Source organism: Lipophrys pholis (assembly GCF_963383615.2).
Source record: "Lipophrys pholis genome assembly, chromosome: 3".
NCBI lineage: Eukaryota > Metazoa > Chordata > Actinopteri > Blenniiformes > Blenniidae > Lipophrys > Lipophrys pholis.
This window is the reverse complement of record NC_137627.1, coordinates 36,247,779-36,379,031: the sequence shown is the minus strand read 5'-3', so window position 1 is coordinate 36,379,031 and position 131,253 is coordinate 36,247,779. Positions and strand designations below refer to the sequence as shown.

General features: G+C 48.2%; 6 protein-coding genes across 14 annotated transcripts in view; 4 read left to right on the top strand and 2 right to left on the bottom strand.

Moving 5' to 3' along the window:
* The first annotated feature begins 9,778 nt into the window (after positions 1-9,778).
* ltbp4 (latent transforming growth factor beta binding protein 4) lies at positions 9,779-48,275 on the top strand. Of its 5 annotated transcripts, none has more exons than XM_080460587.1 (32): positions 9,793-10,208; positions 13,894-14,109; positions 15,616-15,692; positions 15,784-15,966; positions 16,219-16,321; positions 18,813-18,872; positions 19,107-19,229; positions 19,327-19,503; positions 19,586-19,723; positions 20,649-21,284; positions 21,889-22,020; positions 22,099-22,212; positions 22,293-22,412; positions 24,299-24,412; positions 35,522-35,641; positions 35,919-36,038; positions 36,151-36,270; positions 36,702-36,824; positions 36,902-37,027; positions 37,152-37,274; positions 37,472-37,603; positions 37,853-37,993; positions 38,291-38,545; positions 38,717-38,788; positions 38,877-39,005; positions 39,090-39,230; positions 43,128-43,280; positions 45,218-45,328; positions 45,831-46,008; positions 46,178-46,482; positions 47,038-47,187; positions 47,376-48,275. In XM_080460587.1, exons 1-32 carry the CDS (start codon positions 9,854-9,856, stop codon positions 47,516-47,518), a joined length of 5,190 nt encoding a protein of 1,729 aa, XP_080316713.1. In that variant the 5' UTR covers positions 9,793-9,853; the 3' UTR covers positions 47,519-48,275. The 5 variants fall into 5 exon arrangements, with proteins under 5 accessions (XP_080316716.1, XP_080316713.1, XP_080316712.1 ...); XM_080460586.1 differs by having other exon boundaries at positions 38,288-38,545; XM_080460590.1 differs by lacking the exon at positions 13,894-14,109 and having other exon boundaries at positions 9,779-10,208; positions 38,288-38,545.
* Positions 48,276-63,400: 15,125 nt separating this feature from the next.
* Positions 63,401-70,482, bottom strand: LOC308107699 (P2Y purinoceptor 14). Of its 2 annotated transcripts, XM_080460180.1 has the most exons (3): positions 70,451-70,482; positions 69,010-69,088; positions 63,776-65,673 (listed from the first exon to the last, which is right to left on the bottom strand). In XM_080460180.1, exon 3 carries the CDS (start codon positions 65,669-65,671, stop codon positions 64,658-64,660), a length of 1,014 nt encoding a protein of 337 aa, XP_080316306.1. In that variant the 5' UTR covers positions 65,672-65,673; positions 69,010-69,088; positions 70,451-70,482; the 3' UTR covers positions 63,776-64,657. The 2 variants fall into 2 exon arrangements, with proteins under 2 accessions (XP_080316305.1, XP_080316306.1); XM_080460179.1 differs by lacking the exon at positions 69,010-69,088 and having other exon boundaries at positions 63,401-65,673.
* Positions 70,483-85,471: 14,989 nt separating this feature from the next.
* shkbp1 (SH3KBP1 binding protein 1) lies at positions 85,472-98,841 on the top strand. 2 transcript variants are annotated; one of them, XM_080460203.1, is made up of 17 exons: positions 85,472-85,636; positions 86,435-86,488; positions 86,791-86,836; positions 87,033-87,165; positions 89,600-89,680; positions 89,848-89,997; positions 90,222-90,318; positions 92,208-92,398; positions 92,853-92,968; positions 94,647-94,734; positions 94,808-94,924; positions 95,005-95,175; positions 96,159-96,314; positions 96,385-96,481; positions 96,817-97,001; positions 97,109-97,211; positions 97,356-98,841. In XM_080460203.1, exons 1-17 carry the CDS (start codon positions 85,590-85,592, stop codon positions 98,101-98,103), a joined length of 2,580 nt encoding a protein of 859 aa, XP_080316329.1. In that variant the 5' UTR covers positions 85,472-85,589; the 3' UTR covers positions 98,104-98,841. The 2 variants fall into 2 exon arrangements, with proteins under 2 accessions (XP_080316329.1, XP_080316328.1); XM_080460202.1 differs by having other exon boundaries at positions 89,848-90,021.
* Positions 98,842-99,108: 267 nt separating this feature from the next.
* On the bottom strand, positions 99,109-107,954 carry LOC308107859 (estrogen-related receptor gamma-like). The gene is made up of 9 exons (XM_080460429.1): positions 107,594-107,954; positions 107,409-107,522; positions 106,470-106,737; positions 105,786-105,939; positions 104,866-104,982; positions 104,403-104,507; positions 103,818-103,979; positions 101,340-101,612; positions 99,109-101,192 (listed from the first exon to the last, which is right to left on the bottom strand). The coding sequence occupies exons 2-9, from the start codon at positions 107,465-107,467 to the stop codon at positions 100,927-100,929; spliced, it is 1,404 nt and encodes a 467-aa protein (XP_080316555.1). The 5' UTR covers positions 107,468-107,522; positions 107,594-107,954; the 3' UTR covers positions 99,109-100,926.
* An 11,499-nt stretch (positions 107,955-119,453) lies between these two features.
* Positions 119,454-129,735, top strand: gpr171 (G protein-coupled receptor 171; the record flags this gene model as incomplete). Its single annotated transcript, XM_080460247.1, has 6 exons — positions 119,454-119,483; positions 120,187-120,396; positions 120,776-120,904; positions 126,363-126,798; positions 128,656-128,786; positions 129,658-129,735. The coding sequence occupies 6 exons, from the start codon at positions 119,454-119,456 to the stop codon at positions 129,733-129,735; spliced, it is 1,014 nt and encodes a 337-aa protein (XP_080316373.1).
* Positions 129,736-130,311: 576 nt separating this feature from the next.
* The window catches only part of timm50 (translocase of inner mitochondrial membrane 50 homolog), a 20,466-nt gene continuing 19,524 nt past the window's right edge, over positions 130,312-131,253 (top strand). Inside the window, exon 1 of one of the 3 annotated variants that reach the window (XM_080460148.1) lies at positions 130,312-130,524. In XM_080460148.1, the coding sequence (XP_080316274.1) occupies positions 130,339-130,524 (186 nt within the window). In that variant the 5' untranslated portion in view covers positions 130,312-130,338. The remainder of the gene's footprint in view (positions 130,525-131,253) is intronic. The other 2 variants (XM_080460147.1, XR_013935227.1) reach the window with 2 other exon arrangements.

The following is a 131,253-nucleotide window of genomic DNA, read 5'->3' as shown; positions in this document are numbered from 1 at the left end:
TTATTGGGGACCATGTGGACTCAAATTCTGTCAAATGATTTTTCCTACAAGCAGACATTCTCTCCAATGTGATGTGGTCTAGAAGTAAGTTTTTAAATAACTTTATATTCAAATTACTTTTGGATTTCCAGTTCATGAGGATCGCCTTTTTTGCGACGCTTAGGGAAACCAGGAGCATGCAGGACTCATTTTTTTCTCTTTTAATTTCTGTGAGATCTCCTAACAAGCAAAGTGAAGGTGAGACTGGAATAGGGTGGCCCAGGCATAACGATAAATCTTCACAAATCTTTTGCCAGAAGGTTTGGACTGGCGTACACAGCCAAAGTGCGTGTAGATAAGTATCTGGGAGATCACCTGTGCAGTTTGAACATATGTTAGTGGGAGTGAGCCCCATCTTGAACATCCTTTGTCCCGTGTAATGAACTCTGTGAAGGATCTTGTATTGTATGAGCTGTATATTGGGGTTTTTGCTCATTTTGAATGTATTTGTACAGATTTCTGACCAAAACGTTGGGTCTCTGTTGATGTTGAGATCTTCTTCCCATTTGAACGTGGGAAGGGATATTGAGATATTTGAACCTGACAGGATTGAGATAATTTTAGAAAGAGGTTTAGGTGCTGAGATCTTCAGGAGGTTTGTCACTGTCTGAGGTAAGTTCAAGTTAATCTGTTCTAGTTTGAACTTAGTTTGTATTATTGACTTAAGCTGAAGATATTCCAGATAGTTGTTTTGACTGATACCATATGTTTCTATTAGTTCATTAAATGGAATAAAAGAGTTATTGGAGATAAGTTGTTCTAAGTGTCTTATTCCTTTATTTTGCCATCTTGGGAAGTTTATTGGTTTTTTTCTTTGCAGGATGTCGGGATTGTTCCAGATGGGTGTGAGTTTGCAGGGAATGAGTGTAGATCCATTTATTTTAAGAAATTCCCACCAAGCTGTCAGCGACGTGTTTATATTGATGCTTTTGAAGCAGCTGTGCTTTTTGATGTCAGGACTGAAGAAGGGAAGATCTCTGACTTGGAGATCTTCACAGAATGTTTTTTCAACGTCTAGCCAGCCTTCATCTAGGGGTTTCTGATTGATCCATTTTACAACATAAAGTAGTTTATTGGCCAGATAATAATTATAAAAATTTGGGAGTTCTAAACCACCTTGGTCCTTGGTGTTCTGGAGTGTTTTTAAACTTATACGTGATGGTTTATTTTTCCATAAGAATTTTGAGACATGAGAATCAAGAGTGTTAAACCAGGTTTTTGGTGGTTTTGCTGGGATCATTGAGAAGATGTAGTTAATTTTGGGCAAGATCATCATTTTGATTGTTGCTACTCTCCCCATAAGTGAAATTGGGAGTGTCCTCCATCGAGTGAGGTCCTCCTCTATTGCTTTAATAAGGGGGGTGTAGTTTAAGTGTACCAAGTCTGAGAGTTTGGCTGAGACGTTAATGCCGAGATATTTGATGTTCCCTGGTTTTAGTGGGGTGTTAGGTGTCTGCTGAAATGTAGAGTTGATAGGCAAGACTACTGATTTGTTCCAATTTATAGAATATTCTGAGATTGAGGAGAATCTGTCTATCAACCCTATTGTTTCTGGAAGAGAGGTCTGTGCGTTTTGCAGGAAAATTAGCACATCATCCGCATAGAGACATATTTTATGTGTTTTATTTGCTGTTCGTATTCCTTTTATGTTATTATTCTGTCTGATGGCTGCTGCTAGTGGTTCGATGAAAATTGCAAAGAGAGATGGTGAGAGTGGACACCCCTGTCGGGTGCCTCTCTCAAGATTGAACCTTGAGGACATTTGGTCATTGGTTTTAACACAGGCACTGGGTGAGGTATACAGTATTTTTATCCAGGAAAGGTAATATTCTCTAAATCCAAATTTCCGTAGTGTAGCAAGTAGAAATTTCCAATTTACCCTATCAAAGGCTTTTTCTGCATCTAAGGAGGTGATAATGGCTTTTTGTTTATTGTGGTGGCAGTGGTCTATAAGATTAATTAATCTACGTGTATTATTAGTGGAGTGTCGTCCTTTAATGAACCCAGTTTGATCTGGGTGTATGATGTGGGGTGTGATTTTTTCCAGTCTGCTTGCTAATGTTTTACTAATTATTTTAAGATCTACATTGATTAGTGATATCGGCCTATAGCTAGATGGTAGTGTGGGATCTTTATCCGGTTTTAGAAGAAGACTGATATTTGCACAATTCATATGTTGGGGGAGAGTTGAAGATTCTTTAATTTCCTCAATTATTCTGAAAAAAATAGGTGAGAGTAAAGACCATAATTCTTTGTAAAATTCAGTGGGGTATCCATCAGGTCCTGGAGCTTTACCATCAGGCATGTGCTGGAGAGCTTCCTGCAGTTCTTCTACTGAGATGGAAGCTTCTAGACCTTGGATCTGTTCTTCTTTTAATTTTGGGAGGTTGACTGTGCTCAGAAAGCTCTCTATTTCAGATTGTGAAGGATCAATTTGTGAAGAGTAAAGTTTTTTGTAGAATTCTCTGAAAGTATTGTTTATTTCTTGTGGGTTAAAAGTGATTTTACCATTTTGAGTTTGGACTGAGGGGATTGTACATTTTTCTTTATTTCGTTTTAACTGATTGGCTAAAAGTTTGCTGGATTTATTACCATGTTCAAAGTTCTCCCAGCGTAGTCTCTGCAGTTGAAATTGTGTTTTATGTTCAATTATTTTGTTCAACTCTATTTTAAATTTTCTTAGTTCCATTAATAGGCTGTCGTCTTTGCAGGCAGCATGAGCTGTTTCCATGGTTTTGATTTTATCTTCCAGTTCTTTCTCCTTTTTTTTTTCTCTTTTGGTCTTGTATGAGGAGTAAGAAATGATTTTACCTCTCATGACAACTTTAGCCGTCTCCCAGAGGACGCAGGGAGAGACACCAGGCAGGTCATTTGTTTCTAAAAAGATTGTCCATTGTTTTTTAAAGAATGTGAGGAAATCTGGATCCTTAAGCAGTGACGTGTTAAATCTCCACTGTCTAATAGGAGGGGTGATTGTTCTATTAGTAACTGTCATAGTGACAGGTGCATGGTCACTGATAGTAATGGGGTGAATCTGTGTGTCCAAGATGTCTTTAATCACTGATTTACTCACCAGAAAGTAATCTAAGCGTGAATATGATTGGTGCACTGCTGAGTAGAAGGTGTACTCTTTAAGAGTGGGATGAGAGGTGCGCCAGGCGTCGCAAAGACCATAGTCACTCATGTACTGCTGGACTATGTCTGTAGATTCCCAGTGTCGGGTGTTTGCTGCTTTACTAGCTCTGTCTACTTGTTGATTGAAGGCAATGTTGAGGTCTCCTCCCACTATCAGTGTTTTATCAGAGTGTGTTGAGAGGGTGGTGAAGAAATTATGATAGAAGGAGGGGTCATCAACATTTGGGCCGTAGATGTTTGCGATACCCATCTCTATGTTCTGAAGAGAGATGTGAATAATTATAAATCTTCCCTCTGGATCTGTGATTGTGTCTTTACACGAGAATTGTATTTTATTGTTGATTAATATAGCTACGCCTCTCTGTTTGGAGTTAAAACAAGCTGAGTATGTGTGAGGGAATTGTGGTGATATCAATTTGTGATGTCCTGTTGTAGGTGTGTGTGTCTCTTGTAACAAGACAATGTCTGCCTGTAGTTTGTTTAAGTGTTCAAAAACTTTTTGTCTTTTTATTTGCGTGCCCATTCCTCGTACATTCCAGGTGACAAACCTGAGCGTGTTTCTAGCTACACTCATCTTCTAGGTGGGTTCTCTAATGCTGTATGTGTGGGTGTGTGTGTGTATGTGTGTCCGCGTGCGTGTATGGGTGTGTTTGTGTGTGTGTGTGTGCATGCGTGAGTGTGTGCGTGTATATGTGTCCGCATGTGTGTTTGACTAGGTGCATGCGTTTGTGTGCGTGTGTGCATGCGTGCCTCTTTGTATGTGTCTGTCTGCATGTGTGTGTGTGTGTGTGTGAGTGTGTGTGGATGCATATATCTGTGCGTGTGTACTTAGGATCCCTAAGTCTGACTGGCTATTCAAACGTAGTAGTGTGTGTCTGTCAGTATATGAGTGTGTGATATGGTGACAGTTGAATTGTGATGTTGAGGTTTTAATGTGGTGAAAACAGTGGAAGTGTATTGTTATCAAAACAAGGGAGGGGGGGTGGAAATAGAAAAGAAAAGTGAGAAACCAAAAACAGAAAAAGAACCAATTCAAACCCATAGGTGACATTTAGCGGTGACGTAACGAGTGCTTTTTTTTCTTTTTTTTTTTTTTTTTTTTTTAAATTATATCCCAGTGCTTTTTTTTTTTTTTTTTTTTTTTTTTTTTAATATCCCAGTGCTGACAGTGCAAGTCCATAATAATTATTACTACCGCAATATAGCAAACATCGTGTACATTAATGATGTAATACTAATTAGCTTCGCTTTAATATACGTTGTTCATGATGTTTACTGATGTTACAGTTAAACTCTTACCTGGACCTGAGTAAACCTGTGATGTGTGTGTGTCAGCTTGTGAGGACCATCAGTAGAGCCAGGGAGTGACCTCTGAACCACTCTGACGGGTGGCCACGCCCCTCTGAACCACTCTGAAGGGTGGCCACGCCCCTCTGAACCACTCAGAAGGATGGCCACGCCCCTTGAACCACTCAAAGGGGGTGGCCACGCCCCTCTGAACCACTCAAAGAGGTGGCCACGCCCCTCTGAACCACTCTGAAGGATGGCCACGCCCCCCCGAACCACTCAACGGGGTGGCCACGCCCCTCTGAACCACTCAAAGGGGTGGCCACGCCCCTCTGAACCACTCAATGTGGTGGCCACGCCCCTCTGAACCACTCTGGAGGATGGCCACGCCCGTCTGAACCACTCAAGGGGGTGGCCACGCCCCTCTGGACCACTCAATGTGGTGGCCACGCCCCTCTGGACCACTCAAGGGGGTGGCCACGCCCCTCTGGACCACTCAATGTGGTGGCCACGCCCCTCTGAACCACTCAAGGTGGTGGCCACGCCCCTCTGGACCACTCTGGAGGATGGCCACGCCCCTCTGAACCACTCTGCCCCCTGGTGTTCTCGTCCTTCCTCCTTAGGAACGGTGCATTGGTGGATTCATCCAATCAGGTCGTCGGGACAACACGGCCCGATTGACATAGTTCATTAGCAGAGTTCTCTCTGAACACAGAACACAGAACGCAGAACGCACACACACAAATACCACCGCAGTCGTAACATGATACTTTCAGAACTTTACTGTCCTTCTCCTCCTCCTCTTCCTCTCCCCCTCCACCTCCTCCTCTCCTCCTCCTCCTCCTCTTCCTCTCCCCCTCCTCCTCTGCCTCTCCTCCTCCTCTTCCTCTCCCCCTCCTCCTCCGCCTCTCCCCTTCCTCCTCTCCTCCTGCTTCTTTCGTCTTCCTCCTCTCCTCTTCCTCTTCCTCTTCCTCTTCCTCTTCCTCTTCCTCTTCCTCTTCCTCCTCCTCCTCCTCCTCCCTGAGGAGGTGCAGCAGAAGCGTTCACTCCTCCTGCTGGTCCTGGTTAGCAGATGTTTTAAACTGTTTAAACGGCCATTAAAAAAACATCTGTAACCTTTTGAATGAAAAAAAAGAAAAGTCGTCCCTGAGGGTCAGACCTCCGTCAACATGACCCAGAGCGGTCAGAGGTCAGAGGTCAGAGGTCAGAGCGGGCTGTGGGAAGACAGGAATCAAACTGCTTGAGTCCAACAGTTGATTCCAGGGACTTAGACACATAAATAATAATCCTAAATATATTGTTTATGTAATTGGATGTTCTGTTTTTTCAAAATAAAAAACTTCACATCAATTCAAAATAAGGCAATCAGACATTTCCTTTTTTAAAATCTACAATGAAACAACCAGCAAAGCTGCTCTTTTCAAAATAAAATAACAAGCAGCTTCCAGGGTGTCTGTAGTGGAGGAACAACAGGAATCTGACTGTTAACGGGCCGGGAGGATGAAGGGATGAAGGATGAAGGATGAAGGATGAAGGATGAGGGATGAAGGATAAAGGATAAAGGATAAAGGATGAAGGATGAAGGATGAGGGATGAAGGATGAAGGATGAAGGATAAAGGATAAAGGATAAAGGATAAAGGATAAAGGATAAAGGATAAAGGATAAAGGATGAAGGATGAAGGATGAAGGATGAAGGATGAAGGATGAAGGATGAAGGATGAAGGATGAAGGATGAAGGGATGAGGGATGAAGGATGAGGGATGAGGGATGAGGGATGAAGGATAAAGGGATAAAGGAATGAAGGGATGAAGGATGAAGGGATGACTTCCTGTTTGTTGTGACAGTTTGAAGGAGGCCCGAGCACTGCTACTGACGAAGACTCTGTCACCAGGACGAAGAGCAAACAAGATGGCCGCCCTGCTGATGAAGCACATCGCGAAGGAGAAGAAGAAACTTGGTAATGCTATGACCTCTTCCTCCTCCTCCTCTTCCTCCTCTTTCTACCCCTCCTCTTCCTCCCCCTCCTCCATCGTAATGTCTTTATGTGCCGTTGCCATGGCAGCACAGCAGGCCAGGAGTTGTTCAGTCTTCAATCATGGCTGCAGACAGAGTCGAAGGGCACCGAGAACGGTGGGGGAGGTGAGGGAGGTGGTGGGGGGGGGGGGGCGCCGGATAGAGTCTCCCTGGAGTTTCGATAGTTACTGTGGAGTTACCATAGTTACCACAGCGCTTCCACAGAGTTACTGCAGAGTTTTCATCGTTACTATTTAATTTCTATCAAGTGACTGTGGAGTTACAGCAGAGAGAACATGGTTGCCGTGGAGTTCCTATGGACAATCTATAGAGCAACTATGGAGTCAGTAGAGTTACCATGGAGATTTTATAGAGTTACTGTAGAGTTACCATGGAGATTATGTGGAGTTACTGTAGAGTTATTAGAGGTGTAAATCACCAGCTTCATCACGATGTGGATATGTTTGGACGACGATACGATGTTTGCTGATGTCAGCGTCTGTCCCGATACGATTTGGATTCAATTCGATTCACAAGCCTGCGATGGATACGACGTGATGTCATCAGCCCGTCTCACACAATCATTTACAATCATATCACCTCACGAAAAACTACTGAAATAGGATTTGACTATTTGATTTCGGGGTGTAACAATGAAACACTGCCAGCTCTCACGGTTCCTGTGATCCTCGTCGCTCTTTTCCAGTCGCTGCTCAGCGTTTTAGTAAAGAACCTGCTCCAAGCTCGCGTGACATCAGACACGGTTCCGGCGGAGCTAGCATGCGGGTGGAGCCCGTGCTTCTTCTTCAGGTGTCCGGCCGGGTTGGTTGTGTTTCCCCAGTATTTGAACTCACGGACAGTTTGGACTGAGTTCTGTCTGTTGAGCCGTCTTCCCGTCGGAATCCAAAATTCTTCCATCCGGCCGATTTATTTCCAAGAGGCGAGCGTACGCAGCCATGACGCCGCCGTGCACGTTGTATGCAGGCAGCAAGGGTGCGCAGGAAATGGTGACATCGATGTACAGACGCGCTACGTGAATTTCAAAATAACGGCATATCTTAAAGATGACGATGGGAATCGATGTCATTGTGCATCGATTTAATTGTATCATTAATAAATGAATCGATGTTGTTACACTCCTAAGGGTTACCATGGAGATTCATTAGAGTTACTGTAGCGTTACCATGGAGATTCAGGAGGGTTACTGTAGCGTTACCATGGAGATTCATTAGAGTTACTGTAGCGTTACCATGGAGATTCATTAGAGTTACTGTAGCGTTACCATGGAGATTCAGGAGGGTTACTGTAGCGTTACCATGGAGATTCAGGAGGGTTCCTCAGTTGTTTCCTCAGTTGTTTCATTTTGTTCCTCAGTTGGTTCTCCTCAGTAGGTTCTCTTCAGTAGGTTCCTCTGTAGGTTCCTCAGTTGGTTCTCCTCAGTTGGTTCTCTTCAGTAGGTTCCTAAGTTGTTTCCTCAGTAGGTTCCTTAGTAGGCTCCTCAGTTTGTTCTCCTCAGTTGGTTCTCTTCAGTAGGTTCCTCTGTAGGTTCCTCAGTAGGTTCCTCTGTAGGCTTCTCAGTTGGTTCTCCTCAGTTGGTTCTCTTCAGTAGGTTCCTCTGTAGGTTCCTCAGTAGGTTCCTCTGTAGGCTTCTCAGTTGGTTCTCCTCAGTTGGTTCTCTTCAGTAGGTTCCTAAGTTGTTTCCTCAGTAGATTCCTTAGTAGGCTCCTCAGTTTGTTCTCCTCAGTTGGTTATCTTCAGTAGGTTCCTCAGTAGGTTCCTCAGTAGGCTCCTCAGTTGGTTCTCCTCAGTTGGTTCTCTTAAGTACGTTCCTAAGTTGTTTCCTCAGTAGGTTCCTCAGTAGGCTCCTCAGTTTGTTCTCCTCAGTTTGTTCTCCTCAGTTGGTTCTCTTCAGTAGGTTCCTAAGTTGTTTCCTCAGTAGGTTCCTTAGTAGGCTCCTCAGTTTGTTCTCCTCAGTTGGTTCTCTTCAGTAGGTTCCTCAATAGGTTCCTCAGTAGGTTCCTCAGTAGGCTTCTCAGTTGGTTCTCCTCAGTTGGTTCTCTTCAGTAGGTTCCTAAGTTGTTTCCTCAGTAGGCTCCTTAGTAGGCTCCTCAGTTTGTTCTCCTCAGTTTGTTCTCTTCAGTTGGTTCTCTTCAGTGGTTCTTTTCAGTAGGTTCCTCAGTTGTTTCCTCAGTTGCTTCCTCTGTTGGTTCCTCAGTAGGTTCTCCTCAGTTGCTTCCTCTGTTGGTTCCTCAGTAGGTTCTCCTCAGTTGTTTCCTCTGTTGGTTGCTCGGTGGGTTCCTCAGTTGGTTCCTGGGTTCCTTGCAGCCTGTCAGAGGCCTCCTGATGGACTGGAGCTGCTCCTGCGGCGTATCCAGCAGGACAAAGACAGGAAGTGGTCTGGAAACACATTCCAGCTGCTGATAGAGCGCCGACACAACCCAGGACCCGCCGGCGTGGTATGTTCCACACGCCAACATCACCCAACATGATCGTAATGTGTCCTCTGGGAGGCTAACACAACACACACACACACACACACACACACACACACACACACACACACACACACACACACACACACACACACACACACACACACACACACACACACACACACACACACACACACACACACACACACACACACACAGGGTGCTTCTGTCTGGTTACACTAACATCCTGAGACAATGAAAAGTGATCCGACGGTTTCCGAACAACTACCCCAGATTATATTTCACTTCTAAAGTAACTCACTACTTTTTAGAAAAGTAACTAGTAACTGTAATCGAGGACTGATGTACAGGAAAACCTCTGAGGTTGAGTCGTCACCGCTTCTGGTGGCGACGTTTCAGCTGGAGAGCAGGTGGAGACCAAAAGCAGAGCGAAAACACACACACACACACACACACACACACACACACACACACACACACACACACACACACACACACACACACACACACACACACACACACACACACACATGTTTTCCAGCGACTCTGCAGCGACTCTGTGAAACCTAAAACCCGGGCGGGTTGCATCACCATGTTCTGCTCGGCATTACGAAATGCCGCGGCGGAGTGAGGAGAGCGAGGCTGCTGGAGTCATGCTCGCTCGCCCGCTCGCCGCCAACCCGTGGACCAGATCCCTGCTAAACATTTAGCTTGGAGCCGGGCCCAGTCCTGCACACTGCTTCCAATTATTTGAGGAGGGGGAGGAGGAGGAGGAGGAGGAGGAGGAGGAGGAGGAGGTGTTCTTCCTCCTCTTTCCTTCCCTCTCTTTTCCTCCTTCGTTTTCACTCCACAGAGGCAGACTGAGGTAAAGACTAAAGTTTCCGGCGATGCAGCGCACAACCAACTTCTGACCGCACCGCTCGACATGCTGCAGCCACCCCGCGGCTGTTTGTCCCTCCTCATCCTCCTCTTCCTCCTCTCCTCCGCCCTGTCAGCTGACAGACAGACAGCAGCAGGAGGAGCAGGAGGAGCAGCAGGAGGAGCAGCAGGAGGAGCAGGAGGAGCAGCAGGAGGAGCAGCAGACACCATCCAGATTGTGTTCACTCCCACTGTCTGCAAGGTGCTCTGCAGTCAGAACCGATGTGTCAACTCCTGCCAGAAAGGCAACGTGACCACGCTGACCAGCGGCGAGGTGACCCGGAGGGACCGCCCCCACGGACCAGGCCCCCACAGACCGGGCCCCCACAGACCGGGCCCCCACGGACCGGGCTTCAGAGTGTGTGAGTCCACTCCTCCACTGTTTTCATGTTGAGGGAAAACAGGAAGTGGTTCTGCTGCAGAACATGGTCAGAATGTGAGAAATTAATCAAATTGATGGCGGGTGTAACATGTGACAGACAGCGAGGTCAAAGGTCAGCCGGTCAGTGAGGGTGTGGGGTGACACAGAGAGGCTGTGAAGAGAACAGGGCTGGAGACCCACAGGAACCACCGCATGTTCTCCAGGGCACTGCTGGAAACCGTCCACGGTAAAATAACATTTGGGGTTTTTTGTGTTCTCCTTATGAGAACAATTCCGACGGTCCCTGAAGGCATCACATACTGAAATAAACTGTCACACGTTAGCCACCGGTGTATCGTCACCATGGAAACGACTGTTTGTTTTCAGTGTAAACACGAAGCAATAAGCTGTAAGTCTAAAAAGATTTAAAGAATGACCCTAACCCTAACCCTAACCCTAACCCTTCGGTCCAACACGTCTTGCTTTCATTCCGCCTCTGGTTTCACCGCTAACGATCTCAAAACGACTCAAAAACAACGGCAGGAAACAACGCGGCTGCACGGAGACGCTGAATGACACAAAAGTGCAGAAATATCAATGAAGCTCACTGAAAAACCATCAAACAGAACCTGAAAGACACAAAACACTCAAACAACAAAACCACACAAGGGCACAGACAGGAAGTCTGTTCTGAAGTGGGCGTGTCCTGTGATTAAGTGGGCGGGGTCAACACAACTTATCCTCCAGTGAAAGTTGGCCGTGTCTTAAGGTTGTTCTCACTCTGAAGCTGATATACTGCCCCCGGTGGCAGGTTTTTGTTCCTCTTGTAAGCTCCGCCTCCTGCGTGATGCTTGACCTGCTCAGTTAGTCCTCGATTAGTTCGCTCTCGAATTAGTTATAGAAAAGTAATCAGTTAGTTGTAGTGCCACCTTGTCCGATGCTAACTCCAACGCTAACGATTGTGCCAACTACGACGCTAAAGATAATTCTAACCCTGAAGCTAACGTTAATGCCATCTCCGATGCTAACGATAATGCCAATGCCGACGCTAACATTAATGCTAACCCCAAAGCTAAAGATAATGCCAACTACGATGCTAACATTAATGCTAACCCCAACACTAAAGATAATGCTAACCCTGAAGCTAACGATAATGCCAACCCCAACACTACCATTAATGCTAACCCCAATGCTAACGATAATTCCAACCCCAACACTAACATTAATGCTAACCCAACACTAAAGATAATGCTAACCCTGAAGCTAACGATAATGCCAACCCCAACAATAACATTAATGCTAACCCCAACACTAAAGATAATGCTAACCCTGAAGCTAACGATAATGCCAACACTAACATTAATGCTAACCCCAACACTAAAGATAATGCTAACCCTGAAGCTAACGATAATGCCAACCCCGACGCTAACATTACTGCTAACCCCAAAGCTAACGATAATGCCAACTCCAACGTCAAGTCCCACTCCAGCGCTAACGTCAGTGCTAGCGCGCTCACGGTACTGGCAGAGTTCAGCTCCGCTTCCTTCCTCTGGTCGACTCCCCGAAGCTCTCGGCTCACCAGCTGGACTCTGGGTAACAAAGACAGGAAACAGGAAGTGAGGGTCGGCTCGGCTGGCGCATGCTCGCTCCGCTCCCTCCTCCAACTTCAGAGCAGCAGCAACACTTCCCACAATGCTTTGCTGCTTACCCTGAGATCCAACCACTCCGAAGCGAGAAATACCTCCAGTAACACGTCTTCCTTCCTTCCTTCCTGCTGATGGAAACAGGCTCTTCAATCAGCCAATCAGCTGCTGGAATTCTTCTTCTCTGAGGGGAGGAGTCACTGTGTGGCCGTGGAGGGAAAACGGTTTCCTTGGAAACCGGTTGACAGAGTCTCTCTTGTAATATTTAGTGGAGTCTTAAGAAGGAGTGTGTGACTTCCGTCCACGTTCCAAACAACACACTCCTTCTGAAGAGGGAACATTCCTCCACTTCTACTGGGAGTACTGGGAGTACTGGGAGTACTGGGGACAGTGGGAAAACTGGGAATACGAGAGACAGAGAATGGGAATACGAGAGACAGAGAATGGGAATACTTTGGACAGTGGAGAACACTGGAAATACTGGAGACACTGGGGAATATTGGAAAACACAGGGAGAACCGGTGAGAGTGGGAATACTGGGGACGCTTGGAATACTGGGGACATTACGAATACAGGTTTACGTTGGTAATATGAGGAATACTCGGGAATATTGGTAATTTTGTGAACTCAAAATACTGGAGAATATTGGAGAACTCTGGAAACACTGGGAATACTGGGGATGCTGAGGATACGGGGAATACTGGGGGAACACTAGAGGCCACTGGGAAAGATCCTGCAGCTGCAGAACCACAAACACTCTGAGCTGGTTTCCATCGTTTCTTCTGCTTCAGTTGGTTTCAGTTCTTTGTGCGAACCGACGGTGGAGATCCACCATCTGAGAGGAGGTCGTGATCCACCGCTAGAACACTGACGGGGCGTTTCCACCAAAAGAACCAGGTTCTAGTTCAGTTCTTAATGAGCAGCTCCAAAGAACAGGTTCTTTTTCCAGCGTTAACGGCGCCAGTAGAACCACCTCATCACGTCACTGGTTCCACCAACGTAGCGCCGGCAGGATCCAGGAACCAGGAGACGGACTGTCCCAGTGGTTTGGTCCGGGTCGCTCCATCTAGTCTGACCTGAACCTCAGGAAGACATTGAGTCTCCTCGTCGCTCTATTGATGGTTCTTGGACGTTCCATAGTGACTTTCTGCTCCTTTCACTTTATTTCTGGACGTGTCGGAATCAAAAGCTTCAACATGGAGGAATGGAGGTGTAGAATGATAGAACGCTGCTCTACAGCCGTTTCCATGGTAACCTAGGTAACCACTCTGATTAAAGTTCTCTTTCACATGAAGCCATTAAAAGGCTCATTTTAGCTCTAAAAACTCCAAGTTTTCATTTCCAGTAGTTTGTAGTTTGTTTAGTAGTTCCTGAGGAACCAGAAGTCTGGCTTCATTAGAAAGAAGTTCTGTGGAGCGTCTCATAGCGGAGCGCCCCCTGCTGCCTCATGCAGACCTCAGCCTGCGGTCAGAACGCCAAACAAGACCTGGAGGTGAACTTAGTCACAATGATGTCACCATGAAAAGCCTGAAAAGAACTGGTTCTAGGTTCTAGATCCACCAGCTGACTGACAGGAGGAGCTCTGCAGCTCTAGAACCACGGCTCCACCATTGCAGATTAAATGATCTCCTTCCCTCGTGTTATTAACTTCAGGGAACCACTTATTAGATCGTTCCCTCATGTTATTATTTTCTCTAGAACCACTCCGGGGCTCCGTGCTCCTATAGAGTTCAGAAAGCCGTTCAACCTCTCTTCCTCCTCGTAGGTAGAGATAACTCCGCCCCCAGCTGATGACGTGTCAGATCCCGCTCTGGCCCCGCTCTGGCCCCGCTCTGGCCCAGCAACAAAGTGGGGCCAGTGTAGCACCAGTTTAGCCCCTGATAGGCCGGGACTTTGGTGGTGGAAAGACAAAGAACTGGTGCTAAATCTGGCCCTGGACCAGAACTAGAACCTGGTTCTTTCTGGTGGAAAAGCCCCGACTGAGACTTCCAGTCCAGAGTCTCTGCTGCTCAGGAATCGTTTCATCTGGTCTGTCCTCCTCAGTCGTCTGCCCGCTGATCTGCCACAATGGAGGACTGTGTCTCCAGAAGGACCGCTGCCTGTGTCCTCCCAGCTTCACCGGGAGGTTCTGCCAGATCCCGTCCTCCTCCTCCTCCTCCTCCTCCTCCTCCTCCTCCTCCTCCTCCCCCCATCAGCAGCTGAGGCGCTCGGAGTTCCTGATGCCACTCGCTCACAGCCAGGATGTGGATGCAGCCGGAGGTCAGTCCGACCTTTGACCCCAGACTCCATTTTGAAACATATCAGTGACTCTTCATCACATGATTTTGGGCAGCTTCACGATTTCGGCTTCTTTTTCAAATAAGCAGCAGTTTTTGGTGGATTATTATCAAATTCAGTGCAAATCAAACTAATCTCAGAGAGTTGTTTTTCCACGTCATATTCAGTGTGAAAAAAGACGTAGCTTGTGATAAATTGAGATTATCTCCGGCCTCTTCGCTCTTCGCTGGGTGAAGTGAAGAGAAGTGTGATTCAGATGGAGGACTGTTGTCACGGTAACGATTTCAAGTGCCAACACAAAGCTTCCGTAGCGTTTTGGTGTTTGAGATGACAACGCTGCTCACAGCCACTGACAACACAACTTTTTGAAAATGGCTCCTAATGTGGAACTTTTCAAAAGTGTTTGGGCTCTGTCTCCGTGTCGAAGATGGAAATGCTGGTCCTGGTCCTGGTCCTGGTTCTAGTTCTGGTCCTTTATTGTCAAGCATTTGCTTCACTGTCCGGTGTTTCGGTTTCACTGGTGCCCCTGTTAACTGGTGCCTTCTTCCAGCAGCTGTCAGCAGCAGCTGATGTTTAGATAAGACAAAGAAACGCTACGATACTTTAAACTTTAACAGAAATGTGGTTAAACGACGTTCTCCAGGACAGCTACGGGTTCTGGTTGGGTTCTTAACATCTGCTGTGAAAGAAGACGCTGGAGGAAGAAGGTCACCAGTTAGCAGGGGAACCAGCTAATCCATAACACCGTGGCTGGGAGACCTCCTGGTCCTGGATCCTCCGGTCGTCTGCAGCTCCTCGCTGCTCCACTGGTTGAGTTCTGAGCGTCTCTCTCTGGTTCTGATCGGTTTTAAAAATGGCGGTTAACTCATGAGCGAGCCGCTCTCCGTATTCATCTAGTCAGTCAGATGCCTGCCATCTGCTCATGTCACACTTCCGCTTCGACTCAGCTCACATGGAACCTGAAAAGTAGCAGGTATTAGGAAACAACACGCGAAGGAAAAGCCTAAAAACCGAGTGGAGTGGAAGATGATTCGCGGTGTCATGACTCCCAGTTCATGTTCTCCTGGACTTGGTACTTTTATTTTGACAGTGACTGTAATAACAATCAACTTGGTGGTCTGTCCTCTAGAATGTCCATGTTCTCCCATTGCGTGTGTGTGTGTGTGTGTGTGTGTGTGTGTGTGTGTGTGTGTGTGTGTGTGTGTGTGTGTGTGTGTGTGTGTGTGTGTGTGTGTGTGTGTGTGTGTGTGTGTGTGTGTGTGTGTGTGTGTGTGTGTGCTTTCAATATTAAAACTAACAACAGCACCAACTAGTGGACCATCATGAAAACTACATTGTTGTCAGTGTTTCTGCCGTTCCCGTTGATAAAGTGAAACTGGTGACAGTGTGTGTTTCCTCCTGAATGGTTGTGTAAACAGTCCCTGAAGCCTCACGGTGTGTTTGGTGAATGTGTTGAACTGTTGGACTGACATGAAGAAGTGTCTGCAGCTCCCAGCCGGTCCATGGTGACGGTCCGAGTGCAGCACCCCCCGGAGGCCGCCGTCAACATCCACAGGGTCATCAAGGTGTGAACGGCCGCTTCTGATTGGACGATCCCGCTGCCCGTCGTCATGTGACCAGCTGTCAGTAAAACCTCACCTGTGTTTGTTTCCTCAGTTGTCTGGATTCAGCCCCACCCTGCGGACGCTTCCTCCCTCCTCCTCTTCCTCCTCCTCGGGCTCGGCGGGTGCCCCGGCCCCTGAAGGAGCTCGGGTCCAGGCCCAGACGGTGAGGGGGGGCGGGACCTACACCCAGCAGTCCGGCTTCAAGTACTGTTTCAGAGAGGTGAAGGAGGGACAGGTGAGATTACCTGAAGACCATCAGTGTGGGAGGAGAGACCTCCTTCTTCTTCCTCCTCCTCTTCCTCCCCCTCCCCCTCCTCCTCTCCCTCATAAATTTGTGACGACGACTCACTGACTGGACTGTTTACTGTACGTTAAAACCGTGTGTGTGTGTGTGTGTGTGTGCGTGTGTGCGTGTGTGTGTGTGTGTGTGTGTGTGTGTGTGTGTGTGTGTGTGTGTGTGTGTGTGTGTGTGTGTGTGTGTGTGTAGTGCAGCTCTCCTCTTCCCGGCCTAAGAAGTCGTGAAATGTGCTGTAAAGGAATCGGGAAAGCCTGGGGCATCACCGACTGTGTTCTCTGTCCTGATAACAGAGGTACACACACACACACACACACACACACACACACACACACACACACACACACACACACACACAAGCACGCACGCGCGGTTTCTTTCTATAAACGCCCAACGTTTCCATGGAAACAATCATCGTTTTCAGAAAACGTTCCCGTCTAAGCGTGAAACGTTTCTGATATGAAAACGCTAAAACATGTTTTCACATGTAAACGGAGCCTAAATGTACCATGAAAGCAAACAACAACATACTAACGGGTATGAAGGTAGATTCATCTAAGCTTTGTGGCGTTGGCGTTCCTCAGGGCTCATATCTGGATCCTCTGCTGTTCACACATCAAGCCTGTGAAACTTCAGAACCTGAAGTATTCAAATCACCTATATCACTGCTCATGTATATGATTTTAAGTCGATGTAAAAAGTAAAACATTTTTAAATCTGGAGTGTCAGAAGTGTTGGGTGTCGTTTAACTCAAGAGTCTCAACTGCTCTAGAAAATGAGAAAAAACCAAGAGTGTGAATGAAAGGATGTTAGGTGTTCCTCGATTCTGGGCTCTCTCTCACACACACACACACACACACACACACACACACACACACACACACACACACACACACACACACACACACACACACACACACACACACACACACACACACGCAGTATATAGATACATTGTTCTACATGCATATTGGTATTGAAATTTTTTGTGGATCTCGCTCTCTCTCTCTCTCTCTCTCGTATCCGTTGCTATGGTAACCAGTCAGTAAATTAACTATGACCTAACTTATATCTTTAAACCAATCGAGTTACTTTACATCTCGTGTGTGTGTGTGTGTGTGTGTGTGTGTGTGTGTGTGTGTGTGTGTGTGTGTGTGTGTGTGTGTGTGTGTGTGTGTGTGTGTGTGTGTGTGTGTGTGTGTGTGTGTGTGTGTGTGTGTGTGTGTGTGATGATGAACAGATGAAGACATAATAATTCATCGCTCAGCGGCTCAAACCAAACAAATGAATCCACGGTGGGAGGATTTGTCTCGTAGCTCCGGGTTATTCTGCTGAATCTCACAAAAATCCAGCTTGTTTACATTTGTAGGTTTTATAAATGTGACAAATCAGCGATGCACAGCGCAGTAACCCTCCACCCCCACCCCCCATGACCCCCCCTCCCACAATACCCCCTAACAGGATGACCTCCTTGGTGCGCATTAAGACCCCTCGGTTTGTCTCCTGAAGAGTCACATTAGTCACTGTGTGTGTGTGTGTGTGTGTGTGTGTGTGTGTGTGTGTGTGTGTGTGTGTGTGTGTGTGTGTGTGTGTGTGTGTGTGTGTGTGTGTGTGTGTGTGTGTGTGTGTGTGTGTGTGTGTGTGTGTGTGTGAGAGAGAGACAACCTCAGTCTTTTAGATGTATTTCACAAGGATCTGCTTGTATAATCAACCTTATCAAACACAGTGTTTCTATCATAGTGAGGACACTCAGTACCTGGACGTGTCCTCACACACACACACACACACACACACACACACACACACACACACACACACACACACACACACACACACACTGATGGAGTGGAGCTGACTAACAGCGAAGGAATGCAGCTCTGTGGGACTGTAGGCCTTTAGCACACTGGACATCTGCATATGTGTACACACACACACACACACACACACACACACACACACACACACACACACACACACACACACACACACACACGCGCGCCGTGCTGGCTGCAGTCACATCAGTGTGTAGAGTGACATAACACACCTTCTAAAGCAGTGCAGTGACGCACTCTACCAGCTGGACGATGTGAAAATGTTTTAATAAACATTTTATCTGATGAGAAAAAAGTAAACAAAAAAGTAAACGTGTTGGTAAAGTAAAGTAGAGGCGCCTTCTAGTGTTGCTCCGACTCTACAACGGTTTATCTAGTATTGTATATTTATGTTATGTATACTCCAGCTGTCAATCACACATAGACACGCCCACACAGCTGTCAATCACAGATAGACACACCCCACCCAGCTGTCAATCAAACATAGACACACCCCTCCAGCTATCAATCAAACTTAAACACGCCCCCCATAGCTGTCGCTCAAACAGACACGCCCCCTCCAGCTGTCAATCAAACTTAGATACGCCCCCTCCAACTTGTCGACCAGACACGCCCCCTCCAGCTGTAAATCAAACATAGACACGCCCCCTTCCAGCTGTCAATCAAACATAGACACGCCCCCTCTAGCTGTCAATCAAACATAGACACGCTCCCTCTAGCTGTCAAACATAAACATGCCCCCTCCAGCTGTCAATCAAACAGACACGCCCCCTATAACTGTCAATCAAACAGAGACACGCCCCTTCAGTGTTTTAGGGCAATAAAATGTATTTTTATTAGTTTTTATTTGTTTGAAGCCCTGGTGTGTTTTTAATATCACTTTACATCTAATTGCTTTGATCTTTGATCTTTGATCTGGTATTTTCCTGCTGATCAATCTTTTTGTTTGTCCAGTTAAGAATAACGACAGCTGTCCAGTTGGGTTTGAACGAAGCAACGGGACCGAGTGTGTTGGTGAGTTTTAACTACTTTAACTACACGACGTGTCGATTTGATGAAAATGTGGAAACACAACATGTTTTCATGTGGGAAGTTGTGTGTTTTTGACGGATGTGAACGTGTGTGTGTGTGTGTGTGTGTGTGTGTGTGTGTGTGTGTGTGTGTGTGTGTGTGTGTGTGTGTGTGTGTGTGTGTGTGTGTGTGTGTGTGTGTGTGTGTGTGTGTGTGTGTGTGTGTGTGTGTGTGTAGATGTGAATGAGTGCCTTCAGCTGGGGCGTTGTGAGAACGGCCTCTGTGTGAACACCAGGGGGAGCTATAGCTGTGTGTGCCAGGCAGGGTTCATCCTCGACGCCACACATGGAATCTGCATCTGTAAGTAACACAAGCACACACACTGAAGTTCTTTTTAACCAAAATTCACCATGAAACTTCACAAGCTTTCACTGATATTGGTTTAACCCCCCCCCAGCTCAGAGTGTGATCTCAGAGGAGCGGGGTCAGTGTCACCGAGTCCTGGGTCCTGGTCGGGGTCTGTCCTCCTGTTCTCTCCCGATCCTGAAGATGATCACCAAGCAGATCTGCTGCTGCAGCCGGGTCGGTAAAGCCTGGGGTCCGAGCTGCGAGCGCTGTCCTTACTTCGGCTCAGGTGCGTTGAAACGCGGCACTGCGGTGCACCCCCTACGGGGGGCGCCGGTGTCTCTCATAACCCCGTCTTTCTGCTCCTACAGCGGCCTTCAAGGAGATCTGTCCTGCCGGTCCCGGCTACCACTACTCTGCTTCGGCTCTTCAGTTCAACCAGAGAGTCAACGAGCAGCTGGGCGGCCGAGGAGCTCAGCTGGTAACCCACGGCAACCAGGGTCCCCACGGTAACACCCCTCGGTCAACTCACGTCTCCAACCTTCACTGCGACACAGATTGGGACATTTTCAGGACGGACGTCTGATCTGAGAAATGATTGGGATTTAAAAACCATTCACTGATAAAAGAGCTGCAGAGTCCAGTTACTATTGTGATTCCAGAGAGGACGAGGAGGGACAGCACAGTGAGACAGATGAGACAAGACGGCCGGAAAACAAGCACAGAGAAGACTCAGACTTCTGCTAAAGTCCCGAAGTGATTTCATGTGTCCACCTGTCTCTCCGGTTACAGACTTCATGTATAAGGGACACTCAGCTGTCTCTCGAGTCTCATTGATACTTTGAGTTCTGGGAATAACTCTGGTTGCCATGGTGACGGCAATTAGGACACAGCCAAGGACCAGAAGCTGGACACCACAAGTTCTGCTCAAGGGTTCCTCTGACAGATCAGACACCTTGTTGTCCAGGGGTTAGGGCTCCAGGGTCTAGGGTCTAGGATCCGGGGTCTAGGTCTCCAGGGTCCGGGGTTCTAGGGGTTTAGGGTCTAGGGTCCGGGGGTCTAGGGTCCAGGGGTCTAGGGGTCTGATGTCTGGAGGTCTAGAGCTCCAGGGTCTAGGGTCTAGGGTCTATGGTCCAGAGTCTAGGGGTCTAGGGGTCCAGGGTCTGATATGTTGGTGGATGAGCCACCAGAGTTGTAACAGAGCGTCCTTACAGGACCCTCGAGATCAGAGCGTCGGGAGCGTTGTTACAGGGGTCTGGAGATCAGAGCATCCAGAGCTTCCAGAGGTGATGGTGATAGTGGTGGACCAGAGCTTTGATGAGCAATGTGTCCTCCTCTCAGGTTCATGTGTTCATCAGGACTCGAAGTGTTTTCAGTGAACGTGTGACTTCAGGTGACAGAAGAAGTTCATTTGTGTGGTTCTCTGGTTCTCAGGATCTGAATCTGGGTCCAGCAGCAGCGGAGCTTCAACTTCGCAGCAGGAACAAGCTTCATCTGGAGGGAGCAGCTCCACAGCGCCATCGGCTGGTGCCAGAGTCAGTCAGCCACAGGCTCCACCGCAGCCTCCACCACAACCACAAGCTCCACCACGGGTTCAACCACAAGCTCCACCACAGCCTCCACCACAACCACAAGCTCCACCGCAGCCTCCACCACAACCACAAGCTCCACCGCAGCCTCCACCAAAACCACAAGCTCCACCACAACCACAAGCTCCACCACAGCCTCCACCACAACCACAAGCTCCACCACAGCCTCCACCAAAACCACAAGCTCCACCACAACCACAAGCTCCACCACAGCCTCCACCACAGCCTCCACCACAACCACAAGCTCCACCACAGCCTCCACCACAACCACAAGCTCCGCCATGGGTTCAACCACAAGCTCCACCTCAGCTCCGCCCTCAGCCTCCTCTGGACCCTGGGTCCTCCTCTTCCCGGTCCGTGCAGCCCGGTAGCACTGGGACCACGGCCTCCCGGGGCGGACTGGTGGACCAGCAGAGCCGGCCCGACTCTGATCCGTCCAGGATTCACCGGAGACCTCAGCCTGCGTCCGGCGGAGGTCAAGGTAAGGCTCTCCTCCGGCGTGGAGACAGAAATGTCCCTGTGAAGAAGAAGATAAAGATCAGAGTGAGAAAGAAGCTCTGAAGTGTTTCTTAAGCTGACCGTCGCAGACTGGAGGAAAAGAAGATCGATGCATGAGAACTAAAATTCCCAAAATAATCACCTTCACCGTATAAAACTTAATGTTCTGTTGAAAATACCGACGTGACGTCATGTTAATACGACGAGAAGAATCTGACTGCTGGAGTCAGTCGGCTGAGATCTGATTAACATCGTCTGTACTCGGACAACATTGAGCACGCTGCAACTACTGGGGACATTGTGGATTCTGGGGACATTGTGGATTCTGGGGATATTAGGAATGCTGGAGACCCTGGGGATATTGGGAATACTTGGGAAATTGGGAATAGTGGGGACACTGGTAATACTGGGAGTTTATTTACACTGTCAAAGACATTCTGACCGTTATCCCAACACAGATTGAAGGACATTTTCCACTGGGAATACTGGGAATACTGGGGACCATAAGAATTCCCTTCCGATGCTTTAAAGTGATGCACAGGTTCTGGACCTTTGAAATATTTTCCATCTGTGGTGTGTGTCTACAGAAGTACGAGGTGTGTGTGAGAGCAGACCAGGTGTGTGTGTGCGTGGCCTCTGTGTGGATCAGCCCGGTGGGACACACACGTGTGTGTGTGACAAAGGATTCCAGCTCAGCTCTCAGCGAACACACTGCCAAGGTGAGACACATTTCAGGTGGAAACACTCGGGTGAAAACAGGTGGTCAGGTGTCAACGTGTCTGCTGGCGAATCCTCAGATGTCGACGAGTGTGTGCAAAGTCCCTGCAGCAACGGCCGCTGCGACAACACGCCGGGCAGCTACAGGTGTGTGTGTCACCTTGGTTACAAGCTCAGCGGAAACACCTGCACAGGTAAACACGGTTGTGGAGTCCACTACACGCTGATCACACGTTGCTGGACGCGAGTCTGACTGAAGTCTGCCTTGTTTCAGACGTAGACGAATGTTCGGACCCTCTGCAGTGTCCCGGTCAGGAGTGTGTCAACGCTCAGGGCTCGTACCGCTGCGTCTCCTGCAGGCCGGGCTACGGACTGCTCAACAGGCTCTGCACAGGTAACACACCTGCACAGGTAACAAAATGCACCTGCACAGATAACTAACACACCTGAACAGGTAATAAACACACCCGTACAGGTAACAAACACACCCGAACAGGTAACAAACACACCCGAACAGGTAACAAACACACCCGAACAGGTAACAAACACACCCGAACAGGTAACAAACACACCTGAACAGGTAATAAACCCACCTGAACAGGTAACAAACACACCTGCACAGGTAACACACACCTGAACAGGTAACTAATACACCTGAACAGGTAACACACACCTGAACAGGTAACTAATACACCCGAACAGGTAACACACAACTGAACAGATAAAAAACACACCAGCACAGGAAACACACACCTGAGCAGGTAACAAACACACCTGCACAGGTAACAAACACCTGAACAGGTAACAAACACACCTGAATAGGTAACAAACACCTGAACAGGTAACAAACACACCTGCACCGGTAACTAACACACCAGCACAGGTAACAAACACCTGAACAGGTAACAAACACACCTGCTCAGGTAACAAACACCTGAACAGGTAACAAACACACCTGAATAGGTAACAAACACCTGCATAGGTAACAAACACACCTGCACCGGTAACTAACACACCTGAACAGGTAACAAACACACCAGCACAGGTAACAAATACACCTGAACAGATAACTAACACACCTGAACAGGTAACAAACACACCAGCACAGGTAACTATAGCCTCGTTTCCACAGTGCCCCTTGGTGCCGGTGCCGGTCGGGTGGGGTCGGCTATCCGTAACCAGACCCATATCAGTGCCGCGTTTCCATTACACGGGGTTCGGTTTGAAATGTAGGCGGGGTTATGAACGGTTGTGTAACCATGCAGGATGTGACGCCATAACGGGAGGACATTTTCAAAAAAGTTTCCTGATTGCTGCAGAAGAACTGATTGGCTGCTTGCTGGGAGAACAGGTCGTCACGGACCAATGAGCAGACGGCAGTGTTGAAGCTCCTCCCCCTCATATCCGGCACATTGTGCCTGGTACCCCAAGTGGAGGGGTAGTGAGAAATGATTACCAATGGTACCGGTTGGTAACGGTTCTGAGTCAGTGGAAATGCACAACAACCGGTTCCAACCTGACCCGTACCGACACCAAGGGGCACTGTGGAAACGAGGCTTAACACACCTGAACATGTAACAAACACACCTGCACGGGTAACACAAACACCAGAACAGGTAACTAACACACCAGAACAGGTAACTAACACACCTGAACATGTAACAAACACACCTGCACATGTGACAGACACCTGCACGGGTAACACAAACACCAGAACAGGTAACTAACACACCAGAACAGGTATCACACACCTCTAACAGGTAACAAACACACTTGCACAGGTAACACACACCTGGACAGGTAAGAAAGAAATTAGAATCTTTACTGTCATTGTAACACAGGTACAACAGAATAATTTTTGGCAGATTGTACGAAGAGCGCACCAACTCACCTAGGCAGCAAGCGACGCAGCGCCCCTCGCGAAGATGAAAAATGTAAAACAGGAAGTAAGGAGAGGGAAAAAAAGCAGGTCCCAAACATTCCTCCTTAAGAGGGAGCACAGTGGGAGATCAGGACAAAGACTCCTCAGCACATAGAAGCATGATGACAACAACACAATTGCCAACAGGAACATAGCACATGAGGACATAGCACATATGAGCAGGGGAGGCCTGCACAGGAAACACACACACCTGTATAGGTAACACACACACCTGTACAGGTAACACACACACCTGTACAAGTAACACACACACCTGTACAGGAAACACACACACCTGTACAGGTAACACACACACTCTTGGTGAAGGAGATGAAGTGTGTTGTTGTGATTGTGTTCAGACATCGACGAGTGTCGTCAGGCACCGTGCTCCAATGGTCGCTGTGAGAACACACCTGGAAGCTACCGCTGTATCTGTCGCCATGGTTACAAGCTGAAGAACAACAGCTGCACAGGTATGTCAGCCAGCCAGCCAGCCAGCCAGCCAGCCGTAATTAATATAAAGTGTGTGTGTGTTGTAGCGTCACCAGGGGACGTCTCTAGCTGCAGATGACAGGGACGTGAGACCAACGACACCGAGACAGTTCTGGTTTTCAAACAAAAATTTGGGCTTTATTTCTTCCCGTACCGGCCAGTTAATCCAAAAGAAAAACAGAAAGGTCTTAACTCAAATCCAGGCTTTCAAACTCCAGCGTCCTTTCTTTGCCTCCAACATAAATAGTCCTTTCCAAAACGTCTTCCTTGGTTGTCCAGAGATCTTGCTTCTCTCAGCTCCAGCCCAGCTCTCCCTCTTCTTCCTTCCCACACTCCCTCTTCACTCAACCCCAATCATGGGCACCTGACAGCCTCCAGTGTGGCTGCAATGCCTTCTGGGTGCTGTAGTCCCCTTTAGCTGCCATTTTGCCCTTTACTGGTTCTCTGTGGAAGGGAATGTACCTCCCTTCCACCACACAGCCTCTGGTGACGCCACACATCCCCCCTCTCGGCCCTGACGCCCTCGGCAGGGGGCCCCATGAGCAGAAGGCATCTCGTCGAGATAAGGCGTCTGCATTCCCATGGCTTCGTCCAGGCCTATGGAGAAGAGAAAACTGATAAGGTTGGAGAGTCAAGAACCATCTAGCAACCCGGCTATTTGTTTCCTTATTTTTAGCCATCCATTGCAGGGGCGAGTGGTCCGTCACAAGGGTGAACTTTCGTCCCAACAGATAGTATTTTAGTGTGTCCAATGCCCACTTTATCGCCAAATCTTCCTTCTCCACTGTTGAGTAGTTCTTCTCTCTGGGCAACAACTTCCTACTCAAGTACATGACTGGATGTTCCTCACCTGTATGGACTTGGGACAACACGGCTCCGAGACCCACCTCAGAGGCATCTGCCTGGACCACAAAGTCTCTGTTAAAGTTCGGGGCAGTTAGGACTGGATGGGAACAGAGTGCCTGCTTTAACTTCCCAAATGCTTCGTTGGCAGCTGGGTTCCACCGCACCATTGTGGATTGTTTCTTGGAAGTCAGGTCAGTGAGGGGAGAGGCTATGGCCGAAAAGTGTGGAATAAATCTTCGGTAGTAGTTGGCAAGGCCAAGGAAGGATCTCACCTGTTTCTTCGTAACCGGTTGTGGCCACTCCTGGATGGCCTTGAGATTGGCATCCTGTGGTTTGACCAGACCTCTTCCAATGGTGTATCCCAAATAGTTGGTTTCATTGAAGGCTAATTTGCATTTTTTTGGGTTAGCGGTCAGTCCAGCTTGCCTTAATGCATCAAGTACCATTTGTACCCTCGGTAGGTGATCTTCCCACGTCTCACTTTGGATGACCACATCGTCTAAATAGGCTGCAGCATATTGTCTATGTCTCAGAACCAGGTCCATTAAGCGTTGGAATGTGGCCGGGGCTCCACAGAGTCCAAAGGGGAGTTTTTTGTACTGCCATAACCGTCCACAGGCTGCAAATGCCGTTTTTTCCTTCGCTTTTCTGGACATTGGTACCTGCCAGTAGCCCTTGGTGAGGTCTAAGGTAGTTATAAAACGAGGCCTTCAATGAGTTCGTCTACTCTGGGCATGGGGTAAGCATCAAACTCAGACACCTCATTGAGTTTTCTGAAATCATTGCAAAACCGGACGGACCCATCCGGCTTGCTGACTAAAACAATAGGACTGGACCAGGCACTTTTTGATTCTTCAATGATGTCCAGTTTCAGCATTTTCTCGACCTCCTCATCTATTATCTTTCTGTGGGCCTCTGGCACTCTGTAGGGTCTTTGGTGTATCACCTTTCTAGGTAAGGTTCGGATGTCATGTTCCACCAGGTGGGTTTCACCGGGCAGGGACGAGAAGACATCTTGGTTCCTGTCTACCAACTCCCTGACTTGCTGAAGCTGGTGGGGTGACAGGTCAGGGCCCAATGGAACTTCCTCCTGGACCCCCTCTGCTAGTTCGGTTCTGGTTTGCGACGCGAACATTGCTTCTCGGTCATGCCATTTTTTTAACAGGTTCACATGGTATATTTGCTCCCCCTTGCGCTTCCCTGGCTGGCGGACTTTGTAATTCGCCTCCCCCACCTTGTCGATGATCTCAAATGGCCCTTGCCATGTCGCGAGGAATTTGCATTCCACCGTTGGTATCAACACCAACACTCTATCCCCTGGTTTGAACTGCCTCGGGTGCGCATGGCGATTATATACCGCACTCTGTTCTTTTTTTTTTGAACAATGTCTTTTTATTTTCAAATACAACCAATAAACAATATAATCACAGAACTTTTACATCAATTTCTCAATAACCCCACCCCACCCCACCCACCCACAGTTACTGGACCATCTGCAAGCTTACTAAGCACATTTGTAAACATATTGACAACAAAAAGGAAAATTAAAAATAACAGGTACATAGTCACTTGGGTTATGTTTCAATATTGGCAGCTGCCATGTTTTCCACAAAAGAGATAAATGGCTGCCAGGTAATATAGAATTTTCTGGTGGACCCCCTAATGGTATATCTAATTTTTTCTAAATGAATATGGCGCATGACTTCCCTTATCCATTGGCCATATGTAGGAGGCCGGGCATCCTTCCATTTAAATAGAATAAGTCTCCTGGCGAGCAGGGTGCAAAAGGCCATCATATTTCTGAAGTGCCCAGGGAGAGGAGTGGCCCCCGGGGCCACACCAAACAGTGAGATCATTGGAGAGGGATCTACTGTTGTTCCACATATTATAGAGAGTGTCTCAAAAATAGACCGCCAAAAACTGTACATCTTTGGGCATAGCCAGAACATGTGTAGTAATGTGGCTGAAGCTTGTTTGCAACGGTCACATGTAGGATCAATATCTTTATTAAACCTAGTTAGTCTTTCTTTGGTCCAGTGAAGACGGTGGACTATTTTAAATTGAACCACAGCATGTCTAAGGCATATTGAGGAGGAGTAAATTCTTTGTATTATTTGTTGCCACTTTGCTTCTGGAATTTTTTCATTTAAATCTTTTTCCCATCTGTGTTGGAGAGAGTCCAGATTATCCACATTAGATGTATTTAGTAATATGTACATTCTACTTATTATTTGTTTTGTGTTGACTTTACATTTGAGAATTGCTTCCAGTAGGGTTTCAGGTGGACGTAATGGAAATTGAGCAAAGTTAGAGGCCAGAAAATCTCTGGTTTGTAGGTACCTGAAGAAATGGGACTTGGGGAGATTAAATTTCTGTGATAGTTGTTCAAATGAAGCAAACCTGTTCTCAACGTAGAGGTTAGATAATGCTCTTATTCCTCTTCTTGACCAAATATCAAATGCCTCATCCATCATTGATGGGGCAAACAAATGGTTTCTTAATATTGGTGCTGAACATGAAAGGTCGATAAGGTCAAAAGACCGCCGAAACTGATACCAGATTTTGAGTGAATGAATGACAACTGGATTTGAGGTAAAGGATGAGATAGGCTGATTTAGTGGTAACTTGGAACATAATAAAGCTACTGATGAAGTAGAACCAATGGAAGTTTTCTCTAGCACCGCCCATTCAGGGTCATTGACATCAATGCCATCATTCTTCACCCAATATAACAATGCTCTTATATTGGCAGCCCAGTAGTAGTACATAAAATTTGGAAGTGCCATACCTCCAGTTGAGCGGGGCCTCTGTAATATATTCATGTTGATTCTTGGTGGTTTTTTATGCCATATGAAGGATGATATCTGGCTGTTTAGGTTGTGGAAGAAAGACTTTGTCAGGAAGATGGGGAGACACTGAAATAAATAAAGAAACTTAGGGAGTACATTCATCTTAATTGTGTTGATCCTGCCCCCGAGGGAGAGAGGTAGATGGTCCCACCGTTCGAGGTCTTGCTTCACCTTTAATAGCAGAGTTTGGTAATTGGCCTTAAAGAGATCTTTGTAGTCTGAAGTAACCCATATGCCTAAATATCTGAACTTTTGGGGGCTTATTTTAAAGGGGACTGACACAAAATGCTGTTCTTCCACTTTAGTAATGGGCATAAGTTCACTTTTATGGAGGTTTATTTTGTAGCCCGATATTTTTCCAAATTTTGAGAGTAAAGCTAATAGTTTAGGAAAACTTGATATAGGGTTCGTGATAAACAATAACATGTCATCTGCATAAAGTGAGACTTTATGCTCTGAACCTGCCCGATGTATACCCTTGATAGCAGTGTTCTGTCTCAGGGCTAATGCAAGCGGCTCAAGTGCAATAATGAATAAGAGTGGTGACAGAGGGCATCCCTGCCTTGTGCCTCGTTTGAGCTCAAAGTAGGTGGACAGATTGTTATTCGTGCGCACGGCTGCCATTGGTAGAGTATATAGAATTTTAACCCAGGATACGAATTTAGGGCCCAAATTTAAAATTTCTAAAGTCTTGAAAAGGTAGTCCCACTCCACCCGGTCGAACGCCTTTTCAGCGTCAAGTGAGAGAATTACCTCAATATCATCGGGTTCGCGCAGGGTGGGACCATAGAGAATGTTAAATAATCTCCTAATGTTGTAAAAAGGAAATCGGTTTTTTGTGAACCCCGTTTGATCGGGTGCAATAATAGAGGGAATAATCATTTCAAGGCGACATGCCAGAATTTTGGCAAAGATTTTTGTGTCAGTGTTCAACAACGAAATAGGCCGATATGAACTGCACTCAAGAAGATTTTTTCCTGTTTTAGGTAGCAAAGAAATAACTGCTTGTCGCATGGTTGGTGGTAGGGACTTGTTAACAAAACATTCTTCAAATACCAATAGCAGTAACGGAGAGATCTGATTTGAGAATTGCTTATAAAACTCATTTGGGAAGCCATCTGGCCCTGGGGCTTTACTACTTTGCATAGCACTAATTGCTGAGGCTATCTCCGTGGCTGAAAAATCTTTTTCTAATTCAGTAGACAGCACTGGGTCTACACGGGGTATATTCAGGGTTGTAAAGAAGTCATTTAAAGCAGAGGGGCTGGCAGACGGATCTGGAGTATATAATGATTGATAAAAACTTTTAAAACATGAATTAATTGTTTCATTGTCGGTATGTTTTAGACCATTTTCATCATTAATTGCAGGGATGGTTTGGTTAGCAGTTCTTTGGCGTAGCTGATGTGCAAGCGATCTCCCAGCCTTTTCCCCATGTTCGTAGTGTGTATGTTTGGTTTTGGAAAGAAGATATTCAGCCTGTCGCGTAGATAAGATATTAAACTCCGTTTGAAGTGACAGACGTTTTTTGATAGTGTCTGCCGTGGGGGAGTGACTGTGCAGCGTGTCCAATTCCAATATTTCATCTGTTAATTTTTTAAGACTTTCAGTGTTTACTCTTTTTTTATTTGCGCAGTATGAGATTATTTGGCCCCTTAGATATGCCTTTAGTGATTCCCATACAATAGAGGGTGACATTCCTGGTGTTTGATTAATGTCGAGAAACATTTTAATTTCAGCTGATATAAAAGTGGTAAACTCTTGGTCTGAAAGAAGTAAAGGGTTAAGTCGCCACAGACGACATGTGATTTGTGTATTCGGAATCTGCATTTTCATAATGACTGGGCCGTGATCAGAGATGACTATGGCTCCATATTGGCAGTTTTTTATAGTATGAAGGATCCTTTTGTCTACAAAGAAGTAGTCGATACGTGAATATGTCCTATGGACAGAGGAAAAAAAGGAATATGCTCTGGTAGTGGGGTTGCGAAATCGCCAGACATCTGCCACGCCATAGTTTTTTAGGAAGTGCTGAATAGAGTGAGCCGATTTTGACAGGGATGCCCTCCTAGAAACACTCCGATCCATATTGGAAGAAAGTGTACAGTTGGTGTCACCACCAAGTATGAGGTAGTGTGTTGTCATATCTGGTAAGCGAGAGAAAAGGTTTGTAAAGAATTTGGGATCATCCCAGTTTGGGGCATAGATGCATACTAAAATAACTGGAAGTGTGTATAGTTTTCCCACAACAATGATGTATCGCCCAGAGCTATCTTTCTGTACATCTGATACTGTGAGTTGAGTAGTTTTATTAATCAGAATAGCAACACCTCGAGTCTTTGAGTGGAAATTGGATTGGTACACCTGACCAGCCCATCCTCTAAGAAGCCGAGTACTGTCCCCTGCGCTTATATGCGTCTCCTGCAAAAAGGCTATGTCTGTATCCAGCTGTTTTAGGTGCGAAAGGACTTTTTTCCTCTTTACTGGATGATTCATGGATTTAACGTTCCAACTTATAAAGTTAACAGGGCGGCTGTATCCTCTTAAGTTACTCATGTTGGCCATAGTGTGTATGCAAGGAAATATGCATCACACATGAAACCCAAGGACTGTAAAGTACAGTTACAAATATATTTAAAGAAAGAGGTGCAATGGTATAATTTCGGTTTGTAAAATGGTCCAGTTAACTCCCACCCCCCCTCACCTACACGGACAAGGTGATTACAACATCCCTTGAACAAAAATCCACACATATTGTGCTTGTCTTGGGGAACTAGAAAGCTCAATGCTTCACCCGCCAAGCCTTCCAAGTAGGATTTGAACAGCAAGATTCAACATGACAAAGTCTGTAGTACTATATTGTACAGTGTATCACAGTTATAATTATGAAAGAGAATACTGAGCAACTAAACAAACATAGTTGTTACAACCCATAATAAACATGAAATAAACTAGAGATATATATGGACGTGCTAATCAGGATGTTCTCTAGCTTGTAATTACATAGAAACATTAGTATACCAATGTAAATATGAACTTAAGTTTTTTTTTTTTTGTTGGAGAAAAATAAAAAAAATGAGAAGTTATGCATGCGTGAAATAACGTTTCAGGATTTGAGATTCACTCGGCATCACAGAACAAGCAAGTCAGAACAGGCATTCAAACATTTTCAATCTCAGAGGCACTGCCCAGCCTCCATACCTGGAATTATGCTCGCCTTCACATACATCATAGCCTTGCTCGGATCCGTAAACTCCACGGCTTCTCCTTTGTAAGTGATTTTGAGGCGGGCTGGAAACATTATTCCGTAACGGACTCCCTGTCGGTCGCGGAGGAGCTTTCTCACCTCCGTGAACCCGGCCCGAGCCTTGGCCACCCCCGGAGTGTAGTCAGGGAAGATGGTGAGCAGTTCTCCTTTAAAACGCAATGGCCCGCGCGTGCGAGCGCGACGCAGGACCTCGGCGCAGTCTTGGTAGTAGTGGAGTTTCGCAACGATGGCGCGCGGTTTTCCATCCGACCTCCGCGGGCCCGGGGTCCGGTGTGAGCGGTCGACGAGCGGCTCTTTGTCCAGCTGCAGCACCTCCGTTAGCATCTTCGACACTGTCGCTGTGGCGCAGGAGTCAGGTGTTTCCGGGATGCCGATGATTCGTATATTGCACCTCCTCATTCTCCCTTCCATATCCTCACACTTATCTTGAAGTTTTGCCATCTCTATCTTCATATCACTTACTGTATTCTGGAGAGTGGCTACTTCGTCCGACCATGTTGAAAGTCCCCCCTCAACCTCTCTGATGTTTGCCGTCATTTGGTCGATATCGGATTTCAGCGCAGCGGTGTTGTTGATTATCTCCGTTTTCACTGCTTTCAGCTCGCTCTTAAGAAAATCAAAATCTTCAGCGAGGGCATTTTTCAGTTCGGACTTTATCACCGCTGAAATATCCGCTTTAAGTGAAAGAAGGATTTCCGACTTTAAGCGCGCTATTTCCATCTCTCCGGTATCCGCTGGGGGTGGGGTCTTCTCACCTGGACTCTTGGAAACACTCTGGTCCGAGGAGTTGCTTGGCCTCGTGCTGGCTGGGCCAGAATACTTGTATTTCCGCAAATTAGTCGCCATTTGTCCGTCCTCAGTGAAGAAGCCTTCTTTGGAGTTATATCAATAAAGTTGTAGTTGCTGTATACATAAAAATACTCATTAAATATTGCTTTTAGTAGAGGCTCGACGGGAGCTCAAGCTAAACACGGCTTACTCCATCGCGGTCAAGCCACGCCCCCCACTCTGTTCTTTTTGAGCCTTCTCCATAAACTCCCTCACCACGGGCATCACTGCTCTCATCCGTTCCTGCATTTCTCCCACGTGCTCGATCACTGTCCTATAAGGGCAGGGCTGTTGTTCCCAGACCTCTTTTGCAATGTCTAGTAGCCCCCTGGGTTTGTGTGAGTACAAGAGCTCAAAAGGTGAAAACCCTGTGGATGCTTGGGGTACTTCCCTCACGGCGAACATCAAGTATGGTAGCATCTGATCCCAGTGTCTTCCATCTTGGCCAATCGCCTTTTTGAGTAGCGAGTTGAGAGTTTTGTTGAACCTCTCTACCAGGCCATCTGTTTGTGGATGTTAAACAGAGGTCCTTATTTGTTTGACCTTTAGGAGGGTACACAGGTCTTTCATCACTCTTGACATAAAGGGGCTTCCTTGATCCGTCAGAATTTCCTTGGCTAGACCCACCCGAGTAAACACAAGGAACAGCTCCTTGGCTATGGCTTTAGCGGTGGCTCGCCTTAAAGGAATAGCCTCCGGGTAGCGGGTAGCATAATCCACTATAACCAGAATGTATTGGTAGCCCTTCGAACTTCTTGGGAGGGGCCCCACAATATCCATTCCAACTCTTTCAAATGGGGTTTCAATGATTGGAAGAGGAATTAAGGGGTTTTTGTAGTGCGGCCTTGGAGCCGTCATTTGGCAGTCAGGGCAGCTGCGGCAGTAATTTTCTATTTCTTTGTGTACCCCGGGCCAAAAGAATCGCTGTAGCACCCTCTCCTTAGTTTTAGCGACCCCCAGATGGGCTCCCAGCACATGGGCATGGGCCAACTGTAGGACTGTTGCACGATAAGGTCGGGGCACTAACAACTGCTCCACGTCATCCCCATTCTGCTGTTGCACTTGATATAACAGGCCGTTTTTTATGGCAAAATGGGGGTAGGAGGGCCTCGGTCTGGATCCCTCTAGTCTTCCCTCAATTACTTGGACACTTCTTAAGGCATTGGCTAATACTGGGTCCTGCAACTGTGCCGCCCCAAACTGACCTTCAAGGGGAGGGCGGTCCACTCCTTCTGCTCCATCAGAGTCCTCAAAGGGGTTAAGGGGCAGCCCAGCATCCTCTGGCGCAGAGGCTTCATCACTTGCGTCGTCTACCCCGGCAACAGCTACAAAAGGGGGTGGTGACAACCGTTCAGAACCCTGAGCTGTTGGGGGCGGCGGCTTGCCGAGCTTCCACTTACTTTTCTTGGATTCTCGCAGTGGCCGTCCGTGGCTCTCCTTCCACAGCAAAGAAAAAACTGGGCAGTCTCGGCCTATCAGCACCAGTACAGGCAGAGCTTTCACCACTCCTACTTTGGCCCGAAACACCCCCTTGGTTGTCTTCAGGGTGACCACCGTGGAGGGATATTGGCGAGTTTCTCCATGCACACATATCACTGGTATCATTTCCTCCTGGCCTTGGAAGTGGGCCCCTAGAATAGCCTCATGTACCAAGGTTCTCGCACTACCGGAATCAAGCAAGGCCTCTGTGTCGACCTGGTTGACCGAGATGGGACAGGTTGGCCTTCGATCAGGATTCTCCCCAAACAGGGCAGCGAAATGAGACATATGGCTCCCGGTTGATTCAGCGGTGGGCATTGGCTGATCACTGTTCCTACAGTTCCAGGATATATGGCCCACCTCCCCGCAACGATAGCATGTACGGGGTTCCACATTCTGTGGTTGACTGAATGCTGGCCTCTCTGTCCGCTTTGGTTGAGCCTGAGAGAGATTACCTACCACCCTGGGTTCTAGCGGCTTTGTGGGGCCGGCCCGGGGATAGCTGGGACCTGGGACTGCCCTCCGGGAGGAGCTTAGCATTTCGGCGGCGGCTTGGTACTGTTCGACAGCTTCCACCAATTCGGCAGCTGATTTCAATTTTTGGAGGCTGATGACCTTTTTCATTTCATAGGGGAGGGATCGTAAGTATTTATCCACCATCACTTTTTCCACGATGGCTGCAGCAGTGCTCTTGTCTGGCTCTAACCATCTTCTTGCCACTCGTGCCAACTCATGTATCTGAACACGTGGGGACACCTCTTTCAAAAACTTCCAACTGTGATAACGTTGTGCATGACCCGCTGTGGTAAGGCCATAGTGGCTTAAAACTTCTGCTTTCAGCTTGTCGTAGTCACTGTTTATACTGTCTCCAACATCCTTGAATGCTTGCAAAGCCTCACCAGACAGAAAGGGAGCCAGGAGTCCAACCCACTTGTTTTTGAGCCACCCCTCCCTTGTAGCTGTACTTTCAAAAGCATGCAGATAGGCTTCTATGTCATCCCCGGGCCCCAACTTAGAAAGGTAATCCCCCACCGGTGGGTTGGCCTCGGCTGAGTGTTTCATCTCTTCCTCCTTCAGCTGGTTGGCCCTGATTTGCTGCTGTAGCAGGGCGCGGTTGCTTTCAGTTTGGGCTTGCTGAGCATTTACCAATACCCTCAGGAGGTCCTCCATGATGCTGTTGTGGGTTTGTAGTCCGGCAAACCGTCGAGTCAATTCTTCCAGCACGTCTCCCTTACTCATCTGCAAATGCCCGCATCCTCCACCATATGTAGCGTCACCAGGGGACGTCTCTAGCTGCAGATGACAGGGACGTGAGACCAACGACACCGAGACAGTTCTGGTTTTCAAACAAACAATTCGGGCTTTATTTCTTCCCGTACCGGCCAGTTAATCCAAAAGAAAAACAGAAAGGTCTTAACTCAAATCCAGGCTTTCAAACTCCAGCGTCCTTTCTTTGCCTCCAACATAAATAGTCCTTTCCAAAACGTCTTCCTTGGTTGTCCAGAGATCTTGCTTCTCTCAGCTCCAGCCCAGCTCTCCCTCTTCTTCCTTCCCACACTCCCTCTTCACTCAACCCCAATCATGGGCACCTGACAGCCTCCAGTGTGGCTGCAATGCCTTCTGGGTGCTGTAGTCCCCTTTAGCTGCCATTTTGCCCTTTACTGGTTCTCTGTGGAAGGGAATGTACCTCCCTTCCACCACACAGCCTCTGGTGACGCCACAGTGTGTGTGTGTGTGTGTGTGTGTGTGTGTGTGTGTGTGTGTGTGTGTGTGTGTGTGTGTGTGTGTGTGTGTGTGTGTGTGTGTGTGTGTGTGTGCAGATATCGATGAGTGTGCAGAACTGTCTCAGTGTCCTGGCCAGATGTGTGTGAACTCTGTGGGATCATACAGGTGTGTGTCCTGTCGTCCTGGATACACACTGACCAACAGACTGTGTACAGGTACACACACACACACACACACACACACACACACACACACACACACACACACAGTGACTATAAAGTGATACAACGCTGCCTACAGATCAAAATGGAGATTACAACAATCCCAGATCTGTTGTAAAGTGTGTGTGTGTGTGTGTGTGTGTGTGTGTGTGTGTGTGTGTGTGTGTGTGTGTGTGTGTGTGTGTGTGTGTGTGTGTGTGTGTGTGTGTGTGTGTGTGTGTGTGTGTGTGTGTGTGTGTGTGTGTGTGTGTGTGTGTGTGTGTGTGTGCAGACATAAACGAGTGTAAGGACTCCGAGTTGTGTCCTGGTCAGCAGTGTGTGAACACTGACGGATCCTACAGCTGTGTGGCCTGTGCATCTGGATACCAGAGTGTTAACAGAGAGTGCACAGGTACGCACACACACACACACACACACACACACACACACACACACACACACACACACACACACACACACACTTTGTCTTTGTGTTACGTGTTGCTGAGTTGTGTGTGTCTCAGACGTGGACGAGTGTGAGCAGGCCTCCCAGTGTCCGGGGCAGCAGTGTGTGAACACTGTGGGTTCGTACCGCTGCGTCTCCTGTCCACCGGGGTTCAGCAGCCGGGACGGATCCTGTCAAGGTAACGAACGCCACCGGCCGCAGGGCCACTGGGCCGCAGGGCCACTGGGCCGCAGGGCCGCAGGGCCACCGGGCCACTGGGCCGCAGGGCCACCGGCCGCAGGGCCACTGGGCCGCAGGGCCACCGGCCGCAGGGCCACTGGGCCGCAGGGCCACCGGGCCTCAGGGCCACTGGCCCACCGGCTGAACCCTCCAGAATGTCACCACATGGGTAGAGCCCAAAGCAAAGGACAATCAGAGACCAGAGCTGCTGTATCAATGAGCAGGAGAGCAGGGGAAAGACTAAATGTCTCAGGTTAGTCTTTGGAAAGTGTTGGTGAATCAAAGAACCAACAAGGTCAAGATAAATTCCTATATTTTCAAGGAGAAGCAGGTTCCGGGTGCATTCCGGTTCCGGTTCCAGATGTTCTCACTGTGCGCTGTTTCGTGCAGATGTGGACGAGTGTGCGCGTGTTGGGGCGTGCGAGGCGGAGCAGCTGTGCGTGAACACGCCAGGCTCATTCAGGTGCGACTGTGCGCCCGGGTATCGAACCGTGGGCCTGGGGAGGTGTAGAGGTGAGAGGAGGAGCGCTCGACGTCGCCCGCCTCGCCCTCCACTTCACTGACCAGCAGCGCTCCGCCTGTTTCCACAGACGTTAACGAGTGTCTGGAGGGAAACTTCTGCTTCTCCCGAGGAGAGTGTGTGAACTCGCCCGGCTCCTACGTGTGTGTGTGTTCACGCGGATTCACGCTCAGCGACAACAGGACGGCGTGTCTGGGTGAGCCGTCGCCGCCGCCGGGTCTACTGCAGTAAATAGAGGAAGTTCAAACCTGTGTGTGTGTGTGTGTGTGTGTGTGTGTGTGTGTGTGTGTGTGTGTGTGTGTGTGTGTGTGTGTGTGTAGATGTGGATGAGTGTGTGAGACCTGGTGTTTGTTCAGATGGAAGCTGTGTGAACACTGATGGCTCCTTCAGGTGTGTGTGTCAAACTGGCTTCACCACCAACCCAGAGAAGACCGCCTGCCTCGGTACACACACACACACACACACACACACACACACACACACACACACACACACACACACACACACACACACACACACACACACACACACACAGAGTATATAGATACATTGTTCTACATGCATATTGGTATTGTAATTTTTTGTGAATCTCTCTCTCTCTCTCTCTCTCTCTCTCTCTCTCTCTCTTCCTCTAACTCAGATGTAGACGAGTGTGTGTCCTCTGGTGGTTCAGTGTGTGTGTCTCAGCGTTGTGAGAACACCATCGGTTCGTTCCGCTGTCTCACTTCCTGTGAGCCGGGTTATCAGGTGACGGATGGCGGCAGGTGTGCAGGTGAGCCTGAGGACACACACACACACACACACACACACATACACACACACACACACACACACACACACACACACACACACACACACACACACACACACTCTCTCGTACGTGTGTGAGCTCACACCGTTGGTGAATATGCTTTGTGTGTGTGTGTGTGTGTGTGTGTGTGTGTGTGTGTGTGTGTGTGTGTGTGTGTGTGTGTGTGTGTGTGTGTGTGTGTGTGTGTGTGTGTGTGTGTGTGTGTGTTAGATGTGGACGAGTGTGTGTCTCAGCCAGGTGTGTGCGGTTCGGCTCGTTGTGTCAACAAACCGGGATCCTTCTTGTGTGTGTGTGACCGAGCGGGACACGAGTTCGACGCCCCGAGCAGAGAGTGTGTGAGATCAGCACCAGGTATTGATCACAAGGAAGATGTTTACGGTACGGTACCATATGGTACGGTACAGTATGGTACGGTACAGTATGGTACGGTACAGTATGGTACGGTAGCATACAGTACAGAATGGTAGGGTATGGTACTATACCATATGGTACGATACCTTATGGTACGGTACAGTATTGTACGGTACCATATGCTACAGTACGGTACGGTATGATACAGTACAATACTGTACTGTACCATACCGTACCGTACTGGCGCATACTGCGCAGTGGAAGCGAGGCTATGGTGTCATTTTCTTCTTGAAGCAGAGCGACTCCCGGACTCCTCCTCCTCCTCCTCCTCCTCCTCCTCCTCCTCCTCCTCCTCCCCCCCACATGCAGTGGAGCTGTCTCCCCTCCCCCCCCCGCGGCCCGGGGAGCTGAGAGAGTGTTACTACCACCTGGCTGACCGGGGGACCTGCAGCCTGCTGGCCACCAACACCAGCCAGCAGGAGTGCTGCTGCACAGTGGGGGAGGGGTGGGGGCTGGGCTGCCAGTACCACACCTGTCCCCCCCCACACTCAGGTGAGACGCTCGCAGGACAGCATCAGGTCAGAGGTCAGCTGCAAAGCTCTGACACCGCATCTGTGTGTGTGTGTGTGTGTGTGTGTGTGTGTGTGTGTGTGTGTGTGTGTGTGTGTGTGTGTGTGTGTGTGTGTGTGTGTGTGTGTGTGTGTGTGTGTGTGTGTATTTCAGCCCCGTTTCTGTCTCTGTGTCCCAGCGGGAGAGGATACATCACAGCTGAAGCTGGAGCCTTCAGCTACAGAGGTACACACACACACACACACACACACACACACACACACACACACACACACACACACACACACACACTGACTGCTCTGTGTCCTTCCAGACGTGGACGAGTGTAAGCGTTTCCAGCCGGAGGTGTGTAAGAACGGAGTGTGTGTGAACAACATCCCAGGATACAGCTGCTACTGTTCCAGTGGTTACGTTTACAACAGTACGCTGCTGGAGTGTGTCGGTACGAATCCCCCCCGGTCCTCCTGATACCCCCCACCCCACCCCACCCCCTGTTCCACTGTAATCAAAGTCTGTGTGTGTCCAGACCACGACGAGTGTGAAGAGGAGAGCTGTGTGGGCGGAGTCTGTGTCAACACGGTGGGATCGTATTACTGCAGCTGTCCGGCGCCGCTCGTCCTGGACGACACCCAGAGGAACTGCGTTAACTCCTCCCACCTCACCGTGGGTAAGGTGTGTGTGTGTGTGTGTGTGTGTGTGTGTGTGTGTGTGTGTGTGTGTGTGTGTGTGTGTGTGTGTGTGTGTGTGTGTGTGTGTGTGTGTGTGTGTGTGTGTGTGTGTGTGTGTGTGTGTGTGTGTGTGTGTGTGTGTGTGTGTGTGTGTGTGTGTGTGTGTGTGTGTGTGTGTGTGTTACAGTCTGCATAGAGACAGGTATTTCAGATGTTAAAGTTTGCGGAGAACTTTTAACGTGGACAAAGTAAATCCTGGTTTGGTTTGAGGACGCGTGGCGCTGTTTGGAGGGAGGACTTCCTGTCGTCTGTCCCAAAGGGATTTTCCTCCTGACGCCTTTCTTTCCTCTGAAGGACTGTTTCAGTCCAGAGGAGCCGGGCAGTGTCGTGTCATGAAGTACTGATTTATACACTGAACCAAAATATAAACTCAACACTGGTTTTTGGTCCCAGCTGAACTGAAAGATGTGAAACGTTTCCTATAAACACTAAAGACCTATTTGTCTCTATATTGTTGACAGATCTGTCTAAATGTGTGTTAGTGAGCACGTCTCCTTTGCTGAGACGACCCCTCCCACCTCACAGGTGTGGCAGGTCAAGGTGCTGATGAGACAGTAGGAATATTACACAGGTGTGTCTTGGGGTTACCACAATAAAAGTCCCTCTGAAATGCAGTTTGATGTCACAGCTACTGCCGATGATGTCACAGGTTTTGAGGAGCGTCCAGTTGACATGCTGACTGCAGGAATGTCCACCAGACCTGATGCCCGTCAATGGAAGGTTCATTTCTCCACCATGAGCGTCTCCAAAGACGTTTCAGAGAATTTGGCAGTACATCCAACCGTCCTCACCACCGCAGACCAGGTGTGACCACACCAGCCCAGGACCTCCACCTCCAGCATGTCCACCTCCATGATGGTCTGAGACCGGCCACCTGGACAGCTGCTGCAACCATCGCTTTGCAGAACCAAAGACATTCTGCACAAACTGTCTCCACCTGACTGCAGTTCGTCTTCATCGGGGTCTCCACCTGACTGCAGCTCCTCGTCTTCATCGGGGTCTCCACCTGACTGCAGCTCCCCGTCCTCATCGGGGTCTCCACCTGACTGCAGCTCCCCGTCCTCATCGGGGTCTCCACCTGACTGCAGCTCCTCGTCCTCATCGGGGTCTCCACCTGACTGCAGCTCCTCGTCCTAACAGACTTGAGTGGACAGATGCTCACATTGGTGTCCAGCACGTTGGACAGGTGTTCTCTTCACGGATGAATCCTGGTTTTCACTGTTCAGGTCAGATGGCAGACGGTGTGTGGCGTCGTGTGGGTGAGCAGTTTGCTGATGTCAGCGTTGTGGATGGAGCGGCCCATGGTGGAGGTGGGGTTATGGTGTGGACAGGCGTATTATTGACGGCATTATGAATGCAGAGATACGATGAGGAGGTCCTGAGGCCCATTGTTGTGCCGTTCATCCAGAACCATCAGCTCCTGTAGCAGCGTGATGAAGCACCGCCTCATGTTGATCTGGACACAATTCCTGGAAGCTGAAACATCCAGTTCTCTCATGACCAGCATCCTCACTGGACATGTCCCCCACTGAGCATGTTTGGACGCTCTGAATCGGCGTAGACGACAGCGTGTTCCACCTCCTGCCAATATCCAGCAACTTGGAACCCCCCCCACCCCCCCGGACCCCTCTGCACATTTCAGAGGGACTTTTATTGTGGTAACCCCAAGACACACCTGTGTAATATTCCTACTGTCTCATCAGCACCTTGACCTGCCACACCTGTGAGGTGGGAGGGGTCGTCTCAGCAAAGGAGACGTGCTCACTAACACACATTTAGGTACGTCCGAATTGTCCCTCCTGTCTCCTTCTCTGTCCTCGTCTCCTTCACCCCGGAAGTGTTTAGTGTGGCGGCCATGATGAGGACCGTCTGAATTCTCAATAATCAAAGGAAAGGAGGCTCGTTGCTTCCTTTAGAACCTCCTTTAGCCTAGTAACCACTGATGCTTCCTTTAGAACCTCCTTTAGCCTAGGAACCATTGATGCTTCCTTTAGAACCTCCTTTAGCCTAAGAAACACTGATGCTTCCTTTAGAACCTCCTTTAGCCTAGGAACCACTGATGCTTCCTTTAGAACCTCCTTTAGCCTAGGAACCACTGATGCTTCCTTTAGAACCTCCTTTAGCCTAAGAAACACTGATGCTTCCTTTAGAACCTCCTTTAGCCTAGGAACCATTGATGCTTCCTTTAGAACCTCCTTTAGCCTAAGAAACACTGATGCTTCCTTTAGAACCTCCTTTAGCCTAGGAACCACTGATGCTTCCTTTAGAACCTCCTTTAGCCTAGGAACCACTGATGCTTCCTTTAGAACCTCCTTTAGCCTAGGAACCACTGATGCATCCGTTAGAACCTATTTTAGCTTCGGAACCACTGATGCTTCCTTTAGAACCTCCTTCAGCCTAGGAACCACTGATGCTTCCATTAGAACCTCCTGTAGCATAGGAACCACTGATGCTTCCTTTAGAACCTCCTTTAGCCTAGGAACCACTGATGCTTCCATTAGAACTTCCTTTAGCCTAGGAACCACTGATGGTTCCTTTACCAAAGGAGACCAGCTCATGTTCCCCCACAATTCCTTGCGGCGACAACATTTAAAGGAACCCGCTCATCGGAGCGTTCAGGGAAACTCAGGATGACTGAAAAAGGAGCAGATCATGTAAATTACCAAAGGAATAATCTGCCTAGAACAACTTGAAATCATCTAGAACCCAGATGAACTTTTTGTAGTTCATTTTCAGAAACTTGTAGTTCTTTCCCCACCATGGCAGACGTCACTAACTAGAGCCGCCGTCGCTTTATTATGACGTCACTCAGTGAAAGTCTGACTGCCTCACCACCGTGATCTCCTTTACTAACTCCTTTAGGAAACCTCCTAACACCTTTCCTAACTCCTTTAGGAAGCCTCCTAACACCTTTCACTAACTCCTTTAGGAAGCCTCCTAACACCTTTATTAACTCCTTTAGGAAGCCTCCTAACACCTTTCCTTAACTCCTTTAGGAAGCCTCCTAACACCTTTCCTTAACTCCTTTAGTAAGCCTCCTAACACCTTTCCTTAACCCTGTAATGTCGTCCAGGGTTTAAGGTAAAGTCCATAGATAAGGAGGTAGGAGGGACCATTCGGACGTCCCCTCAGACAGATTTGTCAATGATATTTGAGAGAAATAGGTCTTTTGTGTTTATGGAAAATGTTTTACATCTTTGAGTTCAGCCCATGAAAACTGGGAGCAAAAACAAAAGTGTTGTTTAGTGTATGTTGCTGGTAACTTAAGAAGTATAATGTAATTTAGGAAGTATAATCTGGTGCTGCTCCTTGAATTAAATTTGAGAAGCAAAAGCAGCAGCTGGTTGAAAATCACCAGGAAGGTTTTCAGTCTCAACTCTTTTGAAATACAACAGTCATCATTTCCTGTCCTTCCTGTCTCTCCTGTCCATCTTGTCCTTCCTGTCCATCTTGTTCTTCCTGTCTCTCCTATCCATCTTGTTCTTCCTGTGGTCTCCTGTCCATCTTGTCCTTCCTGTCTCTCCTGTCCATCTTGTTCTTCCTGTCTCTCCTATCTATCTTGTTCTTCCTGTGGTCTCCTGTCCATCTTGTCCTTCCTGTCTCTCCTATCCATCTTGTTCTTCCTGTCCATCTTGTCCTTCTTGTCGCTCCTTTCCTTCTTGTCTTTCCTGTCCTTCCTGTCAATCTTATCCTTCCCGTCTCTCCTGTCCATCTTGTCCTTCCTGTCTCTCCTGTACATCCTGTCAACCTTATCCTTCCCGTCTCTCCTGTCCATCTTGTTCTTCCTGTCTCTCCTGTCCTTCCTGTCTCTCCTGTACATCCTGTCCTTCTTCCAGATGAGAACCTGTCAGTCTGCTGGCAGCACGTCTCTGCAGACCTGTTGTGTCAGAGTCCTCTGCTGGGAGCTCAGGTCACCTTCACCGACTGTTGCTGCCTGTACGGGGAGGGCTGGGGGATGGGCTGTGCCCTCTGCCCCCCAACTGACTCTGGTAAACAACAACCACTAACCACCAGTCTGACACACCATCAACCACCAGTTTGACACACCAACCACACCAAACAACAGTCCGAAACACCAACCACCAGTCTGACACACCAACAACACCAACCACCAGTCTGACACACCAACAACCACCAGTTTGACACACCAACAAACACCAACCAACAGTCCGACACACCAACAACCAACAGTCCGACACACCAACAACCACCAGTCTGACACACCAACAACCACCAGTTTGACACACCAACAAACACCAACCAACAGTCCGACACACCAACAACCAACAGTCCGACACACCAACAACCACCAGTTTGACACACCAACAACCACCAGTTTGACACACCAACAAACACCAACCACCAGTCTGACACACCAACAACCACCAGTTTGACACACCAACAAACACCAACCAACAGTCCGACACACCAACAAACACCAACCAACAGTCCGACACACCAACAACCACCAGTCTGACACACCAACAAACACCAACCACCAGTCCGACACACCAACAACCACCAGTTTGACACACCAACAAACACCAACCACCAGTCTGACACACCATCAACCAACAGTCCGACACACCAACAACCACCAGTTTGACACACCAACAACCACCAGTTTGACACACCAACAAACACCAACCACCAGTCTGACACACCATCAACCAACAGTCCGACACACCAACAAACACCAACCACCAGTCTGACACACCATCAACCACCAACCACCACCAACCACCAGTTTGACACACCAACAAACACCAACCACCAGTCCGACATTCATAAACACCAAACAGTCTAAAACACCAACAACACCAACAGTCTGAAACACCAACCAACAGTACGACACACCAACCAACAGTCCGACACACCAACAACCACCAGTTTGACACACCAACAAACACCAACCACCAGTCTGACACACCAACAACCAATAGTCCGACACACCAACCACCACCAACCACCAGTTTGACACACCAACAACCAACAACCACCAGTCCGACATTCATAAACGCCAAACAACAGTCTAAAACACCAACAACACCAACAAACAGTTTGACACACCAACAGTCTGAAACACCAACCAACAGTACGACACACCAACCAACAGTCCGACACACCAACAACCACCAGTCTGACACACCATCAACCAACAGTCCGACACACCAACAACCACCAACCACCACCAACCACCAGTTTGACACACCAACAACCAACAACCACCAGTCCGACATTCATAAACGCCAAACAACAGTCTAAAACACCAACAACACCAACAAACAGTTTGACACACCAACAGTCTGAAACACCAACCAACAGTACGACACACCAACCAACAGTACGACACACCAACACCAAACAACAGTCTGACATTCAACAAGACCAACCACCAGTACGACATTCAGCAACACCAACCAACAGTCTGAAACACCAACCAACAGTCTAAAACACCAACCAACAGTACGACACACCAACCAACAGTCTAAAACACCAACCAACAGTACGACACACCAACCAACAGTACGACACACCAACCAACAGTACGACACACCAACACCAAACAACAGTCTGACATTCAACAAGACCAACCACCAGTACGACATTCAGCAACACCAACCAACAGTCTGAAACACCAACCAACAGTCTAAAACACCAACCAACAGTACGACACACCAACCAACAGTACGACACACCAACCAACAGTACGACACACCAACACCAAACAACAGTCTGACATTCAACAAGACCAACCACCAGTACGACATTCAGCAACACCAACCAACAGTCTGAAACACCAACCAACAGTCTAAAACACCAACCAACAGTCTAAAACACCAACCAACAGTCTAAAACACAAACCAACAGTCTGACACATCAACAGTTTGGTTTAGAGAACTTTTCTGAGTCTCTCTCTCTGCAGACGACTACGCCAGCCTGTGCAGCTCGTTTCCTCCTCTTCCTCTGTTCCCGGACCGTTATCCAGACTCCACTGGGTCTGAAGCAGGAGTGAGAGGCGGAGGTGCAGGAGGAGGTATGGAAAACATGAGCATTGTTTCATTTGTGTTGCTTATATCTAATGTTGCCTGAAGACCAGTTGAGATGTCAGATGTTCTCCAGGTGTGAAGAGGAGAACAGATGAGATCTCAGATGTTCTCCAGGTGTGAGGAGGAGAGGAGTTGTCAGATGTTCTGGACTTTACTTATGGACTACACTTATCGCTGAGAGCAGCCCCAAAGCGCTTACACGATTAATCACATTCACCCAGTCACACATCATTGGCACTGTCACTCCAATGGGAGCAGTTTGGGGTTTAGTGTCTTGCCCAATGACACTTCGGCATGTAGGCAGGCATAGATGGCAGAGATGGGAATCAAACCTGCAACCTTCCGATTGGGAGACAACCACTCTACCAACCGAGCTATGCCGCCCTATACCAGGTAGCAGGAGGAGAACAGAGGAGTTGTCAGATGTTCTCCAGGCAGCAGGAGAAGAACTGTATGTGTTTGATGAACAATCCGTCTCCTGGTCTTCAGGACTCTTGCCTCCATACGGTCTGGACTTCTTCGTTCCTCCCGCGGTTCCCGGCAGAGACTTTGGGCGTCCCGACTATGAGGACTACTCTCCAGCAGGGGGCAGCAGGTCGGGCTTCAGGGGGAGGGGAGGCGCCTCCTTCGGCCTGCCGGACGACCCGTACCGTCGACCCGAGTTCAGGTGAGGAGTTCTGGTGACGTGGGTGGTTCTCCTGTCAGAGACGGAGAGCGGAGTGTCATCCTCGTAGAGGGGTGATCTCTGCTCCCGTTGATTCACCTCCTTCTCTCTGCTCCCGTTGATTCACCTCCTTCTCTCTGCTCCCGTTGATTCACCTCCTTTCCTCCCGCAGCACCGGTTACTTCTCTGAAGGAGACCTGGCCCCGCCCCCGCCCCCTGACGGATCTCCGCCCCACCCCCCCACCTTCCGCCTTCCCCCGGACCCCCGGGCGGAGCTGGGGTTTGGGGCTCCACCCCCTCCCCTGTCCCGGCCGGATGGCCCCGCCCTGAGCCTGGCCCCGCTGCCCGGCGCTCGTTACGAGGAGGTGGGGGAGGGCGAGGAGGAGGAGAGGAGGTGGAGGCCCGGCCCGCCGTTCCCCCCATACAGCGACAGGAGCAGAGGAGGAGCAGGAGGAGCACCGAGGAGGGTGTACGAGAGTGAGTCCACTACGTTCTTCGCTGGTCTCCATGGAAACGGAATGTTTGAGTCCGACTGAACCCGACGATCAACATGTGAAATCTGGTCCTTCTCTTCTTCCTCCTCCTCCTCCTCCTCCTCTTATTCGTTCTCTTCTTCCTCTTCCTCTTCCTCCTCCTCCACCTCCTCATCCTTTTCCTCCTCCTCCTTCTTCTTCCTCCTCCACCTCCTCATCCTCTTCCTCCTCCTCCTTCTTCCTCCTCCACCTCCTCGTCCTCTTCCTCCTCCTCTTATTTCTCCTATTTGTCCTCCCTCTCTTCCTCCTCCTCCTCCTCCTGCCTCTATTCTTCCTCCTCCTCTTTTCTTCCTCTTCCTCTTATTCCTCCTCCTCTTCCTCCGTCTCTTCCTAATCCTCTTCCTCCTGCTCTTCTTCTTCTTCCTCCTCCATTTCCTCCTCCTCTTCTTCCTCTTCTTCCTTCACTTGTTCCTCCTTCTTCCTCCTCTTATTCTTCCTCCCTCGATTCCTCCTCCAATTCCTCCTCCTGCTTCCTCATCCTCCTCCTCTTCCTCACCAGGGCGTTACGAGTCATATGGCCTGAGTACCTCCGAGGATTGTGGGATATTGCATGGCTGTGAGAACGGCCGGTGTATCCGCGTTGCCGAGGGTTACACCTGCGACTGTTACTCTGGATACGAGCTGGACATGACCTCCATGACCTGCATAGGTACTGTGACTAGTACTCCATTACCAAGTTACAGAGTAACTATTTATAAGATGCTCTTTTTCTGTTTGTTAAATAGTGTGTGTGTGTGTGTGTGTGTGTGTGTGTGTGTGTGTGTGTGTGTGTGTGTGTGTGTGTGTGTGTGTGTGTGTGTGTGTGTGTGTGTGTGTGTGTGTGTGTGTGTGTTGCAGATGTTAACGAGTGTGAGGACAGCGTTGGCGTGGAGTTCCCGTGTGTAAACGCTCGCTGTGTGAACACCGACGGCTCGTTTCGCTGCGTCTGCAGGAGAGGATACGTCATGTCGCGCAGAACCAACCACTGCGTGGCTGCTTAGACCGGGTCCGGCTCACACCGGGTCCGGGTGAGACCGGGTGGGACCAGGTCAGACCGGGTCCAGGTCAGACCAACCTCCTGGACTGGTCTCTGTTGCACTAAAGCAGCTCAGTTTATCTTCAACACGTCTTTATTTAGGGTTTTTTTCACGTTTTATTCGATGTTATTTTTCAACACACCTATTTAAAGTTTTTTAACTCACCTGGTTGATCCTCCGCAGCTCTTTTGTTTCTTTGTATCAAACCTCATTATTTCTTATTTATTTTCAACACGCCTGTTTTTCACTTTCACCTCCAGATGTCTGGATTGTTTCTGTACTCAGAAGTTTCTTATTATCACAAATGTTTTACTTTAACTTGAGGAATAAGATGTTCAAGTCGCACCTGAGCAGGCGAGGCTGGTCCTGATTGGACGGTTTCGGCGAGGCTGGTCCTGATTGGACGGTTTCGGCGAGGCTGGTCCTGATTGGACGGTTTCGGTGAGGCTGGTCCTGATTGGACGGTTTCGGCGAGGCTTTTTCTCCATGTCTGTTGAAGCTTTTTGAGCCCGATTGCTGCAACTAAGAGACCACGACAACGTCTCCAGTGGAAATGCACCGCTTCAGAAAAATTCACGTTTCCACGACAACGTTCTGAAAACAATGTAGTTTCCATATTGGTCCACTAGTTGGTGCTGTTGTTAGTTTTAGTACTGAAAGCACACACACACACACACACACACACACACACACACACACACACACACACACACACACACACACACACACACACACACACACACACACACACACACACACACACACACACAGCAGAGAACAATGAGCTCTAAACATGAACAACAGGAGAACATTCTAGTGGACAGACCACCAAGTTGGATTGTTATTACGGTGACTGTCAAAATAAAACCACAAAGTTGGATTGTTATTAAGGTGACTGTCAAAATAAAACCACAAAGTTGGAGTTGGATTGTTATTAAGGTGACTGTCAAAATAAAACCACAAAGTTGGATTGTTATTAAGGTGACTGTCAAAATAAAACCACAAAGTTGGATTGTTATTACGGTGACTGTCAAAATAAAACCACAAAGTTGGATTGTTATTATGGTGACTGTCAAAATAAAACCACAAAGTTGGAGTTGGATTGTTATTATGGTGACTGTCAAAATAAAACCACAAAGTTGGAGTTGGATTGTTATTATGGTGACACCACAGAGGAAACTTAGTTCTGATTGGCTCTACTGAGCATGTGCAAACCACTAGTTACTACTGACCTGGTGTTTTTAAAAAGTTCCACTTTTGGAGCCGTTTTCAAGCAGTTGTGTTTTCAGTGACTCTGAGCACCGTTGTCGTGGAAACACCCAAAATGCTACAAAATGTTTGCGTTTTCGCATGTGATGGTATCGTGAATGGGCCTTCAGGCTCCGCCCACTCTTCTGTCTGTGTATCTGAAGAAATGACAAAACGACTCGATAGAATTCAGGTTTCATCCGATTATCAAGCTGCTCAAACACTAAAAACTGAAGTTCAAATCTCCAGATTCTTCAAATTCCAGCGGTGCTCTACTAGCGTGCTGCTAGCTGTCAGCTACACCACGTTAGTGATGATCCGCTAACGTGCTGCTAGCGATTAGCTGCTAGCTGTTAGCTACACCACGTTAGTGATGATCCGCTAACGTGCTGCTAGCGATTAGCTGCTAGCTGTTAGCTACACCACGTTAGTGATGATCCGCTAACGTGTTGCTAGCGATTAGCTGCTAGCTGTTAGCTACACCACGTTAGTGGTGATTCGCTAACATGCCGCTAGCCATTTGGTGCTAGCTGTTAACACCACGTTAGTGATGATCCGCTAATGTGCTGCTAACTGTTAGCTACACCGCTAATTTACTGTGAAGCTACTCAAAAATAATGTGTTCATTCGTTTCTCCCGAGTTGTGAAAGTTTAATAATTAGATTATATAGATTACAGCGATGATTAGCCAACGTGCTGCTAGCTGCTTGCCTGAGAGCTCGGAGTCGAGCCGTCGTTTTCTAAATGTTCAAGTCCAAACTCACCCGTCGCCTCCTCGTCTGTCTTTATATAATGTGAAGAAATGAATAAAGGTCAAAGTTCACACTGCTGCTTTACGTCTGTATTCATGTTTAAAATTCAACTTTTCTTCTTCAGCTTCAAAACTTTAGTCTGAAACTTTGGTTTTGATCTTTAATGAAGATTTCAGTGAAATATATGGACACACACACTCAGATAGACACCAATGATGATGATGATGATGATGATTCACCTTCACTTCCTTTCAAAGACCCTGATTGTCTTTGAGTTTTTATTTCTGAGGACCAGAAATATATATTATATATTATAATATATTATTATAATATATAATATATGACTGTCTATTGCAGTCTTTCCTCAACGCAGAACCAGAACAGAACCAGCCCAGATGTTCTCCTGGTGGAGTGTCATGTTTTGATGAAATGTGGTTTTCGGTTCTGTGGCGCTTCATGATGCTCCCTGGTTCTGTACTGGTCTGGTTCACATTCTGTTTTGGTTCTGGCTGTGGTTCTGGGTCCATTTATGGCTCTACTTCTGGTTCTGACTCTAGCGCATGATTCAATTCAATTCAACTTTATTTGTAGAGCACCAAATACAAAAAGATAATTCAAGGCACTTTGACAGAGATCTGGTCCTGGTCCTGGTCCTGGTGGAGGTTCTAGTCCTGGTCTTGGTTGTGGTCCTGGTTGTGGTTCTAGTCATGGTTGCGGTTGTGGTTCTAATTGTGGTCCTGATCCTGATCTTGATCCTTTTCTTGGTTTTGGTCCTGGTTGTGGTTCCGGGTCTCCAGCAGGTCGAGGTTCCTGGAGGTTTCCAGCGCCGCTCTGAAGTCGCTGCTCTTGCGTCCTGTGGGGGCTTCCAAGGTGTTGGCCTGCGTGGAGCTGAGCTCCACCTGTAGCGCCCCCCTGGTGCCCGGCCCGGCTCACCCCAGCCCTCCGCCCCGCCCGCCCAGCTTTGTACTGAAGGCCTTGCAGAAGAGGAAGTCGATGAGCGGGTCCAGGCAGACGTTGAGCACCGACAACATGGTGGCCAGCTCCTTCAGGTAGAAGACCTGGCACGCCGGGCGGGTCCGCCCCCACCAGAAGGCGTAGGGCAGGCAGACCAGGTGGTACGGCACGAAGCACACGCAGAACACGCCCACCAGGATCTGCATGTTCCTACGGCCGCCGGCCAGCCTGCCGGAGCGCATGGGCAACGCGGTAGAACGTCTTCAGAGCAAGGCGGCTTCCCACGCCGCCGCGTCCTGCTGTGTGAGCAGTGAAAGCACCACGTAGGCGGTCGTCACAGCGAGCAGGAAAGCCCAGGTTACCATGGAGACCAGCCGAGCGGCTCGCACCGTCTGAAGGACGCCAGTCCCCAGTGGATGGACGATTTTCAGATACCTGCAGGGACAGACGCCTTTGTCATTTCCCTTCTTTCACATCCTCCAACTGGACCAACTGAGACCCGTTTCCATGGCAACGTGTCAAGCGAAAACATCGTTTTGGTATTCTTGTTTGAAAAACGTTTCATGTTTACACGGCAATGTTCTGAAAACAATGTCCGTTTCCATGGAAACACTGCAATCGTTGTTTTCATATTGCACCACCTGCTGGTTCTGAAAGGTATGAAAAGACTGTGGTTAGCTTGGTTAGCTTGGTTAGCTGGTTAGCTTTGTTAGCTGTTAACTTGGTTATTAGGTGGATTTGTCGCCACCTCATGGTGGTTGGCGGTTGGCGGCCGGCATTCGCTGGTCAGTCGGTCCTACCTGTTTCCTGCCACGTAGCCCATGAACAGGATGCTGGCGTACATATTGAGGTAGAAGAAGGCGGCGCCGAAGTGGCAGTAGCCGCGCTGGACGAGCGGCGACCTGCTGGCAAAGTGTGCGACTCTCAGCGGGAGGCAGAGGCAGAGCAGGAAGTCCGCCACCGCCGCCGCCGCCGCCGCCGCCAGGTTCGGCAGGTAGATGTTGAGGCTGCTGGTCCTCGCTGGTCCGCACACGTAAACCTTCAGCGTGAAGCCATTCAGGAGCAACCCGGCCTGCAGAGAACCAGAACCAGAGTCAGTCCAGAACCAGGAACTAGTCCAGAACCAGAAACCAGTCCATAACCAGGCCACAACCTCATTAACCAGTCCAGAACCATGTTAACCAGCAACCAGTCCCTAACCTCCTCCACTAGTCCAGAACCACTCAAACCTCCTCAACTAGTCCAGAACCAGCAACCAGTCCTCAGCCTCCTCCACCAGACCAGAACCAGCAACCAGTCCAGAACCAGACCACAACCTCATTAACCAGTCCAGAACCATGTTAACCAGCAACCAGTCCCTAACCTCCTCCACTAGTCCAGAACCACTAAAACCTCCTCAACTTGTCCAGAACCAGCAACCAGTCCTCAACCTCCTCCACCAGACCAGAACCAGCAACCAGTCCAGAACCAGACCACAACCTCATTAACCAGTCCAGAACCACGTTAACCAGCAACCAGTCCCTAACCTCCTCCACTAGTCCAGAACCACTCAAACCTCCTCAACTAGTCCAGAACCAGCAACCACTCCTCAACCGCCTCCACCAGTCCAGAACCAGCAACCAGTCCAGAACCAGACCACAACCTCATTAATCAGTCCAGAACCACGTTAACCAGCAACCAGTCCTTAACCTCCTCCACTAGTCCAGAACCACTCAAACCTCCTCAACTAGTCCAGAACCAGTCAAACCTCCTCCACTTGTCCAATCTCCTCAACTAGACCAGAATCAGTCAAACCTCCTCCACTAGTCCAGAACCAGAAACTAGTCCAACCTCCTCAACTAGTCCAGAACCAGCAACCAGTCCACAACCTCCTCAACTAGTCCAGAACCAGCAACTAGTCTAACACTCATTCTGAAAAGCAGTTTTCTACCTGAAGAAAACTAAACCATCTCTAAACCACTTCAAAACCAGTATCGTAACCAGGTGTGAAACCAGTTTATAAACCAGCCTAAAAAATCTCTTTCACCTGGTAAATCACAACCTGGAGCAAACTGGTCCATCAGAGAAACCCAGAAGATGATGTGCTCTCGGGACACATATGACACAACCAGTGAGAGAACCAGTGTGGGAGCCAGCAAGGGAACCAGCAAGGGAACCAGTGAAGGAACCAGTGAGAGAATCAGTGAGAAAACAGCACAGGAATCAGTGAGGGAATCAATGAGAGAACCAGTGAAAGAACCAGCGAGAGAACCAGTGAAAGAACCAGCGAGAGAACCAATGAGGGAACCAGTGAAAGAACCAGCGAGAGAACAGTGAGGGAACCAATGAGAGAACCAGTGAAAGAACCAGCGAGAGAACAGTGAGGGAACCAATGAGAGAACCAGTGAAAGAACCAGCGAGAGAACAGTGAGGGAACCAATGAGAGAACTAGGGAGAGAACCAATGAGGGAACTAGCGAGAGAACCAACAACAGAACCAGTGAGAAAACAGTGAGGGAACCAATGAGAGAACCAGTGAAAGAACCAGCGAGAGAACAGTGAGGGAACCAATGAGAGAACCAGTGAAAGAACCAGCGAGAGAACAGTGAGGGAACCAATGAGAGAACTAGGGAGAGAACCAATGAGGGAACTAGCGAGAGAACCAACAACAGAACCAGTGAGAAAACAGTGAGGGAACCAATGAGGGAACTAGTGGGAGAACCAGCGAGAGAACCAGTGAGTTAACCAAAGAGAGAACCAGTAGTTTAGTTTCCTTCCTTGCGGCTGTGAGGTTTAAAAGACTCCCCACGAACACCACACTGTAAAAAGCGGTGAAGACGTGGTTGACCGACGTGTTGAGGTCACAGGAAGTGGAGTTCATGTCACAGGAAGTGGAGTTCATGTCACAGGAAGTGGAGTTAGTGACGGCGGCGGTCCGATTGAAGAACTCAGTGTTCTCCGGTCCAAGGAGGGTCATGGTTCTGAGAGCAAATAGAGGAACATCAGTCAGTTTAAAATACACGTCACTTACCTGGTAACTAAGACTAATAGTTACCTGGTCCAGATGTAACTAAGGGTAGTAGCTATATGGTCCAGATGTAAGTAAGAGTCGTAGTTACTGGGTCCAGATGTAACTAAGAGCAGCAGTTACCTGGTAGAGATGTAACTAAGAGCAGCAGTTACCTGGTAGAGATGTAACTAAGAGTAGCAGTTACTTAGTTACCTGGTGGAGATGTAACTAAGAGTAGCAGTGTTGATAAATGCTAACATCGCTGTATCATTATAGTGTTAGCATTAGCTGAGCTGTTAGCTCTGTGTGGTTCTAACGGCTACTTCACTCCGTTAGAGGGAGCATGGTGGAGGCAGCATCATGGTGGAGGCAGAGTCATGGTGGAGGCAGAGTCATGGTGGAGGCAGCGTCATGGTGGAGGCAGCGTCATGGTGGAGGCAGAGTCATGGTGGAGGCAGCATCATGGTGGAGGCAGCGTCATGGTGGAGGCAGAGTCATGGTGGAGGCAGAGTCATGGTGGAGGCAGCGTCATGGTGGAGGCAGAGTCATGGTGGAGGCAGAGTCATGGTGGAGGCAGAGTCATGGTGGAGGCAGAGTCATGGTGGAGGCAGCGTCATGGTGGAGGCAGAGTCATGGTGGAGGCAGCGTCATGGTGGAGGCAGAGTCATGGTGGAGGCAGAGTCATGGTGGAGGCAGCGTCATGGTGGAGGCAGAGTCATGGTGGAGGCAGCATCATGGTGGAGGCAGAGTCATGGTGGAGGCAGCGTCATGGTGGAGGCAGCGTCATGGTGGAGGCAGCGTCATGGTGGAGGCAGCATCATGGTGGAGGCAGCGTCATGGTGGAGGCAGCATCATGGTGGAGGCAGCGTCATGGTGGAGGCAGCATCATGGTGGAGGCAGCGTCATGGTGGAGGCAGCATCATGGTGGAGGCAGAGTCATGCCTACAGTGAAAAACACTGAAACAACAAAACGTTAAAGAAGAGAAGCTGTGAATACGTTCTAGATCCTCTGTAACTGTAACTGTAACTGTAACTGTAACTGTAACAGAGAGCAGCTCTGCAGATTTCACTCAATCAACAGGCTCGCTGAGACTCACATGGATTTAAGTTACAGTCGTCCTTAAATGTAATCGGATTACAGTGGGGCTGAATGTGAAGAGGTTAAACTCAGACGTGAGAACGATACAGCTGTGTTGGAATGTAATCTGATTACAGGCGGTGGCTGTGTTGCAGTCTGCTGATCATGTGGAAGTAAAAGTTTCTTCTTCGACTGAACCTGCCGGCCGTCGTCCTGACCAACGTCCAAAACTCACCACTGCTGCACAACATGTGGCCCGCGACCCGGTCCGGGTCGGCCCAGGTCTGTCCGGGTCTGTCTGGGTCGAGCCGGGGCGGTACGGGTCGGTCCGGGTCGGTCCGGGTCATTCTGGGTCTGTCCGGGTTGGTCTGGGTCTGTCAGGGTCAGTCCGGGTCGGTCCGGGTCATTCTGGGTCATTCTGGGTCTGTCCGGGTTGGTCTGGGTCTGTCAGGGTCAGTCCGGGTCGGTCCGGGTCGTTCCGGGTCGGTATGGGTCCTTCTGGGTCTGTCCGGGTCGGTCCGTGTCTGTCTAAGTCTGTCCGGGTCAGTCCGGGTCGGTCCGGGTCATTCTGGGTCTGTCTGGGTCGGTCCGGGTCATTCTGGGTCATTCTGGGTCGGTCCGGGTCAGTCCAGGTTGGTCCGGGTCCATCCGGGTCATTAAATAAAGTTTTGTTGAATAAAGTATCCAAACTAAGGAAGATGTATCGTGGAGCAACAGGAACCTTCAGGTCAGGGGACAGAGTTCTGTACAGGGCTGCTCCAGCTGACCTGAAGAAAGGAATCAAAACAGCTAAAGCGGACCACAGGATGAGAATAGAGTCCCACCTGTCCAGCAACAACCCAGGAGAGGTGTAGCAGGGCCTCCATCACCTCACCAACTTCAGAGGCTGTGATGTAACAACAGCAGACCCGAGTGCGCTGCTAGCAGAAGAGCTTAATAGATTCTTTGCTCGCCTCGAGACACCACAGCAGCACTCATCTGTTCCAGCCCTGCCTCCACCCCTGCCTCCAGCCCTGCCTCCAGCCCTGCCTCCACCCCCACCAGGCTCCCCCACCCCTCCACTGACTGTACAGGAGCACGAGGTCAGGCGGGTGCTCCTGACAGTGAACCCCAGGAAAGCTGCGGGCCCAGACGGAGTTCCTGACAAGGTGCTCAGAGCATGCGCCAACCAGCTCACCACCACCTTCACCAGGATCTTCAACCTCTCCCTGGCCCAGGCAGTCATCCCGTCCTGCCTCAAATCAGCCACAAGAATCCCGGTGCCGAAGAAGTCTCCCGGCACCACCCTGAATGACTACCGTCCGGTGGCCCCCACCCCGGGAATCATGAAGTGCTTCCAGAGGCTAGTTCTACAGCACATTAAGGACCATCTCCCCAAAGATCTCGACCCCTACCAGTTGGCATACCGGGCGAACAGATCCACTGAAGATGCCATCGCTGCAGCTCTCCACCATGCTCTGCACCACCTGGAGCAACAGCAGAGCTACGTCAGGATGCTCTTTGTGGACTACAGTTCTGCCTTTAATACAATAATACCGGACATCCTCATCACAAAACTAGACACTCTTGCCCCCCCCCTCACTTGTGCTTGGATTAAGGACTTTCTCTCCAACCGGACCCAGACAGTGAGACTCGGCCCCCACCTCTCCTCCACCCGCACGCTGAGTACCGGCTCCCCACAAGGCTGTGTGCTGAGCCCTCTCCTGTACTGCCTCTACACCTACGACTGCAGTCCGACCCACAACAACAACCTCATAGTGAAGAAGACGACACTACGGTGGTCGGACTCATCTGGAGGGGGGACGAGACAGCCTACAGAGAGGAGGTCCTGGCAGGCTGGACTCATCTGGAGGGGGGGCGAGGCAGCCCACAGGGAGGAGGTCCTGGCAGGCTGGACTCATCTGGAGGGGGGGCGAGGCAGCCCACAGGGAGGAGGTCCTGGCAGGCTGGACTCATCTGGAGGGGGGACGAGACAGCCTACAGAGAGGAGGTCCTGGCAGGCTGGACTCATCTGGAGGGGGGGCGAGGCAGCCTACAGGGAGGAGGTCCTGGCAGGTCGGACTCATCTGGAGGGGGGACGAGGCAGCCTACAGAGAGGAGGTCCTGGCAGGTCGGACTCATCTGGAGGGGGGACGAGGCAGCCTACAGAGAGGAGGTCCTGGCAGGTCGGACTCATCTGGAGGGGGGACGAGGCAGCCTACAGAGAGGAGGTCCTGGCAGGTCGGACTCATCTGGAGGGGGGACGAGGCAGCCTACAGAGAGGAGGTCCAGAAGCTGGTGCTCAGAGAACCACCTCGCTCTGAACACCAAGAAAACTAAAGAGATCATCGTCGACTTCAGGAAACACAGCACCGACCCAGCCCCCCTCTACATCAACGGCGAGTGTGTGGAGAGGGTCCACTCCTTCCGGTTCCTTGGCGTCCTCATCTCCAACAACATCTCCTGGACAGAGAACATCACTGCAATCACCTAGAAGGCTCAGCAGCGGCTGTACTTCCTGAGAGTTCTCCAGAAGTCCAACCTGGACTCCAACCTGCTGCTGACCCTCTAGCGCTCCTCTATGGAGAGCCTGCTGCCTTACTGTAGTACAGTATGGTACGGCAGCGGCAGCGCTGCAGACAGGGAGAGGCTCCAGAGGGGTAAAGGCAGCACAGAGGATCATCGGCTGCTCTCTCCCCTCCCTGATGGACATCTACACCTCCCGCTGCCTCAGCAGAGCTACGACTATTATCAAGGACAGCCTCCACCCTGGCTCGGACCTGTTTGACCTGCTGCCCTCAGGAAGGCGCTACAGGGTCATGAGATCTAGAACAAACAGATTCAAAAACAGTTTTTTCCCCAGAGCCAGAACCGCTGGGAACTCTTGTATGCACTGACTTCACTTTACTTACAGACTACCTCATAATGTGCAATCTAATTTTTATAGTTCTTATTATCCTGTAAATACACTCTGTACTCCTGTAAATACACTCTGTACTCCTGTAAATACCCTCTGTACCGTTCACAGGACTGGACCGTGCACCTTACCCCCTACACCCCCTACACCCCCCACCCTCCTTCCTGCACTATATTCTGCCCTTTTTAACTGCTGCACTGTCACTGGAGTTGTTTTTAATCTCACTGTACCTGTACAAGGGACAATAACAGGCATTCTATTCTATTCTATTCTATTCTATTCTATTCTATTCTATTCTGTTCTATTCTATTCTGTTCTATTCTATTCTATTCTATTCTGTTCTGTTCTATTCTATTCTGTTCTATTCTATTCTATTCTATTCTATTCTATTCTGTTCTATTCTATTCTATTCTATTCTATTCTATGTTCACTGTGTGTTGCTACAGGAAGTGCCGGGGGCTCCTGTCCTGCAGGTTCTAGTTCCTCCCTGCTTCAGCGCACCTGAATCTAACGATGATGTCATCACCAAGGTGGTGAAAAGGCCCAATAACGAGCCCCTCATTGCGATCAGGTGTGCTGCACTGGGAGGAGCTGAACCTGCAGGACGGGGGCGCTGGAGGACCGAGGTTGGACCCCTCTGTAGTTAGTGTGTGACCCCTGGGATCCCGACCACGCTGAACGGAACCTCGCCTGCACAAGTTCAGGAATGAAAGTTCTTCACCTGCCGGGTGGAAACAAGGCGAGTCTGGAGTTTCACTGAGTCAGGAGCAGACTTGAACCTCTAGCGCCACCCAGTGGATCAGAATATGTTCACTCGCTCTGCAGCAATCCTTCACCTGAGATCCATCTGTTCTGACTGGATGTGCAGGGAACCAATCAGGAGTAAGGCTCCGCCCACTGACTGGTGGCTGAGTTTGACAGAATAAATTCATGAAGCAACATGAATTAATGAATTAATTAAATAGTGAAATAATTCATGTTTCTTACATAAAATTTGTGATATTTTAATGAATTAATGACACATTTCTATATTTTATTCCAGTTTTAATAAATGGATGTCACATATTAATTACCTGATGGTGTATTTCTTTATTAAATTGGGGCATATTTAGTCCTCCATAGCTCACAGAGGTTCTACGTAAAGCATCAGGTTCTCTTCATCAGAGCAGATTTTAAAAAGCTGCTCTGATGTTTGATCATTATATTTTTATATGACCTGAGGAAGTACGGTGGTTACTCCGTTTAAAGAATTTATAACCCTGTCCAGGATGTGAAGGCAGTGGTTAGCATGCTGGTGTTAGCATCGCACTCAGTAGGTCCGTCCAATTGTCCCTCCTGTCTCCTTCTCTGTCCTCGTCTCCTTCACCCCGGAAGGGTTTAGTGTGGCGGCCATGATGAGGACGGTCTGAATTCACAATGAGCAAAGGAAAGGAGGCTCGTTGCTTCCTTTAGAACGTCCTTTAGCCTAGGAACCACTGATGCTTCCTTTAGAACCTCCTTCAGCCTAGGAACCACTGATGCTTCCTTTAGAACTTCCTTTAGCCTAGGAACCACTGATGCTTCCTTTAGAACCCTCTTTAGCCTAGGAACCACTGATGCTTCCTTTAGAACCTCCTTTAGCCTAGGAACCACTGATGCTTCCTTTAGAACCCCCTTTAGCCTAGGAACCACTGATGCTTCCTTTAGAACTTCCTTTAGCCTAGGAACCACTGATGCTTCCATTAGAACCCCCTTTAGCCTAGGAACCACTGATGCTTCCATTAGAACCTCCTTTAGCCTAGGAACCACTGATGGTTCCTTTACCAAAGGAGACCAGCTCATGTTCCCCCACAATTCCTTGCGGCGACAACATTTAAAGGAACCCGCTCATCGGAGCGTTCAGGGAAACTCAGGATGACTGAAAAAGGAGCAGATCATGTAAGTTACCAAAGCAATAATCTGCCTAGAACCACTTGAATTCATCTAGAACCCAGATGAAATTTCTGTAGTTCATTTTTGTAGTTCTTTCCCCACCATGGCAGACGTCACTAACTAGAGCCGCCGTCGCTTTATTATGACGTCACTAAGTGAAAGTCTGGCTGCCTCACCACCGTGATCTCCTTTACTAACTCCTTTAGGAAGCCTCCTAACACCTTTACTAACTCCTTTAGGAAGCCTCCTAACACCTTTCCTTAACTCCTTTAGGAAGCCTCCTAACTCCTTTCACTAACTCCTTTAGGAAGCCTCCTAACACCTTTCCTAACTCCTTTAGGAAGCCTCCTAACACCTTTCCCTAACTCCTTTAGGAAGCCTCCCAACACCTTTCCTAACTCCTTTAGGAAGCCTCCTAACACCTTTCCTAACTCCTTTAGGAAGCCTCCCAACACCTTTCCTAAATCCTTTAGGAAGCCTCCTAACTCCTTTCACTAACTCCTTTCACTAACTCCTTTAGGAAGCCTCCTAACACCTTTCACTAACTCCTTTCACTAACTCCTTTCACTAACTCCTTTAGGAAGCCTCCTAACACATTTACTAACTCCTTTAGGAAGCCTCCTAACTCCTTTCCCTAACTCTTTTAGGAAACCTCCTAACTCCTTTCCTAACTCCTTTAGGAAGCCTCCTAACACCTTTCACTAACTCTTTTAGGAAACCTCCTAACTCCTTTCCTAACTCCTTTAGGAAGCCTCCTAACACCTTTCTTAACTCCTTTAGGAAGCCTCCTAACATCTTTCCTTAACTCCTTTCGGAAGCCTCCTAACACCTTTACTAACTCCTTTAGGAAGCCTCCTAACTCCTTTCCCTAACTCTTTTAGGAAACCTCCTAACTCCTTTCCTAACTCCTTTAGGAAGCCTCCTAACACCTTTCTTAACTCCTTTAGGAAGCCTCCTAACACCTTTCAATAACTCCTTTAGGAAGCGTCCTAACACCTTTAACTAACTCCTTTCACTAACTCCTTTAGGAAGCCTCCTAACTCCTTTCCCTAACTCTTTTAGGAAACCTCCTAACTCCTTTCCTAACTCCTTTAGGAAGCCTCCTAACACCTTTCCTAACTCCTTTAGGAAGCCTCCTAACACCTTTCCCTAACTCCTTTAGGAAGCCTCCTAACACCTTTCCTAACTCCTTTAGGAAGCTTCCCAACACCTTTCCTAAATCCTTTAGGAAGCCTCCTAACACCTTTCACTAACTCCTTTCACTAACTCCTTTAGGAAGCCTCCTAACACCTTTCACTAACTCCTTTCACTAACTCCTTTAGGAAGCCTCCTAACACATTTACTAACTCCTTTAGGAAGCCTCCTAACACCTTTCCTTAACTCCTTTAGGAAGCCTCCTAACACCTTTCACTAACTCTTTTAGGAAGCCTCCTAACTCCTTTACTAACTCCTTTAGGAAGCCTCCTGACACCTTTCACTAAGTCCTTTTGGAAGCCTCCTAACTACTTTCACTAACTCCTTTAGGAAACTTCCCAACACCTTTCCTAACTCCTTTAGGAAGCCTCCTAACACCTTTCACTAACTCCTTTCACTAACTCCTTTAGGAAGCCTCCTAACACCTTTCACTAACTCCTTTCACTAACTCCTTTCACTAACTCCTTTAGGAAGCCTCCTAACACATTTACTAACTCCTTTAGGAAGCCTCCTAACTCCTTTCCCTAACTCTTTTAGGAAGCCTCCTAACACCTTTCACTAACTCCTTTCACTAACTCCTTTAGGAAGCCTCCTAACACCTTTCACTAACTCCTTTCACTAACTCCTTTCACTAACTCCTTTAGGAAGCCTCCTAACACATTTACTAACTCCTTTAGGAAGTCTCCTAACTCCTTTCCTAACTCCTTTAGGAAGCCGCCTAACACCTTTCACTAACTCTTTTAGGAAACCTCCTAACTCCTTTCCTAACTCCTTTAGGAAGCCTCCTAACACCTTTCTTAACTCCTTTAGGAAGCCTCCTAACACCTTTCCTTAACTCCTTTCGGAAGCCTCCTAACACCTTTCAATAACTCCTTTAGGAAGCGTCCTAACACCTTTAACTAACTCCTTTCACTAACTCCTTTAGGAAGCCTCCTAACTCCTTTCCCTAACTCTTTTAGGAAACCTCCTAACTCCTTTCCTAACTCCGTTAGGAAGCCTCCTAACACCTTTCCTAACTCCTTTAGGAAGCCTCCTAACACCTTTCCCTAACTCCTTTAGGAAGCCTCCTAACACCTTTCCTAACTCCTTTAGGAAGCTTCCCAACACCTTTCCTAAATCCTTTAGGAAGCCTCCTAACACCTTTCACTAACTCCTTTCACTAACTCCTTTAGGAAGCCTCCTAACACCTTTCACTAACTCCTTTAGGAAGCCTCCTAACACATTTACTAACTCCTTTAGGAAGCCTCCTAACACCTTTCACTAACTCCTTTAGGAAGCCTCCTAACTCCTTTCCCTAACTCTTTTAGGAAACCTCCTAACTCCTTTCCTAACTCCTTTAGTAAGCCTCCTAACACCTTTCCTTAACTCCTTTAGGAAGCCTCCTAACACCTTTCACTAACTCTTTTAGGAAGCCTCCTAACTCCTTTACTAACTCCTTTAGGAAGCCTCCTGACACCTTTCACTAAGTCCTTTTGGAAGCCTCCTAACTACTTTCACTAACTCCTTTAGGAAACTTCCCAACACCTTTCCTAACTCCTTTAGGAAGCCTCCTAACACCTTTCACTAACTCCTTTCACTAACTCCTTTAGGAAGCCTCCTAACTCCTTTAGTAAGCCTCCTAATACTTTTCCTAACTCCTTTAGGAAGCCTCCTAACACCTTTCCTAACTCCTTTAGTAAGCCTCCTAATACTTTTCCTAACTCCTTTAGGAAGCCTCCTAACACCTTTCCTAACTCCTTTAGTAAGCCTCCTAATACTTTTCCTAACTCCTTTAGGAAGCCTCCTAACACCTTTCCTAACTCCTTTAGGAAGTCTCCTAACACCTTTCACTAACCTGGTGACGTTCAGGGAGTTAAGGTAAAGGCGATAGTTAAGGAGTTAGGAGGGACAATTCGGACATGGTTAGCGTGCTAGTGTTAGCATCGCACTCAGTGTGAATGCTCTGGTTAGCATGCTAGTGTTAGCATGCTAGTGTTAGCATGTGACAAACCTTCCAAAGACAAAACTTGGTTGAGAATAAAACTATATAATTTATTAAGATTGATAGATTAACAAAATTACTTTATCTTTTGCAAATGCACAATTTTATTGAATTAAAAAATGTATTAGAATTACACAATTTATAATAACTAGAGAATTTATTTTCAAAAAATATACAATTCATGAAAACTATCAAATTTATAAAATAAATAAAATTGTATACTTTTACATTTTCTTTGAACGAAACTTATAGATATATATATATATATATATATATAGATATATATAGATATATATATCTATATATAATTTTACCAATATATAAAATCCTACAAATTTCATTCATCCTTTTATGTATATATATATATATATATATATATATATATATATATATATATATATAAAAAAGGATGAATGAAATTTGTAGGATTTTATATATTGGTAAAATTCCACAAATTAAAATGTTGTTGAAAAAAACATGAAAAAATATTTTATGAAATTACAGACTTTAATAAAATTGTTGAATTGTATTTGTTTTATTTTAACTTAAAATTATCAAATTCATTCAAAGAATAAAAAAAAAGTAATAGAATCATTGAACATTTTAAAATGTTGGAATGAATCTAGTTGAATTTCCTCAAATTGTTATTTTTGTAAAACGTAATTCATTAAAAATCTTAGATTTTAGTCAAATTCCATGATTCTAAAGTCTGTTTAAAAAACTATAAAAATCTTGAATAAAACTAAATGATTTGATGAAATTATAGAATTTCATATTTTACATCCATGAAATTCAGATTAATTTAATATTTCAGGATTTTATCATTTTGTAATTTTTCTTTATTCTATCGTTGTTTAGTTTTTGTGTAAAATGACTGAATTCCTTCAAACTAAAGCATTTTGGTTCTTGGTTGAGTCTGAAAGGAAAATGAGAGTTTTTGGATCCAGCTGGACTCTCCAGGTCTCCAGGTCCATCCAAGTCCCTCCAGATTCCCTCTAGGTCCCTCCAGATTTCTCCAGGACGTTCCAGGTCCCTCCAGATCCCTCCAGATCCCTCCAGGATGCTCCAGGTCCCTCCAGGTCCCTGTAGATTTCTCCAGGTTCCTCCAGGTCCGTCCACACTCCCACTTCCTGTTTCCGGCGTCCCGCCTGGTTCTGTCTGCGGTCCGCTCTCACTTCCTCATTTCTCTTTCATCATCCAGACTGAGAGTCTTGGAAAGTTTAGAATCTTTATTTACAGATAAAATCACATCATGAATTCAGTTGATTTTCTACTTCGTTCAGCTTCACCACCAAACACTCCAGACTCAACATCTGGTTTCCAAGGCAACAAATGTCACAACAGCTGATGGAGAACAACTCAACATGTTTCTTCAGTCTCTTCTTGAGAGGATGGCCTGTTCCTCTCCTCGTCTCCTAATGTCCTCTTCTCCTTGTCTCTCAATGTCCTCATTGCCTTATCTACTAATGTCCTCATCTCCTAATCTCTCCATCCCATTGTCTCCTATTGTCCTCGTCTCCTAATGTCCTTGTCTCTTAATGTCCTCGTCTCATTGTCTTCTAATGTATTCACCTTCTTGTCCCCTTGTTTCCTATTCCCCTCATCTCCTAATGTCTTCGTCTAATTTTCTCCAAATAGCCTCATCTCCTTGTCCCCTTGTCTCTTAATGTTCTCGTCCCATTGTCTCCTAATGTCTTAGTCTCCTAATGTCTTTGTCCCCTTATCTCCTAATGTCCTATTCTCCTAATATCATATTCTCCTAATGTCCTCATCTCTCCTTGTCTCCTCATCTCCTATTGTCCTCTTCTCCTTGTCTTCCAATGTCGTCCTCTCTTAGTCTCCCAATGTCATTGTCTCCTAGTCTCACAATGTCCTCATCTCCTAGTGTCCTAATGTCCTCATCTCCTAGTGTCCTAGTCTCCTAATGTTTTCATCTCCTCGTCTCTTCATGTCCCCATCTTCCAGTCTCCTAATGCCCTCGTCTCCTTGCCTCCTTGCCTCCTTGCCTCTTAGATGTTACTGAGGCTCTGGGCCGTGGTCAGCGACCTCCTCCTCTCTCTCCTTGCCTCCTTGCCTCCTTGCCTCCTTGCCTCCTTGCCTCCTAGATGTTGCTGAGGCTCTGGGCCGTGGTCAGCGACCTCCTCGTCTCTCGCCCCGACAGTTTGCGGAGCAGCGACTCTCGGAAGGTGCGGCACATGAGGAAGTAGATGACGGGGTCGAGGCAGACGTTGAGCGCCGACAGGAAGAGCGTTCCCTCCTTGGCCTGGAAGAGCAGGAAGCGGGCGTGGCGGCCGAAGCCCGACGCCGGCATCTGGCTGAGCGTGTAGGGCACGCGGCAGACGTGGTACGGCACGAAGCAGACGAAGAAGACGGCCAGGATGCTGAAGATGCTGCGGTTGGACTTGCGGCAGACGCGGGTGCTGTCGCGGCGGACGCGGCGGTGCGTCTGGTAGACGCGGTGGGCGATGGAGGCGTAGCAGAAGAGGAGCACCAGCAGCGTGGCCCAGAACAGCGACACGCTGAAGAGAGTGGAGGCGCGGTGCCACTGCACGCCCAGCGCCGTCTTCAGCTGCATGCACTGCCGCGCGTTGCGCTCGTCGGCCGGCCGGCTCGTGAGCACGGCGTTGGGCAACACGCCGAGGAGGAGGAGCCCCCAGGTGAGGAGCGCCAGCGCCCGGGCGAAGCCGGTGCTCTGCAGGAGGTGCAGCGAGAAGGAGGAGGAGACAGAGGAGGAGGTGTGATGGACGATCTTGACGTAGCGCTCCAGGCTGATGAAGCCCATGAAGAGGATTCCCACGTACATGGAGGAGTAGAAGAGCACCGCCACGTAGCGGCAGAGCGCCACCTGCAGCCGCCAGCCGCCCAGCTCCAGCTGCACCGCCACCCGGAACGGGAACGTGGCCAGCATTAGCAGGTCGGCCACCACCATGTTCTTCAGGTACACCACCAGCCCCGAGTCCGCCGCCACGCGGAAGAAGATGCACGCCGCCACGCCGTTCAGGGCCACGCCCACCAGGAAGATCAGGAAGTAGAGCGGCGGCAGCACCTGCTGGGTGAACACGCTGCTGAAGTCTGATTGGTTGCTGGGCAGGTGGGTGGAGTTAAGGTGAGCCATCCCTGAAAACACAACACACACACACACACACACACACACACACACACACACAGAGTTTAGTTGTGTTTTGTGTTGATAACTGGAACCCGTCCGCTCATCTGATGTTTCTCTTCCTGTCTGAAGACCTGCAGCTCTGTTTACTTTCCACACACACACACACACACACACACACACACACACACACACACACACACACACACACACACACACACACACACACACACACACACTCCTGTACAAACAGTGGAGCGTCTCCTCTTCCTGGTTCTGTTATCATTTTATTTTTTTCAGATCTTCAAACAGGCTTGAACCCACAAACCGTCCGGTTACAAACTGGGAACTCGGGAAGTTTCCTGTTGGGAACTTCCCACTTCAAACAATGAAATGATCCCGTAAACAAAAAGACGTCCGTTGAAAAGTGATTTATTCAAAGACTGAATTTCTCCATGTGGACGTTTGGCTTGTTCGTGTTTGTTTTATAGCTAACTAGGCTAAGCTAGGCTAAGCTAAGCTAATGAAGAGCAATTCTTTTCAAACGCTCAGGGTCTTTTCTCCTCCAGAAACAAAAACATCCAGAGATGGAAACATTTTACTTTTTCACTCAAGTGAATGTCACCAGATTACAAGTGAAAAGTACTGCTGAAAAACTTCTCAAGCCACAAAGTTACTCATAAAGTACATCTGATTTCTTTTTTAATCTGATTGATGTCAAACCAAGGCTAAAATGTTCTGTTTTTAATTCCATATCCTCTGACATGTCACATGATGTAGTGATGTCATCATCCTGGTTAGGAGATAACCTTGTAATCTACTGGTTTCCATGGTGACAAATGTGGCATTGGCGAAATGATGCGCTCTCTCGAGTGTAGCTCTCGTTCGTTCTGCTTTTCGTTTCTTTCCTCCCTTGGTTCTGAGGTCACTGTTTATTTTAGGCGCCCGTTTCTTCATGACTGTGAAATTACCAATAAAAACACGGAGGAGAAAAAATAAAACTCAACAAGGGTTTGTAAAAGACAAAAAGTTTAGAAATGGAGGAAAACACACAAAACTGCTTAAACTAGAGCTACACTCGGTAGAGCACAGAGTTTCACCAACGCCACTTTTGTTAGCTGAATCAAGTTAGCATTGCTAGTATGATAGCAGTTAGCTCATATCTATGCTAACTAGCCTGTCAGGTAGCTACATCACTGAGTGAAACACTGAGCAGGGAGCGTCTCCATGGCAACAGACGTTGATCTCCTTTGATCTCCTCCACGAGGTGCCTCTCTCGTCCACTTTGTGTGGGACATGTTTTTCACAGTTTCTTGGGAATTATTCAGAAACGTTTAGTCGTTAACGTCCCAAAATCTAACGGATTGAACCTTAATGATGACAAATCATCCCTGAAGATTTCATGTGATTTGGGTCGTAGTTTTTTATGAAAAGTTGTTAAAATACATACATACAAATCTATAAATGACACTAAATATTAGGGACGTCCCGATCACACTTTTTTACCCCCGATACCGATCTGATTTTTCAGAATTGAGTATCGGCCGATACCGATACTTTCCCGATCCGATACTCACATTGCTATTGCACAGATACTCAATAGTGTATTTTTGGAGTAACTAAGATGTCTGAAGCTAAAAGTACTACTGGCAGAAGCTTTGTTTACCTAGAAATTATTGTAAAACTCACTTATTGAATCAGAATTCTTCTCAGAACGACTTCAGAACTTATTTAAACTTTATTCAGTCAGAACAACCAAACAGTTCCACTCTGCAGTCTTGTTTCTCTTATTTATCTTAACTTAAACTACTTCACCTGCATTTTGTGGCAAATAAAAAGAATTAAAAATGAAACCCAGAGAATCAGTTTGACTAACATATAAAGTATAAAAAACTACAACATAAACAGTATTCAGTAAAACCAATCAGAAGAACCCAGTTCTACTTCAAAGTGTCTTTGACTGGTTGGGTTGAAAATAAGTCCTAAAAAAGTGCAAATACAATAATAAAAATAAATAAATAAATAAATGTTAAACATAAATACTCTGAGGCTCCAATGTAACTTCTTTGTGTATTAAATTCCAGTTTACCTTAAAGCAGTATGAGAGGTTTGACCTGAATGTCACTAAACATTTACATTTCAATGTGAATTATAAACATTTAATTCCACTTCAAAGTGGTAAAACCTGTTTGACTAAAGTACTCTGAACATAGTACTCTCAAGAACTTATTCAGAATACGATGTTTGTCCTCCCTGGCCTTCTCCCTAAGAACCTCCGTCACACCTCACTATGAACACGGCTCAACACGAGGCTTCAGGGCATGTAGTACACATGCCAGGCCTGTAGGGGCGCTGTGACTCACCAAACAACGAAAACACAGGAGAAGACAAACCACGAAGCAAATAGTCCAACTGGCCGCTGGACTAGTTTGGTTATCCACCTTAAACTCCCTCCAGACTGCTGGTTGATCCTCTCAGTGGCTTCAGGCTGCTCACCTCGCTTTACGGCAGGTCGCTAACAGGCTCGCTTTACGGCAGGTCGCTAACAGGGCTTGCTTTACGGCAGGTCGCTAACAGGCTCGCTTTACGGCAGGTCGCTAACGGGGCTCGCTTTACGGCAGGTCGCTAACGGGGCTCGCTTTACGGCAGGTCGCTAACGGGGCTCGCTTTACGGCAGGTCGCTAACGGGGCTCGCTTTACGGCAGGTCGCTAACAGGCTCGCTTTACGGCAGGTCGCTAACGGGGCTCGCTTTACGGCAGGTCGCTAACGGGGCTCGCTTTACGGCAGGTCGCTAACGGGGCTCGCTTTACGGCAGGTCGCTAACGGGGCTCGCTTTACGGCAGGTCGCTAACAGGCTCGCTTTACGGCAGGTCGCTAACGGGGCTCGCTTTACGGCAGGTCGCTAACTGGGCTCGCTTTACGGCAGGTCGCTAACAGGCTCGCTTTACGGCAGGTCGCTAACGGGGCTCGCTTTACGGCAGGTCGCTAACGGGGCTCGTTTTACGGCAGGTCGCTAACGGGGCTCGCTTTACGGCAGCTGACAGGAAAAAGTTTTTTTTTTTTTACCTCGGCGGGGTGATCGGCTGGATTTACTGATTCCTGATCAGTCACAAATCACTAATATCGGCCCGATCTGATATCTACCGATCTGATATCTACCGATCTGATATCTACCGATCTGATATCTACCGATCTGATATCTACCGATCTGATCAGGACGTCTCTACTAAATAAACAAACACAGAGGAAATAGGAACATGACTTTCATTGGCGACGGTAAAAAAAGCCAAGAAGGTTCTGAAAGATTCTGAAAAAGAAGTTGAAACATTAAAATGAGGTAGAAAACCTGGTGAGCAGCAGCAGAACCATAGGAACCTTCAGGGCTGCGTTTCCTGCTGAATCCTGTTTTGTGGCTCCGGCTGATTCTGATTTGGTGAAAAGTGACAGAAGTGTCTGTTTCAGTCTGAAAGTTTTGTCGACTCCGGCGAGTCACATGACAGCGGGCGTCTGTCCGGCGGCCGCCGGGCTCAGTGGCGCTGCGGCAGCAGCAGGTTGAAGGTTTGAGCCTCGTCAGGACGGTTCCTCGCTCTCTGCCACCGGCTGACTCACTCACCCCGTCACACTTCTGCTTTCGGTGGTCACCGAGCAACACAGGAAGTGGAGCGTTCAGAGGAACCAACGCAGCAGGGATTACTAGATTATTGCTTTCCACGAGTATCAATCAGTAGTTTGATTACTTTATAAATAGAGTATCACTTTGCATTCCTATTCCTATGAAGATTAATTATCTCCTGCAGGCAGAACCTGGAACTGCTCTATGCTGATGACACTCCGCTGTATGTGACTGCAGAGATCCAGATGATTTAATCTGCAATAATCTGGAAGTTGGGAGGAAGAAACTCTATAATCTGGATGTTAGAGGGGAAGATGTTCTATAATCTAGATGTTAGAGGAGGAAGGTGCTCTATAATCTGATGTTAGTGGTGGACGATGCTCTATAATCTGATGTTAGAGGCATGAGATGCTCTATAATCTGATGTTAGAGGAGGAAGACGCTCTATAATCTGGATGTTAGAGGAGGGAGATGCTCTATAATCTGGATGTTAGAGGAGGAAGATGCTCTATAATCCGAATGTGAGAGGAGGAAGATGCTCTATAATCTGGATGTTCGAGGAGGAAGATGCTCTATAATCTGGATGTTAGAGGAAGAAGATGCACTATAATCTGGATGTTAGAGGAGGAAGACACTCTATAATCTGGATGTTAGAGTGGGGAGACGCTCTATAATCTGGATGTTAGAGGAGGACGATGCTCTATAATCTGGATGTTAGAGGAGGAAGATGCACTATAATCTGGATGTTAGAGGAGGAAGATGCTCTATAATCTGGATGTTAGAGGAGGAAGATGCTCTATAATCTGGATGTTAGAGGGGGAAGACGCACTATAATCTGATGTTAGAGGAGGAATATGCTCTATAATTTAGAAGAAGCAGATGGTTCATCTTCCTGTTCGTCTTCTGACTGAAAAGATTTTCTTCTTCAACAAGGAAAGGGTTTGATGTCACAGGAAGACGGTTCATTGATCAGAGGTTAAGATTAAGTTCAAGCAATATTCAAATGTTTCTGTTCTGTTTATCTTCATAATGCCTCATTCAGATCTTCTTCCTCCTCCTCCTCGTCCTCCTCCTCCTCGTCCTCCTCCTCCTCCTCCTCCTCCTCCTCGTCCTCCTCCTCCTCCTCCTCCTCCTCCTCCTCCTCTCTGTGTTCAGTAGATTAAGTCCGACTCACCGTTCAGTCAGATGTTTCCTCCAGCTGTGGTTGAAGGAGGAGCTCTGAGGTCAGCTCTTATAGCCTGAGCTGCACCTCCTCTTCCTGTCCAGGGCCGCGCCTCCTCCACTCTTCCAATCTTCCACTCTTCAACCCCTCCACTTCTCCACTCCTGAACTCCTCCACTCCTCAACCCCTCCACTCCTCCACTCCACTCCTGCACTCCTCCACGCCTCCAACCCTCCACCCCTCCACCCTACCTCTCCTCCACTCCTCCACTCCTTCACTCCTCCACCCCTCCACTCCTCCACCCCTCCACTCTTCCACTCTTCAACCCCTCCACTCCACTCCTGCACTCCTCCACGCCTCCAACCCTCCACCCCTCCACCCTACCTCTCCTTCACTCCTCCACTCCTCCACTCCTCCACTCCTCCACTCCTCCACCCCTCCACTCCTCCACCTCTCCACTCCTTCACTCCTCCACCCCTCCAACCCTCCACCCCTCCTGCCCTCCATTCCTCCACCCCTCCATTCCTCCACCCCTCCACTCCTCCACCCTCCACTCCTCCACCCCACTTCTCCTTCACTCCTCCACTCCTCCACTCCTCCACTCTTCAACCCCTCCACCCCTCCACTCCTCCACTCCTCCAACCCTCCACCCCTCCACCCTACTCTGCTTCACTCCTAATCCACTCCATTCCTCCACCCCTCCACTCCTCCATCCCTCCTCTCCTTCACTCCTCCACCCCTCCATTCCTCCACCTCTCCACTCCTCCACCCCTCCACTCCTCCTCTCCTCCACTCCTCCACTCCTCCACCCCTCCACTTTTCCACTCTTCCACTCTTCAACCCCTCCACTCCTCCACTCCTTCACTCCTCCTCCCCTCCATTCCTCCACCCCTCCACTCCTCCACTCCGCCTCCCCTCCATTCCTCCACCCCTCCACTCCTCCACTCTTCCACTCGTCAACCCCTCCACCCTCCACTCCTCCACTCTTCCACTCTTCAACCCCCTCCACCCCTCCACTTCTCCACTCCTCCACTCCTCCACTCCTTCACTCCTCCTCCCCTCCATTCCTCCACCCCTCCAGTCCTCCACTCCGCCTCCCCTCCATTCCTCCACCCCTCCACTCCTCCACTCTTCCACTCTTCAACCCCTCCACCCCTCCACTTCTCCACTCCTCCACTCCTCCACTCCTGCACTCCTCCACTCTTCCACTCTTCAACCCCTCCACTCCTCCACTCCTTCACTCCTCCTCCCCTCCATTCCTCCACTCCTCCACTCCTCCACTCCTCCACCCCTCCACTCCTCCACTCCTCCCTGTGGCTTCACGCTGCCTCCATGGCTCAATATTGACGTCGTGGTCACTGAGACATTCAGGTTCGGCGTCAACGTGGTCCAAAGGTCAAAGGTCAGGACAGAACTACAGTTACAACGGAACAAGTTTCTGAGAGTTTATGGCTTGTTGATCAGACGATACAGGACGATACAGGACGATACAGGATGATACAGGACGATACAAGATGATACAGGATGATACAGGACAATACAGGATGATACAGGGCATTACAAGACGATACAGGATGATACAGGACAATACAAGATGATACAGGACGATACAGGACGATACAGGATGATACAGGACAATACAGGATGATACAGGATGATACAGGACGATACAGGACAATACAGGACGATACAAGATGATACAGGACGATACAGGACAATACAGGATGATACAGGGCATTACAAGACGATACAGGATGATACAGGACAATACAAGATGATACAGGACGATACAGGACGATACAGGATGATACAGGACAATACAGGATGATACAGGATGATACAGGACGATACAGGACAATACAGGACGATACAAGATGATACAGGACGATACAGGACAATACAGGATGATACAGGGCATTACAAGATGATACAGGACGATACAGGATGATACAGGACAATACAGGACATTACATGACGATACAGGATGATACAGGACAATACAGGATGATACAGGATGATACAGGACAATACAAGATGATACAGGACGATACAGGACGATACAGGATGATACAGGACAATACAGGATGATACAGGATGATACAGGACGATACAGGACAATACAGGACGATACAGGATGATACAGGACGGTACAGGGCGATACAGGACGATACAGGCCAGTACAAGATGGTACAGGATGATACAGGACGGTACAGGGCGATACAGGACGATACAGGGCAGTACAAGATGGTACAGGATGATACAGGACAATACAAGATGATACAGGACGGTACAGGACAATACAGGACGATACAGGACGGTACAGGACGATACAGGGCAACAGCTCAGATGAACCCTGGTCGCAGTCAGAAAGTCCTGGAGCTGCAGGTTTGACAGGAACAGATACAGCAGGAAAGACTTGGCGGGGCGAGAAGCTAAAAGTGGAACCATGAGGAGAGAGCATCAGTCTGAATTACATCCTGTTGTCTTTTACACATGGAGGGAGGGAGGGAGATGGAGGGAGGGAGGGAGGGAGGAGGGATGGAGGGAGGGAGGGAGGGAGGAGGGATGGATGGAGGGAGGGAGGGAGGGAGGAGGGATGGAGGGATGGATGGAGGGATGGATGGAGGGAGGGAGGGAGGGAGGAGGGATGGATGGAGGGAGGGAGGGAGGAGGGATGGATGGAGGGAGGGAGGAGGGATGGAGGGAGGGAGGGAGGGAGGAGGGATGGATGGAGGGAGGGAGGAGGGATGGATGGAGGGAGGGAGGGAGGGAGGGAGGGAGGAGGGATGGAGGGAGGGATGGAGGAGGGATGGATGGAGGGAGGGAGGGAGGGAGGAGGGATGGAGGGAGGGAGGGAGGGAGGGAGGGAGGAGGGATGGAGGGAGGGAGGAGGGATGGATGGAGGGAGGGAGGGAGGAGGGATGGATGGAGGGAGGGAGGGAGGGAGGGAGGGATGGAGGGAGGTGGGATGGATGGAGGGAGGGAGGGAGGGAGGAGGGATGGATGGAGGAGGGAGGGATGGAGGGGGGGAGGGAGGGAGGGATGGATGGAGGGAGGAGGGATGGATGGAGGAGGGATGGATGGAGGGAGGGAGGGAGGGAGGATGGATGGATGGACGATTCAAGTGAAGACACAACGGTTTTGGGTTTTCATCGTAGTTTCACAACCACACGGCAACATTTTGAAAACGTCTGTTTCCACGGAAACGGCAGAAACAGTGAAACCAATGTAGTTTTCATGTTGAGCCACAAGTTGGTGCTGTTGTTGGTTTTTGTGATGAAACCATGAAACATGAACTCGTACTGCGACTGCGGTGCTCATGAGCAGCAGCAGCGTTTCTGCCGTCGTTTTCAAAAAGTTCACTTTCAGTGCCGAGCTTCATTGTCATGGAAACGGAAGTTTAACATTTTCACTAAAATCGTTGCTCTAAGATCCCGAGTGAAAATTCATTCATTCATTCAGACACAATTACATTAAAATCAACCTCATTAAAATGTTGAGCCACAAATTAATCTTGAACTGCCCAAGGACCTGAGGACATTAGAACACAAGGACCTGAGGACATTAGAACACAAGGACATGAGGACATTAGAACACAAGGACCTGAGGACATTAGAACACAAGGACATGAGGACATTAGAACACAAGGACATTAGGACACAAGGCCATTAGCACACAAGGACATGGGGGCATTAGGACACAAGGACCTGAGGACATTAGAACACAAGGACACAAGGCCATTAGCACACAAGGACATGGGGGCATTAGGACACAAGGACCTGAGGACATTAGAACACAAGGACATTAGGACACAAGGACATTAGGACACAAGGCCATTAGCACACAAGGACATGAGGACATTAGGACACAAGGACATTAGGACACAAGGCCATTAGCACACAAGGACATGGGGGCATTAGGACACAAGGACATGAGGGCATTAGAACACAAGGACATGAGGGCATTAGGACACAAGGACCTGAGGGCATTAGGACACAAGGACATTACGACACAAGGCCATTAGGACTCAAGGCCATGGGGACATTAGGACACAATGACATGAGGGCATTAGGACACAAGGACATTACGACACAAGGACATGGGGACACAAGGACATGGGGACATTAGGACACAAGGACATGAGGGCATTAGGACACAATTACATTACGACACAAGGCCATTAGGACTCAAGGACATGGGGACATTAGGACATGAGGGCATTAGGACACAAGGACATGATGGCATTACGACACAAGGCCATTAGGACACAAGGACATGGGGACATTAGGACACAAGGACATCAGGGCATTAGGACACAAGGACCTGAGGGCATTAGGACACAAGGACATTACGACACAAGGCCATTAGGACTCAAGGCCATGGGGACATTAGGACACAATGACATGAGGACATTACGACACAAGGCCATTAGGACTCAAGGACATGGGGACATTAGGACACAAGGCATTTAGGACTCAAGGACATTAGGACATGAGGGCACAAGGACATCAGGCCTTGGACGTCTGGACATTAGACATTAGGACGTTTGGTCCCCTGAGAGCCAGAACGCTGGTCCGATGTCTCCCTCTGGTGGCCAGAGTGAATACGGCCATAGGGGAAAGCAGTGAGTGAAGTGGAGAGCAGAGCTGGAATCCTCGGTTGAGCACAGCAAACAGGAAGCTGGAGCTCTGCTCCTGAAAACCACCCAAACACAAAAAACAACAAAGACGTGAAAAAGTACTTTCAGGACAATTTCACCAAAGCTTAGTTTAATTTTCTTTTTTCTCTTTAGACTTAGACTTTGCTTTATTCCTCCCTCAGGACGACTCCGTCAGGGAAATGTAAGTTCCAGCAGCTTAATAGAAGAGGAGCAGCACACAGAGGAGAACAGAGACGAGTTACAGAAAAAGGGAACTAACCTTAACTTAACTAGATATAGAAATGGAAAAAAGAATAAGACTCCTGGCAAAATCTAGGAGTGAAAGTGGCCGAAGGTTAAATTGCTCTGTGGTTAAAGTTTAAAGTTCCAGATAAACCAAACGGTGAAAACATGACGACTCCTGGAAGCGTCTGTCCTGCTGGAGCCTCCTGACGCTAGGGGGCGCCGTGGAGTGGAGGTCTGCATCGGGAAGCTGTGATCGCCGCCTCGCTCCGGAGAATCAGAGGAAGAGGACTCCAGCTGGGAGGAAGATCTGTCACAGCAGAGGAGGAGGAAGAACCTCTGCCCGTCTGTCCAGCTGCTGAAACCTTCCAGAGGAACCTTCCAGAGAAACCTTCCAGAGGAACATTACTGAGGAACCTTCCAGAGGAACCTTCCAGAGAAACATTACTGAGGAACCTTCCAGAGGAACCTTCCAGAGAAACCTTCCAGAGGAACATTACTGAGGAACCTTCCAGAGGAACCTTCCAGAGGAACCTTCCTGAGGAACCTTCCTGAGGAACCTTCCAGAGAAACCTTCCAGAGGAACATTACTGAGGAACCTTCCTGAGGAACCTTCCTGAGGAACCTTCCTGAGGAACCTTCCTGAGGAACCTTCCAGAAACCTCCGCATTGTGTAAGTTGCTTCCTTCAATGACTCAGAGACAGACGAGGTTGTAGAAAGTTACAACCTGAATTCTTTGCAAATAGAAATTGAAATGATTCCAAACTATGTTTGGAAGGAAAACAACAGTGATGCACGTTGTGGTATTCAGAGTAGCTCTTCTGAATAAAAGCATCATTTTAGTGTTGTCCTATGGAATAAACTGAAGGATCTAGATTGGCTGTTACATCCAGCTTCCTGTGGGCTCTCCACCACCTTCCTGTGGGCTCTCCACCACCTTCCTGTGGGCTCTCCACCACCTTCCTGTGGGCTCTCCACCTTCCTGTGGGCTCTCCACCTTCCTGTGGGCTCTCCACCACCTTCCTGTGGGCTCTCCACCTTCCTGTGGGCTCTCCAGCTTCCTGTGGGCTCTGCAGCTTCCTATGGGCTCTCCACCACCTTCCTGTGGGCTCTCCACCTTCCTGTGGGCTCTCCACCTTCCTGTGGGCTCTCCAGCTTCCTATGGGCTCTCCAGCTTCCTATGGGCTCTCCACCACCTTCCTGTGGGCTCTCCAGCTTCCTATGGGCTCTCCACCACCTTCCTATGGGCTCTCCACCACCTTCCTGTGGGCTCTCCACCTTCCTGTGGGCTCTCCAGCTTCCTGTGGGCTCTCCAGCTTCCTGTGGGCTCTCCACCTTCCTGTGGGCTCTCCACCTTCCTGTGGGCTCTCCACCTTCCTGTGGGCTCTCCACCTGCAGGAAGGTTCTTAATGGTGCAATGTGATCTGGGTGACGGTGCTCAGACTGACACCACCACCACCCGGAAACGGAGAAGAGGGAGGAGATGGATGGATGGATGGATGGATGGATGGATGGATGGATGGATGGATGTTACATCCAACCCCCAGGTTCCTGTAGGTTGTTTCTAGTGCTGTTCTTCTCAGGAGCGTCCCACTGGGCACTGTGGACGTTAGGAAAATGTGATTTTTGCATTTTTGGAGAAAAGTTTCACATCTTGTCTGTCTTTGGGTGTGAAGTCCTGACATGGTCCTGCCTGCCGATACAAAGAATTCCCCCAAATGATCCAAACCCTAATATTTCTGAACAGTGATGTAGTACAATCCCCTGTAGACCACTGATGTGGGAAGTAAGAGTGACGCAAATACGCAGCAAAAACAGTGGCCATTACTACAACGGCAGGTGAAAATGACATCATCACTCATTGTTCATCTTCCTAAAGTCATTACAATGAGACATGGTTTGTCATTCGGGGAGGAGACGGGAGGGAGAAGGGAGGAGACGGGAGGAGACGGGAGGAGACGGGAGGAGACGGGAGGAGACGGGAGGAGACGGGAGGGAGACGGGGAGGAGAAGGGAGGGAGACGGGGAGGAGAAGGGAGGAGACGGGAGGGAGACGGGGAGGAGAAGGGAGGAGACGGGAGGGAGACGGGGAGGAGAAGGGAGGGAGACGGGGAGGAGAAGGGAGGAGACGGGAGGGAGACGGGGAGGAGAAGGGAGGGAGACGGGGAGGAGAAGGGAGGAGACGGGAGGGAGACGGGGAGGAGAAGGGAGGAGACGGGGAGGAGACGGGAGGGAGAAGGGAGGAGACGGGAGGGAGAAGGGAGGGAGAAGGGAGGAGACGGGAGGGAAACGGGAGGAGACGGGAGGGAGAAGGGAGGAGACGGGAGGGAGAAGGGAGGGAGAAGGGAGGAGACGGGAGGGAAACGGGAGGAGACGGGAGGGAGACGGGAGGAGAAGGGAGGAGACGGGAGGGAGACGGGAGGGAGACGGGAGGAGACGGGAGGGAGACGGGAGGGAGACGGGAGGGAGAAGGGAGGAGACGGGAGGAGACGGGAGGAGACGGGGAGGAGAAGGGAGGGAGAAGGGAGGAGACGGGAGGGAGACGGGGAGGAGAAGGGAGGGAGACGGGAGGGAGACGGGAGGAGACGGGAGGGAGACGGGAGGAGACGGGAGGGAGAAGGGAGGAGACGGGAGGGAGACGGGAGGGAGACAGGAGGAGACGGGAGGGAGACGGGAGGAGAAGGGAGGAGACGGGAGGGAGACGGGAGGGAGACGGGAGGAGACGGGGAGGAGAAGGGAGGGAGAAGGGAGGAGACGGGAGGGAGACGGGAGGAGATGGGAGGGAGACAGGGAGGAGACGGGAGGGAGACGGGAGGAGACGGGAGGAGACGGGAGGAGACGGGGAGGAGAAGGGAGGAGACGGGAGGGGAACGGGAGGAGACGGGAGGGAGACGGGGAGGAGACGGGAGGAGATGGGAGGGAAACGGGAGGGAGAAGGGAGGAGACGGGAGGGAGACGGGAGGAGACGGGAGGAGACGGGGAGGAGACGGGAGGAGATGGGAGGGAGACGGGGAGGAGAAGGGAGGAGACGGGAGGGAGACGGGAGGAGACGGGAGGGAGAAGGGAGGAGACGGGAGGAGAAGGGAGGAGACGGGAGGGAGAAGGGAGGAGACGGGAGGGAGAAAGGAGGAGACGGGAGGAGACGGGAGGGAGAAGGGAGGAGACGGGAGGAGACGGGGAGGAGACGGGAGGAGACGGGAGGGAGAAGGGAGGAGAAGGGAGGAGACGGGAGGGAGACGGGGAGGAGACGGGAGGAGACGGGAGGGAGAAGGGAGGAGAAGGGAGGAGACGGGAGGGAGACGGGAGGAGGTGTATTTGAAGTTCAGCAGGTAGTCCCACTGCAGCTTGTCCCAGTGTCCTTTACCTCCAAACTGTTATTTTCTCAGAGGACGAACTCGATGAGGTTATTTTGACTTGGAACAACCAGAGTCCGTCAAGTCCACAACTCAGGACGACCTCCTGGCCGTCCCTCCGTACTGCACGCCGTCCCTCACCTGGACGGGGGAAGACAATGTTTGCATCTGGAGAAGGTTCATGTGTTCCATGTCTGTGTGGAGCTCATGTCAGATTATAATCTGACATTAACAGATGATGTGTTTGAAACAGATGAGCTGATTAATGCTGAACTGGATCTAGAAGTTTGAAAGTGAAGCCTCCCTGTCACACGCACCGCTCCAAATTGTTGAGCGTTTTCTTTTCTGGATTGTTCCAGGAACAGAATCAAGCTTCGTCAGGCTGGTTGTGTTAAATGTAAAACCCACACATGCATGAACACATTTCTTTATCCAAACAGTTAAACGATGATTGGATCCTGAAGAGCCTGAGGTTGACAGGGAAATGCAAAAACTGCAAACAAAAAGCTCCTGAACACTTATTGATGCTGCTTGAACACTAAAAAAATAAATACAAAATTGGCTTGGATTAGTATCAGATTAGTTTAGGGGGGGGGGGGGGGGGGGGGGCGACAACATACAATACCCTTCTTGTGCTCCATATATTATTTGCAGTTATCACACTGATCCAAATACTTTCCAACTGTGATTAGATGAAACCAGCCTGAGCAGCTCTATCTAGAGCAGGGGTCTCAAACTCAATGTACCCGGGGGCCGCTGGAGGCAGAGGCTGGGTGAGGCCGGGTGAGGCTGGGTGAGGCCGGGTGAGGCTGGGAGCCGCTGGAGGCAGAGGCTGGGTGAGGCCGAGTGAGGCTGGGTGAGGCTGGGTGAGGCAGGGTGAGACAGGGGGCAGCTGGAGTCAGAGGCTGGGTGAGGCTGGGTGAGGCTGGGTGAGGCTGGGTGAGGCAGGGTGAGACAGGGTGAGACAGGGGGCAGCTGGAGGCAGAGGCTGGGTGAGGCTGGGTGAGACAGGGTGAGACAGGGGCCGCTGGAGGCAGAGGCTGGGTGAGGCTGGGTGAGGCTGGGTGAGGCTGGGGGAGGCAGGGTGAGACAGGGGGCAGCTGGAGTCAGAGGCTGGGTGAGGCTGGGTGAGGCTGGGTGAGGCTGGGTGAGGCAGGGTGAGACAGGGTGAGACGGGGCAGCTGGAGGCAGAGGCTGGGTGAGGCTGGGTGAGACAGGGTGAGACAGGGGCCGCTGGAGGCAGAGGCTGGGTGAGGCTGGGTGAGGCTGGGGGAGGCCAGGTGAGACAGGGTGAGGCCGGGTGAGGCAGGGTGAGACAGGGTGAGGCTGGGGGCACCGCAGTCTTTTGGTCCCTCGAGCTGTGAACCGTCAGCGCTCACTGATATTAATGGATGTTTACTTCCATGCTCAGTGTGCGGTGGGATACGGCAGGTAATCTGGTCAGAGTACTAAATCCCATCTCAAACAAAGTAATCTAAGCAAATGTGGAAACTCTTTAATGACTTATGGGAACGATATAAGCTTTTAATTATGACATCACCCAATTCAAACCATGGCAGGACGACACCACACACAAAACCCTCTTCACTGCTGGTTGCCCACCACAACTAGTAAACCAAACTAAACTAGATGAATTAACTAACTTCAAACCTAATAGAACCTGACATCATGTTCCTGCAATGGTTCCACTGCTGGAGGCAGAAATGGTTCAAACGCCGGCTCCTCCTAGAGAGGCATGGTATCATCCAGACTGGAGTTCTCCGTGTCGGAAAGCCTTTGTGTGTGGAACGTTACTGCACCACTGTTCTCTACATGATCCACATGAAGTGAAGCACCATGATCTGGTGGAGCAGGTGGGCGGACTGTGGCCTCCATTACGGAGACTTTCACCAGTTGGATTAGCTGGCTGCTTTCCATGTTCAACACTTCTCTTAAACCATTGCTGGGAACACTTTTTTTAAACCATCATCTAGGAACACTTATCTAAAACCATCGCTTAGGAACACTTTTTTTAAACCATCGTTTGGGAACACTTTTCTTAAACCTTCGCCTGGGAACACTTTTCTTAAACCATTGTCTGGGAACACTTATCTAAAACCATCGCTTAGGAACACTTTTTTTAAACCATCGTCTGGGAACACTTTTCTTAAACCTTTGTCTGGAAACGCTTTTTTTAAACCATCGTCTGGGAACACTTTTCTTAAACCTTTGTCTGGAAACACTTTTTTTAAACCATCGTCTGGGAACACTTTTCTTAAACCTTTGTCTGGAAACACTTTTTTTAAACCATCGTCTGGGAACACTTTTCCTAAACCATTGTCTGGGAACACTTTTCTAAAACCATCGCCTGGGAACACTTTTCCTAAACCTTTGTCTGGGAACACTTTTCTAAAACCATCGGCTGGGAACACTTTTCTTAAACTTTGTCTGGGAACACTTTTCTAAAACCATCGTCTGGGAACACTTTTCTTAAACCATCGTCTGAGAACACTTTTCTAAAACCATCGCCTGGGAACACTTTTCCTAAACCTTTGTCTGGGAACACTTTTCTAAAACCATCGGCTGGGAACACTTTTCTTAAACCATCGTCTGGGAACACTTTTTTTTAAACCATTGCATTGCAACACTTTTATTAAACCATCATCTAGGAACACTTTTTTTAAACCATTGCATTGCAACACTTTTCTTAAACCATCGTTTGGGAACACTTTTCTTAAACCTTCGTCTGGGAACACTTTTCTTAAACCATCGTTTGGGAACACTTTTCTGAAACCATCGCCTGGGAACACTTTTCTTAAACCATCGCCTGGGAACACTTTTCCTAAACCATCGTCTGGGAACACTTTTCTGAAATCATCGTCAGGGAACACTTTTCTTAAACCATCGTTTGGGAACACTTTTCTGAAATCATCGTCTGGGAACACTTTTCTAGAACCATCGCCTGGGAACACTTTTCCTAAACCATCGTCTGGGAACACTTTTCTAAAACCATCGCCTGGGAACACTTTTCTTAAACCATCGTCTGGGAACACTTTTCCAAAACCACCGCATTGCAACACTTTTTTAAAACCATCGTCTGGGAACACTTTTCTTAAACCATCATCTGGGAACACTTATCTAAAACCATCGCTTAGGAACACTTTTTTGAAACCATCATCTGGAAACACTTTTCTTAAACCTTTGTCTGGGAACACTTTTCTAAAACCATCGTCTGGGAACACTTTTCTTAAACCATCATCTGGGAACACTTATCTAAAACCATCGCTTAGGAACACTTTTTTGAAACCATCATCTGGAAACACTTTTCTTAAACCTTTGTCTGGGAACACTTTTCTAAAACCATCGTCTGGGAACACTTTTCTTAAACCATCGTCTGGGAACACTTTTTTTAAACCATCATCTGGGAACACTTATCTAAAACCATCGCTTAGGAACACTTTTTTGAAACCATCATCTGGAAACACTTTTCTTAAACCTTTGTCTGGGAACACTTTTCTAAAACCATCGTCTGGGAACACTTTTCTTAAACCATCATCTGGGAACACTTATCTAAAACCATCGCTTAGGAACACTTTTTTGAAACCATCATCTGGAAACACTTTTCTTAAACCTTTGTCTGGGAACACTTTTCTAAAACCATCGTCTGGGAACACTTTTTTTAAACCATCGTCTGGGAACACTTTTCTAAAACCATCGCCTGGGAACACTTTTCCTAAACAATCGTCTGGGAACACTTTTCTAAAACCATCGCCTGGGAACAAGTTCTAAAACCATTGCCTGGGAACACTTTTCCTAAACAATCGTCTGGGAACACTTTTCTAAAACCATCGCCTGGGAACACTTTTCCTAAACCATCGTCTGGGAACACTTTCCTTAAACCATCGTTTGGGAACACTTTTCTAAAACCATCGCCTTGGAACACTTTTCTTAAACCATCGTCTGGAAACACTTTTTTAAAACCATCATCTGGGAACACTTTTCCTAAACCATTGTCTGGGAACACTTTTCTAAAACCATCGTCTGGGAACACTTTTCTTGAACCATCGTTTGGGAACACTTATCTAAAACCATCGCTTAGGAACACTTTTTTGAAACCATCATCTGGGAACACTTTTCTTAAACCTTTGTCTGGGAACACTTTTCTAAAACCATAGGCTGGGAACACTTTTCTTAAACCATCGTCTGGGAACACTTTTCCAAAACCATCGCATGGCAACACTTTTCTAAAACCATCGTCTGGGAAAACTTTTCCTAAACCATTGTCTGGGAACACTTTTCTTAAACCTTTGTCTGGGAACACTTTTCTAAAACCATCGTCTGGGAACACTTTTCTTAAACCATCGTCTGGGAACACTTTTCCAAAACCATCGCATGGCAACACTTTTCTAAAACCATCGTCTGGGAACACTTTTCTTAAACCATCGTCTGGGAACACTTTTCCAAAACCATCGCATGGCAACACTTTTCTTAAACCATCGTCTGGGAACACTTTTCCAAAACCATCGCATGGCAACACTTTTTTTAAACCATCATCTGGGAACACTTTTCTTAAACCTTTGTCTGGGAAAACTTTTTTTAAACCATCGTCTGGGAACACTTTTCTTAAAACATCGTTTGGGAACACTTTTCTTAAACCATCGTCTGGGAACACTTATCTAAAACCATCGCTTAGGAACACTTTTTTGAAACCATCATCTGGGAACACTTTTCTTAAACCTTTGTCTGGGAAAACTTTTTTTAAACCATCGTCTGGGAACACTTTTCTTAAAACATCGTTTGGGAACACTTTTCTTAAACCATCATCTGGAAACACTTTTCTAAAACCATCGTCTGGGAACACTTTTCTTAAACCATCGTCTGGGAACACTTTTTTTAAACCATCGTCTGGGAACACTTTTCTAAAACCATCGCCTGGGAACACTTTTCCTAAACAATCGTCTGGGAACACTTTTCTAAAACCATCGCCTGGGAACACTTTTCCTAAACAATCGTCTGGGAACACTTTTCTAAAACCATCGCCTGGGAATACTTTTTTTAAACCATCATCTGGGAACACTTTTCTTAAACCATCGCCTGGGAACACTTATCTAAAACGATCACTTAGGAACACTTTTTTTAAACCATCATCTGGGAACACTTTTCTTAAACCTTTGTCTGGGAACACTTTTCTAAAACCATCGTCTGGGAACACTTTTCCTAAACCATTGTCTGGGAACACTTTTCTAAAACCATCGTCTCGGAACACTTTTCTAAAACCATCGCCTGGGAACACTTTTCCTAAACCATCGCCTGGGAACACTTTTCCAAAACCATCGCATGGCAACACTTTTCTAAAACCATCGTCTGGGAACACTTTTCTTAAACCATCGTCTGGGAACACTTTTCCAAAACCATCGCATGGCAACACTTTTTTAAAACCATCGTCTGGGAACACTTATCTAAAAACATCGCTTAGGAACACTTTTTTTAAACCATCATCTGGGAACACTTTTCTTAAAACATCGTTTGGGAACACTTTTCTTAAACCATCGTCTGGGAACACTTTTCTTAAACCTTTGTCTGGGAAAACTTTTTTTAAACCATCGTCTGGGAACACTTTTCTTAAAACATCGTTTGGGAACACTTTTCTTAAACCATCGTCTGGGAACACTTATCTAAAACCATCGCTTAGGAACACTTTTTTGAAACCATCATCTGGAAACACTTTTCTAAAACCATCGTCTGGGAACACTTTTCTTAAACCATCGTCTGGGAACACTTTTTTTAAACCATCGTCTGGGAACACTTTTCCAAAACCATCGTCTGGGAACACTTTTCCTAAACAATCGTCTGGGAACACTTTTCTAAAACCATCGCCTGGGAACACTTTTCCTAAACAATCGTCTGGGAACACTTTTCTAAAACCATCGCCTGGGAACACTTTTTTTAAACCATCATCTGGGAACACTTTTCTTAAACCATCGCCTGGGAACACTTATCTAAAAACATCGCTTAGGAACACTTTTTTTAAACCATCATCTGGGAACACTTTTCTTAAAACATCGTTTGGGAACACTTTTCTTAAACCATCGTCTGGGAACACTTTTCTTAAACCTTTGTCTGGGAAAACTTTTTTTAAACCATCGTCTGGGAACACTTTTCTTAAAACATCGTTTGGGAACACTTTTCTTAAAACATCGTTTGGGAACACTTTTCTTAAACCATCGTCTGGGAACACTTATCTAAAACCATCGCTTAGGAACACTTTTTTGAAACCATCATCTGGAAACACTTTTCTAAAACCATCGTCTGGGAACACTTTTTTTAAACCATCGTCTGGGAACACTTTTCTAAAACCATCGCCTGGGAACACTTATCTAAAACGATCACTTAGGAACACTTTTTTTAAACCATCATCTGGGAACACTTTTCTTAAACCTTTGTCTGGGAACACTTTTCTAAAACCATCGTCTGGGAACACTTTTCCTAAACCATTGTCTGGGAACACTTTTCTAAAACCATCGTCTCGGAACACTTTTCTAAAACCATCGCCTGGGAACACTTTTCCTAAACCATCGTCTGGGAACACTTTTCCTAAACCATCGTCTGGGAACACTTTCCTTAAACCATCGACTGTTGACATGTTTTGCTGGTTGATTGTTCAGTGTTGTAAATGCTTTAATCCAGATCCAGTGCTACTCCCGATCCAGGCTTTAATCTAGATCCAGTCCTTACGCCATATCGGGGTTTAGCTCCGCCCCGCGGCTGATCTCCGGCCCCGCCCCCGGGCTCTCCGCCTCACTGTGACCGGAAGTGGCTCCAGAAGCGGCAGCGGAATTGAAGGAATCCCTGAAATGGATTAAAAGTGTGTTTGCGGGCTGTGTGCGGGCTCCGTGTGGCCTGCGGTCCCTCAGAGGATCTGCAGCCGCCCTCAGGATGGCTCGGAGCGGCGACATCGTTCACCTGAACGTCGGGGGGAAAAGGTGAGGCTAGCCGATGCTAAGTGAGGCTAACTCCAGGTGTCCATTATCGGACAGCTCAATATATCCCCCGGTTTTCTGTTTTTTTAAAGGAGTTTAGAATTTCCAAAGTCCATAGAGACAAAAATTGACGTTCCAACTTCGTTATAAAAGCGCAATAACTCACACAAACCGCTTCAGCTGTTCTTAACCAAGGAAATCTGAGTTCATGTCCGGCGATACACATCAGATTGATCCTCTCTGTTGGTGGACGGAGACGAAACTGGACCACAGATTAATAACAGATTAATATCAATTATCACAGATTAATAACAGTTATCACAGATTAATATCAGTTATCACAGATTAATAACATATATCACAGATTAATGAATGTGCAAAAAAAGATCAGAAGAGAATTAAATATGAAACGACAAGTAATTTGTCCGTTTTTGGAAGCAGGGCGACCGATGTGGGAATAAACGTTAAATATATCAAGGCTCTATAAACACGAAGAAGTTCACAAAGTGGAACTATTGATCTGTTTTTAATGTGTCGTTGATTCATGAAAGCTTCCCCTCAAATGACTGGTGTCCGATAATGGAAGCAGACAGAACTCGGGTTTAGACTGAACAAAGTCTGAATGTTTTCACATAAACAGCATCCAGATAAACAAACACACAGCTCTGGATACCATGTAAACAACGTGTGTGTGTGTGTGTGTGTGTGTGTGTGTGTGTGTGTGTGTGTGTGTGTGTGTGTGTGTGTGTGTGTGTGTGTGTGTGTGTGTGTGTGTGTGTGTGTGTGTGTGTGTGTGTCCAGGTTCAGTACCTCCCGACAGACCCTCACGTGGGTTCCTGACTCCTTCTTCTCCAGGTTGGTTTAGAACACACACACACACACACACACACACACACACACACACACACACACACACACACACACACACACACACACACACACACACACACACACACACACACACAGTTTACATTAAGTGTTTTCCACACAGAACTTTTTAAAATAAATACTTGTTTGTAATATTGATTAGGTTGCAGTAATACTTGAGCTTTGTTTCCACAGCAACGTTACAAAGTTAGTTTCATTCACAGGAAGAATATTTAGTTTTTCATGTTTGAGTTTTAATTCATTTGAAACTAATTGAGTTTCTTCTTCAGTCTGCTGAGCGGAAGAATCTCCACCCTGAAGGATGAAACGGGAGCTGTGAGTTCAGTGTGTGTGTGTGTGTGTGTGTGTGTGTGTGTGTGTGTGTGTGTGTGTGTGTGTGTGTGTGTGTGTGTGTGTGTGTGTGTGTGTGTGTGTGTGTGTGTGTGTGTGTGTGTGTGTGTGTGTGTGTGTGTGTGTGTGTGTGTGTGTGTGTGTGTGAGATATTCATGCTCACTCGTCCTCCTCCTGGCAGATCTTCATCGACAGAGATCCGTCCCTCTTCGCTCCAATCTTAAACTTCCTGCGGACCAAAGAGCTCCACCCTCGCTCCATCAACGTGCACATGCTGATGCACGAGGCCGAGTTCTACGGCATCACGCCGCTGGGTGGGCGGCGGACGCACAACCAACACACACTACACACACTACACACATGACTAAGACATGAAGAACACACAACACACAACCAACACACAACCAACACACACCCAACACACAACCAACACACACTACACACATGACTAAGACATGAAGAACACACAACACACAACCAACACACCCAACACACAACCAACACACAACTAACACACACTACACACATGACTAAGACATGAAGAACACACAACACACAACCAACACACACCCAACACACACAACACACAACCAACACACACTACACACATGACTAAGACATGAAGAACACACAACACACAACCAACACACCCAACACACAACCAACACACAACTAACACACACTACACACATGACTAAGACATGAAGAACACACAACACACAACCAACACACACCCAACACACACCCAACACACACAACACACACTACACACATGACTAAGACATGAAGAACACACAACCAACACACCCAACACACCCAACACACAACTAACACACACTACACACATGACTAAGACATGAAGAACACACAACACACAACCAACACACACACAACCAACACACAACTAACACACACTACACACATGACTAAGACATGAAGAACACACAACACACAACCAACACACACCCAACACACACCCAACACACAACCAACACACACTACACACATGACTAAGACATGAAGAACACACAACACACAACCAACACACCCAACACACAACCAACACACAACTAACACACACTACACACATGACTAAGACATGAAGAACACACAACACACAACCAACACACACCCAACACACACAACACACAACCAACACACACTACACACATGACTAAGACATGAAGAACACACAACACACAACCAACACACCCAACACACAACCAACACACAACTAACACACACTACACACATGACTAAGACATGAAGAACACACAACACACAACCAACACACACCCAACACACACACAACACACACTACACACATGACTAAGACATGAAGAACACACAACCAACACACCCAACACACCCAACACACAACTAACACACACTACACACATGACTAAGACATGAAGAACACACAACACACAACCAACACACACACAACCAACACACACAACACACAACCAACACACACAACACACAACCAACACACAACCAACACATGACTAAGACATGAAGAACAACCAACACACACCCAACACACACCCAACACACACCCAACACACACCCAACACACAACCAACACACACCCAACACACAACCAACACACACACAACACACAACCAACACACGACTAAGACATGAAGAACACACAACCAACACACAACCAACACACAACCAACACACACCCAACACACAACCAACACACAACCAACACACACCCAACACACAACCAACACACAACCAACACACACCCAACACACACCCAACACAACCAACACACACACCCAACACACAACCAACACACACACCCAACACACAACCAACACACAACCAACACACACCCAACACACACCCAACACAACCAACACACACACCCAACACACAACCAACACACACACCCAACACACACACCCAACACACAACCAACACACGACTAAGACATGAAGAACACACAACCAACACACAACCAACACACAACCAACACACACCCAACACACAACCAACACACAACCAACACACAACCAACACACACCCAACACAACCAACACACACACCCAACACACAACCAACACACACACCCAACACACACACCCAACACACACACCCAACACACACCCAACACACACCCAACACACAACCAACACACACCCAACACACAACCAACACACACACAACACACAACCAACACACGACTAAGACATGAAGAACACACAACCAACACACAACCAACACACAACCAACACACACCCAACACACAACCAACACACAACCAACACACACCCAACACACAACCAACACACAACCAACACACACCCAACACACACCCAACACAACCAACACACACACCCAACACACAACCAACACACACACCCAACACACAACCAACACACAACCAACACACACCCAACACACACCCAACACAACCAACACACACACCCAACACACAACCAACACACACACCCAACACACACACCCAACACACAACCAACACACGACTAAGACATGAAGAACACACAACCAACACACAACCAACACACAACCAACACACACCCAACACACAACCAACACACAACCAACACACAACCAACACACACCCAACACAACCAACACACACACCCAACACACAACCAACACACACACCCAACACACACACCCAACACACACACCCAACACACACCCAACACTCAGCTGCTCAGAAACGTGAAAAACATTGGAAATATATTGTTTTTGTTTTTTCTTCAGTGAGAAAACTGCAGCTGTGTGACGAACTGGACCGGTCGTCATGTGGGAACGTTCTGTTCAACGGTTACCTTCCTCCTCCAGGTACACACACACACACACACACACACACACACACACACACACACACACACACACACACACACACACACACACACACACATAATATCAGCATTATAAAAGTAAAAAGAAAAAGCTCAAAATAAATATTAAAACACTTATTAATGATAAATTTGACCGTTTGACCTCAGTTTACCCAGCGAAGCGGCGAAACCGTCACAGCGTTGCGGGGTCGCAGTTCATGGCGGGCCGAATGGCGCCGCTAGAGCGAGCGCCCGTCAGACGCAGCAACACCATGCCGCCCAACCTGGGCAACTCCGGGATCCTGGGGCGAGCGGCGGGTGAGGAGCGGGGGGCGGCGGCAGGTCGGCACGCATACACGCCCACACGCTAACGGGGGGGTTCAGAAGCTGAGCTGTGTGTGTGTGTGTGTGTGTGTGTGTGTGTGTGTGTGTGTGTGTGTGTGTGTGTGTGTGTGTGTGTGTGTGTGTGTGTGTGTGTGTGTGTGTGTGTGTGTGTGTGTGTGTGTGTGTGTGTGTGTGTGTGTGTGTGTGTGTGTGTGTAGGTCCAGGTCTGGTGTCTGACCCTGGCTTAGTGCGTATCATCTGTGGACATCATAACTGGATCGCTGTGGCCTACGCTCATTTTGTCGTCTGCTACAGGTACACACCCACACACACACACACCCACACACACACACACACACACACACAGGAGGTTTTGTGTGTTTCCACGGAGGGTTTGAGAACTTTGCTCTCTGGAAGTCGTTTTCTTGAAGTTGATTTTTCAGAGATTCTGAACGTCGTCGTCATGGAAACAATCGACCACAGTCGACGGATTTCTCTCTAAAACATTGAACTCAGATTGTTTTTTATTGAGGAGCAGCAAAGCTGCAAAAAATGTGTTTTTACTCTCAAGATATGTTTATATTTTAATGTTACACGTTTATTAGTTAACACTAAGTAAAGATTAATTGGTATACACACTACCGTTCAGAAGTTTGGGGTCACTTAGAAATGTCCTTATTTTTGAAAGAAAAGCAGTTTCTTTCAATGAAGATACTTTAATCTAATCAGAAATACACTCTATACATTGTTAACGTGGTAAATCACTCTTCTAGCTGCAAATATCTGGTTGTTGGTTCAATACCTACAGAGGTGTATAGAGGCCTGTCCCTCCAGTGTTCTAATGCTCCAATGTGTTGCTCGTTGTGTCAGAAGGCTGATGGACGATTAGAAAACCCTTGAGCAATCATGTTAGCGCAGCTTAGCTGTGTTTAGCTGCTGAGAGAAGCTATAGAACTGAGCTTCCTCTGAGCAGCTGGAGGATCTGGAGCATCACACTGGTGAGGGGGGTTCAGGATCCAAATGACCAGAAAAAGAACTTTCATGTGAAACTCGACAGTCTGTTCTGGTTCTTAGAACTGAAGGCTATTCCATCACCAGGAAAGTGAAGATTTCCTCCAGCTTGGTTGGAGCCAGTTTCATCCTCCAGCAGGACAATGAGCCAGAGCACCTCCAGAGGGTGGAGGAGTATTTAGAGGAGAAGCAGGCAGCTGGTGTTCTATCTGTAATGGAGTGGCCAGCGCCGTCACCACATCTAAACCCCATTGAGCTGCTCTGGGAGCAGCTTGACCGTATGGGACGCAGGAAGTGTCCGTCCAGCCAGTCCAACTTGTGGGAGGAGCTTCTAGAAGTGTCGGCTGACATTCCTCCAGATTACCTCAACAAATTAAGAGCTGGAAGGCCAAAGTACTGCAATGCTGGGATTACTGCAGATGGAGGATTCTTTGACCAAAGCAAAGTTTGAAGGAAAAAATTATTATTTCAAATATGATTATTTCTAACCTTGTCAGTGTCTGGACTATAGATTCTATTTATTTTACATCTGGAGTGTAAATCAAAGTGTGACTTTTCATGGAAACACAAAATTGTCTGGGAGACCCCGAACCTTTGAACGGTCGTGTATCTATTTAATTATATATTTATTCATGATGCATTCACTTATTATATCTTTTTATTTATTTTATTTTTATGTTATTTGCGTACATACGTATTTTTTATTTTACCGTTTTTAATTGTTATGTCAAAAATGTTTTATTAAGGAATGCATAATGTGAATCAGTCAGGAAGTGGAACATTAAATTGAAGAGAACGTGTCGGTTAAAAGTTTGGAAAGGAACGAAAACAATTTGTTGTGAAAAGATACAATTATTACATTTTTCTTTTCCACAAATATCTTTATGCTGCAGTAGAATATCTCATCATGAGACCATGTGCCTTTTGATTAGATACTTCTTTATTAAAATACTTCTTCAGAAATGTACCACAAAGTAAAATGATCAAACTGTTAACTATCTATCTCATAAATCAGAATACCTTGAACATTTTGGTATAAATGTCCAAAAAAGACAAAAAGTCTTCTATATGTAAACTCCTATATGTTACTGTGTAGAAACCTTCTCTATGACGATGTCCCATTATGTCCTTGATCAGTGATCAATAAGCAGTTTATATCAGCGACTGAAGTCCGGGTCTGTTCCTCCGGTCAGGGTGAAGGAGTCCACCGGCTGGCAGCAGGTCTTCACGTCTCCTCGACTCGACTGGATGATCGACAGAGTCGCGCTCAACGCCAAAGTGATGGGCGGCTCACTGGGAGACAACGACAAGATGGTGGCCGTTGCCTCGGTAACAGAGATCATCCTGTGGTCCATCTGCGCCGACGGCAACGGGAATGAAATCGGTACGAGCGTCTGCTCAGGAGTCAGAACGACTCTGATACTGACTGACACGGTTCTTACAAGGTCTATGTCGCCTCGTCCGCCAAGACGACTCTGGCACCTCTTCTTTGATGATTCTTCCACCTCTTCTTTTAAATCTCTGGCCCTCGTCTCTGATGACTCTGGCCTTTCGTCTCTGACGACTCTGGCCCTCGTCTCTGACGACTCTGGCCCCTCGTCTCTGACGACTCTGGCCCTTCGTCTCTGACGACTCTGGCCCCTCGTCTCTGACGACTCTGGCCCCTCGTCTCTGACGACTCTGGCCCCTCGTCTCTGACGACTCTGGCCCCTCGTCTCTGACGACTCTGGCCCCTCGTCTCTGACGACTCTGGCCCCTCGTCTCTGACGACTCTGGCCCTTCGTCTCTGACGACTCTGGCGCCTCCTCTCTGATGAATTTGTATCTCCTGTCCTGCAGGAGTCTTCAGTCTCAATGTTCCTGCCGAGGCTCTCTTCTTCGTTGGTAACCAGCTGATCGCCACCAGCCACACGGGGAAGGTCGGGGTTTGGAACGCCGTCACCAAACACTGGCAGGTGAGCAGAAATAAGTCTTTTAAATCAGAAGTGACTCGTCACTCCTGCCTGGTGCCATATGTAAATCTTCATTCAGAGCAGTCAGAAAGTTCTCAGTGTCTTTGTGTTTTTTCCAGTGAAGTATTAACAGTTTCACTGATTTAACCACAATAAAATTAATGGTGTTGGTTTGTTCCACTTTGAGTCTATTTAGGTCAGTTTGCTCATTTTATCAGATTGTTTGAATCAGTCTGGATCAGTTGGTTTGTTCCAGTCTGGATCAGTTGGTTTGTTCCAGTCTGGATCCGTTGGTTTGTTCCAGTCTGGATCAGTTGGTTTGTTCCAGTCTGGATCAGTTGGTTTGTTCCAGTCTGGATCAGTTGGTTTGTTCCCGTCTGGATCAGTTGGTTTGTTCCCGTCTGGATCAGTTGGTTTGTTCCAGTCTGGATCAGTTGGTTTGTTCCAGTCTGGATCAGTTGGTTTGTTCCAGTCTGGATCAGTTGGTTTGTTCCCGTCTGGATCAGTTGGTTCGTTCTAGTCTGGATCAGTTGGTTCGTTCCAGTCTGGATCAGTTGGTTTGTTCCAGTCTGGATCAGTTGGTTTGTTCTAGTCTGGATCAGTTGGTTTGTTCTAGTCTGGATCAGTTGGTTTGTTCCAGTCTGGATCAGTTGGTTTGTTCTAGTCTGGATCAGTTGGTTTGTTCCAGTCTGGATCAGTTGGTTTGTTCCAGTCTGGATCAGTTGGTTTATTCTAGTCTGGATCAGTTGGTTTGTTCTAGTCTGGATCAGTTGGTTTGTTCTAGTCTGGATCAGTTGGTTTGTTCCAGTCTGGATCAGTTGGTTTGTTCTAGTCTGGATCAGTTGGTTGGTGTTAAACTCCTCCTTCAGTCAACCAAACAGAATTTATCTGGTTCCACTGGAACGAGCAGGAAAAACAAAGAAAATGACACAAAACCATTCAGATATCTTAAATCCAAAAACTTTTTACATAAAAACACTTTAATGATCAAGATGCCTCAATGAATCTTCCTGGGAAGGTGTGTCTCTTTATACTCTTCAATCTGAAGGAATAATATTGTATATTTTAAGCTTGTTTTTGGTCTGAAATACATTTGATAGTATTAAGATTGGAGCTGCTACACCCTACTGCCAGACTACTACATACTACCTACTACCACACCATGGTTATTGTATTAGTCACTGTTTATCCATATACATGGTTTTTTAATAACATGGTAAATGTGTGTCATGTATTTTTATTATATTGGCCCATAACAAATCAAATCCTGCTCCTCTTCCTCCTCCTCTTCCTCCTCCTCCTCCTGACCAGTCAACTTTTTTTCTGAACCATAAAAAGTTATGAAACTTCAGCATTAGAAAGTCAAAATAATAACAAATACGTTGTTTTACCTTTCAAAAGCGTCACTTAGTCCGTTGAAGTAGTTTTTATGTGTCGAAGTTGAGTTTTTATTCCGTTCTGGTGACGATCTAAATGTTGACGGAAGTGAAAAATTCTAAATGTCGGAGGAACGGGAGTTTGCTGACTTCGTCATTCATAGGAATCCCGAGGGATTACCGACACTATCCAATCAAAATGTAGGTTTTCCGGGTAAGACGCAGAGCGTCATTGACCAAAATGTGGATCACGAATCGGGAAGAAAATAACGGCGATGAGAAAATACCTCCTCCTTGTGTTTCAGAACCAGGACGTGGTCCCGATCAGCAGCTACGACACGGCCGGCTCCTTCCTCATCCTCGGCTGCAACAACGGATCCATCTACTACATCGGTAAGAGCCGGTCCCTGAACTCACCACGGACCTCTGGGCCGGCGGTGCCGCTGACGTGTTTCTGTTCCGTCAGACGTTCAGAAGTTTCCTCTGCGGATGAAGGACAATGACCTGCTGGTGACCGAGCTGTACCGGGACCCCACGGAGGACGCCATCACCGCCCTCAGCGTCTACCTCACCCCCAAGACCAGTAGGCAGAACCCAGACCGTGCTCTGACAGCGCTCCCGGTCCCAGGTCGGTTCACCTCTGATTGGTCACTCTCGTACCAGGTGACAGCGGGAACTGGATCGAGATTGCGTACGGGACCAGCTCGGGGACGGTCCGGGTCATCGTGCAGCATCCGGAGACGGTGGGATCGGGACCGCAGCTCTTCCAGACCTTCTCCGTCCACCGCAGCCCCGTCACCAAGATCATGCTCTCTGAGAAGCACCTCATCTCAGGTACGAGTCTCGGACGCCGCTTCGCAGGGACTCATCGGCTGAAGCCCTCAGAACCGACTGCCCAAAGGAGAACCAGGGTTCTGAAGGTTCCTGCAGAGCGGAGGGTTTTCCTGTGTCTGGATCGGTTAGCGAGGAGCTGCAGGAACTGAACCGTCTGGTTCCTTCTGACGCGCTTCCGGCGAGTTCGTAGAGACGTTGTTGATTTTCTCCCTTAAATCGTCTTTAAATCAATTCTTAGAGTTTATTAGGAAAAAGTAATCTAACTTGTTGTTCCGACCCTTTTTCACACCAGCGTCCTCTGGCGAGAGTTTATGAGAGATTCTGACTGGTGTGGATGGTCGGTGTGTGCTGATTGGTCGCAGGGACTGTCAATCTTAGCCATAGCATAGCATTGCGATAGCGTAGCAGTCCTTTGCTAGCATAAAAAAATTAAAACAACCGATGCTGGAGCGTCTGCAAACAATTCAGGTAGTTTAGAAATCACATGGTTCACCGTTTATACTCGTCCCGTTAGCGGTTAGCCGCTAAATTTAGCAGAGGTGGTTGATGATATCAGCCCCGGGTTAGTTTAGGGCTCATTTGTAGGGATGATTTGTCGTCATCCAAGGACCAATCCAATCGATTCTGGGACGTTAACGACTCAACGTTTCCAAATAAATCCCAAAAAACTGCAAAACAGATGTCCCATATGAGATGAGAGAGGCACCTCGTGGAGATCAGCGTCTTTTACTGCCTTTTATAATAGATGTCACTCAGTGATGTAGCTACCTGACAGGCTAGTTAGCATCGATATGAGCTAACAGCTAACCTGCTAGCGATGCTAACTTGGTTCCGCAAACAAATGTGGCGTTGGCGAAGGTTTGCGCTCTACCAAATGTAGCTCTAGTTTGACAAGGAGACGTGGTATTAACGGTGACGCCTGCTTTACAAGCGGAGGCGCTGTGTTTCCTCCGGAGTGACGTCCACCGTCTGCTTCCTCTCAGTCTGCGCCGATAACAACCACGTGCGGACCTGGACCGTGACCCGCTTCAGAGGGATGATCTCCACCCAGCCGGGCTCCACGCCGCTCACCTCCTTCAAGATCCTCAGCCTGGACGAGGTGGACGGACACGGCGGCTGCAGCGCCGGGACCGAGATCGGTAACCACCGCGGGGTGCAGTTCCTCCGCCGGCCAGCAGAGGCCCTCACCGCTTACTCTGGTGCTTTCAGGACCTTACGGAGAACGAGACGACCAGCAGGTCTTCATCCAGAGAGTCGTACCCGATACCGACAAGCTCTACGTCCGACTGTCGTCCAACGGGAAGCGGTGGGTCACGCCTCCAGGAACTCTAGAGTACTAGTTACTATTACTGTGCTTCATTACTTTACTGTGTCATGCTCCACTGGACTGTTTGTGTTTCTGCTGTTTCACACGATGTTCTTTGTATAAATTCACAAGTTTACATATAAAAATAGACTTTTATATACAATTCAAACTATTCAGGTACAAAACATGCGTTTACATGTAGAGGGGTGTGTGTGTGTGTGTGTGTGTGTGTGTGTGTGTGTGTGTGTGTGTGTGTGTGTGTGTGTGTGTGTGTGTGTGTGTGTGTGTGTGTGTGTGTGTGTGTGTGTGTGTGTGTGTGTGTGTGTGTGTGTCAGGGTGTGTGAGGTGCGCTCGGTGGATGGGACGTCCATCACGGCCTTCATGGTCCATGAGTGTGAGGGTTCGAGTCGAATCGGCTCTCGTCCCCGTCGCTACCTGTTCAGTGGCCACGGCAACGGCAGCATCCAGATGTGGGACCTGACCACGGCCATGGAGATCGCCGGCAAGGTGGACATCCGAGGTCAGACCCCCCCCCCCCCCCCATGCTGTGTGTGTGTGTGTGTGTGTGTGTAGCTCTGTGATTGGTCGGTGAGGGACTGACATGGCCTCTTATTGGTGGTGTGGCAGCGCTGGGCGGCCCCACGGAGGAGGAGCTGCTGGAGCTGCTGGACCAGTGCGACCTGGCTCTGACCCGGACCCCCGACAGCACGCCCAGGGCCTCCACCTGCAGGTAGCACCCGGGTGGCGTTCCTCAGGGATCCGCTCTCGGTCCTCTGCCATTTCAAACCACCATGTGACGTTCTTTAGTTCAGTTCAGTGAGATGTTCTGACTAACTTTTACTGTTGTTGTTGTTTACGTGTCCCACCTCTCCAGTCTTCACTCGCAGCTCGCCGACAGCTTCAGGACGGAGCGTCTTCACTCTGCAGGAGGACGAGGAGCAGCTGGGGCTTCAGGTTCGTCCGCCTCACTGTGCGGCAGCCTCCCGCGGCAGGCTCCGCCCCCCCTGCCCCTCGCCAAGCCCAGCAGAGACCCGATACATAGCCCCGCCCACCCCCACAGCCCCCGCCCCCTCCGGTACCCGGACCGGGAGGCGGCCAGGCGGGGCAGCTTCGTGGAGCGCTGCCAGGAGCTGGCCAAAGGCTCGGAGGCGGGGCTGGATGGGGGGAGGCGGAGCCTGGCGGTGTGCAGCGAGCTAGAAGTCCGGTTCGGCCTTCGCACGCCCACCACCTTCTCCGTGTCGCCCGGCGCCCGCCCGGCACCAGGGACGCCTCCGTCGCTGTGCTCGACGCCTCTGTCCTCTTCGTCCTCCTCTTCATCACAGCGTCGGACCACACCCACCTCCCCGACCAGCCCCGCCCCCTCGGGCCTGAGCCCCGCCCCTTCATCCTCGAGCCCCTCGCGCTCTCTGACGCCCGCCTCCCCCCGCCGGGGCACCGCAGCGTCGCCCACAGAACTCCCAGTGTCACCCGAGGGCGCTGCCAGTCCGGAGAGCGCCCCTTCTGCCCTGCCTTCTGCCCCGCCCTCTGCCCCGCCCACCACCCCGCCCTCTGCCCCGCCCACCACCCCGCCCTCTGCCCCGCCCACCAGCCCCAAACCACATATGAACGAGACCAGCTTCTGATTGACGCCCAGACGGAACCAGAGAAGCTCAAAGTCCCAGAATCTGCAGAATCAGTTGAAAGTGAAAGGATCAACAGTTAAAATCCTTCAGATGAAACGACGTCAACCCTCCAGAACACAAAGTTTAACAAATAAAACAGTTTTTGACCTTAAAATTATTAATTTAAATTTAGTAGCAACTTTTTTTATATTTTAGTATAAAATCCTAAAAACTGCTAGATTGAGTCTAATCCCTGAAATAATCTCCTGCTTGTTTTTCTGTACGGAAGCTCAAAGTGGACAAAAATCTAAAAATATTATTATTATTTTTTATTGAAATGTTTTGGTATCTGACATTTGTACAAAACTTTATTGGAGATGTTTTATTCCAGATTATTGTTTATTTGTTTTGTTTTTGTTTTTTCAACACAAAAATAGAAATTTCTTGTAATTTTTGGAAAATCTGAAATTGGATTGGATTTATTTCAAGTGAAATAATCTGACTTTATTTCCAAACTTCACAGAAGTAAATGAGTTCATTTATAGTCGAGTTACTAAAACGGTATTTGTCTGAGAAAATTTGGGAAATGTTAAAAATTTTCACAGTTTTGAAATAAAAGTGAATCTCTGAATTCAGTGTTTAAAAAAACAACTTTTGTAGTTCAATATCTTTTTTAATTAAAATTTTTTAAACTTTTTTCAAAGGGAATAACTTGTATTTTTATTATTCCACTTAGTTTCTAGCAGCGTCTAACAAAGTTGTAAAAAGTTAATTAAAAAGAAAAAAAAGTATTAATCGTTGTTTGTTTTCATTCCAGAAACTTTTTTAAAAGGTTTTTTTAATCTAAATAAAATAAATCCCGGAGGACAAAATGAAGACGGAGACAGTTGAAGTCCCACAAATCAGCTGGAGTCGGTACATGGGGGGCGGGGCTTAGGGCGGCCTTCACTGATTGGTTGTAAGTGTCTGTCACCTTGACAGACTTCAAACCTTTTTAAAGATTAAAACAAAGAAACCTGGGCTTTAATTCAGGAAAATACTTTTATATTTACACAATTCATTTCATGACTCAGCAGATTTTTTGTATTTATTGAGTTTTAACAAAACATTTGAATACATTCAACAACACATATAACAGTCGAACTCTAAAATAATCCAAAGGGAACTATGTGTAACGACGTTACATAATCCAACCCGGCTGAGTGTCTCATGGTTCAGGTATCAGGCGTGACGACGTCACACCTTCAAGTTCCCAGAGTTTCCTCAACGTCTCACTTCTCTAAGAAAAGAAGAACCGGATTCCAGGTCTGGGATTTGGCTGATTTCTGTTGGGTTTGTTAACTTTTCAAGGACAAGGCATGCTGATGGTTCTTTCAGCCGGGGACTTCCTGGAGGTCTCTGGACGTCTGGACGTCTGGACGCCAGCAAAGACAAATCAAGCGTCCAGCTGGACTGAACAGAAGTAGTACTCAGTAGTACTCCCCTCTGTGGTTTAGCATACAGAACCCAAAGTGCAGGACAGTCGGGTACTGGATTCAGGGTCGTCTGAGAAAAGCCTTTTAGAACTTCATTCCAGAACGTTGGTGTCTCAGGACCGTCCCACAGACGCTGGAAGAAGGTTCCTTTATTCACAGCATTGCATTTAGCAGATATATCTGAGTTCATCCAATAATCTGGACTGGGTCTCAGATGGCTGTTAGGAGTTGAGCCTCTCTCCAGTACTCCACATATCTTTTACCCATTGAGTTCCTGTGCTCAGGAGAGTCACCACGATATTGTAGAGGAAGGAGATCTGAATATCTGCTAGGTTTTCTAATATCGTATATAAGAGTGCTTCTGTTCATAAACAAAACTTCTTAACTAAATATTTCAATAAGTGTGTCGGAGGAATATCATATTCATTTCTGAGTTCTTCAGATGAAGCTAGTTTTCCTTCCTTGTCTAGATCCAGAACTTTAGAAATACTCCTTGTTGTCCACCGTGGTCCTTCCTGCCAGGACAGAAGTACTCGTTCCCCCGTATTGGTGAGAAGTAAGAAAACAAAGTAGATTCACCAAGAAATGACTGGACACTAACTGTGTTACTCTCAGAAGGTTACTGGTTACCAGTACTCCTCTTCAGTTGCTTGACAGATGCAGAGTACAAACTAGTGTCCAGTTGAAGGCCTTTAGTGCAAATACTCTCAATGTGTACCCCGGTGAGTAAGGTTCAGGTGAAAAGCAGTACACTGCAGTAGTACCTGGAACCCTCCTCTCTCATACGGCAGGTGACGGAGTGACGGGCTCCACCTCCACCTTCTCTTATTCCATTTTTAAGAAGAACTGTGGCGGTGGGGGTCGAGGGAGCGACTGAAATAGATATAAAAACTTTGGGAGTACATTCATCTGGATTACACCTGATTACTGTGGAAATCAGAGAATCATAGTTACAGGACACTAAATCTTTAGTAGTCGGGGTACCATCACAGCTGGTGAAAATGTTCTTAAAATACAATAACAAGAAAATCATTGTGACGTGATGTTTCTTGTTTCCATGGTTACCAGTCCAACACCGATCAGTGGCGCTGTGTTTAGTCTTTGACCTCCCCAGGAGGAGTCGCTGCATGTTTCTCCCGAATGTATTTTCTCCACCCTGAGGCTCCGCCCCCTGAGACCCAGATGGGCCGTCCTCATTGTGGCGAGATGAGGCTCCACCCCCTTTGACCAGGCCAGGCAAGGCTCCGCCCCCTGTGACTCGGATGGGTGATCCTCACTATGGCCTGCTGAGGCTCCGCACCGGTGACCCGGCTGGGCACAGCTCCGCCCCCTGTGACCCGGCCGAGCAAGGCTCCGCCCCCGGTCCGCCTCACTGTGGCCCGTCCTGCGGCAGGGAGGAGGACGAAGCGTCCAGCATCTCTGCCAGCAGCTTGTGCAGCGGGACGCGGCGGCGGCACTGCGCCTGCTGCAGGGCGTGCACGGCTCGCCCGGCGCTCTGGCGCAGCAGCGGCAGGCTCATCAGCAGGCGGCCCACACGCCGGGGCTCGCACCGCCACGCCTCGTACTCCTGCAGCGCCTCGTGGAGCCCGTCCTGGAACCGCTGCACCGAGTCGGGACAGTCCACCGGGTCGGCGTCTGGCGGGCAAGACAGGAAGGACACCTTCAAATTTAAAGCTTCTGAATACAAACCACAAACAGCAGCAGACTGTCGCCCGGCGCAGGAACCGGGACATCTGCTGATGTTACAGAAAGTGAAGTGTCCGGGTCGCAGCGGATGTTTACCTGAGTTGGCGAGCGCCATGGCCTTGAGGGTCACCGCCTCCTCGGCGCTCAGCTTCATGGCGTGGTACCTGGCCGTCAGGTGGCGCAGCGCCTCGTACAGGTCGGCCAGGCCCGCCTCGCGGCATTGAGCCTCGTCCAGCCACAGGTTCCCGGCGAACACCAGCTCGCCCTGCGGCGCGCCCTGGGAGCGCCAGGCCACGCCCACCAGCAGCGCCTCCATCCAGCCGCTCTGCAGCAGCGACATTTGGTCCACCAGCGGGAGTCCGGAGAACCCTGGCGGAGGCAGAGGAGGGGTCACTGCGGGGCGACGGAGCGTCTTACTCTGGGCGTCGCCTCGCGTCGCCTTGTGTCTCCAAAGAATCCGAGTATTTCTGAGTCTCTGGTTTTGTCTCCGTCATCTTTCAACTGTTTCAGTCGCTCCACTTCCTGTTTGAGGTGTGAAGAGTTTTAGGCCTCGTTTCCATGACAACGTCTCAAGTGAGTCATTTTTTGCGTTTTCGCTTCAGAAATGTTTCGCGTTGACACAGAAACAGTGAAATCAATGTAGTTTTCATATTGGGCCCCTAGTTGGTGCTGTTGTTAGTTTTAGTACTGAAAACACACACACACACACACACACACACACACACACACACACACACACACACTCACACACACACACACACACACACACACACACACACACACACACACATGCAGCAGAGAACAATGAGCTCTGAACATGAACACTGGGAGAACATTCTCGTGGACAAAGCACCAAGTTAGATTGTTATTATTGGAACTGTCAAAATAAAGTACCAAGTTCCAGGAGAACATGGACTGGGAGTGATGAGACCATGGAGGAAACGTAGTTCTGGTTGGCTCTACTGAGCATGTGCAGAACTACTGGTTACTACGGTGACCGGGAGCAGAGAGCCAAGTGTTTACAGAAAGTCTCGTTTTTGCCCGTTTCCACGTAGTTTGAGCCGTTTTCAAAAAGTTGTGTTTTCAGTGGCTCCGGATTCAAAACGTAACGACAGCTTTGCGTTTTCACTTGAAATTGTAGTCGTGTAAACAGGCCCGAAGGTTTGTGGTTTAGAATCTCGGTTGAAACGAAGAGTCTCTTGCTGTCGTCAGAGGATGTAAAGTGTGATTGTGTTTGGATAGTACTTCCTGTTAGTCTGGTTCTCTGGTGTTCTGGGTTAATGGTACTTCCTGTTAGTCTGGTTCTCTAGTTTTCTGGGTTTATGGTACTTCCTGTTAGTCTGGTTCACTAGTGTTCACGGTTTATGGTACTTCCTGTTAGTCTGGTTCTCTGGTGTTCTGGGTTAATGGTACTTCCTGTTAGTCTGGTTCACTAGTGTTCACGGTTTATGGTACTTCCTGTTAGTCTGGTTCTCTGGTGTTCAGGGTTTATGGTACTTCCTGTTAGTCTGGTTCTTTAGTGTTCAGGGTTTATGGTACTTCCTGTTAGTCTGGTTCACTAGTGTTCACGGTTTATGGTACTTCCTGTTAGTCTGGTTCTTTAGTGTTCACGGTTTATGGTACTTCCTGTTAGTCTGGTTCTCTGGTGTTCTGGGTTAATGGTACTTCCTGTTAGTCTGGTTCACTAGTGTTCACGGTTTATGGTACTTCCTGTTAGTCTGGTTCTCTGGTGTTCTGGGTTAATGGTACTTCCTGTTAGTCTGGTTCACTAGTGTTCACGGTTTATGGTACTTCCTGTTAGTCTGGTTCTCTGGTGTTCAGGGTTTATGGTACTTCCTGTTAGTCTGGTTCTTTAGTGTTCAGGGTTTATGGTACTTCCTGTTAGTCTGGTTCACTAGTGTTCACGGTTTATGGTACTTCCTGTTAGTCTGGTTCTTTAGTGTTCACGGTTTATGGTACTTCCTGTTAGTCTGGTTCTCTGGTGTTCAGGGTTTATGGTACTTCCTGTTAGTCTGGTTCACTAGTGTTCACGGTTTATGGTACTTCCTGTTAGTCTGGTTCTTTAGTGTTCACGGTTTATGGTACTTCCTGTTAGTCTGGTTCTTTAGTGTTCAGGGTTTATGGTACTTCCTGTTAGTCTGGTTCACTAGTGTTCAGGGTTAATGGTACTTCCTGTTAGTCTGGTTCACTAGTGTTCACGGTTTATGGTACTTCCTGTTAGTCTGGTTCTCTGGTGTTCAGGGTTTATGGTACTTCCTGTTAGTCTGGTTCACTAGTGTTCACGGTTTATGGTACTTCCTGTTAGTCTGGTTCTTTAGTGTTCACGGTTTATGGTACTTCCTGTTAGTCTGGTTCTTTAGTGTTCAGGGTTTATGGTACTTCCTGTTAGTCTGGTTCACTAGTGTTCAGGGTTTATGGTACTTCCTGTTAGTCTGGTTCACTAGTGTTCAGGGTTCATAGTACTTCATGTTAGTCTGGTTCACTAGTGTTCAGGGTTTATAGTACTTCATGTTAGTCTGGTTCTCTAGTGTTCTGGGTTAATGGTACTTTCTGGTGCTCTGGTTCTATTGGTACCTGGGATCTGCTTGGCCCAGCCAATCAGAACCAGCAGCTCGCGGTTCAGGAGGTCACAGAGGGTCAGCAGGGTGCGCATGCTGCTGTTGCTGCTGGAGTCGTCCTGATTGGCTGCCAGAGGAGTGGGCTCGGTCAGCAGCAGGTGGGAGATCACCTTGTTACCTGGAGACGAACCACAAACACACCTGGTGTCACTTCCAGCGCTCAGCGACTCAGAACCGAACTGGCTAAAGTTGGACTGTGATTGATTTAGAACTCAGACGGAAATCAGATGTGATCAGATGACAGGTATCATCAGGAGTGATCAACAGGGATCAATAGTGATCAACAAGGATCAATAGTGATCAACAGGGATCAATGGTAATCAACAGGAATCAAGCGTGATGAAGAGTGATCAGTAGTCATAAATAGTAATAAATAGGGATCAAGAGTGATCAAGAGTGATCAACAGTGATCAATAGTGATCAACAAGGATCAATAGTGATCAACAGGAATCAAGCGTGATGAAGAGTGAACAATAGTCATAAATAGTAATAAATAGGGATCAAGAGTGATCAACAGTGATCAATAGTGATCAGGACTCACGGCAGACTGCGGGGCTGTTCGAGGTTCTGGAATAGTAACTGAGTCCCGTCTCCGTCCTCCTCTTGTACTTCTGCCGTCCTCCTCTGACCCGATCAATACGAACACCTGGAACATCCAACCTGTCAGGTGAGTCTGTCTGTCTGTCTGTCTGACTGACTGACTGTCTGTCTGTCTGACTGACCATCTGTCTGTCTGTCTGACTGGGTTCGTTCTCTCACTTTCATCAGTTGTCTCAGATCTTTTGGAAATTTTTTCAATTAATCAGATGAACAAAAAGATGGATGGATGGACAGACGGATGGATGGATGAACAGACAGATGGATGGATAAACAGACGGATGGATGGATGGATGGATGGATGGATGGATGGATGGATGGATGGATGGATGGATGGATGGATGGATGGATGGATGGATGGATGAACAGACAGATGGATGGATGAACAGACAGATGACGTTGCCTACCCTCCCTCATCATGCCGGCCTGCAGACACTTCTGGAAGCGACAGGCCTGACAGGCCTTCCTCCTCCGTTTGGTGATCTCACACTCGTTGGTCACCGGGCAGCTGTACTCGATGTTGCCTAGGTTACCAACAAACAGGAAGTGTAGAGGAGAGTCATCACCATGGAAACATCTCAACCCAGGACTGTATCTGAGTGTGAGTCTGCAGGGGTTAAACTCTCTCTCTCTCTCTCTCTCTCTCTCTCTCTCTCTCTCTCGTGGGCGTGTCCAAAGGTCAAACAGTTGAAGTGAGTTAGGCTCCGCCCCCTTGTTTTCCCTCACTGTTTGGATCAATAGGTTCAGACGTCTGTGAGGATCAATGGAAGGTCGGAGCTGCACAGCAGCGGCTGTTCCCACGTGGATCAATGAAATGGATCAATACAGTCAGAGTGAAGAGCCCATCATCCTCTCATCCTCTTTCTTTCTCTTCTGGTTTCACTGATCACCTCGTTTTCATCCTTTCATCCTTCTGTCACTGATTTGTGTTTTTTTTACTGAACTTTAGTCTGTTGTCTTCTGTGTTACTTTATCATTATTATTATTATTATTATTGTTATCGTTGTTTTTGTTATCATTAATTCTGTTTCTTTATTATTGTGGTTCTTTACTCTTTGTTTAGTTGTTTCCTCATTTCTTTATTGCTTTTTTTTAGCAACGCATTGATACTGATAACAGTATCAGGTATCGCAAGTAGCTAGAGGTTAGTACTTGTATCAGTACTCAGTATCAACAAGTACCTAGAAGTTAGTACTTGTATCAGTACTCAGTATCAACAAGTACCTAGAAGTTAGTACTTGTAACAGTACTCAGTATCAACAAGTACCTAGAAGTTAGTACTTGTATCAGTACTCAGTATCAACAAGTAGCTAGAAGCCCCGCCCACCTTGGATGGTTCTCTTGAAGAACGCCTTGCAGGCCTCGCAGGACGCCACGCCGTAATGGAACCCCGACGCCAAGTCACCACACACCAGGCAGAGCCGCTTCGGCCCCGAGGCCCCCATCACGGACAGGAAGTCCCCCCTCAGGATGGAGTCCACCTGTGCACACACACACACACACACACACACACACACACACACACACACACACACACACACACACACCGTTTATAGTAATAATAATCCAACTTGGTGGTCTGTCCACCAGAATGTTCTCCCATGTTTAGAGCTCATTGTTCTCTGCTGTGTGTGTGTGTGTGTGTGTGTGTGTGTGTGTGTGTGTGTGTGTGTGTGTGTGTGTGTGTGTGTGTGTGTGTGTGTGTGTGTGTGTGTGTGTGTGTGGCTTCATATCTAAAACTAACAACAGCACCAACTAGTGGCCCAACATGAAAACTACATCGTTTTCAGTGTTTCTGTCGTTGCCATGGAAACGAAAATCGCTTTCAAAGGAAAATCGCTGCGTTTTCACTTGAACCGGAGCCTGAATCTCATCGTAAATCTTTCAACTCATCGCTTCCAGTATTTCTGATATTTTCTCTTCTCGTTCTGTCCTGCTGGTCCTCAGTCGGTCAGCTCTGACCTCTGACCTCTGACCTCTGACCTCTGACCTCTGACCCCTGACCCTTCACCTGTTCTGAGAAGGAGCTGGTCTGAGACGTCAGGAAGCAGACGGCGACATCGGGCGGCGCCACGGCGCCTCCCACGCTGTCGCTGCTGGAGCGCCGTCGCGTCGGGGAGTCGGAGAGCAGCGCTCCACAGGGGGCGCCGTATGAGGAGGAGGAGGAGGAGGAGGAGGGGCTGGGCAGGAGGAAGGCCGGGTGGGACGGGCTGAGGGCGGAGTCAGGAGGGAAGGAGGGGGTGAGGGGGGAAGAGGAGGAAGAGGAGGAGTCCAGCAGGCTGAGGAGGAAGAATTCAAGGTGACATTTAACAGACTTCATCTCAATCTGTTGTTTGTTTGTGTTTGTCGTGTTGTTTGCTTTATTTATAGTTGAGCTCGTGTTATTTGTTGTCTTCTGTGTTCATGTTGTTTTCTAGTGGTTTCTGTTGTGTGTTTGTGTTTTATGGTCATTTGTGTTGTTTGTGTTGAATTTGTGTTGTCGTGTTTTCTGGTGATTTGTGTTGTTTGTCGAACAGTTTTGTTGTTGTTTTTGTGGAGTTCAACAGTTTCAAATTTAAACCTGGAGCTTCTCAAAATGTCACTCAACTTAAAATATAGTTTAAAAGTCAAAAGTTCAAAAACCTAACTGAAGGATAACCGGAGGCGTCCCGCACGGCTCCGTACTGGGACCAAAGTTATTCACACAAACTGGATTTAAGTGACTGAACAGAAACAAACAAGTTCAAATATTTGTTTGTTGTTTAGAGACGAGATACGGAGACTTTACTGAAAACAATCCAAAAGAAATTAAGTTCAAATACAGTTTGAATTCAACAAGGTTTCACAAAATTGTCTTGTTTCCTTCTATCTTTTTTTTATTGCAATTTTCTCTAGTTTTTTAGAAAAAGAATTAATTAAAGTGAAAACATTGAAGGTGAAAATGAAATTAAGAGAAGTTTGTAAAACTCACCGCTGTGGATCCATGAAGTGACCAACGATGTTGGTCAGACAGAAATCCTTCAACTCCATCCTCCGCAAACCAAACGATACTAAACCAAACTAAACCAAATGAAACCAAACGATACTAAACCAAACTAAACCAAATGAAACCAAACGATACTAAACCAAACTAAACCAAATGAAACCAAACGATACTAAACGGAATTATAGTTAACAATATAAAATGAAACGATATAAAATGAAATGATACAAAACAAAACTACATCAAATGAAATGAAACGAATTGATACAAAATTAAATGATTCAATATGAAATTAAACCAAATGAAACAAAACGATACAAAATGAAATGATAACAAATAAAACAAAACTAAATAAAATGAAACAAAATGAAAGAAAACAAAAATGTAACAATACAAAAACAAATGAAAGGAAACAAAAACAAACAAACGATTGGAAGCGTCCGGTCTGGTCTGGAGAAACTTGATCGTCACAGAGGAAAGAAAAGAAGCCTGAACTCTGGAAAGGAGGTGAAGGAGGAGCAGAGCTCAGAGGAGGAGGACAAGGATGAAGATCTGCTATTTATCTGCCGTCCTGTCCTCACAGAGGGGGCGGGGCCTGCAGGACCAGCCAATCAGCCGTCTGAACACATGTATTGATTGGCTGATGACACATGTAGGACAGCCAGACTGAGGAACATCCACATATCAGAGATTAGAGAGAACAGGAGGTCTGGTGTGCTCCTGCTCCTCCTCCTACTGCTCCTCCTGCTGCAACTCCTGCTGCTCCTCCTGCTGCACCTCCTCCTACTGCTCCTCCTCCTCCTACTGCTCCTCCTACTGCTCCTCCTGGTGCAACTCCTGCTGCACCTCCTCCTACTGCTCCTCCTAATGCTCCTTCTGCTGCACCTCCTCCTGCTCCTCCTCCTCCTGCTGCTCCTCCTGCTGCATCTCCTGCTGCTCCTCCTAATGCTCCTTCTGCTGCACCTCCTCCTGCTGCAACTCCTGCTGCTCCTCCTGCTGCACCTCCTGCTGCAGCACCTCCTGCTGCAGCACCTCCTCCTCCTGCTGCACCTCCTGCTGCTGCTGCACCTCGTCCTGCTGCACCTCTTGCTCTGCTGCACCTCCTCCTCCTGCTGCTCCTCCTGCTGCACCTCCTGCTGCAGCATCTCCTCCTCCTGCTGCACCTCCTGCTGCTGCTGCACCTCGTCCTGCTGCACCTTTTGCTCTGCTGCACCTCCTCCTCCTGCTGCTCCTCCTGCTGAGCTCCTCCTGCGGCTGCACCTCCTGCTGCTCATCGCAACATTTCAAATGAAAACGCAGCATGTTTACATTTTCATTTAGAAGTTTCATGTTTACACGGTATTGTAAACAATGTCCGTTTCCATGTAAACGGCAGTAGAAACGATGTAGTAAGCATGTCGGGCCACTAGTGGCCGCTGTTGGTTTTAGTCATCAGTGGGTCTGAGCGTTTTATGTTCAAAAAGTTCCACCTCAAGAGCCGTTCTCAAAAAGTTGTTTTCAGTGGCTCCAAGCACCGTTGCCATGGAAACGGACCCACGAAACACTACAAAATCGTTGCCGTGGAAACGGGCCACAGTTTCTGGTCTGAAGTCTCAGCAGCATCAAAACAACCGAACAATGTGAGATTAAAAGATGTAAATTCAGAACGTTCCCTCCCAGCAGTTCAGTGCTGGTGTTGGCGAAGCTAACAACTATACGATACAATAACAGCATTAGGATTAGCAAACTTCCAACTTTGTAAAGTACGAACAGGAAATGAGCAATCAAACTGCTTCTTCAGGGGATTTTTTTTATAAACATTAGCATGTGATGCTAACTCCGCTAACACTCAGGAATTTAAAACAGGAAGTGACTTTAAAGAAACGTCTCTGTCGTGACTCGTCTCGACTCTCATAAGTAAACAAATCAGTTTTAACAGTGTGAAGATCCTGATTAGACACACAGATTAGAATAGTCGTATAAAACCTGGTTAAAATAGAGTTCTGGGAACCCTGGTGAAATGGACCTGGGAATCTTGACCTGGCTCTGGACCCGGTTCTGGACCTGGCTCTGGACCTGGTTCTTGACCCAGTTCTGGACCTGGCTCTGGAATGTTCACAGTGACCAGGCCCTGTTTCTAGAGCAAGCTTCGACCTGGTTGTGGTTCTGGTTGTGGTTCCATGTCTGCTTCCAGTCAGTTCTCTACATTGTTCAGGAACTAACCAGGGCCCTAGTTCTACTCAGGTTCTGCTCCGGGTCATGGATCTGGTTCTGGAAGTAGTTTTGGCTCTGAGACCTTGTCAGACAACTTTGTTTAGAAAAGATGTCGGACCTGGTTTTTCGCTTCGTCGTCACATAAACAGACAAAATGCTGCAGAATCTTTGCGTTTTCACTTCAATTTGTTGCCATGGAAACGAGGCTGGTTTCACAGCTGGTTCTGGTTCTGGTTCTGGTTCTGCAGGGCCTCCGTTGAGGACTCGGCTTCGGGCTCCAGAACAGACGCATGAAGTTTGTCTGAATGAGGAAACGAAGTGACGTCCTCCGAAAGGGAAAGCCGATATTCCGCTGGCTCACGGCTTCACCTCGTACTGGGTGAACCTCGCTAATCCCGTTAATGCTGTCCCTGTCCCTGTGTGTGTGTGTGTGTGTGTGTGTGTGTGTGTGTGTGTGTGTGTGTGTGTGTGTGTGTGTGTGTGTGTGTGTGTGTGTGTGTGTGTGTGTGTGTGTGTGTGTGTGTGTGTGTGTGTGTGTGTGTGGATTGGCCTACAATGTAAAGGGGCTTACGGAGCTTGACAAACAGTGCCGGCATTAAGGTTATGGATCCAGGTGAAGGATTAAGGGGGTCAGCACACGAGCATCACCTCAGGTGACTCCACCGCGACAAGCTGGACGCTTAGCAACATGCTAATATAGCGTGTTAAAAGATAGAAGCTTTTCTGTTGAGCTCCATGATTTCTCCTCCTTTACTGCCCCACCTTCCTGTGGGGTCCAGCAGGGATCTAGTTTAGGCCCTTTACTTCCAGAGACTCATCATCAGTCACATCTGTTCTGCCGTCAAGGCTGACCTGGACCAACATCAGTTTGCTTATTGAGCAAACAGGTCAGCAGGGGGCGCTGTGACCACGGCCCGACACACAGTCCTTACTCGCCTGGACCACAAGAACATGTACTGTATGTCAGGGAGATGTTTGCAGCTCGGCCTTTAACACGGTCAGACTACAGAAACTGATAGTGAAACTGATAGTGAAACTGATAGTGAAACTGAGTGACCAGGACCAGGACCAGGACCTGGACCTGGGCTTGGGTTTGGGTCTGGGTCTGGGCCCGGGCACCTCACTGTGTGCGTGGGTGCTGGACTCGATGAGCAATAGACCCCAGAACGTCAGGATGGGAGACGCACATCCTCCTTCTCATCCTGAACACAGGAACACCTCAGGGGGGTGTCCTCAGCCCCTCCTCTTCTCCCTCTTCACCCACCACTGCACCCCGTCCACACCACCACCACCAACACCATCCACACCACCACCACCAACACCATCCACACCACCAACACCATCATCAAGTTTGCTGACGACACCATCATTGTAGGACTGATAACGACAATAAGGAGTCGGCTGGACACCAATAAGACCAAGGAACTAGTTGAGGATTTCAGACGATCCACCTACATGGAGCACTCTGCCCTCTGCAGCAACGGACAAGAGGTAGAGAGGGTGGAGCTTCAGGTTCCTTGGTGTGTACATCTCTGCTGACCTCACCTGGACCAACAACATCTCCTTCCAGGTGGGTGAGGCACAACAGAGACTTTACTTCCTTTAAGCAGCCTCACCTCCCTCAACCCCGGCTGGTGAGCTTCTACAGGAGCACCATGGAGAGGCTCCTGACCTGCTGCTGCAGGTGGAGAGGCTCCTGACCTGCTGCAGGTGGAGAGGCTCCTGCTACAGGTGGAGAGGCTCATGACCTCCTCCTGCAGGTGGAGAGGCTCCAGACCTCCTGCTGCAGGTGGAAAGGCTCCTGACCTGCTGCAGGTGGAGAGGCTCCTGACCTCCTGCTGCAGGTGGAGAGGCTCCAGACCTCCTGCTGCAGGTGGGGAGCCTCCTGACCTCCTGCTGCAGGTGGAGAGGATCCAGACCTCCTGTTGCAGGTGGAGAGGCTCCAGACCTCCTGCTGCAGGTGGGGAGCCTCCTGACCTCCTGCTGCAGGTGGAGAGCCTCCTGACCTCCTGCTGCAGGTAGAGAGGCTCCTGACCTGCTACAGGTGGGGAGGCTCCTGACCTCCTGCTGCAGGTGGAGAGCCTCCTGACCTCCTGCTGCAGGTAGAGAGGCTCCTGACCTGCTACAGGTGGGGAGGCTCCTGACCTCCTGCTGCAGGTGGAGAGGCTCCAGACCTCCTGGTACAGGTGGGGAGGCTCCTGACCTGCTGCTGCAGGTGGAGAGGCTCCTGACCTGCTGCAGGTGGAGAGGCTCCTGACCTCCTGCTGCAGGTGGAGAGCCTCCTGACCTCCTGCTGCAGATGGAGAGGCTCCTGACCTGCTGCTGCAGGTGGAGAGGCTCCTGACCTGCTGCAGGTAGAGAGGCTCCTGACCTCCTGCTGCAGGTAGAGAGGCTCCTGACCTGCTGCTGCAGGTAGAGAGGCTCCTGACCTGCTGCTGCAGGTGGAGAGGCTCCTGACCTCCTCCTGCAGGTGGAGAGGCTCCAGACCTCCTGCTGCAGGTGGGGAGGCTCCTGACCTCTTGCTGTAGGTGGAGAGGCTCCTGACCTCCTCCTGCAGGTGGAGAGGCTCCAGACCTCCTGCTGCAGCTGGAGAGGCTCCTGACCTCCTGCTGCAGGTGGAGAGCCTCCTGACCTCCTCCTGCAGGTGGAGAGGCTCCAGACCTCCTGCTACAGGTGGGGAGGCTCCTGACCTGCTGCTGCAGGTGGAGAGGCTCCAGACCTCCTGCTACAGGTGGGGAGGCTCCTGACCTGCTGCTGCAGGTGGAGAGGCTCCTGACCTGGTGCAGGTGGAGAGGCTCCTGACCTCCTGCTGCAGGTAGAGAGGCTCCTGACCTTCTGCAGGTAGAGAGGCTCCTGACCTCCTGCTGCAGGTGGAGAGGCTCCTGACCTGCTGCAGGTAGAGAGGCTCCTGACCTCCTGCTGCAGGTGGAGAGGCTCCTGACGTCCTGCTGCAGGTGGAGAGGCTCCTGACCTGCTGCTGCAGGTGGAGAGGCTCCTGACGTCCTGCTGCAGGTGGAGAGGCTCCTGACCTGCTGCTGCAGGTGGGGAGGCTCCTGACCTCTTGCTGTAGGTGGAGAGGCTCCAGACCTCCTGCTGCAGGTGGAGAGGCTCCTGACCTCCTGCTGCAGGTGGGGAGGCTCCTGACCTCTTGCTGTAGGTGGAGAGGCTCCAGACCTCCTGCTGCAGGTGGAGAGGCTCCTGACCTCCTGCTACAGGTGGGGAGGCTCCTGACCTCCTGCTACAGGTGGGGAGGCTCCTGACCTCCTGCTGCAGGTGGAGAGCCTCCTGACCTCCTGCTGCAGGTGGAGAGGCTCCTGACCTCCTGCTGCAGGTGGAGAGGCTCCTGACCTGCTGCAGGTGGAGAGGCTCCTGACCTGCTGCAGGTGGAGAGCCTCCTGACCTCCTGTTGCAGGTGGAGAGGCTCCTGACCTGCTGCAGTGTGGTTCACCTCCTGCAGAGGACCAGAGGAACCTGCAGCAGGCTGTGAGGGCGGCTGAGAAGATCATTGCGACCCGGCCGACTCCAGAAGAAGCCACCTCCACCTCCAGTGACCCCACCCATCCTGGACACCACCTGTTCTCCCCCTCCCCTCTGGTAAAAGGTACCGGGCACCAAAATAAACCACCTCAAACACAGTGTCTACCCGCCGGCTGTGAGAGCCCCCCATTCTGGTCTTTGATATTCTATTGTTTTTCATTCTTTGCGCTCCACCTATAGATGGACTGTCCTCCACACTCCCCGGGGGCTCGTCTCTCCCTTATTCATTCCGTCGTGTCGTTTCCTGGGAGGCGCCGGGTTCCGTTCACGCTCTCCGGGTCTGCAGGTGCAGTTCCAGGACCAAGCTTCCTGGGAGCCGGCTGGCTGGCCGAGGTCTGAGTTGATCTGGCGTGGCTGTACCGGCCGTACCTCTGGGTCTAGTCTGGGTCTAGTCTGGGTCTAGTCTGAGTCTAGTCTGGGTCTAGTCTGGGTCTAGTCTGAGTCTAGTCTGAGTCTAGTCTGGGTTTGTGTTTTCTTTCTTAGCCCGGTGTCGGTACTGGTTCAGTGCCCCTGGACAGGGTTGGGCCATCGCCACGCCATCTCTCAGTTGAACTTTCCTGTTTCTTGTTTGTTTGTTTTTTTGGACAGGTGGACGAGTCTCTCGTAAAAACAAATCAAAGACAGTAAACTGAATGTGGAAAAACTTTTGCCCTTGTCTCACGTGTCCTGAAATATGTTCCCGCCCTCTTTGGGGTCATAACAGTTGTACATATTCTAATATTGTAGTATTTATATCTTATCTCTCTGTATTGTATTTTCTACTAGTGTGTGTGTGTTTTTTCTATTGCTGTCACTAAGGTTTCCGTCACTGAGGTTGCTGTCACTGAGGTTGCTGTCACTAAGGTTTCCGTCACTGAGGTTGCTGTCACTAAGGTTGCTGTCACTAAAGTTGCTGTCACTAAAGTTGCTGTCACTAAGGTTGCCGTCACTGAGGTTGCTGTCACTGAGGTTGCTGTCACTAAGGTTTCCGTCACTGAGGTTGCTGTCACTAAGGTTGCTGTCACTAAAGTTGCTGTCACTAAAGTTGCTGTCACTAAGGTTTCCGTCACTGAGGTTGCTGTCACTAAGGTTGCTGTCACTAAAGTTGCTGTCACTAAAGTTGCTGTCACTAAGGTTGCTGTCACTAAGGTTGCTGTCACTAAGGTTTCCGTCACTGAGGTTGCTGTCACTAAGGTTGCTGTCACTAAAGTTGCTGTCACTAAAGTTGCTGTCACTAAGGTTGCTGTCACTAAAGTTGCTGTCACTAAGGTTTCCGTCACTGAGGTTGCTGTCACTAAGGTTGCTGTCACTAAAGTTGCTGTCACTAAAGTTGCTGTCACTAAGGTTGCTGTCACTGAGGTTGCCGTCACTGAGGTTGCTGTCACTGAGGTTGCTGTCACTAAGGTTTCCGTCACTGAGGTTGCTGTCACTAAGGTTGCTGTCACTAAGGTTGCTGTCACTAAAGTTGCTGTCACTAAAGTTGCTGTCACTAAGGTTGCTGTCACTAAGGTTTCCGTCACTGAGGTTGCTGTCACTAAGGTTGCTGTCACTAAAGTTGCTGTCACTAAGGTTGCTGTCACTAAGGTTTCCGTCACTGAGGTTGCTGTCACTAAGGTTGCTGTCACTAAAGTTGCTGTCACTAAAGTTGCTGTCACTAAGGTTGCTGTCACTAAAGTTGCTGTCACTAAGGTTTCCGTCACTGAGGTTGCTGTCACTAAGGTTGCTGTCACTAAAGTTGCTGTCACTAAAGTTGCTGTCACTAAGGTTGCTGTCACTGAGGTTGCCGTCACTGAGGTTGCTGTCACTGAGGTTGCTGTCACTAAGGTTTCCGTCACTGAGGTTGCTGTCACTAAGGTTGCTGTCACTAAAGTTGCTGTCACTAAAGTTGCTGTCACTAAGGTTGCTGTCACTGAGGTTGCCGTCACTGAGGTTGCTGTCACTGAGGTTGCTGTCACTGAGGTTGCTGTCACTAAGGTTGCTGTCACTAAAGTTGCTGTCACTAAGGTTGCTGTCACTGAGGTTGCCGTCACTGAGGTTGCTGTCACTGAGGTTGCTGTCGCTGAGGTTGCCGTCACTGAGGTTGCTGTCACTGAGGATGGTGTCACTGAGGTTGCTGTCACTGAGGTTGTCGTCACTGAGGTTGCTGTCACTGAGGTTGCTGTCGCTGAGGTTGTCGTCACTGAGGTTGCTGTCACTGAGGTTGCCATCACTGAGGTTGCCGTCACTGAGGTTGTCGTCACTGAGGTTGCTGTCACTGAGGATGGTGTCACTGAGGTTGTCGTCACTGAGGTTGCTGTCACTGAGGTTGCTGTCGCTGAGGTTGCCATCACTGAGGTTGCTGTCACTGAGGATGGTGTCACTGAGGTTGCTGTCACTGAGGTTGCCGTCACTGAGGTTGCTGTCACTAAGGTTGCTGTCACTGAGGATGGTGTCACTGAGGTTGCTGTCACTGAGGTTGCTGTCACTGAGGATGGTGTCACTGAGGTTGCTGTCACTGAGGTTGCCATCACTGAGGTTGCTGTCACTAAGGTTGCTGTCACTAAAGTTGCTGTCACTAAGGTTGCTGTCACTGAGGTTGCTGTCACTGAGGTTGCTGTCACTAAGGTTGCTGTCACTAAAGTTGCTGTCACTAAGGTTGCCGTCACTGAGGTTGCCGTCACTGAGGTTGCTGTCACTGAGGTTGCTGTCGCTGAGGTTGCCGTCACTGAGGTTGCTGTCACTGAGGATGGTGTCACTGAGATTGCTGTCACTAAGGTTGTCGTCACTGAGGTTGCTGTCACTGAGGTTGCTGTCGCTGAGGTTGTCGTCACTGAGGTTGCTGTCACTGAGGTTGCCGTCACTGAGGTTGTCGTCACTGAGGTTGCTGTCACTGAGGATGGTGTCACTGAGGTTGCTGTCACTGAGGTCGCCGTCACTGAGGTTGCTGTCACTAAGGTTGCTGTCACTGAGGATGGTGTCACTGAGGTTGCTGTCACTGAGGTTGTCGTCACTGAGGTTGCTGTCACTGAGGATGGTGTCACTGAGGTTGCTGTCACTGAGGTTGTCGTCACTGAGGTTGCTGTCACTGAGGATGGTGTCACTGAGGTTGCTGTCACTGAGGTTGCCGTCACTGAGGTTGCTGTCACTAAGGTTGCTGTCACTGAGGATGGTGTCACTGAGGTTGCTGTCACTGAGGTTGTCGTCACTGAGGTTGCTGTCACTGAGGATGGTGTCACTGAGGTTGCTGTCACTGAGGTTGCCGTCACTGAGGTTGCCGTCACAACCCTGTTTTAACATTGATAGAGAGTGACAGTAAAGGACTTCTCTTCTCTTCTATATATAAATTCTACCTCTGGAGTCCATTTTTAAAAAGCACAATATCTCTTTTCACTGTTCCGCGGACGACGTGCAGATCTACCTGCCAGTTAGGTTCTGCAGGTTCTACTCCGCTGCTTAGAGCAGAGGTCTCCAACCTCGGTCCTGGAGGACCCCTAGTTCCTCCCTGCTTCAGCAGACCTGAATCTAATGATGATGTCATCACCAAGGTGGTGTAGTTGACTGCTCCAGTGCTCTCTGCAAACGCATCATCGACCCTTTTCAAAACAAACAACCTGGGGGGGTTCTTGGTGACAAGATATCCCTTTATTTATCTCGCATGCGGAGAAATGTGCAGTTTTTGCAGTGGGTTTTAAAGTTAACAACAAAACAATTCAGTTTTAAAAACTGGTTTTGTCCAGTTGAGGCTCTTTTAGAATTGTTTTTAAGACTTTATTCTTGGTCTTTAAGGTATTAAATGAGTTGGCACCTTCTTATTTATCCCATCTGTTCGTTCTCCTGTTTTATCATTGAGGTCAGGAAGTCAGATGTTTCCTTGATGTTCCAAGATCCAGACGGAGAACCAGAGGTGACTGTGGCTGCAGCTCGTCTGTGGAACCGTTTGCTTCTTTCCATTAGAACCACTCGTCTCTTGAGTCCTTCAAGTTTCAACTCAAGACTCATTTTTACTCTCTAGTTTTTAACACTAATGGAGCAATTTAATATTGGGACCTTGTTTTTACCCAGTTTGTTTATTCACTGATTCTTCTTTTATTATTTTGAACTGTGAAGCACTTTGGTCAACCTTGGCTGTGGTGTTAAATGTGCCATATAAATAAAGTTGGATTGGATCAGAGAAAACACTGGTTAGCAACATGCTGATGTAGCATGTTGTATTAGACGAAGTGCTGGTTAGCAACATGCTAATGTAGCATGGTGTATTAGACGAAGTGCTGGTTAGCAACATGCTGATGTAGCATGGTGTATTAGACGACGTGCTGGTTAGCAACATGCTGATGTAGCATGGTGTATTAGACGACGTGCTGGTTAGCAACATGCTGATGTAGCATGGTGTATTAGACGACGTGCTGGTTAGCAACATGCTGATGTAGCATGGTGTATTAGACGAAGTGCTGGTTAGCAACATGCTGATGTAGCATGGTGTATTAGACGAAGTGCTGGTTAGCAACATGCTAATGTAGCATGGTGTATTAGACGAAGTGCTGGTTAGCAACATGCTGATGTAGCATGTTGTATTAGACAAAGTGCTGGCTAGCAACATGCTAATGTAGCATGGTGTATTAGACGACGTGCTGGTTAGCAACATGCTAATGTAGCATGTTGGTTCCTGAGAGAACGACAGCAGCTGAGGTCACTGCCGGGGTGAGTTTAGCTTTTTCTCTTCTTGATCTTAATATAAGTGTTTCATTGAAACACGTATAGGATGCTAACATTAATGCTAATGCTGCTGCTAATTTTATTACTAATATTAATGCTCATGCTTCGGCTATTACTAACATTAATGCTAATGCTAATAATAGTCCTAACACTCATGCTAATGCTAATATTAATGCTAATGCTAAGAGTCTATTGTAACGTGGCTCCGCTTCCAGTAAACAGGAGTTTAGTCACATAGTAGCAGAGCCGCTCTTTTGCCAGGTGCAAATGTAATCTGATTACAGTTAGATCTGAATATACATTTTGATCCCGGGACAAAGGTAAATACATTGAAGTCATGTGTGGATGTAATCAGATTACAGCCATTAACAGAAAACCTCATTACAGCCATGTGTTGCGTAATCAGATTACAAATGACACGAAAGAGAGACGTATGAATCCTTCAACACTTTTTAAAGCTGCCTGCTTTGTGTTGGCGGCGTTTCTGAAGTAGAAGTACTCCCCTGCAGTACTCTTCTCAAAAACACATCAGTTACTTTGTAACTACATGTAACAGTATTCACAAGAGGTAAAAGTACTGCTGTTAAAGACTGGTATGAGGTACTTTTCTTTTACACACACACACACACACACACACACACACACACACACACACACACACACACACACACACACACACACACACACACACACACACACACACACACACACAGAGGTAACCATCAGTTACTTTTAAAGTACTTTAAATTGTATCCACAATAAGTAAAAAGTGCTGTTGTCCAGACTAAAAGTACTCACAGTATAAGTTACTCTCTGTTAGAAGTACTGACAGTATCAGTTACTGTGTTACTGTAGGAGATGACTCCTCCTGGTAATGTCAGCGCCCCCGGTGGAGCGGAGGAGGAGCAGCAGTGTGTCGTCAACGACCGGATGGGAGCCTTCATCACCATCTACACCCTCCTCTTCATCACCGCCGTGCCCGGAGTCCTGCTGTCAGCCTGGACCTTCATCAGCACCAGGACCAGGACCCAGGGAGGGGCCCTTCTGTTGAGCTGAGTCCAGGAGAGTCCAGGAGTGTCGATAAGAGTTGATTTGAGTCAAGGAGAGTCGAGGAGAGTTGATGTGAGTTGTGGAGAGTTGATGTGAGTCAAGGAGAGTCGAGGAGAGTCAAGGAGAGTCGATGTGAGTTGTGGAGAGTTGATGTGAGTCGTGGAGAGTCGATGTGAGTCAAGGAGAGTCGAGGAGAGTCGAGGAGAGTCAAGGAGAGTCGATGTGAGTTGTGGAGAGTCGGGGAAAGCTGATGTGTGTCGTTTAGAGTCGAGGAGAGCCAATGTGAGTCGATGTGAGTCAAGGAGAGTCGAGGAGAGTCGAGGAGAGTTTATGTGAGTCAAGGAGAGTTGAGGAGAGTCGATGTGAGTCAAGGAGAGTCGAGGAGAGTTTATGTGAGTCAAGGAGAGTTGAGGAGAGTCGATGTGAGTCAAGGAGAGTCGAGGAGAGTTTATGTGAGTCAAGGAGAGTTGAGGAGTGCCGATGTGAGTCATGGAGAGTCGATGAGAACCAATGTGAGGCAATGTGAGTCGATGTGAGTCGAAGAGAGTCGGTGTGAGTCGTGGAGAGTTGAGGAGAGTCGATATGAGTCGTGGAGAGTTGAGGAGAGCCGATGTGAGTCGTGGAGTGTCGAGAAGAGCCAATGTGAGTCGATGTGAGTCAAGGAGAGTCAAGGAGAGTTGAGGAGAGTCAAGGAGAGTCGAGGAGAGTCGATGTGAGTTGAGGAGAGTCGATATGAGTCGTGGAGAGTCGAGGAGAGCCGAGCAGAGTTTATGTGAGTCAAGGAGAGTCGAGGAGAGTCGATGTGAGTCGATGAGAGCCAATGTGAGTCGAGGAGAGTCGATGTGAGTCGAGGAGAGTCGAAGAGAGTCGAGGAGAGTCAAGCGTCACAGGAAGAGACGAGCTGATATCAGATAAGAAATTCAGAGAAACTGGTTCATGTCGATCTAATCTGTTTCTCAGAAAATATTTAGTCTGTGTGATTCAGCAACTCAGTTACTCTTTGATTTAGTTACTCTTTGACTTAGTTACTCTTTGACTTAGTTACTCTGACTCAGTTACTCCGTACTCTGTAGGTGTAGACTGGGTGTGGTAGTGTCTGTGCTGATTGGTTGATGTCCTGTTCCTGTCCCCTGATTGGATGATGTCCTGTTCCTGTCCCCTGATTGGATGATGTCCTGTTCCTGTCCTCTGATTGGATGATGTCCTGTTCCTGTCCCCTGATTGGTTGATGTCCTGTTCCTGTCCCCTGATTGGATGATGTCCTGTTCCTGTCCTCTGATTGGATGATGTCCTGTTCCTGCTGGTCGTCCTGCAGAAGCAGAGCCGTGGCGTCTACCTGCTGAACCTGCTGCTGGCCGACTTCCTGCTGCTGCTGGCGCTTCCCTTCAAGGTGCTGAAGGACAGTGGCGCGGCGCCGTGGAGCCTGATGGTGTTCCACTGCCGGGTCAGCATCGTACTCGTCTACATCAGCCTGTACGCCGCCATCGCCTTCCTCGCCCTCCTCATCACCGACCGCTACCTGCAGGTACTGCTACAGGATGGATGCAGGATGCAGGATGCTGGATGTTGGGTGTTGGATGCAAGATGCAGGATGTTGGATTTTAAATGCAGGATGTAAGATGTTGGGTGTTGGATGTTGGATGTTGGATGCTTGATGTTGGATGCAGGATGTTGGATGTTGGATGTTGGATGCTTGATGTTGGATGCAGGATGTTGGATGTTGGATGTTGGATGCAGGATGTTGGATGCTTGATGTTGGATGTAGGATGTTAGATGTTAGATGTTGGATGCAGGATGTTGGATGCTTGATGTTGGATGTTGGATGTTGGATGCTTGATGTTAGATGTTGGATGTAGGGTGTTGGATGCAGGATGTTGGATGCTGACAGTGTTGTCCTGCTGCAGGACTCTGGGACTCGCAGCGCTCTGAGGCTACAGGAAGTGGGCTTCTCCTGGCTGCTGTCATTGGTCATCTGGCTGCTGCTGCTCATCATCATGGTGCCAAACATGGTTCTGTCCACACAGCAGGTCCAGGTAAAAACAAGTATCTCTACTCCTGCTGACAGTACTCTATCTAACAGTACTCCATCTAACATTACTCCTACTGACAGTACTCCATCTATCAGTACTCCTGCTGACAGTACTCTATCTAACAGTACTCCACCTAACACTACTCCTGCTGACAGTACTCTATTTAGCAGTACTCCATCTAACAGAACTCCATCTAACATTACTCCCGCTGACAGCACTCTATCTAACAGTACTCTATCTAGCAGTACTCCATCTAACAGTAGTCCATCTAACATCACTCCTGCTGGCAGTACTCTATCTAACATTACTCCCGCTGACAGTACTCTATCTAACAGTGCTCTATCTAACAGTACTCCATCTATCATTACTCCAGCTTACAGTACTCTATCTAACAGTATTCCATCTACCAGTACTCCATCAAACATTACTCCTGCTGACAGTACTCTAACATTACTCCTACTGACAGTACTCTATCTAACAGTACTCCACCTAACATTACTCCTGCTGACAGTACTCTATTTAGCAGTACTCCATCTAACAGTACTCCATCTAACATTACTCCCACTGACAGTACTCTATCTAACAGTACTCTATCTAGCAGTACTCCATCTAACAGTACTCCACCTAACATTACTCCTGCTGACAGTACTCTATCTAACAGTACTCTATCTAGCAGTACTCCATCTAACAGTAGTCCATCTAACATTACTCCTGCTGACAGTACTCTAACAGTACTCCATCTATCATTACTCCAGCTTACAGTACTCTATCTAACAGTATTCCATCTACCAGTACTCCATCAAACATTACTCCTGCTGACAGTACTCTAACAGTACTCCATCTAACATTACTCCCGCTGACAGTACTCTATCTAACAGTACTCCATCTAACGTTACTCCTACTGACAGTACTCTATCTAACAGTACTCCACCTAACATTACTCCTGCTGACAGTACTCTATTTAGCAGTACTCCATCTAACAGTACTCCATCTAACATTACTCCCACTGACAGTACTCTATCTAACAGTACTCTATCTAGCAGTACTCCATCTAACAGTACTCCACCTAACATTACTCCTGCTGACAGTACTCTATCTAACAGTAGTCCATCTAACATTACTCCATCTAACAGTACTCCTGCTGACGGTACTCTATCTAACAATACTCCATCTAACAGTACTCCTGCTGACAGTACTCTATCTAACAGTACTCCATCTAACAGTACTCCTGCTGACAGTACTCTATCTAACAGTACTCTATCTAACAGTAGTCCATCTAACATTACTCCATCTAACAGTACTCCTGCTGACGGTACTCTATCTAACAGTACTCCATCTAACATTACTCCTGCTGACAGTACTCTATCTAACAGTACTCCATCTAACAGTACTCCATCTAACATTACTCCATCTAACATTACTCCTGCTGACAGTACTCTATATAACAGTACTCTATCTAACAGTACTCTATCTAACAGTAGTCCATCTAACATTACTCCATCTAACAGTACTCCTGCTGACGGTACTCTATCTAACAGTACTCCATCTAACATTACTCCTGCTGACAGTACTCTATCTAACAGTACTCCATCTAACAGTACTCTATCTAAAAGTACTCCATCTAACAGTACTCCATCTAACAGTACTCCTGCTGACAGTACTCTATCTAACAGTACTCTAACAGTAGTCCATCTAACATTACTCCATCGAACAGTACTCCTGCTGACAGTACTCTATCTAACAGTACTCCATCTAACAGTACTCCTGCTGACAGTACTCTATCTAAGAGTACTCCATCTAACAGTACTCCATCTAACAGTACTCTATCTAAAAGTACTCCATCTAACAGTACTCCATCTAACAGTACTCCTGCTGACAGTACTCTATCTAACAGTACTCCATCTAACAGTACTCCTGCTGACAGTACTCTATCTAACAGTACTCTAACAGTAGTCCATCTAACATTACTCCATCGAACAGTACTCCTGCTGACAGTACTCTATCTAACAGTACTCCATCTAAAGTTCCACTGCACTTTCTGTGCCGGGGCATCGCGGGGCGAGAGAGGTTTTCACGTGGTCCCACTGAAAAGGTTATTTAGTGTACAGAAAGAAACCTCGTCCACCGGCTACGACTTTCCGCCAACTGCTAGGTACCTAGCACTGAGGACAGAGGCGCCACAATGGGGTAGGCAACTCAGGCTGAAGGGGGCCCAGATCCTACATCCTGCCCAGAGGGACGGCTGACATCAGTCAATTTCAATGACAAAATAATATAACTGCTTTGAGACGCTGCAACGACAGCGCATCAGAAACCCCCCGCACGGGGCCTTTCCAGGGACTCACTGGCCAGTTGCCAGTAGGGGGCACCGACAGACGGCAGATATCAGCGACACAACTTAAAAAAACCCTGGACACATTACAATGACACATCGGGAACCTCCCTAATGGGGCCCCACTACTACCCTGCATCAACGTGGAGTCCTTGTTGTCAAACACCGAAAAACTAAAGTGGACATATCCGTCCTCGGGGCTCATGAAACGAAAAGAAAAGAAAGAACAACAAGAGGAAGAAAAGAAAAAACCTGATTGTGGTAACTGTAAGATGTGTGTGTTACACTATTAAATAGTTAGTCCCAGTTAGTCCCAACTAGTCCCAGTTAGTCCAGGTTAGTCCCAGTTAGTCCCGGTTAGTCCCAGTTAGTCCCAGTTAGTCCCGGTTAGTCCCAGATAGTCCCAACTAGTCCCAGTTAGTCCAGGTTAGTCCCAGTTAGTCCAGGTTAGTCCCAGTTCGTCCCAACTAGTCCCAGTTAGTCCAGGTTAGTCCCAGTTCGTCCCAACTAGTCCCAGTTAGTCCCAGTTAGTCCCAACTAGTCCCAGTTAGTCCCGGTTAGTCCCAGTTAGTCCCAGTTAGTCCCGGTTAGTCCCAGTTAGTCCCAGTTAGTCCCAGTTAGTCCCGGTTAGTCCCAACTAGTCCCAGTTAGTCCCGGTTAGTCCCAGTTAGTCCCAGTTAGTCCCGGTTAGTCCCAGTTAGTCCCAGTTAGTCCCAGTTAGTCCCAGACATCCACCAAGCAGCAGAAAAGTGAACTGAAGTTAAAGTGAATTCAGCCGTTTTCTTCTAAACACATTCATAAAGTGTGTATATATGTATATATTTGACAGTGTGGTTAACAACACACTTCTGTGGTATGACAAACTTAGAGCACATATTTATTCTTACTTTACACCCATTTTAACAGCTTTAGTTAAGAAGTAGTCCAGCTTTGCTGACACAGTTAGTCATAAGTCTTGTTGCCTATGGCTGTGTACGGACATTCATAACCACACAATAAGTTAAGAATTATATTTTCTCCCAGAATAAAGTATTTGTTGTGAAATGCTAAAACTAATACCAGCATCAATGCTGCTTTCATTTTAGTCTAGACTGTGGCTCATTTGTATTTAGAATTGAAAGATAATATAGCAATATATCTATAAATGTTCTGCTATAGCCAAATGTTCCATTAAATAAAATGTTAACATGAAGCATTAAAGTTGTTACTGCAAATGAGTGTTCATTAATGGTTCTAGACACATCCCAAATGTTGAGTGCAGGTCTTTACTTTACTTTAATACAAGCCAACCAAATACATTGTGCTCTTTTTTGTTTTCATATCATATCATATCAACATATCTAGAGTCCTGTACTAGGAACCTGATCAGCCTATCCAGAGTCCTGTACTAGGAACCTGAGGCCTGTACTAGGAACCAGAGGCCTGTACTAGGAACCAGAGGCCTGTACTAGGAACCTGAGGCCTGTACTAGGAACCTGATCAACACATCCAGGTTCTCTGGTTCCTGGTTGACTGATCCTGATCACCATTACCACCAAGCAGGTTCTCAACTCTCTGGTTCAACACACACCAGGTGTGAGCGTTCACATGAAAGGGGCGGAGCTTGCAGCATCTGACCAGTCACAGAAGGAGAAACTCTGCAGAGCAGTTTCCAGATTACTGAAGGAGCAGTTAATCTCTGAGATTATGAAGAATTCAAACTCATCCAGCAGCTCAAAGCAACAGTGCTGCTGCAGCCAGAACCAGAACCTTCCTGACAATACTTGCCCGCAATATCTAAATATTTCATCGGCTGCAAACCCTCCTGTTGTTGTTTACATACGCTTTGCACTCACTGGTTGTTTTGTTAACTAGTTTATTGAAACGTCGGCGCACGACACAACATGGCGTCTTCTAACAAGGTTCAGACACTCCTCTCAGGAACAGGGGGAGGAGCTTCAGCAGGAGCTCCTCCTCTCAGGAACAGGGGGAGGAGCTTCAGCAGGAGCTCCTCCTCTCAGGAACAGGGGGAGGAGCTTCAGCAGGAGCTGGACTCTGCTGTTCACAATGAGAAATTTAACCTGTGTCGCAGAGAACGACTCGGACAACCACAGAATTGCGGCCGCTTCCGTGTTCTTTGCTGGACGTGTCCCCGAGTCGTTCACAACCCCGCCTACATTTTAACCGTACTTTCTGAGGTGGGACCGCGCGACAGAGTTGGTCCTGGGGACGCTTTGCCATACCGTAACCTCCTGTCCCACCCCACTCCAGCACCTACTACATCTAACAGTACTTCTGCTGGCAATACTCCTGTTAGTACTCCTGCTGACAGTACTCCATCTAACAGTACTTCTGCTGGCAATACTTCTGTTAGTACTCCTGCTGACAGTACTCCATCTCACAGTACTTATGCTGGCAATACTCCTGTTAGTACTCCATCTCACAGTACTCCTGCTGACAGTACTGTTGTGATGTCTCTGCTAATGCACATTGCCATGTTGTCTTTGGTAATGGATGTTGCTGTGCTACCTCTGGTAATGGATGTTGCTGTGTTGCCTCTGGTCATGGATATTGCTATGTTGCCTCTGGTAATGAATGGTGTTGTGTTGACTCTGGTAATGGATGTTACTGTGTTGCCTCTGGTAATGGACGCTGCTGTGTTGCCTCTGGTAATGAATGGTGTTGTGTTGACTCTGGTAATGGACGCTGCTGTGTCGCCTCTGGTAATGGTTGTTGTTGTGTTGCCTCTGGTAATGGACGCTGCTGTGTCGCCTCTGGTAATGGTTGTGTTGCCTCTGGTAATGGATGTTGCTGTGTCGCCTCTGGTAATGGTTGTGTTGCCTCTGGTAATGGACGCTGCTGTGTTGTCTCTGGTAATGGTTGTTGTGTTGCCTCTGGTAATGGACGCTGCTGTGTTGTCTCTGGTAATGGATGTTGCTGTGTCGCCTCTGGTAATGGTTGTGTTGCCTCTGGTAATGGACGCTGCTGTGTTGTCTCTGGTAATGGTTGTTGTGTTGCCTCTGGTAATGGACGCTGCTGTGTTGTCTCTGGTAATGGATGTTGTGTTGCCTCTGGTAATGGACACTGCTGTGTTGTCTCTGGTAATGGATGTTGCTGTGCTATCTCTGGTAATGGCGACTGTGTTTGCAGGTGCAGGCGTCTCTGCGCTGCTCGTCTCTGAAGCCGGACCTCGGCATGCACTGGCACATTCTGACCATCTTCCTCAACACGGCGCTCTTCCTCAACGCCTCCGCCGCCGTGCTGCTGTCCTGCTTCCTGGCCCTCCGGCGGCTACTGCGCGGCAGCGGTGAAGGCAATGGCGAGCAGCGGGCTTGCGCCCGGCGAGCGGCGCTTGGCGTGACGGCGATGGCGGTGGCCTTCGTGCTCAGCTTTGTGCCGTACACACTGGCGCAGACCAATGTGATCCGAGACTGCGAGACGACGCAGCGGCTGTTCGTGGCGAAGGAGTCAACGCTGCTGATCGGCCTGCTGCACGTCTGCTGCCACCAGCTGCTCTGCTGCTACCTCAGCGCCCCCTACAGGACGGCCATGAGGAGCACGATGCGCTGCAGCGGGAGGCCGAGGAGCAACCGGGGGGAGCAGCAGGAGCAGGAGGAAGCAAACAAAGAGGAGGAGGAGGAGGAGGAGGTGAACAAAGAGGAGGAGGAGGAGGAGGTGAACAAAGAGGAGGAGGAGGAGGAGGAGGAGGTGAACAAAGAGGAGGAGGAGGAGGAGGAGGTGAACAAAGAGGAGGAGGAGGAGGAGGAGGAGGTGAACAAAGAGGAGGAGGAGGAGGAGGTGAACAAAGAGGAGGAGGAGGAGGAGGAGGAGGTGAACAAAGAGGAGGAGGAGGAGGAGGTGAACAAAGAGGAGGAGGTGAACAAAGAGGAGGAGGAGGAGGTGAACAAAGAGGAGGAGGAGGAGACTCTGGCAGAACCCCTCTCCGTCCACACGAACCTTCTTTCTCCCTTCGTTCTAAAAAGTTTCGTCCACGTGGTACCATGAAAACTACTCAACCTGATGTAGTACACATGCCAGACCTGTAGGTGGCGCTGTAATGCTGCCACAGAAATACACCAAAACCAGAGAAGAAGAATTGGAGAAGGAAAAATTGAAACTGAGGTGGGCGATGACGTCATAATTTCCAGCTAATATGCATCTTTTTATAGACCTTTTATTTTTACATGTTGTGACGCCATCCTCTTCTCCTCCTCCTCCTCCTCCTCCTCCTCCTCCTCCTCCTCCTCCTCCTCCTCCTCCTCCTTCTCCTTCTCCTCCTCCTCTTCCTCCTCCTCCTCCTCCTCCTCCTCCTCCTCCTCCTCCTCCATCGTTTTGTCACATTAAATTATAAGACATTTTGTTTGAATCAAGCTGCTTTAAATCTCAATTTGAAGACATTAGAAACCTTCAATACATCTCTGATGTACAAATACCCTGGATGTTTCACTGTACTTCATGAAGATGTAACAATAATGTTGGTATCAGTTATGAAAACACAGCAACAATAACAGTAATAATAGTGTTTATATCGCGTCGTCTGAAGGAGAGCGTTAACATTAACAGGACTGTAGCTCCACCTGCTGGTCCAAACCTGCAGAAACACTGACGTCACGACTTCGAAGCTGCTGAGTTCACAGGAAACGTTCCCCTTCAGTCCATCCTCCCCACCGCTTCATCAGCTCTTCCATCTTCTCTGTTTTTATGTTGCATGAGGAACCCAGGGGGAACATGCAGTCTCCACAAAGGAAGGACTCTAAAGCAACGTAAAGTTTTTCATGTTTTCATGTAAAAACAGATGTTGTTCCAGTGACAGTCTCCCGCTGCTCTCCAGAGGTTTTATTTCTCAGTTTCTTCAAGATGAAGCCAATTAAATTAAAGATTAATCATGCACTTATTTTCAAATCAGTTCATCAAAGTTATTCATCTTTTTTTTCAAAAACTCTTTATTTATTCTTATTTCATGCACGTGGCTCAGACAGCCTGCCAGGGGTCTGATGGGGGGCGGGGGGGGGGGGGGGGGGGGGGTGGGGGGGGGGGTGGGGGGGGGGGGGGGGGGGGGGGGGGGGGGGGGGGGAGGGGGGGGGGGGGGGGGGGGCTCTTCAACCAGCTCCTGTGTCATGAGAGATATGTCCTTTGTTTGAGTACTGTTGCCAGGTATTAACCCCAGAAGCATGATTCTGGGTCCTTTTTGAGCGTATATACTTAAATACTTTAATGTGTGAGAGTGACTGGGATCCATGAGCCCACGTTGTCTCCAACACTGCTGATCTGTTCCTAACTGGTGGTTTTTTGTGTGACAAAAGAATATAAATAAATTCTTCCAACCAAATTCCCTCCATATTTTAGAGCAAGTGGAAGACTGATGTGTTTTGCACAGGGACAACCAATCACCCTCTGTCCGCTGTCCTGTCCCCTGCTGGTCCCACTTTGATTCATCTTACAGTGAGGGTCCTCCGGGTCCTCGGGGTCCTCCGGGTCCTCGGGGTCCTCCGGGTCCTCGGGTTCTTCCGGGTCCTCCGGGTCCTCCGGGTCCTCGCTGGACTCCTCTACCGTTTAGACACCGTTTCTCCAGAAGTATGTTTATATGCTGCAGTCAGCACCTTGAGCAACTCAATACCTTCTGCTGAAATTCCTTTTTTCTTTTCTTTATCAAAGAACTGTCTTCGTTGTAGATAACGAAATAGGTCCCCATTCTCCAAATTAAATTCTCTCTTGACCTTTTCGAAGGTTTTCCCCTCTGAGTGTACAAACAGCCGTCATTCCTTTATCTCTCCATCTTGCCAATGTCTATCTGACAGACGGGGTTTAAACCTGGGTGTTTGAGTGGGCCACATCAAACGTTTACTGTCTCCTTCCACTTTATATTTTTTAACAATCCAGGTGAATTTCCAGGTGAATCTATTGTAAGGAAAGCTCCTTGAGATGCAGCATCTCGTTTACAAGGGGGCCCTAAGGAACACAGAACATAAAGACACAGAACAGAGAACAGTTGAATGATAATAAGTGTAACTCTGGACAACAATAAGACATAAAACACCGGACGATCCTGCTCACACAACCCACTCCCTCAGTCATATCAGTGAACCTTTATATACAGTCAGTAAGAATAAAAATACCGCAAATTATATATCACATGGAATCTAAATAAAAATTAAAAAAAATAATAAAAATCTCATTCCAGATTTTTAAAGCGTCGTTGACTGTGTGATTTGTTCCTTCCTGAACAGTAAAATCTCTCCCACGGAGCCTCGTCCGGGCCGGTGTTCAGTCTATATTCAGTTCAATGTGTTTCCATCTGGCCTGATATTCAGCAGAACACCAATAAACAATATATCTCATTTGGGCGGCGTAATACTATTCCCTGAGATTAGGCACTGCCAGACCACAGTGGTCCTTGTCAATTTTAAGTGTCTTAAACTTTATCCTTGGCCGTGCTCCTGCCCAGACCGACCGGGAGATCCTCTTGTCCCAGGCTGTAAACGGACAACCCGTCGTCTTGCCTGGTAATGATAAAACAAGATAGAACAGCCTTGGTAGAAGATTCATCTGCATTATTTCAATTCTAGAGCTGAAATCTAGCATTAATAATGACCACTTTGTTATTTCATATAATTTGTTTATATCTTTGGTGATGATGATTCCCAGGTATTTTATTGATTTTCTTTCCCAAATCATTTTCTATTGCTGCCTAATTATTCTGCCTGGTGTATAATTGATTATGTTTTTGTAATGTTCAGGTTGTAACCTCCTGACATTTGGCTTTCTAATCTGACAACAGGTAACGGAGTAATTATACTTCTGCAGTAAAGTCACTTTCAGGAGCTGTCAAACTGTTTCTACAGCCACACTTCACTTTGGGCAGTTTGCCCTCAACCATCATGACCGAGGAAGGCTTTTTGCCCTCAACCATCATGGCTGTCTTATGTCGTAACCGAAGGTCAGACTCCTTGTGGCCTCTGATTGGATAAAACACTATTTGCCCCGCCCTATTCCTCTACACGTGGCCTCTCGTCGCTCAGATTGCGTGACGCTCCCGCCACTCAAACATCACGAGCCAATCAAACGCTTTTGTCCTTCTGTCCCGCGTCACTCGCGCTCGCCGGCAGCTCGAGCTCCTCAGTCCAAGATGTCGGCTTCGTCCGTGTTCCCCATGTGTGTGCGGGCCAGCCGGGGCCTCACCTGGGGCCTCACCCGGAGCCTGCCGCCCGCTGTGGACCTACTCCGGACCCTGTCCACGGAGAAGCCGCCGGCCGGAGCGGCGGGTGGTGCTACGGGCGGACTGGCTCAGGCGATCCTACAGCAGCAGAGCCAGGTGAGGGGCGCTCGGTTTACCACCCAGGAGCGAGCGGACACGGGCGGGGACAGTTCACGTACACGCGAGTACGTGAGCTCCGCTTGTCCGGGCTGCCCGCATGAGGAAACCAAAGCCATTTGTATGACATTTGCAACCTGATGTCAAACTGTTAGCTAACAGCCTCTAAATCCACCCGACGGCCGGATATTGGTCTCATTTTAAGATATCCACGTGTGTCTCGTTGTTCGCCTGGTTTACCACCGTGATGTCAGCTGTGTTCCTCCTGTACATCACGTTTCTCTGAATGAATGGAGCTCAGATTACGGACCGAGCTCGTTAGCCGGCTAAGGTTAGCCTGCGTTCAGCGTCTCTCCCTGAACACGTGATTAAAACATCTCTGACCCGGGTTAAAGCAGGTTAGAAGACCTGTAAATGTCCCACTAACCCGGGTTAAAGCAGGTTAGAAATCCTGTAAATGTCCCACTAACCCGGGTTAAAGCAGGTTAGAAGACCTGTAAATGCCCCACTGACACACACACACACACACACACACACACACACACACACACACACACACACACACACAGAATCTATCTGCAGGAGTCCTCAGATAAAGCCAAGGTTAGTTTGGTTTGAAGGTCAGAACAGATTCTCCCCCCAACTCCGCCCATCAGAATGCAGCTTCTTGGTTCTGTGTCAGGTTCTGTGTCAGGTTCTGGTTCTTTGTCGGCTCCCATCACAGCCAGT

Excerpts from the sequence above, each read along its gene's own strand:
- LOC308107859 (XM_080460429.1), bottom strand. The coding sequence starts at position 107,467 with ATGGAGTTGAAGGATTTCTGTCTGACCAACATCGTTGGTCACTTCATG. Across the intron at positions 105,940-106,469 it reads CCAGCTCCTTCTCAGAACAG|GTGGACTCCATCCTGAGGGG; the intron begins GTGAAGGGTCAG and ends GTGTGTGCACAG. Across the intron at positions 104,508-104,865 it reads GGCCGGCATGATGAGGGAGG|GTGTTCGTATTGATCGGGTC; the intron begins GTAGGCAACGTC and ends TGGATGTTCCAG.
- ltbp4 (XM_080460586.1), top strand. The coding sequence starts at position 9,854 with ATGCTGCAGCCACCCCGCGGCTGTTTGTCCCTCCTCATCCTCCTCTTC. Across the intron at positions 19,230-19,326 it reads CACACATGGAATCTGCATCT|CTCAGAGTGTGATCTCAGAG; the intron begins GTAAGTAACACA and ends ACCCCCCCCCAG. Across the intron at positions 36,271-36,701 it reads CCGGGACGGATCCTGTCAAG|ATGTGGACGAGTGTGCGCGT; the intron begins GTAACGAACGCC and ends TGTTTCGTGCAG.
- LOC308107699 (XM_080460179.1), bottom strand. The coding sequence starts at position 65,671 with ATGGCTCACCTTAACTCCACCCACCTGCCCAGCAACCAATCAGACTTC.
- shkbp1 (XM_080460202.1), top strand. The coding sequence starts at position 85,590 with ATGGCTCGGAGCGGCGACATCGTTCACCTGAACGTCGGGGGGAAAAG. Across the intron at positions 86,837-87,032 it reads TGAAGGATGAAACGGGAGCT|ATCTTCATCGACAGAGATCC; the intron begins GTGAGTTCAGTG and ends TCCTCCTGGCAG. Across the intron at positions 92,399-92,852 it reads CGGCAACGGGAATGAAATCG|GAGTCTTCAGTCTCAATGTT; the intron begins GTACGAGCGTCT and ends CCTGTCCTGCAG.